The following is a 144,179-nucleotide window of genomic DNA, read 5'->3' as shown; positions in this document are numbered from 1 at the left end:
TCATGTCTGGCGTTTCATCGGCTCTTTGCACTTCTCTCCTCTATTAAGATTGATGGACTGCTTGGCTATAAATGAGCATGCTAAGACTTGGACGGGGCCACGGTCAGGCAAGGGCTACATCTACAAACCCGCACACACCCACACTCAGACTCTCACATGCACCCTCTTTATTAGCAGCAGAATGTCTGAGCTGGGGCCCAGGAAGGACGTGACAGTATGCAAACATAGACAACACACACACACACACACACACACACACACACACACACACACACACACACACACACACACACACATATATGTATGTATGTATGTATGTATATATATATGTATGTATATATATATATATATATATATATATATATATATATATATATATATATATATATATATATATATGTATGTGTGTATATATATATATGTATGTGTGTATATATATGTATGTGTGTATATATATATATGTGTGTATATATATATATGTGTGTATATATATATATATGTGTATATATATATATATGTATATATATATATATGTGTATATATGTGTATATATATATATGTGTATATATACATATATGTATATACACATATGTATATGTATATATGTATATGTGTATATATATATGTATATGTATATATGTATATGTGTATATATATGTGTATGTATATATGTATATGTATATATATATGTGTATGTATATATGTATATGTATATGTATATATATGTGTATGTATGTATGTATGTATGTATATATATACACACACAGACATAACTGCTTACACAAACCTGTCTATCACCTCCAAAGATATCTGCTGTAAACTGGTGGTCCTGAAGTCCAATACTTTATAATCAAATTAAAAACAGTACTTCAGTATAATGTCTAGAATGCCAAAAGGGGAAGATTAGGCATGAAAGGCTTTTTTTTTCTTATCATTATCATCATTTGTTATCTGTGGTGTGCAGAAATGCTTTGTTTCATTGCTCGTCCTGCTTTGTCACCGTTAAAGCCATATCTCGACAAGCTGTAGCCAACTGATTTTGTCAAACTGACGATGCTTATACTGCACAAGTCTCGAGTCAAATGTATTTTCAGACAGACATTCCTCTTTTGCCTTCAGAAATGATTTAATTCTTCATGGCACAGATTCAACAAGGTGATGGAAACATTCCTCCGAGATTTTGGTCCACATTTACATCATGGTGTCACACAGTTGGACCAGATTTGTTGGCTGCACATCCACGATACCAATCTGACATTCCACCACATCCCAGAGGTGCTCTGTTGGATTGAGATCTGGTGACTGTGGAGGCCATTTGAGTACAGTGAACTCATTGTCAGGTTCAAGAAACAAGTTTGAGATGGTGTGTTCTACTCCAGAAGATGGGTACACTGTTTTCATAAAGGGATGGAAATTACCAGCAACAACACTCTGGTAGGCTGTGGGTTTAAATTATGCTTACTTGGTATTAAGGGAACTAAAGCGTGCCAAGAAAATATCCCCCACATGATTTACAGCTCCACCAGCACCCTGAGCTGTTGATTTAAGGCAGGAAAGATCTATGCTTTGATGTTGCTTACACCGAATTCTGACCCTACCATCTGAATTGTACAGCAGAAACTGAAACTCATCTGACCAAGCAACATTTTCAATTTTTGTGTTGTCCATTTTTGGTGAGTTTGTAAATCGTAGCCTCCGTTTTATGTTATGAATTGACATGAGTGGCACTTGGTGTGATGTTCTGCGGCTGTAGCCCAAATTCTGCAAGGTTGGATGTGTTTTGCATTCAGAGATGCTCTTCTGCGTATGTTGGTTATGATTTTTATCAATACAATACCTTTGTTTCTTACACCGCAGATCACACATCCACAAGAAACTCCATAGCATGATTAAAGGGAAGGTTATGTTCTGGGATTTGCATCTTAGCTATTAGATTACAAATGTCATTGTGATCTATTTTAAGGTTCAGAAGTTACAGTTCCTGTTTAATTGTTGATTTTGGATTTTGTCACAGTGGATGGATGGATGGATAGATATGTTTCGGTGATACTCTGTTTAACAAGTGCTTACATCCAGTGCTAATTTAAGTTCCCAAGAAGTCCTTAGCCTTTAAAACTGTCCGCTAAGGCAGCTGTGAATAACTGTCCTGCGTTCGGTTATGTGTTGGCTAGAGGACTCAGGAGGGACCGAGCTACAGATCACATGCTTAAATAACTGATAGACATTTACAAGGCATTGCAGTGACTCTCCTTTCCTTTTGGCTGGACACTCAGTCTGTCAGACCTTCTCAATGTCTCACACAAGCACGAAGCGTTACGCACTATGAAGTCTACATGTGTATTCCCATGAAACTGTTTTGCATGTTTCTATCACTGTAGAACTAGAGGGGGGAGTGAGAGTTGTTTGTGCCTTCTTTATTAACATGGAAAGATTACAGGAAAATATTGTGTCATAATTATTTCTCAACACCTCTCTCATAGATCAGAGTTCATGTCTAATAGGGGTGCACTGAGAAACTTCCCGGTGGAGCTTGCTATAAATCAGCTTAGCTTGAGCAGATTTGATGACAAAGAATTAATAGCTGTAAAGGACACCCTGAGCCCAAACGTCTAAAAGTCAACTGTCATCAAATACCCACGGGGCCATTAACAGGTCACACAGGCGTAGCTAAGCTGAGCCTGCAACATCATCAGCACAGTTACCCCCCTCTCCCCTGAAGCGCCCGGAGCACAGGTGCACTTCCTGGAACAGCGGCAGCGGCGGAAGAACCTTTGTCCAAGTATTTGTCCTCTTCCTTCATCCTGGTGAATCTTTGGCGCTTTAATTTGAGACACCGTAGCACACGATGGATATAAGATGTGAGATCGTGAATTGTCAGCTGGCATCTTTAGCTAAAATCCAGCTCTCAAGTGTTGACAGATGTTTTAATCTCATTAGAACATTTCCTACTGGGAAACCTATAAAGTTCCTTTTGCATTCAAGACACTCAAGGCTTTTTCTTTTTTTCTACACAAACCGCCATTTGTAATTCTAATATGCTGTTCATCAGATACAAACAGACCTCTTTTTTGCCTCGGACCGTTGCAAGCATATTTGCCAAACCTTGTTCTGTGCTCAAGGGGAACTTTGCTGTCACTGCCTAAAATGACCTCACCTGTGGACTCCCCGGTTTATATGCTTGGTCACGTACAGCAGGCCGCAACTCCCCTCTGAGCACGCTCGACCACGTGGTCACGTTGTCGGCCCGTATGCTAATGCGCACTACAATCACACAGAATGCTAAAACCACATAACTGCCCTCTATGCAAATACTGACTTCTGTGTTGAATGCACCGGGCAGCCAATTCCCTGAGGGAAGAAATGAAACGAGTATAGAGGAGAAATATGGTAAACGGGTTTGCTCACTGATACCACAAACATTAAACCGTACATGGAAAACATTTTTAAGGCATTGCAGTTTTCCCTACTTAATAGAATTATTCTCGTTTTCTTAAATGCTATTGTTCATATTTAATAGAAGCCACTTACTTTATCCAACATGTTAAAAGATACATAAAATAAAAACACCTTTTACTCTTTCTCAGCTAATTCAAGATCCCAAGTGAACTTGTCCTTGCTCCAACGAACGTGTTTGATTTTAAAGGGTACTGTTGATCTGTGACATCTAAAATACATTTTAATTGCACTGCAGACAGAAGTGAACTGTCATCACTACTGTAGGACGTGTATCCATGGTAACTAAGGACACATAACTGGGTAACACAGGAGAAACTTGCTGCAGATGAAAGAAGTTTGCCTTTAAACTTGTGTTTAACATCGTGAAATAATCTGTTTGAACCCAAATCATGAGTTTTTCTTTCCCCCTTAAACCTAAGCAAATACTTTTGCATGTATCTAACACTAACAGAGGAGGTGAGGACAAAAATAATAGTAAAAGGAGAGTGCAAAAACGTGGTCCCATGCAGGACTTGACCCTTCAAATACAGACTTCTGTAGGTTTTGTTCTTCTACATGATAGAAACAACAACCTAAGGGCGTTTAGGGAGGAGAACAAAACCACTGGGAGCTAAATCTGTTAAAGCAGGTCGCAGATGACAATAATGTTAGTGTTATATTAGCTTCCAGAGTTTCTGGAAATCTTCCCTCAGATGCCCCAAATGTAGAATGTTACTGGAACTTTAACCCTTTCTCCTTGAAAGCCTACTTGGAGTAACCTGTGATGCTCATTTCTGAACTGTGTGGTTTCCAACATATTTCAGGTCTGCTTATAGAAAAAAATATCTGTGTTTGCATCAGAAGTTAGTGAGGGTTGTCTCTGCCTCTGCAGCTACCTTTACAAAAACCTGTTCTAATGGTCATCAAGCCATTGATATATACTGAGATGTCATAACTCATTATTAATCATACAGAGGACAAAGTCAAATATGTCGATGACCATAAACACTTTTTGTTTGGTCTCTGGACTGTGTGGGACGCAGCTCTTATAACCAGTAACGATGCTTCACATGAAAGTTGTGTCAAGCTTCAATCACAAGTCAGGATTTCCAGTGGGGTCAGAATGAGTCATGTAAGGAGTGATCCAATTGTAACTCAGTGCAGTGGGTTGCAAAGAGACTATTTGAAGGGAGTATTAAATGTGTGTTGGGTTCATCACAGCTAATAGTTGCTTTAGTGCAGTCACAGAAAGTGTATGTAAATATATTTTGATTTGCAGTAGTGCATCAAATGAAATGGTTGACAGCCAGTTTACCTGTTTGGTATCATCACAACAACACACAGCACTAATCTTTCCATCCAGCATCAGCTCTTTTTGTACTCTCTCATCCAAGTTGCATTTGCCTGAGCTGGCATGAACGCACAGCCTTTAGAAAGAAGCCTGATGTCTCTCAGTACTCGTTGTCATGGTGAGCTGCTTTGGCAGCACTGCTAGTGTATATTTATGTGTACTTAATGTTAACAGGAAGACAAAGTAGTGTACTCAAATAATAACAGATATTCAATTCAATTCAATTTTATTTATATAGCGCCAAATCACAACAAAAGTCGCCTCAAGGCGCTTCATAGATACAGAGAAAAACCCAACAATCATATGACCCCCTATGAGCAAGCACTTTGGCGAGTATTGCAAGTAAAGAAGATAAATAGTGATATTTATTAACCCTGCGATGCCAAGTGTGTCACACTTGATAGTTGAATACTTACTTGATACTTACTTGATACTTTTTGTGACACTTTGAGAACGCTACATTGTCAGCACAATAACATTTTAAGCAAAAACTGAATGAAAATGATCGATGTAGTAAAAAAAATGGTTACAAATTAAAGGTCATAATTGTTCATTGTAAATTGATGCATTTTAATTGTAAAATGCATCAAAATACCAGCCCAATAAGTCTCATGTACATAGAGTTAAATGTGACTCAGTCCTCATCTATCTCATATTGTAGATATAATCATGCATTTGAGACTCAGCTGGAAGTTATCTGATCTATTTGTAAATTACAAATGAGGAAAATTTGTGTCTTTCTCACGAACACCGTTTGTGTAACTCTTAATTTTTTTTAATTCAGTAATTGAAATTAAAATCCACTTATCAAGTTGTAATTCTTTACAAACTTTTTGTTACATTTACCCTTTTAAAAACATTGAAATAATAAAAATGTGGCAAATATTATATTTTTAGTTTTTTAGATTTTTCTGAATTTTGATTGGTGACACTGACTGTGAGAAGTTTTCGAGTGATTTCCAGCACATTTGGTTACGAAGTGTGCCGAATAAACATGTGAGGAAAGATAAGCTGTGGTTGTAGATTTCATTGCACTTTGGTTTAAACAAACTTTTGGTTTTAGCTGACAAGGTGTACAGGTATTCATGGTCGTCAAGGGACCAATCCTGCATTTTTCCTTTGGCCTATTTCGTTGTGTTTGTTTGTTTTTGTTTTTTTAAATTGGCACCTCTGTGTTCAGGACATTGTAAGTCATGGTCATAGCATGAAATATGCTAAGAATGCAGGATCTGGGACGATGAGATCGGAGTAAAATATTTCCTCCTGTGATGGTGTTGCAGATGTAATCTTCTTTAGATCCTGTCTTGGTTCTCTTGTCTCAGCATCAGTCTGTTTGATGTGTGGATACTCCTACACTGTGCTGACAGTGTTCTTCGTCACCAGATGTGACCTACTGGCCTTTCTACCATTGCCATGAGATCCACTGACATGTTACTCAGAGCACCTGACTAGCATTTGGGAAATGCTACTTTGTAATAACAGTGAATCTCATGGAGCATATTTGTTTTTTTGTGCATGTTTAATTTCTGATTAGACTTTGAATAGATTTATATCAGGATTCCCTGAAAATCTCATGCTAAAGAGACACATACAGGTCTTAAACACACAAACACACTGTTCCCTTCATCCTCCTCTGTCCTCCCCTCCTGTTCTCTTCCCTCAGGCAGATAGCATCAAAGATCTGTCACGTCGGCACCTGGTCTTACACAAGTGTTAATGTCCCCACCTCAGCTGAGAATCACCGGAGCACTGACGCCAGGCTGAAGTGTGCCTCTGTGATTCGGTGTATTTTAGCTTTAAATGTATTTTACCATTGCACCTGAGATCAGAAGTCTACTAAAGCTGTCAAAGTTTTCAGAAAGAAGAAGGTTTAAGCAGCATTGTGTTTAAATATCCGTGTGCGGTGCGTATATAACAGACAGAGTTCCATCTCCTGCCGCTCGGATACAACAAGCCAATCATTCCTGAGTTCTAAAATAAGCTCCCCCCTCCCCGCCATCCTCTTGCTCTCCCTTCACATGTGCTCCTCTCGTCAGCACCTCTCACCTTCAGAGTGACAGGAGACAACTGATGAGGAGCTGAGGAGGAAATGGGCGACATCAAGAGGGAATCAGCAAACTTTGAAAGGGGAGAAATGGGGCCGAGTAAATCCATTTTAAATGGGCAGATTACCTTCTATCTATCACAGCTAGCTACTAAAGAGGCTATTGTAGTTGTTGGCCACATGATTGTTACTGTGATTTGCTGCGAGCTCAGACAGTATGTAATAAATTATTGGACTTTGTAGTTACAAATACCACCAAATTTATATTGTACCTTGACTGCATTCTGAATGTTTCTCCATCCTCCATTGATCAGTGTTTCCTAACTGTGTGTTTTCTCTCTATTCTAGGAGCCAGTGCAAATAATTTCATTGTGTAGTTATGTCTTAAAGACACACGGCTCACAATGCAAGTTTCCCATTTTGGGGCAGCTGCTACAGTTTCTGATGTTTGTGTAGCTTTAGTATGGACAGAGCCTCTCAGTATTAAGATTAGCTTAAGATAGCTGTAGATGTAGTTGTCTTCTCACATGGAACCCTGCTTCGTCTGGCTTTCTTGGGAACTCTACTTTTTCGGGTGTTAGAGTACATAGAAGACTCAAAATTTTGGCTTGTGCTTTCATACACGCATAACTTTGTGTGTGCATATATATGTGTGTGTGCATATATGTGTGTGTGTGTGGGAGAGGATGGGGGTGTCAATTCTCTGGGATCCACATGAACTTTGAGACTGTGAGGTCACACACTCACTGACAACTCAACCACCTGTTGCCCCCCCCACACACACACACGCACGCACACACAAGTGTGCACAGGGACACACATATCCACATCCTTACACCCACATCCACATTCATAGCACACCCTCTGTCGTAAGACTCGTCACTTCTGCAGACTTGGAGTTGAAATGAGTGGTGATCGTAACGATGGTGTTTGAGAGTTGCGCTTTCTCTCTTTTGTTCTGGGATGATTTTCATTTTTCTGTGAAAACAACAGCTACTTTGTCACACACACACACACACACACACACACACACACACACACACACACACACACACACACACACCTGCAGTTATACGCAAATACAACTAGGCGTATTTTCTTGAGGAAATATTGTATTGTGATTGCTTTGATTTAAAAAAAAGTGTAAAGAAATTGTCGTGCCCACACGAACATGCATTGAATTTCATTACAAAACCACGTGAAATCAGTTAAATTAGTAAGTTATTGATTACATTCAAACATCGTGACATGTATACATATATTTTATTTGGCTCAAAAAGGTCACAGAACATGTTAATGTCCTCAGGCCAAAGGGCTTGTTGTTATAGCGTATTTGCAAAGAAAAGCTTTTCAGTCAAGTTCAGGGTAGGGTGTCCCATACCTGACCCAGTCTTAAGAGCAGAAGCAGGTGCATCGGGGTTTTTAAGTGCGAAGGGTTGCACAGCCCTTTATATACAGAAATCTCCTCCCGCCCACCTCCCCCCTTATATATACACAGAGTCATGTACTGTTGCTTCTCTGTCAGACATGAAAAAATACATTTAAGCCTTAAATCTTTTCATTATCCACTCCTCTCTACAGTTTTACCATTAGACCACGACTGCCACCAGGAGAACTCCTATGGTCTGTTGTGGCTATGACGTCATTAAGTAATTATACGTCCGACCCCGAGTGTTGTGTGTAAAAAGTGTTTTTGAGTGGTGAACAGGCCCTGCCATTAGTGCATAGTGATCGAAGGAACAATCGTGCATGTAATGAGAAAAGCTTTGATGGTGTTTAGTAGTCCCACCCACTGTAGGCAATGATAGAGACAAAGGCAGCACTGTATGAGTATCATAGTTACTGTTTCAGGGCAGAGGATGAAGTGCTTGCTTTGATTCTCTGGGCCACAACGGTCTGAGCCCAGTCCAAATTCAGTCAGTGTGTTCATTCGTCTGGACTCCTTAACCACCACTGCTGCTTCTTTAGTGACCACTGCAGGTCCACAGGCATGTCATAGAAATCGTGCGTGAAAACAAAAGTAAAAATTATTTCCTTCAGGTAAAGCTTTAACAAGCTCATATATTCACAGAGGCAAAAAAGCCTGCTCTGTCACTTCTTTCTGTCTTCAGCGTGATGCTTGTTCGTTAACTCAGAGAGTGTTCTGGAACAAAAGCAGCACACACCCAATCCAGGGTGTCACTGTGTGTTTGTGACAACCCAGAGTCAAAGTCAGCCCATGTGAGCAGTGACCTGCGAGGCCCCGCCTCCCGACTGGCTCCCTGCCAGTCCCAAAGTCCGAGAATCGAACAAGAAGCCTTGCTGTCCTCCGCCGAGCACACCCAGACTGTCCGTTAAAGTCCCACTGGGCGACGAGCCAAGGAAGGCACTCTGATGATTGGCTGTGGCAGTGGCGGCCATTTTATCAGGACTGGCAGCGAGGCGCGGCGAAGAGGGAAATGTGTAACCATACAGGCTGTAGGGCGGCGTGTGGAGGCGAAGGCCGGCATAGCCCTGTGAGGTGGGGTTGGAGAGATAGCCGAGCTGAGAGGCAGGGAGAGGCAGGGAGCAGAATCCTTCGGCTTCATACGCAGATGGACCTCTGGGTGGGGGGAATGGCTCTGGGGCGTTACTGTAACGGTGGAGGGGGTGTGCCGGCCGGCTACAGGCGTAGTCCGGTGGGCTGAGAGGGCAAACTTGGAAAGGAGATGAGCACGGGGATGTGGAGAGCAGGTGAGGCGATGCTCCAACCGCTGCATGAGTTCCCGGGACTCCTACAAAATAAGAGCAGGATAAATGTTTACAGCCATGGCAACCTGTAGTTATGACCAACCAGTACTCTGTGAGTGACTGATAAACACTTTCATGGTGTGAATAAGGACACCCATCACAAACAAAGATTTTGTGTTTAGGTTGGATGGCTTATGTTCACTATCCAGAAGCTTCCTGTTGTTGAACTTTACCTTGCTTGGTCATGCCAGGGATGTCCTCAAATGTGAGTGTTCGGAGGGATGGACGCCAGAATGCATAAGACTCAACCAAAGCCTCCAAACCCATCCTGCAAACACACACAAATGCACACATTAACACTTCACCGTGAGCTCTCCCAACCTTTTAATGTCTGATGCAGTGGGAACCTCTCTTTCTCGCTCTAACTCAGCATGCCTCACTAAATCGTGCATTTCGCCAACCACCTGGCGGCCATCTTAGTCGCCTGTGGGGCCCTCCTCGCCATCTCCATGGAGACCGCAGGTAATGAGGGGCATAAACGCCAGGCTTCGATTGGCTGCTGCTGTTTGGGTGCTTGTGTGTAATTGCTTTCACACGGCTTTTACGGGCGAATCAGGACGAAGGAGCAGGAAGCCGCAGCAACGATTTATGAGGTGGGACTCTCCTTCTTCCTCCTCCCCCCCACCCCAAATCTGAGCCTCCATGCTCCTCTAGGTGGGGCGGAGGGTTGCTGTGGCGGGTGGGTAATGCGAGTGCTCTGTTACCCCTCGTTAGCGTGAGGATAAAAGTCTTCCCCCCCGCGGGGTTGTAGCCACGGTGATAATTTAGACAAGCTGCCCGGAGCGGTTCTGTGTGCTCCAAAGCAGCCTATCAGAGCAGAAGTTTATTTAGCAAACTGCTTAACTCTTCCTGTAATATTTAAGAGGAGGGTTTTTTTCAGCCTTCCTGAGTTTAACTTTTATAGGGTCAGCTGTCAAGGTGCCTGGGTTATCCAGTTTGCCGTTCTCTACCTTCCTCCCTCTCGCACATTCCCTCTGCTTCCCTTCCTCCGGCTCTCCTCTCTAATGATTTCTACGAGGCCTCAGGGGAGTGGCTGTTTGGAGACTGCTAGAGTTTTCCTGCTGTGTTGTTTTAATGCTGTGTTTATATATGTTTAGAAATGTGTTTATACAGATTTTCTTCTGGACACTCTTGACTTTTATTATTTTGCTGTTGATGTTTATGTTCCCGAGGCTGGCTGGAATCTGACGCTCCATTTAGGCTCGCAGACAAAGTTACAGCATGTGCCTGTAACAGTGCAATTGCAGGAATTAATTTGCCTTTAAAGTTAGCACATTTGAACGAAAACGAATCACCACTCTAACCATAATGCTACGTGCCACGTCTTTTTTCAGCTTAGTCCATTTCTTTTTCCTTTTTTTTTTGCCCTTCAGGACAAAATTTAATGGGAGGCTGTAGCACATTTTCCATTAGGAAAAAAATAAATAAATAAATACATAGCTTTACTCCCCATAAAATCAGACTAAAATAGCAGTGACAAAAACCACATGCAAGCCAAAATATGAAGCAGTCATGCATCGCTCACTATCCCTAATGCACCAGATAATGTGCAAATCTCTGCGGTTAAAATGAACTCACCGGTTTCTGCCAGAGTCTCTGAAGCCTTTGGCAAATGGGTTTCTGTCAATTTTCAGCCTTGTAATCTGAAAAAGCAAAATAAGACTCTAATTATTTCCTGAAACTTTGTTATTATGAAATCAAAGATAACGCACTACGCTATATAATACCACTTCCAGCCAAAATGTTTTCTTTCTTGGAAATCTTTCAATCAGGTCTATAAATAAATTCATGGGTACTTGTATGTTTCTTTGCACATTTATGTGACTTTGTGTGGGTTCATGCATGCATACGTGCATGGAGTTAATGTCTGTGAGCCTGGTCAGACTGTGGGTGGTGTTTAAGGCCCAGCTCTGTGACCCTCATCCAAAAGGACTTTTATAGACATCACCACCATGTTCTGACTTCAGCCATCATGCACTGCAGGCCAGCAAACCTCAGCTAACGTCCTACTTCAAAGCTCACATGGAGCAAACATGTGCAAACATGTGCAAAAACACAGAAAAGCTGCAGCTTTCCTCACTGAAAACAGAAAATGTAACAATCTTAAGCTATGTGTGACAACGTAAGCAAATATCACTATTATTTCTTAACAGCCCGTCACATAAGCCTTTATTTGGTAAACTGCTTTAACAGCCTGCAGAGGAGTTTCCAGAGGACTTTATTCTGTTTATTTTGTAGAGCATGTACATGCATAGACATACACGCCTGCTGACAGTTAGAGAGGAATCTGCCTTTAAATGCAAAATATAGAACATGTGTGATGATTTTTTAATATCCCTGTAAAGCACTTTAAAATAGATTATCGGCTTAAAAAGTGCCATATAAATACATTTTACTTACTTACTTACTAGGAATTAAAATAGCTTATCTTTACACTGCATGATGAGCTGCACGAATGTATATTAAACTTCTAACATCAATCTCTACTTCACAACCACAACATCCAAAATTACATCATGTGTTTTCAAATTCACAGCACATTGTAGCAGCACACACTGGAAATGTGAGTTTCTTGGCGACTGTGAGTATTTTGTTATATTTAGTTTATGGGTCTCTACAGAGGAGTTCAGCTGAGCTACCTGTTGGTTCTGATACGCCGTGACAGTGGTAAACACGGTCTCCGGGAACGAGAAGGTGCGCGTGCCTTCCCCTGCAGGGATGGTCCTCACTGGGGATAACTCTTCTCCACACTCCTTACGGATTACATGGACCCGCGGCTGGTATTTGTGCATGGAGTGCAGAATGATCTGAACCGGGGGAGGAAAACACATTGATTGAGGCTTGGATTATGTAACTGCTATTTTATGTGTTTCATAAAGCATGGCTGGGGAAAATGGACATGTACGCTTGTGGGTGCACAAGATCTACAGACCTACACTGTAAAAATAAAGAAAGAAAATTAGATAAAACATGAAAATGCACAGAACATTAAGTCATGTTCAACTCAGATTATGAAACTATGAGACTTTTACTATTTCATATGAGATGAGACTTTTTAATATTAGATTAGAAATTTACATTTTATATAATAGCTCATTGTGAAATTGAATGTTTTGATTGTAAATAATATGCAGTCATATTATTTGCTACAATAGTAGTATATCATGTCATACAACAGAGCCACATTAAAAATGTGTCACACAAGTGTGATGTGCTGCTACATACATGTCCTTGGTCATCCAGCTCGTTGTTGGTCAGTTTGAGTTTGTCGAAGCTGATCACCTGACGCATCCACGTCTCTCCTGAGGCCGGGGAGTCCGGATGGATGTATACTCTGGGAGGCACGGGGGAGTCGGCATTCCCCGCTACCATCCACTTGGAGCTGTGATACACGTACCTACACAATTCACACACAAGACAGTGAGTGAGCACGGTTTCTGTCTGAATGAAGTATCATTTACAAATCAAAATATAGACTCGATACTTCAATAACTGATGAATAAATATACAGTAATAAAGAATAAAATGTTTTCTTACAAGGGAGTGAATTTACAAAAGCATAAAACTTTAACACTAAAATCTAAGTTCATATTTTACTCTTTATGACTTTGGGGCCGGACTGGACACCCCCCTCCAGGCCACAGGTTAGACTCCACTACAGGATTAATGCTCTTTTTAAACAAACAGTATTTTCCTTCTGTTTGATCCACGGCGCTTTGACACCGGACGTTCTGAAGTGCGCCAATGCGCACCAAAGTTTACATAATGCATTTGTTATATGTTCTATAGGCAGATGGACCAGTAACGTGCTATCCGGCATGTCATTCACTTTAAAACGTGGTGTCCTATAAACTGAATTTTGAACCTTTGAAATGACACCCACGCGGTTTATATCACGCAAAGACTTGGCTGCACGGATACCGCTGCAATAACACGCCGTTTTCTTCTGCTTTGTAACGACTTTTGCTGGTTTGACCTTCCAGGGTGGAGAGGTTAGGTATCCAAACGGTCCTCTCCAAAAGGGACGACAAAACCGCCGTGACAAAGCACCGGTGCCAAGCACCATTTGTGGAGGCAAAGCTGAGGTTGCACAATTGAAAAATCCTGGGTTGTACCAAGAACAGAGTGTATGGAGTCTAAATCAGGACTACATGCTAAAGAAAATTGCTGTGCTGTTCCCATTTATACAGTACACGCGTGTGAGAGTGTATCTTTAAGCTACAGCGCTGTGGGGTACAGCTTTCATTCTTTTGGGGACATTTTTCGCGATTCGTTTTATCGCCTCAAAATCGCTTTTCCGACATTGGGAATGCGTCGTGTGATTTGCCCAAATTTCTTATATTGTGCTTTTTTTTTCGGACAAAATGGAAATGAATTTGTTTTTTTCAGGGCTGGATGACACAAAACTATTGAACTATTTTACGAATGACGTGTTTTCAGCACATTTAAAATAATCATATTAACAATTGTTTTTGTTAACATCCAGCGTGTTTGCTTCACATTATGCATTAGCCTATTTTGATGTGTTATTATAGCTTAACAGATAATTACGTCAATAAATTGCCTTGGGCTCCATAGTCCTGGCTATTGATAAAGGTGTTACGTTGATCCAACATGTTTAAACAATATGCATTTTTTACAAATATTTTCTAGAGTTTTGTTTTTTATCAGTGCATAAATTCATCCTTTAACTTTTGGCACTGAATATATCTAACCAGTTCATTATCATGCTCAGTGATTCATCAAAACAGTTGAATATAAGGTTTTAAGGATTAAAACAATTCAATTCGACATCCAATCACAAATCAGTAAAAAAATCTTACTGTGGTTAAAAGTTACGTGGGACTAGAGAATTACATCACTGCCACACTTAATCTACCTTTTAGCGCATTCTTTATCTGAAAAGTTCAGTCAGCAAATGAACACCAAGATTATGCTCTCATTTTTTCAAAAAGTAAACATTATTTAAAAATTACTTTTTAAAATATTTTGTACAGAAATATAAAATTAATGAGATGGTGTACATGCAATAATTGACATTATTACATATTATTAACTCAAAAAGTCCATATTTTTGTTAAAATAAAGCTGAATGTGTTCTTTTAGTTCACATTTAATTTGTTTTTTTGGCGCCGACCACAGTCCCTCACGTGATGTCGCAGGACTTGTGTCATGTGACTTTGTTTTATATTTCGACAGGGATTGCTTTGACAAGTCAAAAATAAAATGGCGTTTCAAATATCCCAGTGTACTCAGATTCACTGGCACTCTATTCTGTTTTTACTTTTTCCTTCATTACGAGATTTGAAAAATAGCTTTTAAAAATTCTGACAGCAGGATCTCAAAGTTTAAGAAGCAGCATCTTTACGATTTACGAGCTTTGGAGTAAGTGTGCACGGGCCTGTGGGGGAGCTTTTTGTGGGTCTTACCTATATCGCTTATTGTCCACGGGGATTATATCCATGGCGATGTAATACTGCTGATGTGGATCCAAACCCGTAATCTTCACACGCATAGCGGGGAACATCCGGCTGCCAGGAAAACCAAAATCATTCTTTTGCAACACTCTGTCATTTTTTAACTGGTGAATAATATATTATTCACCATCACAAAAAATGCATTAATAATAGCTTAATTAAAGAATCAATGCAATAGAGTTTTGTTTGGCTTGGTTAGAGAGATTAACTCTCTAAATAATTATTTTAATAGCAATTTTGCTCACTTTTCAAATTATCATCTGGTTCACTGCCTTGCTCATCTAATTTCTACGAATCGTGCGTCTTATTTCTTCTTATATATTTGATATTGTTTTCATCTTTAAAAATGTTTTTTTTCTCCCAGGTTTCTCATTTCTTATTTTCTTCAGTCACCCATAAAGTTACGCATTCACGCGAATCCCTGTCTCACCGTCCGGCCTTGGTGATGATCATCTCCGTGCCAATCTCGTGGAACCTTTTCCACAGGTCTGATCCCTGCAGGTCCACGCGGGTCTCCTCTCCGGTCCCGGTTACCGGCGCCGTGCACAGAGCTGCGGGCTGCGGGCTCTCCAGCAGCGCGTCGTCGCTCTCTGCTGCACCGAGATGAATTGAGATTGGCACGTGTTAATTGTAACATTCCATCATAAACCAAGCGTTGTTCACGAGGTGTTGCATTTCACTCTTGTTGTGTGACTCATTAAAACAAAAGAAAAATAAATCTGAACGGGGTTAAAGCACGGTAACGTCACACGGTAACGTCTCAGCAGAACAAAGGAAATACGTTGAAAGCCTTATGCATACTTTAATTTACAACACACAATTATTTCAGAAGGGCAAGAGCGAAATAAATATTTTTAAACCTCTGGCAGTTATTTCTGTCTCTACGATTTAATGTCACGCTATTGATAAATAGCCTTTAAAAAATTAAAACTATGAGAAAGTAGAAATATCTGCATGCTTAAACACTGTCTCGCACTCAGTACTGACCTTAAAAATTTTCAACGATTTTCACGCCAGTGCTTGAGTTGAAACCTGTTTTAATACTGAGGATATGTTCAGAGGAAGCACTAACAGCGGTGTTTATGCGTCTCGCCGCTGTTGTTATTTGTGCTATTCAGCACAGGCCTCCCCAAGTGGTAGAAATTTATGGACATTAGACATGGGCCTAACGAGGCAAACTAACACAGAGACAACTCCTCAGCCAAATGCATTGTGAACTTACAGCGGGTTTAAATCCTAATTTGTCCGGGCCAGTCGGTTTATTTCGTCTGCAGACCTCTCAGTATCCTTTCCGTGGCAGTTTCCCGGCCTTTATACGCTGCTAATTGGCGTGTTTATGATTGCAACACAACTCATAAAGCCTCTCACATTAGTCACACTCACACCGCTCATATTTACTAGACCAGAGCAGTGATGTATCACAGTCTCACCGTGCGGCCCCGAAGGAAGCCTATTGTTGTTTTACTTTATAAACGTCATCTTTTTTATGCTTATGACCGAATTCTAGTCGGTGACGAGAAGAAAACATGAATTATTATGCAGACAAGGGGAAAATGCTCATGAATAAACACATAAGCGAGGATCAGGATTTTGGTCTTCTGATATAATAACAGAATAACAAATGTGCGCGGGCAGCAGCTGCACAGTAATTAACCAAGCTCCTTTGACTACGATGACCTGGATGACTGAGAACCTTCACAGACATAACCAGCTTAAACAAATGCATCCTATAATGATGGAGTATGAGCGTCAAGTAATAAGTTTATAATGCTGACATGTCAGACACTTATTATTATTATTATTATTATAACTTACGGGATCCGCCACTTCCACATTCAACTTCCCTGCCCCGGTCGCCGGTACACCCTCTGTCCGCCCGTAGTCCCGGACTCCCGGTTACATCAGACACATCTGTTTCGTCCTCGAAGCCGGGGGACACGACCTCCTCCCCGCTCGTCCTGCGGCGTTTTTCCGCGCCGATCAACGCTTCTACTGAGAATGCATGCGCCTTGACGCTCAGCGCGCACGGGGACCTGCGCTTCTCTGCCATTTCTCCGTGTCTCGGGACAGAGGAAGGAGACGAAGGAGATCGCTCACGAGCTTGCAGGCCGGGAGCAAGAAAAGTTCAAAACCGAGGAAGTCGCAAAAAAAAGGTGATCCACGCTGGCAATCCCGCGCCAAGGGCAGGGTAGTTTCTCCGTGCTTGCACGGAGCAGCTGACGAGACAGAAGGGCCTGGGGCGAGCTGTAATGGTGTCTCCGTTATCCGTAGGTGCCTTGCGGAGTTTTGGAGAGTGTCAACAACCGAGCTTAGAGGAGAGTCGGGGAGAGGGACCTGTCATTCACAGAGCAGAGCAACCAATCATGAGTAATCACAACCCCCCGGAACTTTTCCTTTGGTCCCGCCCGCTGTGGGGGCCGCTCGTGCCGCCTTATGTGGTAAAAGTAGAGCTGGTGAATGAATCATGTCTTCGGGCCAAGGAGAGCTAGGAGCGTCTCTCCGGGGCATTGCGCGCATTTTGACACACCGGCCCAACATGCTTTGCATATCTGGCCATTAGTAGCTCCTGCACGACTGGACCCCCCCTCCCCCAAATTAAAAAAAGTCCTGACAGAACTATCATACAGACTGAATCTTATACTGATTATTTACCTCAAAATATCCATGATCATAATACGAGTATGGAATTAAATTTTGTTGTGTAAAATACTATTTTTGTGTCTTTACAAGTCTTTAAAAAAATCCCAACTATGTCTATTGAACGAGCCTCATCGAGCAGCGAATGTTTAAAATACACAAGAGCTTTGTTGTGTACCATTTCACGTGTATTTTGGCATAAATGTCATGGCAACAGTGCCATTAACTTTAGTTAAATTTCGATTTTTTTCTTTTTCTACAACAACTCAAATATGCAGCTGTAAAAAGAGAAACTAGGCAATTGCTGCACTAAAAACAACCGTATGATAGCTGCACACTTAACCCTGAATCTATAGACTATTTAAAGGCTAATGCAATAAGTATTAGTCTCTTAGTCGATAACGTAATAACAGATATGATAATGTCATTATAACGATCATGATCTAATCGGCGCTTTTGCTATTTTCTTATGAAAAACGTAAATCACGGGGTAATATTTCCGTCTCAAACTGAACCCGAGTCTAACAGTAGCTAAATGAAATATTTGGGAATATGTTTGAAATACAGGGGCAATGAGTGAATACAACCAGCTGGATAAAATACATGGATGAGTTTGACTCGCTCTTACTGCACGTGTGGAAATAATCGTGCGCATTTTCAAGGCCGTGTTAACGAGCGCGGTCACGCCGGGAATGCGCGTTGGTGTGGCGGTGAGATATGGAGGGGAGAAGCTGGCTATAAATAAACAAAGCACTGAGCCTACGTGTGTGTGTGTGTGTGTGTGTGTGTGTGTACAGGTTTCTTTAGTTCTTGATGTTCTTTTTAAGACCTAAACACGCCGTTTATTCCAAGAGTAATATGCACCGCGCGTGCTGCAGTTTGCATAAAATGGGCCAAACTAAAGGCCTAATGAACCTGTTCATTTGTTGGTGTGTTTATTGAGCTGTTGTCGGAGTTAGAAAGTACAAAATGCCATTATTCACAACAGTATTTAAGCCTCCAGCTTACCTCCTCGGCTCCTTCGCCAAAATCAGCGTGAACATCGGGCCTCTGCTGGCTTGTTGGTCACGTATCCGCCGTTTGTTGGCGCAAATTTAATGTAAATATCTGGACATTAGGAGAAATTCCTTGTCTATATACTTTTGGTATATCAGATCAAAATCTGCCTCTTTCTCTTCCTCTTGGCGTTTTTTTTTTAAATGTGGTAGGTTATTTATAATTCCGTCACATTTACAGAGGCTAACATTTGTTTAAAACAAAATTTAGATTGTAGTCGATGCCAGGCCTGCCGACTTAACCTGACACTGTCAAAAAAACTTTAAAGCGAATATTTTTGCTCCCTTACCAGCCTCGGAACCAATAAAAACGCATGTAAACAGATGTACTTAAAACCAAAAAAAAAAAAGACAGGGAAAAAAGAAGAAAAAAGGGGCAGAATTTAGTAACAGCACAAAACGGATTTCCCTCTTTTTTCCAGTTTAACAGGAATGTGTTCACAATCGTAATCTCAACATTGTTTAAGTAGTAATTTAAACCGGTTTAAGTTTATTTTGAAAATCTTCACTCGTGAACAAAGGTTCTGCATGAATTGAATTTTTTTTTTCATAAAGACTGCCTTATTTATGTATTTTAGATTTTATTTGTAAGTTAAATGTTTTGGTTTTTTCAGAAGAAACTAACATTACTGTATTGGCTGGCTGATCGTTAACAGAGTGCACATTATTTTCCCATCGTTTTCATGAAATACATACTATTTAATAATAATAATAATAATAGTAATAATAATAATAAGAAGAATAATATTTCGATTGGTATTGTTGATTTTTGAAACAGCTGTTTCGTGAAACTGATGTTGTTGCTTCCAGAGCACCGTAACTATTATTATCACATTATCGTAACTTTGTTATCATACTGTGTTTCGTCGCAACAGTGTATTTACACTGTAATACAAAAACATTGGTAAGTCATGCGATATTTATTTATGAAATTATTTTTTTATATTATCTGATGCTGGTGTGATATTCTTCATAATAATATCTTCCCACAGAAATTTTTCTGCACATTTTTGTGACCTTTTTGTTTTTTATTCGACGGTTTTTTTAAAAACATTTTTTTAATGTATTTATTCATTTTTATTTTCCCCCTTCTATCCGGCAGCTCCACACGTCATTTAACATTACTGCGTTTTGCATATAAGTCAGCCTACAAGATTAAATAAATAAATAATGTATTATTTACGCTGCTTTAACTAAGTTTGGCAGGTTGCCCTGCTAGTTTTGTTAAGTGTTTCAGTTTTTCATCTCCCGAGGCTGATAGGATAAACTGTTCAAAATGAAATAAAATAAAAAAAAATAAAAAAAATAAAATAAACAGGATGTAAGCTTTAAGCATCAGCACATATTAACGTGTGGCCATTTTCTAATGTAGCTTTTAAAAAATAAATAAATAAATCTTTAATATAAATCACAGGTTATAGCGGCAGGCTTCGCCTCCATACATGAAACCCTGTCGGTGCCGCTATAATAGGCTCAAGCTGTTGCTTTGATTTATCATCCTTCCCTTTAGTCTCCAGTTTGTGAGATATTGGACGAAGGTAATTAATTTGGGAAATAAACAAAATACTTTTAACAGCATTTCGTTTTAATGGACTTAATATTCAGTCCACTTGTGATTGACTATATCCTTTAGTCAAGTTCAAAGCATTATCCTTAATTACCCGGTCACATGCAGGTGCGGGGTTACCTGATGGCTTTTAACGACTTTGAGAAGACTTCATCCAATCAGAGCCCAGCGCATTTGTAACTTTATCTAAAGGACAGATTTTGCCACTTTGAAGGTGGGCGTAACCCGCTGCACCAAGTAGCCTCAGCTGTTTATTAAAAACCTTTGACATAATTACCTGTGAGCTTTGAAGGGACCCGTGGAAGGGTAGAAGTGCCTGAACAGGGGAGTCTGGGTAATACATTGTTAACAGTTATTTAGCGCCTGCTAATGGGCACGTGGAACACTGCCAGGCTTTTTATGGCGGAAGTGGCATGAGAGCAGGGAAGGTGTGTGAGTTTCTTTCTGTGTGCGTGTGGGGAGAGACCTCCATACAAGGCAGCGGTAACGCAGTGCGTTTTATAGGCTTCGGGAGTGATAGCTTTCCACAGTTTTGTAATGTGTCACACTGATCTTTCCAGAGGACATGGCGTTTTAGTGCTACAGCTGATCTGAGCAAAAAGACAGACATCACACAGATGCAGTGGTGTACACAAAGATGGATGTAGTTATACGAGTGCAACATTCATTTTCAGCCATCTGTTTCCCTCCAGAATCGAGGGTCCCTGCTACACATCCGGCATGTCCTGGGGAGGCAGACCCTAGTCCGAGAACTGCTGGATCCTCTGCATGGCTCCACTAAGAACAGCCACGACTTGAACTCCGTGCCTATCTGCAGTTGAAGCAACACTGCAAAGTAAACGACCGGGGCCCCTCCGAGCGTATCCTGCTTATGCTGGCCCAGAATCACTCGTCATCCAAGTGAAGTGACCCCCGCGTTCTTTCATAAAGTTAACCTTCCATTCAAAATGTGGTATTTACTGACACACTTGATAGAAGTTGACGGATCTATGACATTTATTGATTTTCTTTTTACGAGCCGGTTCTGGTCTCGACGCCGTTTATTCAGGCCTCTGTGCGCCTCGGATGCTATTATAGTTGAACTCCTGCTCTGGCTGCAATAGCTTGTCTCATTTGCACAAGCGCAACAGACACACAAAGACAGAAAGAGAGAGAGACAGATGGCTCTGTGCACCTCTGAGTTACAGCCCGAAGCAGCGGGAGTCATCCTCTTATTCAGAGATTAAAAAAATGCTTTGCTCAGCTTACTAGGCTGCTGCTACACACATCACATTTTCATGGTATCAAACTGAAACTTATTTAGTATAATTATCTCACTGTCTACAGATAAAACGAAAGAAGAGGGTTCAACATAAGAATTTACTATTGTAATTAAGAAAAAAAAGGAGCGTTTAGAGTAGGGAGGTGAGAGGAAGCAAAACTGGAACAACGATAAAAATTGTAACTAAAATTGCAACTAGTCTGAAGTCTGTCCATGATGAACAAATTTAAAGTAATTTACATCAAATCCTGAAGGACATCTACCCGTTTAAACCTCTTAATGCATACTTTTTAGACACAAGCTGGCACTCACAGGTGGTTTGCTGACCTGGTTTGCCCTTCTTTAGATGAATTATGACTCATTGCTAGCTTTTGTCATCATTTCTAGCTGATGATGGTAAATTCTGTCTCGATGGATTGAGAACAGAAGACTGCAGCCTCATGATAGGCTGGAACGGGCAGAGGACAAAGCCTTAAAACTATTCTGTAGGTGCGATTATGATGCCGTTAGACAAACAATGTTTTTGATGGTGTTGTGGCGTTTAAACCACGTTGTGAACATGCATTTCAGAGAGACAGATAAGAGAGATATTTTGATCTTATTATCAGTTAAGTTTGTTTGAGGAATGTCATACCAGGGATCACCGCTTTATAAAAGAGCTTCAGCGAGTGATTTATCCAGTGAGAGCACATTTGATGTGTCATTACTTCTCAAGATTAGGGACAGGGTTTTGTTTTTGTTTTTTTAACTTTAGGGATGTTAGCCTTTTGCATCTTGGGTTTATACTTTAAACTGTGGAAGCTAAACGAAGGAGTTTAACAATGAAAACGGTCCTTCCTGATTGTCTGTTGAGCGCTTTATGTAGCGGTGCTGTAAGTAATTGTCTCTGAGCTCAAGGGAGGTCAACAGAGGTCAACAGCTCCACAGGATTGGCTCCAGTCATATTTATCCAAGTCAGCAGGAGACGCAGTTATACATGTTTCTCGGGCTGATCTAAGGTCTGTTAATTACAAAGCAGAGTCATAATTTGTGGAAGTAAACAGTTCATTTTCTGGCACTGAACACACTGTTAAACAAGCATCTCTCGTATCCAAAAGACAACCTGGTCCGATTCCACAGCGATGCACCAGTAATCTGCGTGTTTCATCACCTCATAGCCTTCACATGTGCAGTGATTAATGCCCTACCGCTTGAAGATATTTGAACTTGGCAGGTTTTGTTGACCCCATCTTGCGGCCTCGAGGAAGACGCCAAACCCTTACCTGTCCAATCAATTTTAAGATGCAAATGTAATGTTTTTAATGCCGTTAGAAAGCGGCCAAACAGCTCGTCTCATTACCTCACTGCCTTCTTTTTTTTTTTCCTCCCTTCAAAGACAGACAGACAGACGGAGGAGGGGGAGGGCAGGAGGCGCAGTTGGGATGGAGAGAGAACAAGCGAGCAGGTGCTGTTTTTATGGTTTTTCTTCATCCAGCGAAGAAGAGGTGAAAACTTTTTCTCCTCTTGTAACCCGCGAAACCACGTGAACATCTGAGCGGTGTGTGTGTGTGTGTGTGTGTGTGTGCATATATAGATAGTCTATCATCGTGTGTAATCACCACTACAGCTTCCTGCGATCAGATTGCATAATAAGCTGCTAAAAAGCACACAGATTAGAACTATGGTTAATTAAACTCAAAATACTCGGGTTTTCTTTTTTGAAACGCACGCACTCACACACATAAACACACACACTCTGCTAACGAATGCAAAGCTCATCATAGAAACACCGCAATTTGAAAATAACAACAATCATAAAAAACCATACAAACATCTGCAGCTCGTAACTAGCGTCTCAGGCCAAACCCAGCACACGTGCCTCTTAAAACTGGAGAACAACGGTTATTTTCATCTCTTAGATGTTGGAGTTTTATTTCTTTTCTCTTTCTCTGGCTCAACTGGAACCATTTAAGCATTTTTTTAATCAAAGAGTAAAGTCGTTAAAATTGAGGATTGGCGGCGAAGGCGTCCGTTAAGCCTGCCTCTCCTCCCTGCCCGCGCTCGGCGCTCAGGCCAGCACTAACTAGCATTTAGCGCAAATGTAAGGAACGCTGTTTTATTACTGTATTTAAGGAATGTCTCCATTATAGCGCACAGAAAGCATATATATGTATATACGGGATTTTATTACCTTGTTATGAATAAGCGTTTCAGTGTTTTCGGTGTTTTTCGCCTGGTGCCTGGTGCCTGGTGCTTACTATTTTTAAGCATTTCTGAGGCTTTGAATTACACAATTTTAGCTGGAGAGAGAACGAACAATTTCTAAAGGAAATTCAAGACATCAAAAGGAACTTTTATCCACATCAGTTTAATAACACCCCCCCCCCCCCCCCCCCCCCCCCCCAAACACACACCCATAAATGTCTCTAACATCCATTTTTGCTCAATATGAAACAACAGAAGCAATTTCTTGGTTGTCAGCTGCAGGTTAAGACATTTTGTAATCTCTGAGATGGTAAAGATTCCCTCTAAGAGAGCCCAAACTGATCAAACTTATTAGAGCTGTACTTAAGAACCGCCAAGCTACTGTTGATGGTATAGGAGGGACGATAAGGCTCTAGTGCTCCACTTTGTGGTTCTGTGATAGGCTTAATAAAGACATAACAGGCAGTGCCAGGCTCAGTTATGTCCTTTAAATCCAGTTATAACCCTCACAAGTCCTCCAGTTGTTTGATTCTGTTGTCGGCTTTTTTGGGGAAACAAAACCTCGAGTTTTGTCCGTTACCAGTTTTAAGTTTCATTCACTCGCTGCTTACTTTTGTTTGGTGTAAGAAAAATCTGTTTTCTGTTTTTTCCAGGCGCAGAGTGAGTCTCAGTCAGTTGAGGCTGTGTGTATACGCTGCCCATAATGCATAGAGTGAAAAGTGATGCAAACAAAAATAGTATCAGCTTTATCCTTGTTTGCATCCCAGTAAATGCACGATCAAAGAAAAACAGTAAAAACTGAATTGAATTCTAAAAAGAGGAGCAGATATTTTATTGTTAATATTTTCCTTTTAAACACTTCTCAGAAGAAGAGCATTTTTAAAATATGCAAACTTTATCAAATGTCACAAGTTAAAGCCCTTTGTTTGTTTATTTATTTGGCTTGTTGACAGAGGGCCTTAGTTTGTGACAATACCTGTCACTTCATGTACCGCGGGACCTTTTACTGATAGTGACCAATAATATCCGACAGTAGATTTTGGCCGTGCAAAGCATTCACCTTCACGCGTGAGTACATAGAAACGCATGCCTTTATATACAGTATGTGCTGGGTTCGTAGCCGTGTGTCTGCAGTGACACAGCCTCGGGGAGAAATGTGTTTTTGATATAGAGTCTCTTCCTCTCCCTGCATGCGTCTAATACGCTCCCTCTTCCCAGGATAACAGGGTCACAGCATGGAGACCTCAACGACTCCACACCTGGAATAACACCACCCAGAATATCCGCTCCGCTCTGCCCGTGAGCTTGTGTGTGTGTGTGTGCTTGTGTGTGCGCGCGTGTGTGTTTAAGGGAGATCGAAAAAAGGGAAGAGAGTGAAGGAGGCTTTATGAATGACAGAAGGGAGGTGGTCGTGCGGTGCTTTCAAGTCATCTGTCTCACTAATTTCTTTTTCCTTCTCTCTCCGTCTCTCTCTTTGACACATACTCAGACACAAAAAGAGCTCTGGTGTTTTTTTGAGATGGTCTGTTTTGCAGCAGAGGAAATATGAAACACCCCGAGGCATTTGTCAGTGGTCAGTTGGATGTTCTTGTGTGTATGTGTGTGTGTTTGAGTGTGTGTTCACGGAGCACGTTTTAAACTCACAAACCCATGTGCGTCACTCTTCCCCGTGACACACTGCTGAGGTCTGATTAATAAAAGATGAGTTTAGGGGAAGTATGACTGTTTTGTTTGCCCCCCCACCCACCCACCCCGCTGCAAAAAGAAAAGATGGGATGAAAGATGGAGAGAGAATGAAAGCAGAGTGAGAGAGGGCAGGGTCCACTCTGATCACCCCAGGACCGCACTGTGAATGGGCCGCTGACCCAGAGTGAGGGATGGATGGAGAAAATAGAGGGATGCAGCGAGTACGCGGAGAAAGAGTGGGAATTCATATCTTCACAACAGTTTGATGCCTGCGGTGTGCCTGTGTAACTATAGCTCTTTTTCTTTAAACCAGATCCCTCTTCTCCCCTCTCTACCTCTTTTTTTTTTAAATACCCCTCTCTTTGCCCTCTTCCTGCTGATCTGTGCCAACCACCATGAAACCACTGCCACATTAGAGCCTTTAAAGGGCACTGCCTGGCATCCTGCTCCCACCAAACATATTATAGCCTAGTCGTGCAAACACACACACATGTAAGAGTGTGTGTCACATAAAGTTTCTGAATTCACATCTATAGGGTTGCAACATATATTAAGTGCTGGGGGATATTTTTCATCCCTACAAAACTGCCACATGTCGTTGTGGCTCCAAATAAACTCCAAAGATGTTGACTGCTTCTAACAGACTGTGGATGGGGAAGGCGGCAAATAAATGGCTCACATATACCGACAGAAAAATGATATTAAAGCTGAAGAATTTACAAGGAATATGGTTTGGAGTGATGTTTATAGACTGGAATATTATTATTACATTCCTACTTGTATAGTTTTATGAAACAGAGCAGAGAACAGGACTGAGCTTTGTTTTGGTGTTTATCCATTCGGCCCTTCGTCATTACTCAATGTTCTGCTTTATCAGTCAGCTGTTTAGTAGCCCATCTGTGAATCTGTGACCCATTTATCATTTATACAGCACAGAAGGTTGTGAGTGGTGGATATAATTCTTCTCACACACCATCTGAGACTCCAACAGCCCAAAGCCCTTTAATTACCCGAGAAAGCTTGACATTTTGACTCAGTTTGAGCTTCGTCTTTCATCTTTCACATGAACTAACCCTCTGAACATTGTCTCGCACCCACACACTTACACAACAAACACAAACACATAAGCCACACATGCCCACGTGAGGATTTTATGATTTGTTAATGAGGCAGTGAGGATGTTGCTCATGAGCCGCCAAGTAGGATGCAGCTGGATGGCACTGACCACACCTGCTGACATCACGCTACCATGACGTTTGTTTGTGTGTTGTTTAATTTGACAGAGATGAGATAATGGATTATTGGACGGGTTATTTTTATGTGATTTGGCAAACCTGGGTAGTTAAGTGAGAGTGTTCAATTACCTGTACCCTGTCCTCGATATTGGCCTTTAACCTCCATGTGGGGTGAATAAAATCTGAACTTTTTTTTTTTTTGCAGTGATAAATAACAACAAAGTTGAGATTCGTCAGCTGCATGTCTGCAATGCACATTTCCCGTTTCCACTAAATGCCAAAGGTGGTCTGTTGGATTGAGATTCAGTGACTGTGGAGGCCATTTGAGGGCAGTTGGTTGTCAGGTTCAAGATGATTTGAGGTTTTTGACATGGCGCATTATCCTGGTTGAAGGAGCCGTAAAAGTTTGAGTACACTGTGATCATAAAGGAACAGGCATGGCCAGCAACGATACTCAGTCAAGCTGTGGTGTTTAAACTGTGCTCAACTGAAACTAACGGCTCCAAATTGCCAAGAAAATATTCCCGACACAGTCACACCACTGGCAGCCTGAATCATTGACAGAAGACAGGATGAATCCATGCTTTAATGTGGTCAGCACCAAATTCTGACTCCACTATCAGGGCTGGACTGGGACAAAAAATCGGCCTGGGCATTTTGACTAGAGACCGGCCCACCAAAAATGTGACGTCATTCAGGGGTAAAACCGCAAAGGATTCTGGGAACTTCTGGCACGAGGTACTAGCGCATGCAGGCTTTCAATTGAACTCAGTTACACAGCGATTAAAAAGAAACACAAAAAATGGCAAGAAGCTGTTGTATTATTAACTGCAATAGCCGGTGTTGTGCCAAAAGGTGATTGTCTGCCAAAAACTGATTGCTCGTATTTAAATTGCTATAAGTAACTTGTTGGGCTATAATATGTGAACTATATGTCAAATGCATCCCTCATGGATGACAAAGTCATCTCTCCATCTCCATCTCTCCTGCTCTTTTATTTCTCTTGCTCCATCTCTCTCTGCTGCTCTTCTGTCTCCTCTGTCACAGACTTCACCACTTTTGATGATAAATCAGCCTGGTGCAACATGTAAGGATTGGCACAATTTGTTAAGATTTTGAGGAGTTTGAGAAACTAACCTTAAGTTACTGATAGTAAATTTTATTTTATGCTTAAGTTACGGAGTTTATATACTGCTGGGCGGGTGCTATGAATTCATAGCACCCGCCCAGCAGTATATAAACTCCGTCATGCTAGCTAGTACGCAGTACCAGTTATTCTAAGCGACTGTAAAAAGTCAGCACAACGAAAACAAACTACAACTAAACTTGGTTTATATCTGACACAGATAGACAGCAGGTCATAACTTCTTACCTGAAGTTCAGTTCCTCTGCCACTATGACCGGCGGCCGCCTCGGGTCTCTCCTCCTCTTGCCTCCCCTTTCCCTTATCCACCTGCTGGCCTCCACCACTTGCTGATGTTGCTAAATCTGTGGAAGCTATGCCATAGCTACCGCCAAACAATTCAGTTATTTTTACACATTTGGCAGCGTCTGCCTGAAGGGCTTGTTTCTTTTTGGCCCTAATTTTTTCTGCACCTCCTTTCCTTTTTTTGTTCTCCATTTTCTTTAGTTCGTCTATAAGATTGCTAAACAAGGGGGAGGGTGCATCCGACCTCCTCGGCTGTAATTGGTCCAGCCCAGAGTCGATCATGACCAATTGGCCAATCCAACACCTTTCATTATTTATACCCTTCCAAAAAAAAAAAAAAAAAAAAAAAAAAAAAAAAAAAAAGATCGGCCCATAAAAACAAAAAATCGCCATCGGGCATACCGGGCCAGCTATGTCCACTATTGAGACTCATCAGACCATGCAACATCTTTTCAATCTTTTGTTGCCCGTTTTTGGTGAGCCCGTGTGAATTGTAGCCTCGGTTTCCTGTTCTTAGCCGACAGGAGCAGCACCGGTGTTCATCTTCTTGTACATTTTGAGATGCTCTTCTGTATATGTTGATTGTCATGATTGATTGAGTTACTGCTGCCTTCCTAACAGTTTGAAGTAGCCTGGTTATTCTACTCTGTACTCTGGCATTAGCAAGGCGACAACTGCTGCTCACTGAAAATAAACTCTAGAAATAAACTCAAGAAAATATCAGTAGGTCAGCAGTTGGTGTCCATCTGGCACCAACAACCATTCTTCTCCATTCTGATGCTTATTTTGAACTTCAGCGGGTCATTTTAACCATGTCTGCATGCCAAAGTATATTTTGTTTCTGCTGTTTGATAATAGCATGAGTGAGCAGTTAAAAAGGTCTGCCCAGTAAAGGTGAGTGTATACTTCATACTCTAAATACAAGGTGCCACATTTCTAATACTGGAAATCTCCACTCTCAGAATTTTCTGTTTCAAAACATAAAAACAACAAAAGAGTAAGCACTGACATTTAAATTTGTAAGTAAATTTCAAGTGTCTATGAAATATATAATGCTATGCAGTGGTCCCTCGCTATAACGCGGTTCACCTTTCGCAGCCTCGCTGTTTCACGGATTTTTTTGTGCAATTTTGCATGTTTTTTTTAGCGCATTGTGTTCTGCGTCCTGATTGGCTGTAGACCATTGTCAATCAATCTTGTGCCGTGTCTCCTGTACAGTACAGAATGCGTTCAGCTTGTCATATTTACATAAATCTTCAATCATTAGCAGTGTGACTCTGAAGTGCTGTACTGTATGTTTGTAAGTTTTTTCCCCAACAAACACAACACTTTCGACGAAACGTTTTGCACCGGCTCCTGCGGGTGTCTTTGGTTTCATTCTATAATACTGGACTTATTTTTCTACGAAGGTTTGACATTTGAGAGCTTTTAAACAAGAGAGAAAATAGTGAAAATGTTCTGCCTGTCTGAGAAAAGTGTATACAGTGTGTAGTGGGGGGTTTACAGCCTTAAAACATCTATAATAATTGTAAATAATAAAGTTGGTTACTTCGCGGATTTCACCTGTCGCTGGTTATTTTTAGAACGTAACTCCCTCGATAAATGAGGGAACACTGTATTCATGATGGAGAGATCTTAAGACCTATAAAGAGACCGAATCTATTTTGCTTGTATATTTGATGGAAAGGCCAGCAGCGCCTGTGTGACAAGTACAAACACACATGCATACGCACATCTTCTACCAAAGAATCCCAAAGCTGCAGCTCAAAAAGAATCTACATCACAGATTCGTAGCCTAAATGTGTCCTGACCGTGTGGTACTATGAAGGCTCAGATTCAGAAAGTTCCTTCCATCAGTGAGCCAAGAAAAAGTGTTTTGGTTAGACAGACGAACAGCAGGCATTACTGTCAGGGAGTATCACTGTCCATGTCTTCTAACTTGGCTATGTAAACAGCATTTATAGGTTTATTAACAACACCCTGTATTACTAGAGGTCATAGGAACAGTTACTGGTGTATGTGACAGTTTGTTTCCCTTTCATAATGGGCTCCGAGTGGGGCAAGTAATTATGACAGGCGGTCTCTTGGGCTGCACATTGATGAATGAGTGTTTACAGTCCTGGGACAAAGTACAACACAAATGTTGGAGCCTCGGAGTATCTGGGCATCTTATTACTGGCAAGCACAGCCTTTAACAACACAATGATATTTTATCCCTGCTCTTTATACTGTCTTCCCCCTGCCTTTTCATTTATATCCCCTTCTACCCCCATGTCTGTAATACACTATATTTTCCCATCTTTTTCGCCAGTGTTCAGTTTCACCCATTTATCTTTGTGCTCTTCTCTGCAATTTTATTGTTTTTCAATATAAACATTTTTTTTTATCCTTTCTTCCTCCTCTCACCCCCAACTGGTCGTGGCAGCCTGGTTCTGCTGGAGGTTTCTTCCTGTTAAAAGGGAGTTTTTCTTTCCCACCGTCACCAACTGCTTGCTCAGAGCGGGGTCCTTACAATGTAAGGCGCCTTGAGGCGACTGTTATTGTGATTTGGCACCATATAAATAAAAATGAATTTAACTGAACTGAAAATGAATATTCTGTAGGACACTAGTGTCCATGCTGTCAGCGGCTACCCACAATCCTTTGCACCCAAAGCTAATTTGAAGAGACCAACGCACAAATAGACAGACTGAGGGCTGGTCTGGGCTTTTTTTCTGTCAACGTCGCGCATCACATTGACTTCTCTTTTGAAGCTGGGGCCATGGTCCGACCTGTCTCTTACAGCTTGGACTCTTAACTGTAGTTTACAGCCTTAAATGGCTTTTTAATGCTGAGTTTTAATGTGATTTCATCAGCCTTGGCCAAGCAGGCAAGAAACACATTTTTAAAATGTGGGCCTGATTTGAAAATGTTTGGAAACCTTAACTTTATGAAGCAGTCGACTTAAAACTTAGCAACGGAGACCAGTCGGGATGTTTTCCCCTGTGAGTTGCTCGGCAACTCAACTGTTGTATGAGATGGTGATGAGTGAGAATAACAGTGTTTTCAGCTTTGTCTGAATAGCTGCACTTTGTGCTAAATATATTGGAAGAGTGGAGATGTTGTTTGGTAACAGTTAACAATGAGAGAAAAATAATATGCACCACTGCAACGATAAAACAAATAAGTGTAACGCATTCAAGTCATTTTTTTCTTACTTTGAAATGTTAAGAGCAACTGGCTCTGACCTTGGTGCAGGAGCGTGCATGCCCTATGCTCTCCTCACACACTGCTTCAGAGAAAAACCCTCAATGCGTTTGTCACATGTCAGCGATGATAATGTAGCAGTCTGCCTTGGTGTGCAAAGTTTCTTTTACCTGTAAGCGATGTTAGCTTAGCTTTACATGACACTTAGGAGTGAACACTCATTAGTACAAGATTACTTTAACCTTTGAAGTGAGGGCCAGGGCTGCTGTTTTCTACTCCAGTAGTTTCATATTGATAGAGGCATGATATTCTCATGTGATTCAGCAAGAAAACAAAGAAACAGATTTCTCCAGATGTGAAACGGTTACTTAAAAATAGCCGGATATGACATAAAAAATGCTGCAATCCAAAGTAAACCAAAAAGATCCAATAACAATATTAAATCTGCAGATTTGCTTGTGACCAATTCCTTCAGATTGTTACACAGTGCTGTTATGTCAGCTGTGTCGCCTTGTTACCCACAAGTTCTCATTTGGCATTGTTGCCTTGATGCTTGGCTATGTTGAGTGCCAAGACATAATGGTCCCATAATCTACGGCCAGCATTATGATGTTGCAGGGGGTGGCGGTGGTGGCATAAGTCGCAGGTTTGTCAGCCAGGAAACTGTGGTTTGTGTCCTGTTGAGACCTTTGTGTTTTGCACTTTTTCATCCACTCTTTAATTTGCTTTTTTCACTGGCTGTTTAGGTTTAGACACTAAAAACTACTTGGTTAAGTTCAGGAAGAGATTGTGGTTTGGGTTCAAATGTGGCACTTCAAACAGTAACACTATCAGGAGTCAGGAGCGACACATCACTAATATCATCCCCCAGACACCAAAAGACATCTTGTGGGTAAATGTCCTATGCCAGTAAATATAGCATGGTGAAGTTTTCTTTGTGAATCCCTGCTGAAGCTGTGGATTTGCTATTATGGCCTGTCGCCATCTTGTTTTGGACAAGATAGCCAAATGCTAAGTTATCAGCTAACTTTAGCAAGCAGAGAAACAGCAGAGCTTCAATGACTAAAACAGGAGCACGCTGCTAGTGCAACAGATCCTAGATTATTGCATTAAAAAGTCCGCAACCAGAGAGAGGCGAGAGATGAAGCCTTAACAGAAATCTAGCAGGTAAACCGCCTGTTTTGGGATCCAGCTGTCAGAATCAGAGCAGCCCACACCCCTGAAAATGCCTTAATTGATTACACTTAATCAGATGAGTTTAAAAAAGATTCCCCCAAACAGCCCATAATGAAAGTGGGAATTCTCTGCAGAGATCAAATTCATTATTTCTGCCAGGCTTAAGTAAATTTGGGCATTTTCAACATAGCAGTCTAGTAGTAGACAGAGAAAATGTTATGCTGGCTTTATTTTTCAGCCTTGGAGGTTGGAGCTTGACTTTATACCCATCACTAAAACTGGAAAATATTGAAAACTAAATTGGTGAAATAACATTTAGTACACATGCAACTGTTATCTGAAGGATCCAAAGAAAACTCAGAACACTGTACAAGTGATTAAGTATAGCTTTATTTCTCTTTTTCTTTTCTTTTTTCTTTTGAAAGCTTACTCGGGACTCTGCTCTGTAGCTGGTGTTATTGTGACTGGACCTTTTTGCTCAATTTTAGCTTCTTGTGTAGGTTTCGAGCCTTAAAGAGAGCAGCAGAAAGCCAAGGAAAGAGAAGACGACACATTGGAATGAAAACCAATAAATGCACCTCTCTACGTATCAAGACAAACAGAAGGAAGATGGATCGGGGTGCGCTCACTTGCTCATTTGGAAACCATCGGCTGATGTTATCTGTCGATCAGACCGCCGTGTGGCTGATGGTGGCAGCTAAATCCTTCTAAATACGACGAGGTGGTGAGAGGACCAAATCCAGCGAGCAATCAAAACACAGAGAAAGGGGCTGAAATGGGAAAGAGAGAAACAACTCTGTGGACACAGCAAATTTACTCCTAATGGACTATGACAAGGACCCATTTTTAGTCCTGTGGTTTTGGTTTTGAGTGTGTGAGTGTGTAGACAGTCCAGGAAAAGAGATCATTGTCTTGCGATGAAAGATGAAGCCCCTGTGTGTGTGTGTGTGTGTGTGTGTGTCTGACTCTGGTCACATGTTCAACATTTGATATGAAGGTTTTCAGCGACTTCACATCTCTCACTGTCCCTTTCTCTCATAATATGCAGGAATTCTCAGCAAGCGTCGCGGACTTCCCTTTTTCCGTTGTTAAACTGTCTCGTCGGTATCAGCTCTGACTCACAGAGTTGGGCTGCTCTCGTCTTATGCCTCTTCTCTTTTTTTACTTGACTTTTGTCAACAGATCACTTAAAAGGAGAACAATAAAGCACAAGAATTTTAATCGGGTTTTAAACAGACTTCATTTATTTGTCGCCACCAGGAAGATTTTAACCCCTCCTCCACCTTTCCCTCCATCATCTCTCATCATGCCCGTGCCCCTACACCCCCCCGTTCTTGTTGAATGCAATCATGCATGATGGTCTGAACTTGATAGACATTCAGAGGGCATAGGAAATAGAGCTGTTAGCATGTGCATGCATGCATGTGGTAAATAGAGCATGTGTGGTCTCTCTGATTGGCCTCCATGCGTGTTTTCCATTTCTTTCTTTTACATACTATGTTTCTAAACGTAAATCAATCGAACGCTCAGATCTTGCTAACTTTCATCTCCAGCTCTTATTTTATTTTCATCAACAGCGAGGAATGTGTTAGTTTTATGTGAAGTCAGTGCATATGCCAACAGGCCTGTGATGTGGATGCCAAAGTATGACGACTCTATTCGAGCTAGCTGTCAGACATTAGCTCTAGATGGATGTGAACGAATAATTGTGAGGAAGTTGAGCTGTGAAGGAAAAGAATGTGGAGGGCAGATAGAGATGCAGAGTTTGGTTGCCTACAGCTGTCATTGCCTAGTAACTGTTTTCTTTTCTTGGTGATCCTGGGAAAAGGACTGGAAGACAGGGAGACAGGCAAGGTAGGGGCTCAAATGTGGGGTGTGTAATTTAGGCGGAGGGATTTTTAATGAGTGGAGATCTCTGCAGGTAACTTCCTCTGCACCCTCCTTCCTCCCCTCTGTCTCCACCATCTCCCCCCAACGTAGGGGGGAGAAATCCATCTGGTTGGACTAAACAGCAGATTAGCACATTAGCACTGGAAGAAGGGAAGGCATGCACCACGGGAAAGACCCAAGCTTACATATGACATTGGCACACATGGCGTATGACTCATTAAAGGCAGACATAAAAGTTGCACTAATTTAAAGGCGAGCTCCATCCGCCTTCATTAACAGATGGTAAAAGTTTCCCTCGTGATTGTAGATTTTATACTTCGTACACAAGGTGCTGCACACATCTGAAAAGAGTGCTTTTGTTTCAGCACAGTAGGAGGAGCTAACCTACAGTGTTTTTAAAAATCCCTCCTGCAAATCATAGTTTTCAATCATCTAGAAGCTACAGTGGAAGATGGGCGAGGATTAGATACACAACAACCTTTATATACGTTTTCATGTGCAAGCTGCATTAGAAATGAAGCACATATTCTAATTTGACCTGGGAACATGTTGAGGTATCCTCCTCTGAGACTTTCACCACCTTAAATCCAAGTGTCTGAGATTTTTTTTAGTAGTTTAGTGTCAGAGTTCTCAGAATGGCACAGCCAAAGTCTGAGACATCAAGAGACATACCACATGGGCTAAAATGGCCTTAGCAGGTGAGCGCTTGGCATCTGGTAAGCACTGAATGTCATTTCTTTTCTCTCCTTATTTAAGTTTTCTATCTTTTCCCAAACCTATATCTAATATTACAAAAAAAGTATTAAGATAAAAGAGACGTGACAATAGGAGAGGGTAAGCTGCAAAAACAAAAAACAACAACTTAACTCTGAGGAATGCCTCCAAAACACTCATTTGTCTCCTTTAGAAAAACTACTACCAGTCAAGAATGTGGATGTTGGACAATTCAGCAAAACGCTGGAACTTTTTTAAATTCTTTTTTTTGTGTGAAATTTGTGCAAAGGAGCTGCAGTGTTACTGTGTACAGAGGTTAGGCAAAGATTGCAGTCACAGTTAAAACAAAGCAAAGCAAAAAGCAAACATTGGAGGTTATTGTGATGGGATGCAAACTCTGGTCTGGCCCGGCTCAGGCCGCATTTGTTTGCATTGGAGCTGAGATGTAGCTTTGTCCAATGTGAGCGTTATTCTTAGGGTAACTTGGCTGGAGAAAAACACTGGTAGGTAGAATGCAATGTATCCTCTTATAATGTTAAGTCACTGAAGATGCTTGTGTTGGTCTGTGTAGTTGATTGAACTGAAGTTACTTGTTAAAGAAGAGTTGATGCAACATATACTTTTAACCTTCCTGTCACTTTAAAGGGTGGAGAGTGGTCAAAACATTCAACAGGTAACTGTTTGATTTATTTTTCTTCAAGTCTCAGTTTTAATTATTACAGAACTGAGCTATGAGAAACTACAGGTATGACTGGAAGGGATGCAGTTTTGCACATGCAAACCAGTGAAAAGAAATTTCACCTGCACTACTGGAGATAGCTCGGACTGAAGAAAGTCCTGTCCTGTTCACCAAAGAATTCTTCAAGCAGGCTCCAAGGTATAAGACAGACAAAACTAATAAAGAGCAGAGATGATTTCAGACAAGAGGGAGCTGTGAACTAGACGATTCCCTCCCATATTTCTCCCCTCAGGCTTGTAGTATTTCATATCCATCCAGATATAATTAGTTTGGGTTTTGGAGAGATTTACTGGAGAAACATCTTCATGAGTATAATAGAACCACATCACATTTGCTTGACATTTGCACTGTAAGAAAAAACAAACAAAGTGTAAGATACTACATGCCAGGTTTACCAAACAGTGCAATAATAGGACCCAATAAACAATCTCCAAAGTCCACACAGGAATATTTACAAGTTTGAGAGATTTTTTTCAGTCCTGTCCACGAGCACACAGAAGAGACAGTAATTAGTTCTTTCTTGAGACAAAACACAAGAGGTTACCTTTAGTGAGAGCCAGGCTTGTAGCGCAGCCACTCTGTTAAGTAGCGTCCCAAAGATGAGATTGACAGCTCAGGTGAGTGTGATTAGCTGCCGGTGTGCATGGCAGAAGTGGGAACTCCGCCAAGGTCCCGACGTTGTCCGGTCTTGCCAGCGAGGACATAAAACCACACGGCAGCAATTGGCATGTATCTTTCAAGCAGACTTCAAATGGACTTGGAAAAAATATAACAAGAATAACTACTCATCCACAATGACTCCTCATCCACCTTCACCATTGGCCTTAAACATTTAGCTACTGAGCTGTTTGTAGTTAGCACAACTAGACAAGTCACAGACTCTGTGCAGTCACATAGGTATATTTCACTGCCTTTAGTCTTCCCAGGAGTGGACAGTCCAGTAAATTCAACCCAAGTTCAGATGCTGCAATGCTGAGAGAGACTACAAAAAACCCAAGACCTACATCTCCACAGGTCTCAGTTAGCATGTTAAATGTTTGAGTACATGACAGCACAGTTAGAAAAAGACTGAACAAGTTTGGCTTGTATAAAAGAACATGGCAGCACAGTTTAAGTGTAAAGAGGACATCTTTTGCTATAACACACAGCCACACATTTGATAACAACCAAACACAGGACATCAGCCAGTGCCAACTGGAGAGGTGATCATTTGGGCCTTTTTTGCAGCCACAGGACCTGCCAATGACCTTCTCTGTATACCAAAGTACTCCAGAGTCAATCATGAGGCCATCTGTCTGACAGCTAAAGCTTCGTGGACGTTTGGTCCTGCAACAAGACAGTTATCACAAGTACATAAACAAATCTACAACAAAATGGCTTTAAAAGAAAAGAATTAAGATGTTGCAATGGCCCGGGCAAAGTCCGATACGACCTGTGACCCATGAAAACCTTAGTTTTGACTGTTTCCTCTGACATAGCAAATAGTTTTTTGTCAGCTATGAGTGTTTTATTTGTGCATTAGTTGCAGTTTTCATTCGCATTGCACCTTATATCTTTGAATAAATAAATAAAAATATAGAATTTTCTCTTTTTGTCAGCTTGCGTTGTGGTATAAAATTACAATTAAATATTTATATTTTAAAAAGAGGATTGAGCCAAATGCCAACAGCAGGACAAAAGAACTATAACTGGTACTGCCCCTTCAAGATTTCGAATTGGACCACAGCAGTGTGTTTGTGTTTTCCATGCTAACTTTGCAATCACGGTTACTTTTGCTGACTTACCAGGACAACATCTTACATGCTAACACAGCTGCATGAACGTAAAACAGTATTTATTTACACACACACACAAACATATGCATATACAATCCTTACATTGACAAATATAAGCCCGCCTTTGTTAAATGTAAGTACACAAGCAGCGCAGTTGTACACCAGTTTAATGACCTCATTTTGTTTGGCCAATGAGGTGTGCTGTTAACAACATAACACGTGTTTAATGAACGCACGCTCACAGGCATACACTCCAGCGCATGTTGTCTCAGCACCTGAAATATTACCTAGTTAACAAAAACACTATTAAACTGACCTACACCTAAACACGCATGCACAAACTAATTTCGCCAGGCCATTTTACCACATGCTAATGAAAGGGAACAGACTTTATTAGCTCTTTTTAACAGCCAGCACCCCACCTAATCATGTTCGCCCAGACTCAAACACGTGTGCATTTTCCTACATGAGTCAAAACAAAGATATCAGAGACATGCAAACTGAGATTTTAGCTGGAATATGGATGTGCGATTAGCATATCCTGCTGGTTGAGGTCAAAGAACCACGGGGCAATCCAAAGAATCCACTCTATGTCGACTCCATGTTTAAACTGGTCCCAGCACCGCCACTATTACTAATATTGCACCCCTTGATATTCCAACATGATGTATTTTTGGTCTTTTTAGACAATGGAAATCAAATTAAAAGATATGCAAAAGTAACGAAACATCATGCATTCCTAATCCCGAACTGGGAAACATTTATGTGCAATTTTATTGCAGGACAATAAACTTGCTGCAGTTTTAGTAAATTTAATCATAAATGGATTTAACTAATCTCTATTTCCTCTAATTGCATTCTGCTATTTGCTTTACTATTTTGCGGCCCTTTTCCTGATGCAACCGCATGGTTTTTCTCCGGAAACTGTTTTAGTTCCATCCAATCATGTTGTAGCTTATCTCATCCTCTAAACCAGAGTCAGAGGTGCTTGTAGCCAGCTGTCAGCTGGGACAGCAGAGGGCCCGGAGGGACTGAGAGGGAGTGAGAAATTTGCTTATTGAATACAGAATGGAGCCCGTTCCAACATAAGACTCAAATTAACAAAATACCAGGGTGCAGCTGACACAGAAAAAACAACAGAGAATGCACTAATCGAAAAGTGTGACTGCTTTGATTAATTCAATGCTTATAAATAATCAGATGTAATATAATAAGAAGAATTTTGACGATTTTTCTAAAACTAAAACAGAGACAGAACAAAATCTTTTGTCCAAGCTTCCAGCTGATTTTAAAATATAGTAAAGTTATAAATGTTATATTTATCATCCTTAAAGCTCTCCAGGGTCTGGCTTTAGCTTTTCCCAGCTTTTGCTCCACACATACAAACACAGATCCTGTGGCAAATCTTTACTAGCAGTTCCTCAGTCTAAACTTAGAGCTGAGGTTGTACAGTTGCTTTCGAGGCCCACAGTCTCTGTAACAGGCTTATTGCTTAAATTTGTCTTCAAATTTACATCTTTAGCTTTTTCCTTTGTATTGTCAGTAAAAGATTAAAAGTTGTGGTAGTGTTTTGGAGTTTTTTTTAATCTGAATTTTGGTAATATTTTTTTTGACCCTATTGTGTTTTTTTCTTTCCTTTTAATTTCTTTGTTACAGTGTACTTGCACTTTTAAAAGCCATAGCACAGACACAGAGAATGACTAAGGTACCGAGCTTTAGTTTACGATGCTTCGAAAAACACAGAGTAATTTTCGGCACATTATTCACACCCTTTAAACAAAGACTCGTCACTCGTGACACACCGTGATTTTGGAAAAGAAATTGTGAGCTGGGCTTTTTTTATGGACACGGGGCATAAAAGAAAGTTTGCACATGTAGCAGTTCGGGGAGCCTGGGAACGGAGTTAATATTTAGTGGTCACGGAATCATGGCGGGTAGACCTGGCAGCGCCTTTACTGTCCAAATTAAAACAGCAGAAATCACCACAACAATTGAGAACAGATTTTCACCAAAGGTGCCTTAATGACACTGTCAGCCACTCACCCTGCAAACACACATAAACACAAAAATGCAGCACATGCTAACGCTAATGATCTACCTGCTTAAAGCTTAAAGGATCAAAATCTTATCAGTGACCAGGTCTTTTACATAATCAGTTGGGAAGGGGTTAAATGTGTATATCTTAAAGTATATATATATATATATACTGTGTACATATACATATGTATGTGTGTGTGTGTGTGTGTGTGTGTGTGTGCATCTAGTAGGCATCAGAAAGCACGCACCCGCTGTTCCAGTCTGTTTCCTCCCCATAAAAAGCAACACTTAGCACTTCATTCTCGAGCAGTCCTGACAACATTATACAGGTTAGTTTAAGAGAAGAGAGGAAAAAAACAAAGCCAGAGAAAACAGAGGGTGAAAAAAAAAGTTTGAGGGATGGAAAAAAAAAAGAACAAAAACGGAAGCCTGATCACTCAGCTGGGAATATTCAGAGAATTGTTTTTAACGAGTTAAATAAATTTTCCCACAAATGAGGTGAGGGAAAGCAAGAGGGGCAGAGCAAGGCGGAGAGAGAGAGCTAGGGTGTGTGTGTGTGTGTGTGTGTGTGTGTGTGTGTGTGTGTGTGTGTGTGTGTGTGTGTGTGTGTGTGAGCGAGAGGGAGGTGAAACTGAAGTGAGTGTTTGGCCTGGTGTTGGGAATATTTTACAAGCTGCATTAATGGTTGTTCTTAAAACGCAGCTATTAAGAACCGTCCATAATGTTGTATATCATGGGTGATTATGTTCACATACGCAGGCTTACGCAGCTAAACACTCCCTCATTAGACACACACACACAAGCCAAAGCCCTTAAACGTGTGCTGGTCCAACACCTTTTGTGTAAATAGCTGCTTCCTCCTGCCCAAACAAACTGCACCTCTTCTCCAGAGCGCACAATGTAGCAATTCACGCTGGAGTGTGGGTTAGAAAATTTAAAGACAACAGTTGCTGACACGGGGTAGCCCCGGTTTCGTTCGTCCTGTTAAAAATACCGATGCACATTGCCACGTGTGGCCAAATGTGAGGCCTGTGCATGGCTGCCAGATTTGGCTCTGTTTGGGGTTAGTTGGCTGTCAGCTGGTGTCAAAATTAGTCGTTAGCAACAATACGGCCTGCATGGTTCGTTGTTAGCTCACAGATGTGAACCAGTTTCACCAGTATCACTTTCTGCAGTGTTAACTTGGACTCATTACTGAGACACTCAGTAATGTAGCAGTAACCATTTTTGACATAACAGAAGATTTCTACATTTTGCAAAGTACAGTGTGGTTTGGCTCTCTGTCCAGGAGTTAGTTGCATATATGGAGATTTTTTTCTTTTTTAACATTTAGCCTATAAACCCTGTTTGGCTTAAGCAGACTGCAGCAAACAGCTAGGTTGGCATTAAACATAGAAAAACAAGAATCAGTCTGTCTATGATTCTTTCGTTCATATGGTGGATCTAGTACAGACTCGGTTCTCCGTCCAGTGCAGGGATGTCAAACTCATTTTACCATGTGGGCCTTGTACAGCCCACTTGATCTTAAGGAGGCTGGACCAGTGAAACAACTCTTTCTGTCAGTGTAAAGAAGTTTAACTACACATTTAATCCTTGAGATATTTTAATATAAGAAAAAGAATTTCAACAGTGCATCTCAGGTTTTTCCACAAAATAAAGAAATTCTGCTTTGGGCTTAAATTGTGTAAGGAATAAAGCTCATCAGCTCATTGCGCAGGCCGTCCACCAACTATAAATGTAATTATATTGTTTATTGACAAAATGTAATTTTATTATTACATTTTTTTTAACTGTGAATCCACTGTAAAAATCATACAATTCTTTAGCAGATAGTGAAAAGCAGGAACTTTCTGTTATTGGAATGTGTATCTATTACTTATTTACTTTAGTGTAGCATGCATGGCTATGAAGGAGGTCTTTATCAGTAGGAGAAGCTGTAAAACTTAAAAAAATATAGTTTAAAGGCTAAAAATTGTGTCCTCCTCTCCATTTTCTAAAGTCTTTGACGAACAAATTCTGGCCCTGGGCCTTATGTTTGACACCACTAGTGTTTAACTGTGTTGTGTGACATCCCAAAGGTGAGGAGACCCAACACCCTCCCAGCTGTCCACAGAGTCCATAACATGTTCTGAAAGTGTATTTTTATTTTCTTCATACATTTCTGTTTGTTTATATTAAACAACCTCTCCAGCTGTATAATGCTTAGCATAATGCTATGCTACACTAATTGCTTCCTGGCCCTAATGCTGTATAATTTATGCACAGCCATGCGGGTCAGTACAGCTTGATCCCATAATAAATATGTCCCACTGTGTATTTACTGTCTCCCCAGTTAAAACACATAGTATACTGGCCTTAGGAAATCTGCAACACGCCTGCTTTATTTCCTCCTGCAGTTACTTCTGAAAAAGCTTTATTGAACTGGCAGAAGGATCACTGGAAAAGGATCTGATTGTATTTCTAAGTTATAATCCATGAATCATGCGTATATGAGAACAGAAGGGTTGGAAATATTAAGACATCAGACAGTATGGAGCTGAATATTTTCTTTGTTATTCTAGGCGCCAGGGCTTGCTCCCAGAGGAAGTGGCGGGCATTGTGGTCAGTAGCTGACTACAGTATGGAATAGACCCAGTGTTTGTGTGTATGTGTGTGTCTGTGTGTCCTGAGTGGCGATTGGAGGTGTGTCCATCAGTCCGTCTAGCTCCTCCTCTCTCTCTTTCCTTCACTTTCTGCAGTGCTGCAGCCTCAAAAACTCCAATAAAAGCAATAAACCACACTTTGTGTGTATGTGTGTGTGTGATGCACCCCTAAGAAGCACACACACCCACACAAACTCATTTCCTAAGCAAAAACAAACAACGCACACACATATATTTATGCATGCAGGTAAGCACACATGCGCAAAAAACCCCCGCGGTCCCTGCCACCCTCCGTCTTCCCGCCTCCCCTGGTTAAATATCCTGGTTATTAAGCAGAAATGTGCTGCAGAATTCTGAGGCTCTGTGTGCAGCACATCTGGCCCGAGCCTTCAGGAAACGACTGGTTCACTTCACTCTTGTCATCACCTTCCAACACATTTCTTTCACGTTTCAATTTGGGAGCGGCACAGCAGGCAGCTACAGCGCACACAAGCACGAATCTGCACATAAACACACACACACATCCACGCGCAGCCACACATGGACACACATCTGGGCATAAGCGCTCAGGCACTGACACACACGGTCCATATTAGCAAGGGTGGGAGTGTACTTTTAGCTGTTACAACGCACCATTTTCAGCCTTTCAGCTCAAAGGGGTGGGCTCCTTTTTCATCCTTTTCTTTATGTATTTTTATTAGAGCTGTCCCCCTCTCTCCCACTTTCTCTCTCTGTCTCCCGTCGGTGTTTTGTTGACAGTAGAAAACCTTTAAACCACCCGTGACACAAACTCCCATTTCAGGCTTGGTCAGGATTGTGTGGGATTAACAGAGTGCGATATACTGAGGCTCTGGGAAAGGATTTTTTTATGGAAATGTATTGTGTGTGTCTGTGTGTGTGTACAAAACGACTTTACTGTCAGTAAAATCTAAAAACAAAAGCCTACTTTTCATCAAGAATTTAACACAGCGTAGCATCTTCATTTTCAGAGAGATTTTACACATTTTCGAGTCTGACTTATATTATTTAAAGTCTTTAATTTTAACAGTTTGGGGATAAAAAGTGAAATTTGATAAAATGATTTAGGTTGGGCGGTACTCGTGACGTCTTTTTTTTTTTTTTTTTTTAGACTGCAACTCATTTGTGATACCGCAGACAAGACTGCCTGACACTGAAATACTTCAGCATCTCTGTCTTTGTGTAGACTTTAGTTAAGAGTCCAAGACAGCCTTAAATCCAGAGTTATTTGTTTTATCCGTCCTTTCTTTGTTTCAGTTTTTCTTGGGGCAGTATGTGCTCACCAAACACGTTTCCCCCCACTGTTCGGAGATGTAATTTACTACAATTTCTGGTTGAATTCACTGCTGAAGCAACCTGATCTCATTGAAATGTTTCTGTGGGCAGCAATGGTTTGGTCTCTGGTCTGCTGTCACAATACGTATGATGTGGGAGACACACGGCTTAAAGTCTTAGAGTCCGGCTCGTCGTTGTCTGTTTAGAAACCGTGCAAAACCATTTCTAATCGTCGTCACAGAGGCAAAGACCACAAAACATGTGAGGTTTAACCCACAGCAGCATGCAGGCGCTGGCTGATGACACGCTAAGCCTGCTTCGCTGCACTGACTGATGATGACACGTCAAGGAGGCTGCTTCCACTGATGAAATCATCTGGGATTAACAGATGGCTGTTTCCTCGCTCCTACGTAGTGACAAACTGAAGTGATAATTCAGGATTAGACAGTGACATCGTCACATGCTGTTTCTTTAACAGCAGTGGATTGAAAGTGTATGAATAAGACCTTCTTAGTCTCCTGGTTTTGACATTTCATCACTCCCTTGCAATCTGATCATTGCGTGCCATTAAACAGTATGAGTAAGTGATGTTTACTCCTCCTCACAAGCAGGACTACCCTCCTCTTCTTCCTCACATGATGAGTGTCATCATGTGAAACTCTGTTCAGTCAGCTGTGGGTATGCAGGTGGTGAGTGTGAAAGCTTGTATAGATTGAAACAGACACTAGCAGTTCATTTTCTCAGAGTAATCTTAAACACATTTAGACTCCATCACTACAAATGTAGCTAATGACTCAGGATTTTTTGGCTCAGGAGGAGGAAAAGTCTGTTATCGAAAGACAGAGACAAAGAAAGAAAGCAGACAGATTGGAGAAAAAGAGGAGCACTAGTCTTGCTTCTATTATCTGCAATGAAATTGCATGGATGGATTTGCAGGTGGGGCTGTTGCACGAGTTTCCTACATCCACTTGGGGGCAGACATCGACAGCAGCTCTGGCAACACTCACAGAGGTGAGACAGAGGACCTGTTGGAATGTTTTAACTGTGCAATGTCATGTTATTTTATTATATATGCAATCTGAGAGTCACATGACAAGCAAAAACTCAGTTTGCAATCTCTGGAGCAATCTGTAGCTTCCTGCATAGGACAGCGGATAACTATGTGAGACCAAATTCTATATTTCAGTCCTTACAGCTTCATAAGACCAGTCAACAAATCTCAGGGGGGTTAACTTGTGACTCATAACATTAAATCATTAAATATCACAAACAGTCTAGAAGCCGCAAAGTCTATAGTTACACGCGAGAGCTGTCGTGTTTTATATTTTACTGCATGTTTGGACGTATGCAGTAAAACACCTTGAAGTGGATTAATTTATGTAGTGTTAAAATAATAAATCATGAGTTTGTTTTTTCACGGGCAATCTGTGGCATATTCTGAACTGCACTTGTTTTGTTTTTTTGCACAAATCTACAGTTCTAGTTCAATCATTTGCAGAATCCATGTGATTTGTTTTTACTTTAATCATATACACACTTTGCAGTCGTCCTTTCAACATACACTGTAATTACATAAATGCATTAGCATCACGTTTCTTGTATTCTTCTCTCACAATTTAGATGTGTTGCTTTCCGCCATTTTTTTTTGTTTTTTTGTTACGTCCACTGTTTTTTGCATGCAAATTTTTGTATTGTGCAATACAGACTTGAACTTTCAGAGATAATATGTGGATTTCATCTTCTTGTTTAGGCTCGAATTAAAACATTTAAACAAGAGGCAGTCAGTGCAAGAACGGCCACCGTCGCGACTTTCATGAAAACTCAAACTGTGTGACTGTGAAGTTCATCACGCAGGAGCTTATTTTTACAACAAGCGCCTTTTTTTTGTACAGAAGTGGCAGCGGTAGTAGAAGTGAAAGAATAGGAAACAGAGTGAGGAGTGAGGAGATGGTGAGAGGGTGGGGGTCGTGTCTGTTCTAGTGTGGTTTGGGGGAGTTATTTGGTGTTAAAATATGCCTTAATGGTTGCTGGGGATCCATTTATTACAGGCAGGAAGCAGAAGGGGGTTTCTCTTCTCATTTAATGTGACCGCCGAGAAGCTCGCCAAGTCCTACAGGCAAGCCAGCATTCCTGTGCACCAATGCTGCACACACACACACTGGACTATGTTATACACCTAATTATACTGCAGTGCATGTAAACGAAGTTTACATGCACTGCATGCATGTGTGTCGATGCATCATTTTAAAAACATACACGCATCGCGGTACTTCTAGAAAACTGGCAAATATGTGCGATCTCATAAAATGCACACACACAAATAGACTGTACTCGCTGGCAGTGAGAATGACCTTTTCTGAACCATGGAAACACACACATTAACACACACACACATTTATACGCACAGAAAAGCCTCTGCAAAACATTTAGGCATGGCAGGGGCTGAGGTTATATAAAAAGTCTCTCAAGGGCTTATTAATTCACATTTGTTTTGCAGTTGTGAAGCTTGGTTTCTCTCCTTCTCACTCATCCCGTCTCTGTGTCTAGTTGTCGGTTTTCACTTATTTCTGGTCCGTCGTCCTTCACTTTCTCAGGGATGTATGCAGCTTCCTCCTGTTGCCACACTTTCTTCCCTTCTCTTTCTTTCCCTGTGTTCATCCAGCACAGAGCCATATCCAGCTTGACACCCTTTCCCAGCGTTAGGGAGGGTGTGTTAACACCTCGTCCCGCACACATGCCAGGGCCTAAAGACCCGTTTATGAAGTGTAGTGCTCCTGGCGTGTAAGTATGCACAGACATATTTATGCATTGATGGGCTTTGATTTCATATTTTTGTCTTGTTTTCAAAATATTCTAGAAAAAAACAAAACCTTCATTCAAGTGTAATAACTATGCGCCCCCAGTTGGCTCTTTTAAAAAAAAATGTTGGCATGGTAACCTAATGGGAGACGAGGTGTGCTGATTGTGATCACAGCGAGTTTAACGACAGGCTGTCATGTCGTTTGGTCAAAATGCCAAATCAAATTATACAGTGTAACCACTTTTAAGGCAAGGTAACCATAGAGGCTTCACTTGGTTACTGCAGGCGCTCAATTAAAGGTTGCGTAAGGTTGTGTGTGTGTGTGCGCGCAAGTGTATTGGGTTACATGGCCGATCTAAGGCTATATCCCTGTTTTCATCAGCTGAGTGAGGAAGAATCCAGTGCCAATACAGTGCAATCTGACCCCTACGTGCAAACAGACGTGCGCCTTAATGCACACAGTAGCAGAAAAGCAGACACACACTTTAATGATGACCTTTTTCTTTAGCAAGTATTGTATCACTGAGTCAGTACAAGACTTGAAGCCCTTCTAACTGCTGTTTTCACTGGAAATCATTGTTCTCGTTTATGATTTGGTTTCTTACACAGGCTTTGATTCAATTCGTGGGATTTGGCCTGTAAATATCTTCTTTGATTTAGAGATTTCAAGAAAGCCATTTGGCGAAAGACTGGAGGAGAGGGGGCGGGGGGGGGAATTGTTGTTGACCTCTCACCTCTCTGTGCCAAACAAAAGACCTCGAACATCTAAATAACACTTTTGTAGGGAATCCTTTCTCGAGGTAACCTACCTAAGTGGCTGATGACGTTACCAGCATTCATACTTTTGCGTGGTGTGTTATGTGTTAATTACCCTGTGGTTGTGTCCCAGTGTTTTATGTGCACAATAGAAACAAATAAAACTCTGGTATTCCCCCCCGACTCTTTGTTGTGCTCACTTTGTTTCTCTCGTTTCTCACATTTTGTCACGTTTTACATTCCCTCACATGCATTCTGATTCGACTTCAGCAGACCCCTCCAACTGTATCTGTGAGTCCTTACATTGAGGCAATGATTGTTATTTCTCACTGATAAATTCAAAAACAGGCCAATCACAGCAGTTGCTGGCTATGCTTTTAGTGATGAGTGGTTACATTTCCAGGTGGATGCACGTCGGGTTATGCCGCAGGGTGTCAGAGAGGTTTGCAGATACAGCATGTCTGCAGTGTAGCTTTAGCACAGATTTCCTGTAAGAAGTCAGTACTGATATTAACAGTTATGATTGACAGGGGATGTTTTCGCATTGTTAACTTGCTCTCTCTAATTAGCCAAAATGAATTGGGGGATTCCCATGATGCATTGAGTATTTCTTTTTCAGTCACCTTTCTCACTCACTATGTGTTAACAGACCTCTCTGCACTGAATCATACTTGTTATTAATCTCTGTCTCTCTTCCACAGCATGTCTTTATCCTGTCTTCCTTCTCTCACCCCAACCTGTCGCAGCAGATGGCCCCGCCCCTCCCTGAGCCTGGTTCTGCCGGAGGTTTCTTCCTGTTAAAAAGGGAGTTTTTCCTTCCCACTGTTGCCAAAGTGCTTGCTCATAGGGGGTCATATGATTGTTGGGTTTTTCTCTGTATGTAATATTGTAGGTTCTACCTTACAATATAAAGCTCCTTCAGGTGACTGTTGTTGTGACTTGGTGCTGTTTAAATAAAATTGGACTGAATTGAATTCACTAATGTATCAACTACTGTATGTGACAAGTATGTTGACACATGTTGCTGGATATTTTGGGGAACTAGGTTAGATTGATTCTTGGCTTTAATTCAATTCAATTCAATTCATTTTTATTTATATTGCACCAAATCACAACAGCAGTCGCCTCAAGGTGCTTTATATTGTAAGCTAAAAGCCCTACAACAATACAGAGAAAACAGAGAAAACCCCAACAATCATATGACCCCCTATGAGCAAACACTTTGGTGACAGTGGGAAGGAAAAACTTCCTTTTAATCAGAAGAAAACTCCAGCAGAACCAATCTCAGGCAGGGGCAGTCGCCTTAATAAGATGACTGATTTTTCATGTCTTATATTATTTGATATTAACATAGCAGAGCCTAGAGCCTAAAGACTGAGACCAAGAGAGAAAGCTAGCATAGCTCTAGCTAATCTACCTTGTAGCACTTCTAAGGCTTTCTAAATTCGGGCTCTAGCTTTGTATTTAGCATGTTAACACACAAAGAGTGTCTTCTCGTTTAACTTTTAGCATCAGAACAGTTTCTCCAGATCTTTACAATCCATGAAAGAACTTGTGGAAACAAATTAAAACAAATTCTGGATCATCAGCTGAATTTTCAGCTAATAATGAATCTTTAGGCTTCCAACACTTATTACTAATTTAAACACTTACAATCAATCCCCTGACCTTTTTGTACAGTTAACACAAATTTTTCTGTGTCTGAAGTGAAACTGAAATGGACTGAAGTAGAAAAAGAGCAGATCAAGAACGCTAACTAAGATCATTTTAAACGGTTACTGTGTAACTGCGAGTATCCGTGTGTACCTTGGTGCAGGCGGGGGGGTAATTTAGGTGTAGAATGTCTTCCTCATCACTGGAGCTGACCTAAGAACACAACGGTTAATCATCCACTATCGGGCAGGGACAGGCAGAGTGAGAGAACAAGAGAGGAGCCGGGTGAACAGCTGAATGACACTTTGAGGCATTTGCACTTGTTAAAAGGCAAAAGAAAGAAAGAAGAAAAGAGGAGTCGTACATCAGACAGTTGGAACAAAAGGATAAACTCACCCGAGAGTGGATAACAGAAATCTGCATTTGAAGACGCCTCTTGCTGATTAAGGATTTGAGTTTTACTTCAGTTTTGCCTGCTGTGATTAAACTCCAGCATTGTGTGTCTGTTTGTGTGCATTTGTGTGTTAGCATGTCCGTTCTGTAAGGACTGTCCTGTTTTTGGATTCGATTGTGAGCACAAGTGGAGGCCACATGGGGCCTGGGCCTTGTCCGGGATGCCAGCTGCTGCAGTGAAGCCTGCTCTGGACATGGTTGCCGAGGGAGGGGGCGTAGGGGAGCGCGGGGTGTCCCAGTGGGAAGCCTCTGGGCTGGGCCGGCAGAGGCTGCCTCTGCCCTCCCTGAAGGTCCCCAGAGAGCTGCTGCGAAGCTTCCCCCACTCCAAACGGGTTGGATCCTACCTGGTGGGAAAAATGATCAACAAGGGCTCATTTGCCAAAGTGATGGAGGGGCTGCATATCAGCACAGGGGAAAAGGTCAGTGCTTTCTCTCCAATTTGACAATTAGAGAGCAGACATGAAGTGACATGTCACTGACTGGTGGGGTGGCACACTGGCAAAGAAAAAGATCACACACATACAAGATTATGATTACATGCTTACAACTAGTGCCTTGTAACTGATAATTATACACTCTTGGGTTTAAAGAACGTAGTAGTCTGTTATTATTCTTGTTATGTGCACAGAACTCAGTCAGATTCATCCATAACTGCTTATTTCATGACTATGAGGGGTTTTACAAGACAACATTTGCTCAGCAGATTTAAGAGGTCTGAAATGCATCTGTTTCTGTGCAATATGTCTGTCGTTAGTTCCTTTAAAAAGTGCAGACTGATGTTAGAATCGGCGCTCTTTCAGATTAACAAAAAACATGAATTTGCATGTTTGTAAGTACTCTGTGTCTTCCACATCTATTTTTGGTGATATGGCAATCCATCTGCACTCACTGTGCAGGCGAGACTGTGCATGTGTTTCATTAATGTGTTTGTGTGTATCCATAAGTGTAACTTTCACCGGTCACCGAGTCGCTGACCCTGGCAATGTACCTGACCTGGTTGCCTTAGCGATGGCCAAACTCATCTGGGGGGTTGTTGTTCCTCTTAACCCAGTTTACCCTCTGCAGGTAGATACTGTGTTAAGGTGAAAGCTGTAAACCTGCAAGCATCCACTGCAGGGGGCCTTTGGATTTCTCTGGAAATGTTTTGTTGACCTAAGCCAAAAATGTTACATGTTTATGACACAGAAAGTCGTGCATGCAGTAAGAAACAGATTTGGTAATAAAATGAGCCCTTTTGATCTTAACTGCTATTTAAACCAACGGTGCTATGTGTCAAAGATGCCAAAATGCGTCATTTTTTAATAAATAAAACATTTACTTTGTTTGTCTTTGCAGACTATTTTGGTTGTTTCATTTTCAAATTTTCTTTTTAGTTCACTTTCAAAAGTTTTTCTTTTTTATAAAAAGAAAGAGTGCAGGATATTGTTTCACTTAGTTGTGTTTTTTTATTTTTGGGGGAGGAGGGTATTATTTTATTTCATTTTAATTGAGGCTTTTATATTCAGTTTTAGTCCATTTTAAATGAAAAATGTCCTTGTTTGCCACGATCATTATTCTGAGGAAAAATTGTTGTACCGAGCACAAATGCTGTTGTTACCAAATATTTTAATATTTTTTCTCATTTCCAACTCAGTGTTGTTGCTTCACCCTATTAAAGTAGTTTTATATGAGTCACAGTTTACAATAATCCTTATTAATCTTACACTGAGTCTACGTGTAGCTTTCCCTTCATTCTCCCTTTAGGCCAATTCTTTTCTGTTTGGCTGCTTCTTATACTGAACAGCAGGTGGGTGGAGCTGCAGTGCTCACAGCCAGTTCCTGAGATCACCATATTAAGGATATTCTCTCTCTGGCATCATACTAAGTGGCAAAAATCTAAACTCGAGCGTCCAGAGCAGTTCGTATCCTGAGCTTTTGAAGGGTTCATGACTATAGGCCGTTGGCTCAAACCTCTGGATGAGTGGAGAAAATGCAGACACAAAAAGTGACAGACGTACGCACCCTACTTCCTTAAAATAAGCCTCTGTCATTTCAACTTAAGAGTGTTACATGTTGGTCATAATAAATATCAGTCACCTGTGAACATTTTAATCTATTTTCTATATAAAGCAAAGTGTCTTTGTGTAAATTTCTGTTGATTTCTGGCAAAAACAACAAAACAAAAGAATGTGCATGTGTGCATGTCTGTTCTCAGGTAGCCATTAAGGTGATAGACAAAAAAAAAGCACGACAGGACTCCTATGTACAGAAGAACATGAAGAGGGAGCCTCGCATTCATCAGATGGTGCGACACCCTCATATTGTAGTTCTGCTGGAGGTAAAGACATGAAAATAAAAAATCACAACAACAACAACAAAGTACATATTCACCCATCAACCATTAACATGCACAGCATCAGAAATACACATACATGAATCCAGAGACATATTTCTATCTCAGTGGTAGATGTTGATTGCAGACAGTAATTGAAAGGTTGTTTTATATCTGCTGTGAACCACATATGAATAATCCTGTGCGTCAGACTCTGGAGACTGAGAACAGTTACTACATGGTTATGGAGCTCTGTGCTGGAGGAGACCTGATGGACAGGATCTGTGAGAGGAAGAGGCTGGAGGAGCGGGAGGTGCGGCGCTACACCCGACAGATCCTCTCTGCTGTGGAACACCTGCACAAACACGGCATTGTGCACAGGTCACTACACACACACACACACACACACACACACACACACAGGAAGAGCATGTATGCCTTCGAGGCAGATCTCATCTACAGTTTTAGAAGGCTTCTAACTCTGCTCCATGTCTTTATCTAGTCTTCATAGTAAATAGGTGGATTTACTCCATTGCATTGTTCACAGTTCACTCATATATTACTACAATCGGCTTTAAGTCTCTCACCAAGTAAAACTGATGTCAAAGCAATACAACAGATGTTATGTAGAGCTTCTAAACATGCTGCAAATGGTATCTCTTTATACTAAAATGCAACCGATGATGTAATGATGATGATACTAATGAAAATGATGATGATGAACAATCAATAGCTTAGCTGGTGATAAAATAATGAAAAATCTCCTTCTCTCACTCTGACTGTGAACACAGTGGGTCCAGGTCACCTGCTATATAAATATATATGCAAAACATGGAACAGGAACCTCCCTGTGATTAGGAAAATGATTGCACAAAATGTTTTCACATTCTACAACCAGTTACAAGCAGTTGCAACAACAAACTGGTTGCAACCAGTGTTGATCGCACAGCGACTGCACAGGTCACCTGCTGGGAGGCAACCTGTCTCTAAAGAATTGTCTAACTTGGAGTGACTGTAGTCACTCTCAGATAGGTTGGCACAGGTTTGCAAATAACTGTTGCCTAATTTATAAATGCAGACAATTCCCAATATGTTCCCAATAACTTGCCTGTCTGCTCTTTACATTAGGGAACTCAGATCATCTGGTTGCCAGCTGTATTCTACTCTGTGCTCTGCTCCCAATAAAAGCAAGGTTGCTGTACATGTACCTCATTTAGCATTTAAATCACAGTCCTGCAGCAACTGTGTATCTACTTGTGGAGGAAATTGTGAACTTCCCTTTCGGATTACTGAGTTTCTGGCTGGAATTTGAATTTCTGTGTAGATGGCAACAGGTTTGCAATGTTCACAGATTTATCACAGATTGGATGTAATCACTCAGTCACCTGATAGCAGACTGATGCTATCTTATGACCGTTTAATCAGTGTCTTGTCACACCGAAGCCACTTTAAGGATGACAGTTGCCTGCAAGTGGTGTTAAACAGTTGTTGACGAGGGAGAGCCAGTCAGAGGAAAGTTGGTTTTAAACTAGATAAAATGGCCTGTGTCAGGTGGACAGTGAACTGATGGGGCTGTATAAAGACACATTATAAAATAAATATAGATTATTTTAAACTGTGAATCATGCAAAGCTACTCTAGTAGAGCCCGCCAATAAAATAAAGGGGGCGGAAATTACTGTAGTAAGTCCACTTTAACATTTTAACTCATACCTGGTTTTGTGCTTGACTCCAACTAAAGCTCAGAATCATAGAAAGAAAAGAAAAGAAAGCTTTTGGGCAACCAGCTGTGAGGCCACAGTGACCCCCAAACCTGATCCGATCACTTTTGAGTACATTTAGAATTTAGTGCCAAATTTGAATCTCAGATGGCCTTTGACACGTGATCTACTAAAGCATGTTTGATAGGCGAGTAGAAAATCCTACCAATCGAAAATTACTAAGAAAATATTGTTGTTGAGCCGTTTGGTCAAAGATATTTATTTTTAAAAAGGTGGAAAAAAAGAGAGAGAATTAAAAAACGGATCAAAACAAAAAGTTGTTCATATGGTTCAAAGCTTTATGATTCATACACACATCTTGAAAAAGCATGCATATACACACAGAAAGAAGTTTGCAGGACATTAACAGCCTACAGAGGAGGAAGTGCTGGGCACAGCGCAGTGTGGGAGATGAGAGTTTTATTTTAGTGGTATTTAAGTACGTGTAGGTGTTAGAGACTCAATAGTCTCTCACACACACACTTGCAAAACAGCCGCACACATTATGCACAGCTCTGCGCTTTGGTTTAAGACCTTGGCTCCTCTGAAGGTGGGAATGTGATTACCAGGCAATGACCTCATCATCCTGCGCCGGCGCCATGATTCACACATCATCACAACATCATGGACTTCCTCTCTAATGAAGTCCCTCAACGACGTCGCTCTCAACCCTTCAATGGCACCTCTTTCTGTCACACACACCCACGCGCTCACCTACACGCACGCGCTCGCTCACGCGCACACACACACACTGCACCACAATGCCACACAGAGATGATTAAACTGGAAATAAATGGAAATTTTGCACTTAAACGCACCTCCTGCCACCCACGTTCAATAGGTTCACCGCATACATTTTCTCCTTTATGACAATGTCTGCTCTCGCTCTCTCTTGCTCTTTTTTCTCTCTTTCTTCCTCTGCCTCTCTTTGAACTTGTCTCGGGTTGTGTGAGCAGGGTTTTCTGGATTTTTGGTTAGATGAAGGCAGATGAAAGGAGCATGGCGGATTCCCAGGCTGTAGTTTATAGGGGCTCTCTCGCTCCTGACCGCAGATTTTCATTTAGCTTGGTAGTTTTAGTGCATTCAGTGTGGTTGGTGGTGAGGCTGGGGTACTTTCAGGGGAATGAAGCAACTTTTTCAGGTGAACAGAGATATGGTATTTTGGTAAAGAATAAGAGATAAGTCAGAAAAAGGTGACGTGAATTGATTTGAAAATCGAGTGCAGGTTTTTAAGTTTGGGCGATTAGCTTCTTTTCTAAAACATAATCACCAGAGGAGATTATTCTGACAAAAACTCTCTTTTTGAGGATTTTTTCCAAAAGCTTGAGCTCTACCCAAACCCAAATTTAGCGTTTGGTTTATTCCTTTTGCTGCTGTGGGTCCAGTCTGATCCCATCTCATCTGGTCATCTATAAATACACAGAAAAAGCTTAGTGTTGGAGTTCTGAGCAACCACCATGATGTCTGTCAAGTAAATTGCCCCAGAACACTCATCAGCAGTGTGTGGAGAAAAATAACTAGAAATTCCTGTAGGATTAACGACAGAGCCTTATAAAAATGCTACTATGAACCACATTCTTCCTTTGAGACCTAACCGATTTGTCTCTTATTTTCCTTCTCCCCTATTTTCAGAGATTTAAAGATTGAAAACTTCCTTCTGGATGAACACAACAATATAAAGATTGTGGGTATGTTGTAGTTTCGTCACTAACATACTGATTTCAATTATTTACGCTAAACTGTTTTAGCTGTCTAAAATTTCTGAAAAGAACTTTGCTGTAAGATGATGATTTCTCCCACAGACTTTGGCCTGAGTAACACCCTCAAGACTGACTCTTTATCTCTGGAGCTCCTCAGCACCCAGTGCGGAAGTCCAGCCTACGCCGCCCCGGAGCTCCTCGCTCACAGGAAGTATGGACCCAAAGTGGATGTGTGGTCTGTGTAAGTGAGAAAGTCTCAGTGTGTCTATCAGAGAAACTCTCTGCTTGGACATTGAACACATTTTTCTATAGTGTTGTAACAGATTATGTAATGATTTTCTCAGTATTTTTCATGTAAATGTGTCGACCGCCTCCTCACATTTTCCCGTTGTGTGTATCTACAGAGGCGTGAGCATGTTTGCAATGCTGACAGGAACTCTGCCCTTCACTGTTGAGCCATTCAACATCAAACAGCTGCACCAGAAGATGGTCAACGGGGAGATCAGCAGCATCCCCAGTGACATCAGCAAAGGTACCTATCAGAGTGACCGAAACAAAGCTTCTATCATTACCGTATTTAACTCCAATTCCAAACAGAATGCAATCATTTGAAAATCTCATAAACCAAAACTTTATTCACAATAGGACAGAAAAAAATGGGACGGGGTTATGTTTACCGCTGGTTAGCACCCCCTCGTCTTTTAACTACATAAATATCTGGGAACTGAGGAGAGCTGCTGTTGGACTTTAAGGAGAAGAAAGTTGCCTCATTCATGACTGAAATAGGATTGCAGGCTCTGAGCAGTCCTGGGTCTTCTTTGCCATATTTTAGATTTCATAATGTGCTAAATATTTTCACCTGGATTGCAGACAGGTCAGTTCAGCACCCGGGCTCTTGCTACGAAGCCATGTTGTTGGCATAGATGCAGTATGTAGTTTAGTGTTGTCTGGCTGAAATATGCAAGTTTTGTTTTTTCGTGAAAACAATGTCATCTGGATGCTCTTAAACCTGCGTATATATCTGTCAGCACTGATCACGCCCAATCCCACAGGCATTGATTGACGTCCATATTATCAGAGATCCAGGATTTCAACTGAGTGCTGATAACAAGCTAGATGACTCCTTTACTCATTGCGCTAAGGTGTGCGCTGTCCGTGATTTCCAAAAAAGAATTTCAAGTTTCAACAGGTTTCCACTTTGTCTTTGTCCATTCTAAATCTTTGCATGATAGAGATTTTACCTGCATTTGTGGATGACATGGTGAACTGTGTTAACAAACTTGATTTCTGGAAGCGTCGATGAGCCCATGCATTGATGTCCAAGATAGAATTGTGCCCATCTTTAATGCAGCGCCACCTGAGAAGCCCAAAGATCACAGCCATCCAGGACTAATTTTCAGACTTGTCCCTTGCGCACAGAGATTCCTCCAGATTTGCTGAATCTTTTGATGATGACATTTACTGCGAATGATGATGAATTCAAAATCTTCACAGTTTCTAGTGAAATTGTTTTGAAACTGTTTCCCAATTTGCAGACACAGTTTTTTGCAGATTGGTGAACCTCTGCCATGATTATTGGGCTTATACTAGTAAAAAGCCACTGGGTTAAGTGTATCTCTGAAGTTGAGTCTTGAGCGAATGAGAATAAGTGAGTAGACTTAGACATACCAAAAAAATGCCAGATTATATTATGAGCTGATGTAGCTGAAAGTGTTTATTCATTCTGAAACCAATATAAAAACAAGTCTACATGATGATACTTATTAAACCTTTATGGAAGTCGTGTTTTTGCCTTTAGACATGTCGTAGCATAATAAATCGGAGGAAAGAAACGTTTTACAAACTGCTTACCTCTACCACTTGTCCTCTGCCAAGTCCACAGCAGCCTCAGTGTCCTGTTTCTCTCTACTTTATTTTGGTCTCTCTCTTACACATAGTCCCATCATTACGCTCAGTCATGGCGCCATGTCACCGCAAACAAACATAGCTCCTGTTACTGTGGGGAAAACCAGCACAGCTCCGAAGCTCTGAAACTGTGACAAGATCAGATTAGTGGCTGTACCGCTGCCATGGGCGGGCATCTGAGACATTCACATTAACTTTTAGACTTTATTCTGCCTCCTAATGGGGCTGTGTGCTTCTAGAGTTTTTAAATTATGCATGATACCGATTCTTTTTCTCTTCAGCCATGGTAATTCATGAACTTCATGATTTTGTGAAGACTGGCCCGTTTCTTAGCTTACGTGCTTGTCTCGCTTGTTTCTGTGATATCTTTTAAATTATATATCTTTGCTTTCTAGGATTTTCTTTCTAGGCTTCTCTACTTTCATCTTAAGTATATTTTTTTCTTTCATCTGTACCAGTTTGCCAGTTTATGTGTTTGTTGTCTGGAGGAATGACGATTCCACAGGTTCACTGATTAAAATTCATCAATCGTGTGTCTTCCTTTGATCTGTTACAAACAAATTGAGTTGTCCCTGGCTGAGACAGGCGCTCTGGCTCTGAACCAAAAGCGAACTGATAGCAGTAAAGTGAACAGAGCAGTCTTGGCTGATGTGTCTTCGAATGTGGCAGCCATCCCGCTTGAACCCATCTGCTCTTTTACACTGTGAAACGTATCTGGAATCCCCATCTGGACTCAAACTATCATCCATGCTTGGCTGCCACAGAACAGCTCTCTGTCACAGGCTGACAGGCTGAATTGGTTCTCCTGAAGGGAAACCCTGCCTCTCTCTTCGCTGTCTGATACAGTTTCACAAGTCACAAAGAGCGAGCAAATTAAGTCGTCAGTACTCTAAGTATGTATCACTTATAAGGTTGCAACAGCAGTGGAAAAGATGGTTCTCGGCCCTGGGCTCATCTGTGATGAGATGTTTATCAAACAGTAACCACAATCCTGCCTGTGATTAATGACCAGCTGATGCACACTGGCTACACAGGTCCTCTCATTTCTATGTCTAATGCTGCTCTTTTCTCTTGACCAAAGCAGAAAAAAGGACATTTTAACAGTTATCACCTCATTCATGAGAATCTACCCATGACCTTCCTTTAACAGCTCATTTAGTTCAGTTCATTGATCCACTAAATGTAACCTTGAGTTGAATGGAATCACGTGGCAGACCTGCTGTCATATCTTGAACGATTGATCTACTGGACATTTTCAGAGTAAGGAGAGTGGATATACTGGACAAATCTATCTATCCATCCATCCATCCATCCATCTGTCTGATGCATTAATGGGAAGTTAGAAAATGCTTGTAAATTTCTTCGGCTTTCTGAAAATGAGCAATAAGAATTTAAACTCAACCAAATATAGAAATCGCCTGTTTTAAAAAGATTCATCGTTGCAGGTGCTGTGTCATTTGTGTTGTCTCTCCTGGAGCCCGACCCAGCAAAGAGACCCAGTGTTAGAGCTGCCATGGAGGAGAGATGGATAAATGAGGGCTATTCCAAAAAAGCTCTGCACACTCTCTCTCATAAAAACAGGTACAAACACACCTTAACGCATATGGTGCACATCCAATTCATCAATATACACAAAAGACAATGGTAATGTGTTTGCAAAAAGTGGCACCCTTCTTGTAACAATTGAAATGATTTATACCATTATTATATTGTAACATAAGAATGTGCATCTGTTCCATGAGAGAAAAGGAGGACACAAAGCCTCTCCTCAGGGAAAGTTCTGCAGCAAACATTACAGTGTGGGTAAAAGAACCAAGAGGGAAATCACTGCGTGTCTGAGAACAAAATGAACATTTTTGTGGTCTGCAGTGTAACAGCTTTGTGTATTATAGCACAACTAAAAAGCTTTTATCACTTTACGCAGAATGGAAATGCAATCATGTATGGCTCCTGCTGGAAATAATGCGTTTTCCGAAATCCGCAGGAATGATGCCACAGTCTGTGAGCAAGAGCCGTTGCAGCCCTGCTCCAAAAATCCTTCAGCTCCAAGTCTTTCTTTGCCACACAGGCCTGTTAGAGCCACTTCTTCTCCCTCCTTCTACTTCTCATTTGTGAGCCTTTTCCAAAGCTTTCTCTTGTTTTCCAGGTTGTCTCCAGAGGATCTCAACTCGACCGTGCTAGAATACATGACAGAGACACTGGGATATTCCCTCTCTGAAATCATACACGTGGTCACAACCAACCGACCCTCGGCCCTCACGGCCTCCTATCACCTGCTGCTCAGCCGGCTCAACAGGAGTCAGAGAGGAGCCAAAGCCAGCAAGGTATTCCCCTTTATAACACACAGATATACACACAAAGGCCTGAAAATATGAAACACCATCAGTACAAGTGATATATTCATGGTTTGGCATCAACAATGATTAATTTGTCAGAAGCTAGAGAATAACGACTGGAGTCTTCCCAGCAAGAATACATGGAAAGAGAGGAATAACAGTGAATCCCAGACTCCACAACAGGTAATGCTGAGGTCGCCCATCTTACTACTATTATTACTCTCACTGACATATTGGTTGCAATCAACATTCAGATAAAGTTTTGATCCATTTTAAGTGATAAACTGAATTCGGGCCACTCATGTGTGCTTACAGTACATAATAAAGGAACATATAGGTCAAAAACAGCCCACACAGAAAAACTGACCATGCATCTCATTCATTTGATTCACATAGACTGTATATAACACGGACATTACCAGCTGGTTTGTGGACCCGTACTAAAGTCTAGAATTAGCATTAGAGGATCACATGCTAACATATCTGCTAACACCAACAAGCTTGTTTAACAAGCTGCTTCTGTAAACCACACAGACACAAACAGCTGCTAATTATTGCTACTTAAAACACAAAATGCAGCCTTTCTCTCACCATCTCTTTTGTACAGACTTCTTCAACGATTGGCTCTACACGGACACAGCAAGTCGAATTATATATCCGTTGCATAATTGCACTAAAAACTCCAGAAAGGCACAAACAACACATGCGTACAATCAAAAAAATCAAAAATCAAAAACTGCAGAGTTGAAACCGGGCAGAAAGATAGAGGCAGCAACCACCTGTCAATCAAAGTAGCCATGTCCTAAATAATGCAATGCTTTTTGCATTGGCTTTAATTTCTTTTAGTTTTTAAGGCAACATTGTGGTACAAACTAGTGTCAGGCAATGTGTTTTAGTATCATACATGTATTGTTGGTTTTATATTCCTCTTTCATCATCCTGACAACCAATCACTGATCAACCTTCAGAATGAACCAACCAATGAAAAAAGCTTGAAGCAGCTGAGCAAGCCTCTGAGGAACCAACAGGCAAGTGAATTTAAGAGCAGCAGAAAGAGGACTGAGAACCTGCACAGAGAGGGTGACGAGAATCGGTCACCTTCTCCTTCTCTACCCCAGCTTCCTCACTCTGCCTCTCCGTCCTTACCCCCTCATCTTCCCTCTCCTTCCCCTGCACCTCTGTCTGCAGAGGAGAGGGCTACTGATGAGGAGACCTTAGATGCCAGAGAGACACTGTTTGCAGAAGGTGAGGAGGGCATTAAATACAAATGCTGCATGCAGTGACAGTATAATACAATGTCAACTATACTATACTTTTATCTCGTTGTATTCTAGTAACTGTTTTTGGAGACAGGGAACTCGTCCACCTTTCTCCTCCTAAAAACTCCACATCTCAACTCTGTGACTCCGCCCCTTGCCAAGTTCCCTTACCTGCGGAGCCAATCAGAGATAGTAGCACGTCAAGACCAGTCCGAAATACGCACCTGCTCAGGACTACTCAGTCAGATGGTGCTGCAGACCCCGGGTCAGACTGCTTCAAAGGCACCCGACGCCAGGAAGATTCTCATCACCTGAGCATCAATGAGCGACTGGAGAAGCTGCAGACGTTTTATTCATCCGAGAAGAACGGCACGTCTCCCAGGACGCTCCTGGACACTGACACGCGCACCACACACTCCTCAGACAGAGGCCACTTGGGTTCTGTTGAGGCGTCACAGACATCGCCCTCTTCCCCCCTCCCACTCCTCAACAACGTGGCGCTTAAAGATGGGCGGGGAAGGAAGATGACATGGGCAGGGCTGACCCGACCCGGGCCCCCAAGACTCCTCGTGAATGGGTCTAAACCTCCTGCTTTCCCCTCACAAAGACAACATACTCTGGTCTTCAAGAACCTCAGGCAGGAGAGGGGAAGGAGGAAAGAGCTGTCTGCAGCACGAGGAGAGAGAGTAGCAGGAGGGATAAATGGAGCCAAGAGGAACTCAATTCAGTTGCGTTCGTCTCTCCAGCGTCGCGTGGCAGACCTGAACCTTCCACTGCTTTCTGCAGGCCTGCAGGGGAAACCTGACAGGAAGAGTCAGCTACACAGCATGGACTACTGACACAAAGATGACAGGATCTGATAGTATTTCAGGGACAGTAACTAAAGAAGTATTCAGTAAATACTGGTGTCAACAGAAATAATAGCGAGCAACAGTTATTTGGAACAGATTTAAATGGCAGCTACAGAAAAGTACAATCCTAAAGATATTACTTTCTCACTCTGCTGTTCTCTTCATGCCTTTTCTCACCAGCAGGGTCAGTGCTGCAGTGCCAAAGCTTTCAACTCTTAACAATAAGCTAGTCGTACAACTCCAGTGTCCATCAACAAGACTTTTATGGGCTCAAAATGTGGTCATAAACATTTTGTACTTGTAAAAAAGATTTGTATGTTTAAAAAAGATTTGTGTGTGCGTAAAAAAGATTTGTATGTGTAAAAAAGATTTGTGTGTGCGTAAAAAAGATTTGTATGTGTAAAAAAGATTTGTATGTGTAAAAAAGATTTGTGTGTGCGTAAAAAAGATTTGTGTGTGGACTTAGCCCAAAAAAAACCCTGCAAGTTACAAGTACGAATTTTGACCCTATTTTTCTTCCTTTCATCTGATTGGTCAATGTCATGTCAATCACAAATGTAACAATCCAATCAGAGAACAGATGGGTTTGGCTGTTGGAGGGGCGCTTTTTTGAACTGCAGGTCCTTGAAGGGTGATACAGTTTGAAGCTGGAGGATCTCTATATAAATATCCGATAGCAGCTAGGTCCCCTAACTTTCAGCAGCTGTTGAAAGGATAAAGTTGTGCTATATCAGTGGTTAGAAACACCATTATTACTTTAGGATTAGTTTAACACAAAGTCAGGGCTGACCCGGGACCATTGCTGTGAGTCACAGTGCGCAGCATAAAAGTCCTTTCACATCGGACGCAGGATGTGCTGCTAATGCTAACTGCTAACTAAAAGCAAAGGATCCAGAATTTGTTGCGCTGGCTGCTGGGCTCTGTGGGGTTTTGCAGCAGCTCTACCTGTACTAGATGCACCTGCTCCTTGTCTTTTCTATCTCTGACTTTATGTCCTCTACAAGAGTTTCTGTTTTTTTTGCTGGTCCTTCAAATGTTCAATAAAAACATGTATGCTAATTCATAACGAAGAAAGCTTTGTAATGAAGACTGTCATTTCCAAAACACTGCCCGCCCCCACCCCGCGGTCCGCAGCGCTGTTGAAAAGGCTGTGGAAGTCCCTGTATTAAACACGTAGACCTGTGACACAAAAATCACCAAACTCGGACGACCACAGACTGTTTTCCTTCGCGGTGATGAAGGAAAACGCTGGGTTGGCATGTAAAAGGGCATTTATTCCCTTCAAAGACCTGCAGTTCAAAAAAAGCGCCCCTCCGACAGCCAAACCCATATGTTCTCTGATTGGATTGTTACATTTGTGATTGACATGACATCAGATGAAAGGAAGAAAAATAGGGTCAAAATTCGTACTTGTAACTTGCAGGGTTTTTTTGGGCTAAGTCCACACATAAATCTTTTTTACGCACACACAAATCTTTTTTACAAGTACAAAATGTTTATGACCACATTTTGAGCCCATAGACTTTGGCTGAGCACCTATCAAGCATGTTGTTCTTGAATTTCGACGTGCTGACCTCCACTGACACAATGTCAAAGGCAGAATTCAAAATGATGATTTTTTTGCTTTGTTTGTATTCACTCTTCTGAAATAGATTTTTGTACTGACAGTGAAAGTAAAAGCAATCCTTGATACTGGTTAATGTTTTTATGTGCTTTCTTTTTCAAAGTTATTGTTGCCATAAGAAAAGAAAAAAAAACTGTTACAAAAAGAATACAAATATTTTTATTTATTTATTTTGTGGTATGTGTCAGATAATAATAATAAACTTTATTTATAAAGCACACTAAAGATGTACACTAAACAACTATCATGGTTAAAAGAAGTGATAATATGAAGACATGATGATCATAACAAGAAATATATTATAAATCTAATTTAGGAAATAATCTATCCCTCAAATTCATCTTTAACTCTTCTTACTCCATCTTCTTCCAAGGTCGTGCTTTTTTTTTTTCACCAATGTCTCACTTGGTGAGAGGAATAAAAAAATGTTTGTGAGCACAAACACATATCAGTTTGTGACTATTTGATTGACGAATATCTTGCCAATCAAATAGTCAAGGTTGACAAGGGTAGAAAAAAGCACAGGGGTAATACATTGTATATGCAAGTATATGTCTATTATTTTAATAAATTGCTAGTTGGTTCTTAGGCAACATTATAACATCATAACACATCATGCAAGTTTTGCGGTCATAAATTAGACGTTATTGCCATGAAATTAAATGCTATTATAAGGTGCTGTAAGTGCATAATGACTACACATTTTAGTGTATTGTGATATTATCATGTTGCAACATAATGACATCATAATATCTGATCTAGATAAGAACCTTCAGGGGCCTACTGACGCAAAGATGAGAAGACTTGGAAGTGCACCTGTGCGCCATTTTCGGTTGTTCAACTCCTGTATAGTAGGAGTTCACAGACAAACAGAAAGTTTCTGTATTATAGTAAAATTATAGGCACTAAGCACCCATATGATTTACGCCCTGACTAGTATCGGCTGACAGATGCTAAAGGTTACTGTGCTTTAAAATCATAAAATTTAAGCTCTTACATGACACAAAGTGTGATGACATTAGCTGTTGTTCTGAATGCACCTTCTTATACAGAGGTATCATTAGGGCTGGGTATCGTCACTGATTTCTAGAATCAATTAGACTCTGATTCACAAGGTTCTGATTTGATCCACGAGTCGATTCGATTTGAATCGGAGAAATTTTGCCTCAGACAGTCAGAAACATAATTCTGATCATTTATCAGTACATATCCATATTTTTATATCTATAAAAAGAAAGCTGACACTTGTGAGACTTTATCAGAGGTGTAAGCATCACAGCAGATGCCTGTGAAGGAGATGAAGGAGATTTTCCTGGCCTGGCTGTTTATAGCAGATAACCTTAAAAATATTCTGCAGTAGAACAAAAACGGAAGAAAACCATGAACCAACATATAAACATTACCTGATGCTGCTGAAGTGAAGCAGAGCAACGTTACAAAGGTTTGATTAGAAACACAGCTAAGCATTTTTCAACTTTGAATAGAATAGAATAGAATAATCCTTTAATTGTCCCACAGGGGGAAATTTGGTTGTAACAGCAGACAAAAAGACACATATACAAACAAAGAGTACACAGGACACAGAACAGAAACATACACAATTTTTCTTACATATTTACATTAAGGACAATGGTTACTATATACAGAGTATTGTACAGTTATTAAATTAAATAAAAATAACTACAGATGAGAGGCAAACCAGGTTGCAGTGCGAATCGGTTAATTAACTTATTGCAGTTGCATCATTTTAAAAGGTTTAAATTTCTTTAGTATTGAACAGCAGACATGAGACTTTCTTCACGGAAGTCAGTTAAATTTAACCGAGCAATAATGCAGAAAACAGAGATTTTTAGATGGGAAACTGTTCTTGAATTACACTGAGGGGAGGGGAGGGGGTGCAGGAAGTATGATTTTATCGTGGTGGAAGCAAAACACCAAAAGTCAGAGGGAATTCATGACGATGTTTATGTGAAGTGAAATCTGAAGCGCAGTTTGGATCGTCTTTGGCTGCTGGTTCAATCAGTTTTGGTTGGAGAGTGATGAAACCTGCAGCTTCAGACTCTAGCACAAAAAAAGTCGTAAACACAAAGCGCGGACCCGCCGACGCATCAGAATCAGTGAGCTGTCGGCCCCGACGGCGTGTCCGTGTACCTGCCGCCGGGTGAGAAAGAGTCGGGTCCGCGCTTTGTGTTTACGTCTGACAACTGATTTAGCTGTTTAGTGGTTGTCGAAATTTAGTGAGGTTTAACCTGAGATTCTCATGTTTAGGGCAAAATAAATGTATATTTAAAAAGTCAGCAATGTTTTCTCCCCAAATCTCTGGCTTGTGCCCCCCCCGCCCAAGTCTAGGATCTGCGGATCATTAATATTCAGGACAAAGATGTAGAAGAATCTGGTTGCTGCTTGGTGGCTCTCAATAATTCAGGGACCGTCATCTGATACTTTTGTTTGCGAGTGTGTGTATTGATGAGGTGGATGTTCTGTGTGTGCCCACTATGGACAGATTGAACCCACTGAGCTGGATACATTTCGAACTCCAGTTACCTCTCTACTTAACAGTGATATGAACCAGTAAGCTCTGATACTGTTATCAGACATGAGCACACATTCAAGCTGTACAATAGTAGAGTAACAGTAAAGCTGCCAAGTAAAGTAAGCCTATGTAAATAAAGGTGCATAACATTGAAAACAAAATATGTTATTTCAGTATAACTCTATACTGAAACTATATTAGCTCTTTGGATTAAATTAACATAAAAAGATCCATAATGCTTGTTTTGGATGCTGGAAATGTTGGTGTGAGTAAACAAGCATCGGTAACCCTCACCCATTTACAAATGACTTCAGTCACACTGATTCTGAATAAACCATGCGCACAACAATTTGGATGAACGTGGTATGGAAATTCAATTAAAAATGCATGCTGCACCTACAGATGTATCCATAGCTACTGGAACGTTGCATTTGCATGCATGCCACAGGAAATGTCATGTGATGAGCATCATGCCATCAACAAAGGCTTTCAAAGGTGTTAGAGAACATAGAGTTCAAGCTCTACTGGCTTCATGCAGGAAAAGTTAGACTTTCCACAACCAGTGGTATAAAGGGTCCATTTAGGTCAGAATGACATCCGAGGGTCAACGTGAAGCTCTGTGAGGTCTTTTTCCATTTGTTTGCGGCACTTCTGCACTAACTACACACACTTTCTGAAAGTGGAATGGAAAATAGTAAAAGATCAGGATTATACATGCTTTGTGGACAGCTGTAGTATAAGGTCTGTGTGACATTTACATCTGTTGGATACGGTGGCCCTGAGAGGCCAAACAGACTGCAACTTAAAACACCAGCAATAAGAAAAACGCTGCAAAAGCACACAAAACACAACGGAAATAGGAAAAACGAAAACAGAAATTGGAAAAAACAGATTTCCAAAAGCACAAGGGAAGTGTTTCTGGGGAAACAATAACCCGACGGACCAGTTGCAGGAACCAAAATATGCTAAGAATTGCGCTGGGAGACACTTAAAAGAAGTGGAGGATCTATCACTCTTGTGAGGAAAGAAAAAGATGAGAGGTAAGTGTGTTAGCCTAACTATTAGCCTAAAAATCCATCATCAGTATTTTATGAATCATGATAAAACACACCTACCATGTTTTGGGTTCCTGCAACTGGTCCGTCGGGTTATTGTCTCCCCAGAAACACTTCCCTAGTGCTTTTGGAAATCTGTTCTTTCCTATTTCTGTTTTCGTTTTTTCAATTTCCGTTGTGTTTTGTGTGCTTTTGCAGCGTTTATCTTATTGCTGGTGTTTTATTAAGTTGCAGTCCGTTTGGCCTCTCAGGGCCACCGGACCCAAGCAGATGCTTACATACTGCTGATGAAGAAAGTGAGTACCCACATAAAGACGCTATTCAGCTGCTGTTCAGTGACATTTAAAGCTGTCTGTAAACACATCTGCAAGCACAGTCGTGAGAACAAGAAAGTTTTCTCAGGACTCTGTGGAGTCCCAAGAAAAGTAAAATCCATGATTCAATAACTTGTAGAACCACCTTTAGCAGCGATTGCTCAAAGTAAGCATTTTCTGTATGACTTAAGGAGGAAATTTGATCTACTCTGCTTTACAGTGTTGCTTCACTGAAGTTTTTGGGCCCTTAAGAGAGCTATGCATAAGGTCTGGACTTTGACTGGGACATTGATTGAGATCATTGTCCTGTTGTATTTCAGCCAAGCTTTTGCTGTTGGACTTCATGGCTGACTCAAAAACTGCAAGCTGCCCAGATCCTGTGGCTGAAAAACACTCTACCACCGTGTCTGACAGCTGGTAGGAGGTATTTGTGCTGATATGTTGAGTTAAAACGTGATGTTGTGTGTGATGGACAAACATCACTTTGGCCTCATCTCTCAAAGGAAAATTGTTCCAGAGTCTTGTTGTTTGTTCAGTTGCAACTTTGCAATCCTGAGCCGTGCTGCCATGTTCTTTCTCCTGCCAACCCTTCCAACCAAGCTATACTTGTTCAGTCTTTTTCTTTTAACATTTAAAATGCTAACTGTAGAGTCTGAGATGCAGCTCCCGAGTTTTTAAAAAGAATTGCATAGTCTGACCTTGAAGTGAGTTTTCTGGGACGTCCACTCCGGGGAAGATCTGAGATAACACACACCTGAAGGCTATGGCCCATTTGGTAAGATGCTATAGGGATGGTTGCTTGTGGTCAAGGGCAGTTAGTCATGTGTGCTCATTTAGTTAAAATTGTTCAGACATCAAACATGCCTGGACTTGTCTCCCTGCAACTTCTTTTGATGTTTGCTGTTTTTTGTTAAGTTAGTTAAATATTAGAGAAGCATTAGAAATAGCAGTCGTGAACTTTCTGAACCCAGCAGATGTGTCCTAAATCTTTTTTTCACTCATCATTTCCCTCCAGTCTCCCTTCTTTCCTCATTTGTCTTTGTACCCATTTATAAAGTCATTGTAAATTTCTTGTCTTAAATAGCATTTGTTCACACTACCCTCTGTGGATCAGTGTCTTTGTCTTTACTAAATTGGTATGCAACAATGTGGTCTCGTTAGATTGCTTTTGATTGTCTGTGCACAAAACGTTGTCTCCGTGCAGACTAATCCTGAGGGAGAATCGTGTATTTAAAAGCTGCAGAAAAGAGCCCACAAAAAAATCTAACGTACCCTGATTGTACTTGTAAGCTGAAGCCTTCATGTCTGTGTATGTGTGTGCCTGCGTGCGCGTACACTGTGAACGCATAATGCTACAGTCTACAGCTCAGTTCATCTGTTAACGACTGATGAGAGATGTCCCCAGATGATCCCAGAACAAATGCAGGATTAAGAGCTGATACAAAACCACAAATATGCTGCGTCTATGTACAATAGACAAGAATATTGTATCGTTATCATGCATGAAAGAGAAGAACTCAACCACTCAGCTACCCCCCCCTCGAATATCATGATATGACACAGATTTTTAAATTGCTAGTAACGATGACACTGATATGGAAAATACTAACTGGTGGTGACCTGGAGGCCACAGGGGTTACAGGTGCAGTGCTTATGGAATGAAATGGATGGTGTTACTCCATTAGCACTTCAATAGTCTTAGGTGTCTCTGAGCATAATCGCTGTGTCCATCACAGTGTTTGCGTGCGCGCCTGTGTGTGCCAGTCTGGGTAACCCTGTGTTCCGGCGTGTCTAGTTTCTAATGATGGTCATCCATAATTGAGAGTCACCTCGCAGTGGAGGGCCGGGAACAGTCCAGGGTGGCGTGGTGGTTAACTGGGCTCCAGCTGCTCACCGTGAGCATCCGTATATGAGTCACGGGGGGTCAGCGGTGCACAAAACGCCCAGCACCGCAGGGCAGCAACCTGAGCCCAGGGCAGTTTAATTGATGCCACCTCTGATTAACTGTCAGTTGGGCATCAGCACCAGCTAATTCACTAAAGGACGTCCTGACCAGAGACGTTTTAACCTCAGCGCGTGGGAGCCGCCCTCAGCTTAAACACACGTCGACTTTCAAAGCACGGTAGATCATCGGAGAATGGGGAGAAAATCCTGTTTGTCCATGAAGCACATCAAAATCCTACAGTACAGCATCGTAAAAGTTTAAGGTCAGGGATGGATGGACAGACACCTTTAATATCTGCATGAATTGGGTTCAGTGAGAATCACTTCTCTCTGCCATGTAAAGCTTCTCTTATCTTTCCTGCAATGAAAATAAAGGCTAATGAAATCTTTTTACTAAAGTGTCTCATCATCTACATAACAAAACATGACATGAAAAAAGCTTCCTCTCTAGAGGTCGTCATTTACATTTATATTCACTATACATTCAAACTTACTAACATTTTATCACATCTAAGCCAATAAAAACAATATTTTAAGTGAACTGTTCATTATAAAATATTATTGGCACTCATAAACAGTAAGAGATGCCGCTACAGGTGCACAGTTTATGTCAACCTAGTAAAAGTCCATACATTTGTTTCTAATAAGCAGACAGTTAAAATTAGTCAGTTATCTGTTTTACATGTTCCTGGGTGGATTTGAGAACAATCAAGTGTGCAGTTGTAATTGTTACTCATTCATTAGCAAATATAATTAAAGACAAAGTTTTTTCCACCTGGTCCCACAGAAGCTGTGCTGTTTAATGGATTAGAGCTGATCTACGAAGCAGCCCCTGCTTCGGAGATCAGCTCAGTCTAAAAGAATTCTTTACTGAAAATGATTTTAAAATTCATGGCTTCAGAAAGTGGCACCAAGGACTCACGTTTTGACAATAGTAATAATGTGACTGGAAGACTGAGCACACGGATCAACCCAGCAGAAGTCCCCTGTGCTTTAGGATTAGGTTCAGGAAACTAAAGCTTCTTTCTTTGTAACTTCTTGGTCTTTTTTCAGTTTGCTAATGCTGTGAATCCACCACAGCTATCAAAGAGGCCAGCTTTAAACTTTTTTAGTTTTCAAGCAAAAAGACTGAGATTTTAAGGGATTAATATATTTCTCCATAAAGTGTGGAACTCGTTTGGTGCACAGATGTTAATAGGTATAAATGATCGACTGAAAATGAGTGACCATCTGTAATTTAACCCCCCACTCTTCTGTAACACTTCTGCAACCAGGCCGTTGTTCCCAGACAATCAAGTCGATCTCGTGTTTAATGTGCCAACAGTCCCCCGGCTTGCTCTTTGTTTGAATGAATCATTGCTTCGTGAAAAAGATCTTGGGGAGCTGCCAGCTGTTTTGACAGGCAGGACTCAGCACCTACACATGCACAATGGAGAGGCCGACCTGACGCGCCTCCACAGTCAAACATACAACTCTGTGAGCTACAAGCATTTATTAAAGGCAAACTTGCCACGGACTCTGCCTCTTTGATGTTCTCTGGCAGCTGCCCTAATGACTTTAAGCATTTCAGATTTCTCTTTGTTTGAAAGTTTTCATTCATTTTCAATCAGTACTCTGTCTCTTAAACTCCTCGTGAGATTTATTTTTACAGTCCTTCTGTGAGCGCAAAGCTGATAAAAACCAAAAACACACAAGCTTTTTGCTATCAGACAAACTTGCATGCAAGGACACATCAATTACTAATGAAGTCTGTTAGCCACATAAGTCAGGGGTGTTGAGTTCGGCACATTTTGTTCATACTACGAAGAAGACTTTAAAATGCCAACAGTTGTGTTACGTGTGAAGCTCGTTTTGTGGAGAACTGTGTGCTGAAACAATGCTTTTATAGTTCTCAACTGTCAGGTCCACTCTACGCAAGTAAAACTGCAACATCTGCTGAGCTACAGCGCCATCTGCTGGATGAGCTGCATAATGCACAAGGATGGGCCAGTTCCTACCTTTGATATTTCATCTCTGAGGCACGCACAGCACTAGAAATGTGCAATGAATTGAACTCACTTGAACAGCATAGCTCCCAGGTATTAACCAGAGGAAACTAGTGTATGTTTAATTGTTTTCCTTATTCCACTCAAAAATGTAATTGTGTTGCAGATTGTCTGAGTTCATTCGACCACAGTTTGACTGGAGAACAGCTGCAGACATGTTGAATTCATTGCATGGGCAAAACTCTGGATGATTTAATCCACATATTAGTTCATTCCACTTCTTAACTTTTATTTTCACTATTTTTCTTTCCACATGTGACTCAGCAGTGTAGCGATTTACACATCTGCCTGTCAAGGGACCGATCGCTGGTTTAATCCAAGGAGGAGATGCAGATTTCTTGGGCGTTGTGTCAAAAAGAGCATGTGGTATAAAAATCTGCCACGCATGTGCTGTGGCGACCCCTTGCGACAAAGGGAGCGACTAAAAGTAGCTTCTTCCGTTCGTGTAAATATGTTCAACAGTATATTCCATTTTAAAGCAATTTCATTATTTAAATGAGTGAAACTGAAATAAATGTGGTAAAATGCTCATTTTAATGTGGCGCAATAATGGAAGCATTTTTCTACAGCTGAGGTCTTGTTAGATTTTTATTTATATTTTCTTATTTTAGCATAAGACACTTGAATATCAGTAATTATCAATTTTAGTAGTGTATTTTTTTTTGTCAGATTAGATCTGTTGCAAAGGTCGAGTGCTTCCCATTTCTGATAATATATACTATGAGATGCAGCTATATTTCTCTAAAGTTACAATATATACTACTCTAAGTTGTGAAAATTGGAGTGTGTAGTTTGCCCTTAAAAAGTTCAGGGAACTGGACAACTGAAGCACTAAATGACTGCTACGCCTAAAAGGATATCTACAGCATCTGAAAGTCATGTCTTTAGGAAAACATGTCACTTTGTTCCACCATACAATACGTTCTGCAAAGACTGCGATTGCCGGTTCCTTCATTTGTCAGCATGACAATGATCCCAAACACGCTGCCAATGCACTAAAAGCATCTTGATAGAAAAACACACAGTGGAACATTGTGAGACATGGATTGGCCTCCACCAGAGCCCGGACCTCAGCATTACTGAAGCAGTGTGGGAGCATTTTGACAGAGAACAGACCAAAAGGCAGAAACGTCCAAAGAAGAGCTTTAAATGTCCTTCAAGAAGCCTGGAGAACTATTCCTGAATACTTAAACAAAAGACAAGAAGGCTCCACGAGAGAGCTCGACTGGTGAAGAAAAAAAAGCGCTCACACCAAATATTGAGTTCCAAGCTCATTAAAATTGTACAAAGTCTTTTTTTGCTTCAATAAATCATAGCAACTATTTCCATTTTCCTAACAAAATATAAAGAAATGACCGGTGGTCTGAGACTCTTGCACACTACTGTGTGCAAAGAGGATTGGCACATATATTAAAACAACAGTGTATGAGGTGCTGCTCAAATGTTAGATGGGTCAGCTGTAATATTCACTGCTTTTAACCAATCAAGAAATTTGCGCTGACACCCAAAAGCTTCAAAGACAACAGTCGGGATACTGTGGAAAGTTTCTCTGAATATTCTGCATGCAGCTAATAACATAGTGCTGTATGTAATCACAGCGCAGCACTCTTACTACATGAGGTGAGTGAATGCTGCTCTCTGCTACCCTCAGGAGGACACTTAAGAAATGACAGGCTTCCAAGCCCTGAAGTTCAAACCTCAGCCAACAGCAAAATGTTAAAGAAAATCTATTTTTATTTGTTTCCGTACAGTCCTTCTTCTACTGGTTAAGTACAACATCACAAGAAGCCACACTGAGGCTCTGGAGTGTTTGCCAGAGCAGCATTATACAACAGCTTGGTTCATCTGAGGGTGGGTGGTTAAGACTTACGTGGTGGTGAGTGAAGCTGAAGAACACAAATTGGATTCTAAAGAAACTAAGGAAGCAGCATGACAATTTTTTGTTTCCTTCTTTAAATAATAATAATTAAAAAAAATCCCAGATAACATTTTCTCTGATATGAATTCCCTGTTTGGATTGAGTTTGTAGTGTCTGCAACCTGGAGAGGAAATCCTACTGCTCCTTTCCACAGGATCCCAAAGAAAAGACCTGGAGGTGATCTCATCATCTGGTAAAGCAGCACAAATTTTAAAAAATTCCTACAATTGTTAAAAACAAACAAACAAAACCAACAAACCCCTTAACATCGACACATTTAAACACTGTTCCATAGACCATTTTGTGTTTTGTGCTGCTGACTGGCATCACACCCCATCACGAACTGTGAGACAGTCAACAATCCCACTTACAGTTAAAAAAAAAAAAAAAAAGGAAGAAGAAATAATATGTATTTACAGAGATATTCACACATACAGCGTATACACCCATACTTAAACAGACATGTACTCATGGAGCTGTACATACCCAGACAGTGCACAAACCCACCAGAGACACAGTTAGCTCACTGTGCCAGGCTTAAATCAGTCACAGTTGTTGCCATATTACTACAATCTACTTCATGAAGCGGGGCTCCATAAACATCATTTATTTTAAAAAAAAACCCAAAACTGTCCTATCAGTGTCAACTGTTATAATGCGATAATGACTGAAAACAGGTACTGCGAATCACAATCACCTACTTAGCTGTCCACGTTCCTCCCAGCCATACAGGGACACTAACTAGGTTGTGTTGTGGTCTCAGTGTTCAGTGATGCTCAGTAACAGTTTACGTACAGAACTTCTGCACAAGTGATAAAACTGCAGAGATGATACCAGCGTTGTTTATATATCCCCAGTGCATGTTACCTATGTATCCCTAAAATAAAGAAGACTGTATAAAGAGATGATGCTTACTATGACTGTAAATCGTATTCAGTCAGATAACTAACAAACTGTTCCTGAGCCCAGTCCAAGGTTTTCCTATAATTCTTATTCAGTGTTGAGTTTTGTCCTTTTATTTTCAGCTTACTGGTTCTTCCTGTCCCACCTTTCAATAAAGACTGAGGTACCCCAAGTAAACAAGAACTTTACATACATACATACTGGTTTTCTTCTGGTTTGGCTGGTTTTCAAAAACAGTGAAGCTCAAACTGGTGAAACTAACAACCTGAGCTGAACTACAACAAGCCTGCCCCTCTTCTCTCGGCATGCTTTGAAAACCAGTCTGATGAAAATCCAAGTACCGAGGCCATGACTGAATGGTTATCACACTGGATACATAGTTACAATCACAAGAGAGGAACAGTGTTTCACAGGACCGGAAAAAGCAACGAGAAGTTATCAGACACACTGCTGAGAAAAAACAAAAATAGAGGAGCTGACAGTATCTGTGCGAGGAGGGACCACGGAGCCAGGCGGTGCTGTGGAGTTCGCGGTGTCCCGTGCGACGACTTGTTCCCTCAGAGTGAGCCCGCTCCGTTAGCGGTTTTTGGACCCACTCTTCATTCAAGTGCTGCGCAACTTTACCACACACCATTGCCATAGCAACAGTTGAATCAACCCCCCCCCCCAAAAGACGTGATGTATGTTAAAAAATTTTAAAAACTACAACCAAAACACAGTTTTAAAAATGTTTAAAAAAAAGAAGACGAAAAGAACGAATCAGCATGAAGACACGACACCTCAGACAGTAGGTAGAGTTGGGAAGCCAGTGCTCAGACAGAGGTCAAAGTGGAAAGTTAGTAAAAGTCACCTGGGTTTGTTCTATAGTCAACTCTGTTCTAAGACAACAGCGCAGACAGTGAACTTCAGAGGGAAATTTGTACAATGTTTTACGGTTTCATTTAAGTTAGAAAAAAAGGATGCCAGAACCTTAAACACTGGACCCAGCTGTGGAGCCACATGTGGCCAGAGTTTGATGGTTTGGTCATGTTCAAGAACAACACTACTTGAGGCATTCCTGTTAATATAATAAAACTGAAATGGCATTTCCCCAAGGCATATGATACATTCATAATACTTTTAAGAGTACACGTGTGTGTGCGTGTTTGTGGCTGTGTCTATAATCAAATATCTGCCACAAAGTATTTATTCATCTGCATTAAAACAGAATAATGCATCTTCCTGTGTCAATTAGCTTGTACATCTATCTTTGTGAAGACCTCGGGAGTGAGGGGAATTTCTGCCTTTCTTCACTTTGAGTCGGAACTTAGAAGACAGGCTGTGTGAGGGTGGAGGCCTGGAGTAGAAACGTGTGCGGTTAAGGGTTAGGCATTGACTTGTTATGGACAATATAAGAAGGGGGCGGTCTGGGCACTGCGCTGGGACAATGAGGGCCCTCACGAAAGATAGCAGAACAAACGATGCGAGTGTTTATCTTTGCATGGCTCGTCTGGGCTCCTGTCCTCGCGACTGAAGCACATTTCCGTAGGAAACAATTGCACCTCATTGGCTCAACCAAGTTGGCCAATCATCAGTGACGGAAGCCAGAGCCCCTGGGCCCACCACACCGCTGACACCAGAGTTTGGTTGGTGGATAGGTTAGGGGAAGTGTGAGCGTGTGTGCTCAGAGTGACTGTGTTTTTGAAGACACTGGAAAAAGAAAACCCTAGTCCTTTCCACTTGCAGTGTTGTCATGGATGGAGGGGATGCAGTTTCCGCGGTGATGAAAGTGAAGTGTCGGTAAGCAGAGGAGGAGAGAAGCTTAAACCTCTGCTCCTTTCAAGCCGATTCGTTCCTCCTCCTGTCAGTCGCTGTTGGGCTTCTTGAGGGAGAAGGCAAAGATGCTGAAGTGGTTACTGAGCTGTTTTACCTAGCAACGAAAAAGGTAAAAACAGCAGTTAATTCAAATTCAAAGGCCTTCATATATTCTGTTTCAGTTCAGTTCTGTATTGAATGCAAAGTTTAGGAACACGAAAATCACTGGTCTCCTCAGGGTTCAGGTTTTGGGCCATTGCTCTTTAACATGCACATTTTCTCTCCAAGTTAAATCATATAGGACAGAAGCATGATTCATTACAGCTATACAGACCATGCAGTAAGATGTATTATGTATAAAATGGCTACATAAATGAAGACCTTTTCGAATTTGGTGTTTTAACGTCTATAAGTTTTGATCTAAATGAACACAATCACTGTTTTTGGGGGCTTTTTAAGTGTCTTCTTAGCCTCAGTTGGCTGCGTGTTACTGGCACTGCTGCAGTGCTGGTAATCAGGATAAAGGCAGAGCTACAGCAACAAACACATCTTTGTCTTTGGAACAGCTGCAGCCTCTTTGCACAGCAGGGAATCAAACATGTTCTTTGCATGTGTGCTCTTACCACAGACACGCCGTAGTGTATGTGCGCTAATACGACAGCAGCTGTCCACAAATAAAGCAGAAGCGTCTCGTTGGTGAAGACCCTGGTGATGGCTAACACCACCACCGCTGTCATGGGCAGTAACAGTATGCTCAGTGGCTGGCAGCGTGTGTTACTCATTTGACACACAATCAGCTTACACTGAAAGACAAAGACATTCACAAAAAACACGTGAAAAAGCATTAACTATGTACTTCATCAAAAGTAATATGTATGGCATGTTTTGATTTCCGAAAACATGATAGTACCGTTTGTTTTTTGATTTTCTAAAATAGATACTCGGTGAAGCATCTTACAGACCGACACCCTTCTATTTCTGAGGAATTCCATGAGGTCAGTAAAGCTACTGTTTCACCAACACTCAAGTATTAAACATAAATGTTAACCAGGCTGACATACACATTACTGTTAGCCTATATACTGTTTTAACAGTCACATTAGCCATCTGTTAAGTTATGGTTTAAGGCAACAGCTAGTAACTGTGGCTACTTGATAAAAGGATAACATTATTGTGGGAGTTAGGCAGCAAATGCTATTAGTCTTGCCCCTCTGTGAGGTTAACAGACAGCATTACTTAACAGAAAAACACAATCAGTGTCTAAAAAGTGTTGTGTTGCTCCTAAAGTCTCACACTGAAGTTGAAAAGTCTGAGTTGAAGTCCCCCAGCAACTAAACAGAAACAGTGGCAGTCCACCTTAACAACTCATTATAGAAAGAAAAATACGGTGCCAAGTATTGGCGGGCGATACATCGAATAAACTCGATGTATCTCAAGTTTTTCCACGTACGATGGTTAAAATGGCTTTATTGTAACCATCCAGTATAAGTTGCCATGGAAATATTAAGCTGTCTGAATGTAACTCACTCTAAATTTTCTTTTCTCCCACATGCTGCGAATGCATCATTAACCCCGCCCCCCCTCCAACCATTTTCTGGTTGGAGGGGGGCGCACTGCGCTGAGCATGCGTGTCTATATACCAGCAGATAAGGAAAAATATGGTGATAGCGGGAGGATGTTGAACATAATGCTGTAATTTGCAAAACATGCCGTAAAACTACTGCCGCAAAAGGTAGCAGTACCAAGAAAACTTTCCACCAGCTCAAAAGTCATCCACTGCAAAATTAAGACTGTTTTAAACTCTGCAATCTGAACCATACACCAAAGAAAACTTTAAATAAGCCAGCTGTGATACGAGCTACAACAACTATCGGCGAGAGAAACAGAAAAGCGGCACAGTAAGTCCGATTCCACCGGCTGGTTCGGGGGCACTGGGTTTCAAGACATATTGCGATGTATATTGTGTATCGCGATATAGCCGAAAAATATCATGAAATTACATTTTCCTCACATCACCCAGCCAAGTCACCAGAAGCACATGAAATAAACAGGACTGTAGCTGAATACATGTGCATGGACCAGGACTATTGTAATCTATCTTTGACAAGTTGAAAAAACACAAATGAAATCGAAATCTTTGGTATAGAAAATGGCATCAAGTATTTTCCTGGGTATCAGTACAGAGTTTGAAATTCTAGTGAGAAATTCTGACTGAGGAAACTACATTGCAGAGGTGAAGGAAAAAAACAACACAAAACATGTAACAAAAAAAAAAAAAAAAAAAAAAAAAAAATCACACACTTACCGTGACGTTGGCAAAAGCTGTCCCCACCATGAGGTAGAAGATCCTGGGCTGCAGCTCCAGGATGTTGGATGGAGAGTAGATCACCCAAATGGTGGACAGGACAAACAGAAGAAACGGAGAGAGGAAAGGCAGTAAACCTTCATACAGGCTGCTGTGCTTCAGTGTGTTATTCCTGTAACCCCTGCAAAAGCACCGTGGGAAAACAGTTAAGAACAGAATTAGCAAAGGCAAGAGAAAAAAGAAAATATGATCTAAAGCTGATATAAGTTGTGCTTACTTGAGGACATTGTAGAGGCTCATAGGTAAGGTCACAGTGAAGGAACAAGCTGGAAATCAGCAGAAATTAGTTTCAGTTTCACTGCTTTGGCTAATGAATGAACATATTCAGTAACTGAGCAATTAAACACAGCTCACCAATGATCATAAAGGTGAAGAGGTCTCTGTAGAGAAGGTGAAAAATAACTGGTTGGTACCAGGTTTCCACACCCACTGCAGCAGTAACCAAGTAAACAAGGGAGATTGTCTGCAAGGAGACAGGACACAAGACAGATGTTTAGAAGTCTAGTGTAGTGTCTCACACTGTCAATCATCCAAATGCCCAAAAACTTACCACTTGGCTGATATCATATCCCCAAGGCAGAAACAAGATGCCAGTGTTATATTTCTCCCAGTGGGACAGTATGAAGGAGAACAGCACCACCCACAGTATGTAATAAAGTGTGACCACACCGACACCACTCTCCGCACGCCCAAATATAGAGTATACAGTGGCCACAAAGAAGACACAGGCCCAGCTGTCCAGACCGTGGTCAAAAAGCTCCCCTAGCGGTGTGGAAGAGTTGGTGCGACGTGCCTGTTTGCCATCAACACCATCTATAAAAAGCACAGACAGACACAAATCAGCACATACAGTACAAGTTTATGGGGATATGTATATATGATGACATCTCTGCTCAGCTAAGGCTGAGCATAACTGGTCAAAGGGAGCAACATTCCTACTTCCCACTTCACTGTTACACCAACACAACTGGGCTTCATTCAGTTCACTCAGGAGCACAGCCTCATATGAAACATCACGGTTGCTTCACTTTAATGGTTCACAGAGTATGACGGAAGGATAGATGAGAAGGGATCAGTATAACTAACACCGATCATGTCAGTGGGAGAGCAACAGACAATTATAAAAAGATGATATTCACTTGTGTGAGCTGATATTTATCATAAACTGCAATGAGAAAGTCAAAACTGAAAGTATGCCCAGAGATAAGAGGCTTCGTTCATGTCTAAACGTTCACATTTAATGTTACACGCAGTGATTACTGAGGTCATCAGTCATTAGGGCTGTGCGATATGACCAAAATCTCATATCCCGATATTAAGACTAGAGATGGACCGATCCGATATTACGTATCGGTATCGGTCCGATACTGATGTAAATTACTGGATCGGATATCGGAGAAAAATAAAAAAAATGTAATCCGATCCATTAAATATCAAAAAAGCACCTCGCAAAACTTGCGACATGGCGTAACTCGGCTCATAACCATAGCACATCGCTGCAGTGCGGGTCACGTGATAGAGCGGCCGTGTGTATTTGTAGCCTCGCTAGCAATCCGGCATTTCATCTCCTTGGTATTATCAAAGATTTTGGGAGGGTGTCGGGCTATAAAATTAATTTAGACAAAAGTGTTCTTTTCCCCATTAATAAACAGGCGAGGAAACTTTCTTTCCGGGCCTATCCCTTTGCAATACATAAGGATAGATTCACATATTTAGGTGTTAATGTAACTAGTAAGTATAAAGATTTACTGGACTATAACTTTAAAGTTGCACTGGACAAAGCAAAATTAGATATGGAAAGGTGGGCATCGCTCCCCTTATCATTAGCAGGGAAGGTAAATTCTGTTAAAATGAATATAATGCCACGGCTCCTCTATTTATTTCAGACGATACCGATTTTCATTCCTAAATCATTTTTTAAGGAATTGAACAAATGTACGTCTGCCTTTATTTGGAAAAAAATAGTCCCCAGGATAAGAAGGGAGTTTCTTGAGAGACAGAAAGAAGAGGGAGGCCTGGCTCTGCCGAACTATATGCACTATTATTTTGCTGCTAATATACATAAGTTGTTATTTTGGGTTAAAGAGTTAGATGAGGATGAAACCCCAATATGGGTTCATATGGAAAGGTATGTCTCTAGCCCAGTGTCCCTGCGCTCCCTGGTCTGCGCTCCTCTACCCTTGAGCAAACATTTTTACACAAACAACCCGGTGGTATCTAATTCTTTGAAAATTTGGACTCAATTCAGATCACATTTTAAAAACAGAAACGCCCTCCTATCTGCTCCCATCTATGGAAATCACTTGTTTCCCCCAGCCCTCGGGGGAACAGCCTTTAGGGAATGGCATAGAGCTGGGGTGGAATGTGTCAAACATCTTTTTAAAAATGGTACTTTTATGTCTGCTGCTCAACTGGAAAAGGACTATGGAATCTCCTCCAAGACTAATTACTTTAGATATTTCCAGGTTCGGGACTTTGTGAAAAAGTCATTCAGCCCCTCCCTCGAGCTTCCACAAAGCGGATGGATAGACGAGCTGATGGACACAGATCCGACTGCTAAGGGGACAATCTCCATGCTATATGCAAATATTCAGAATGTGGCTTCCCCCTCCCTGGACAATGTAAGAAGGAAATGGGAGGAAGAATTGGGGCTGGACATTTCAGAGGTTGACTGGGGAGGGGCTGTAGATCTAGTACACTCTGCTTCTGTATGTGTAAGACACGGATTGATACAGGGAGTGCAGAATTATTAGGCAAATGAGTATTTTGTCCACATCATCCTCTTCATGCATGTTGTCTTACTCCGAGCTGTATAGGCTCGAAAGCCTACTACCAATTAAGCATATTAGGTGATGTGCATCTCTGTAATGAGAAGGGGTGTGGTCTAATGACATCAACACCCTATATCAGGTGTGCATAATTATTAGGCAACTTCCTTTCCTTTGGCAAAATGGGTCAAAAGAAGGACTTGACAGGCTCAGAAAAGTCAAAAATAGTGAGATATCTTGCAGAGGGATGCAGCAGTCTCAAAATTGCAAAGCTTCTGAAGCGTGATCATCGAACAATCAAGCGTTTCATTCAAAATAGTCAACAGGGTCGCAAGAAGCGTGTGGAAAAACCAAGGCGCAAAATAACTGCCCATGAACTGAGAAAAGTCAAGCGTGCAGCTGCCAAGATGCCACTTGCCACCAGTTTGGCCATATTTCAGAGCTGCAACATCACTGGAGTGCCCAAAAGCACAAGGTGTGCAATACTCAGAGACATGGCCAAGGTAAGAAAGGCTGAAAGACGACCACCACTGAACAAGACACACAAGCTGAAACGTCAAGACTGGGCCAAGAAATATCTCAAGACTGATTTTTCTAAGGTTTTATGGACTGATGAAATGAGAGTGAGTCTTGATGGGCCAGATGGATGGGCCCGTGGCTGGATTGGTAAAGGGCAGAGAGCTCCAGTCCGACTCAGACGCCAGCAAGGTGGAGGTGGAGTACTGGTTTGGGCTGGTATCATCAAAGATGAGCTTGTGGGGCCTTTTCGGGTTGAGGATGGAGTCAAGCTCAACTCCCAGTCCTACTGCCAGTTTCTGGAAGACACCTTCTTCAAGCAGTGGTACAGGAAGAAGTCTGCATCCTTCAAGAAAAACATGATTTTCATGCAGGACAATGCTCCATCACACGCGTCCAAGTACTCCACAGCGTGGCTGGCAAGAAAGGGTATAAAAGAAGAAAAACTAATGACATGGCCTCCTTGTTCACCTGATCTGAACCCCATTGAGAACCTGTGGTCCATCATCAAATGTGAGATTTACAAGGAGGGAAAACAGTACACCTCTCTGAACAGTGTCTGGGAGGCTGTGGTTGCTGCTGCACGCAATGTTGATGGTGAACAGATCAAAACACTGACAGAATCCATGGATGGCAGGCTTTTGAGTGTCCTTGCAAAGAAAGGTGGCTATATTGGTCGCTGATTTGTTTTTGTTTTGTTTTTGAATGTCAGAAATGTATATTTGTGAATGTGGAGATGTTATATTGGTTTCACTGGTAAAAATAAATGATTGAAATGGGTATATATTTGTTTTTTGTTAAGTTGCCTAATAATTATGCACAGTAATAGTCACCTGCACACACAGATATCCCCCTAAAATAGCTAAAACTAAAAACAAACTAAAAACTACTTCCAAAAACATTCAGCTTTGATATTAATGAGTTTTTTGGGTTCATTGAGAACATTGTTGTTGTTGTTCAATAATAAAATTATTCCTCAAAAATACAACTTGCCTAATAATTCTGCACTCCCTGTACAGTTCAAGGTGTTACACAGACTCCACTTGTCAAGGGAGAAACTGGCAAGAATGTACCAGGGGGCCGATCCGACCTGCCCCAGATGTAAACAGGTGCCAGCCAACTTATGCCACATGTTCTGGTCTTGTTCCAGGCTGAAAGACTTTTGGGCTAACATCTTTCGAACATTCTCATTCATTTATAATAAAGATATGGAACCAATGCCTCTGACAGCCATCTTTGGTGTGGCACCGAGGGAAACTCAACTAACAGCCTCTCAGAGGAAGGCAATAGCATTCACCTCATTGTTGGCTAGGAGATTGATTCTATTCAACTGGATAAAGGCAACACCGCCATCCCATAAACGCTGGGTGGAAGAGGTGATGGCACACCTCAAATTAGAACATCTCAGATTTACTATACAGGGCAACACCAAGAAATTCTTTAAGGTCTGGCAGCCTTTCATTTCCTATTTTGAAGATGAGTTTCCGTCTACTCCATAACTGGCAACTCCCCCCCCCCCCCCCCCCTTTTTTTCCCTTTTTTTTTTTCTTTTCTTCTCTGTCTGGGTATAGTTTTTCTGTATGAATGATATGCTTTCTGAAAACTCAATAAAAACACTTTGATTATTCATCTCCGAGGAAGTTACCCCAGAGAGAAGTAAAGCAAGTGTGTAAGTTCATCTCTGAATGTTTGTAAAGCATTCCCGCGTTAAGCTTAACAACAGATATATGGAGTGACCGCCTCTCTCTCTCCCTCTTCTGCTGCTACTTCAATCATGAAACTGCTTAATGATCAGCTGATCGGCTTTTCTGTCGCGAGTCCGTCTCTCTTGTTTTTCTTTTATTGCTCCCTTCGCGCCAGAAAGAGGAAACCAGCGGCTGAACAACAGCAGCACGTTTAAGCTTGATAAGCTGTTGTTAGAATTTATTTAATATTACTTTCTACACCAGGATCCTTTTCTACGTAGCTGACGGCTGGTAACTGTGCAGGGCGGATCTAGCAAAGTTTAGCCAGGGGGGCCGATAGGGCATGAACAGGAAGAAGGGGGCACAAAGACAGACTTTTCTTTCTTATTCTCATTTAAAATGTCTAGCTTTTAATAAATAATTATCCGAATCTTACACCCAAAGTTTTTAATCTGATGTAAAATGTATAGAAGTCCATTACTGTATATAGTAACTATTAAGTCTAATATACCCTAGTAAGCTATAGTACTTTTTCCTTTGGGAAGGTACCATCTGTGCAGTCTGCAATTTTGTTGAAGAAAGGTGTTGAATCTATTTGATTATTCTTGAAAAATAACTGATTTCTGTGTATTTTTTTTTTTTTTTTTTTTTTTCTTTTCACACTGCATCAAATTATAGTTGATTACGTCAATTAAGCATCATGAGGTGGAGGGTGGGAGGTGGTTCCCTATTTTATTTTATTTTATTTTTTTTGCTGGGAGTTTGCAACCCTATTAGTTTGGTTGCTTAATATTTCTGCTAAGTACTCTTTAAAATACCAGAATAGGGAGGATGGAGTAGGTTTAAGTTTATTAGATTGATCAGTTTTGCTGAACTATGAAATATTTTGGGTGCAGTGTATTTTTTGCATACAGGTATAACAGAATAGCTTTAGTGGGGTTTTTTTTGTTTTATTGATTAAAAAATACACTATATCGGATTCATATCGGTATCGGCAGATATCCAAATTTATGATATCGGTATCGGACATAAAAAAGTGGTATCGTGCCATCTCTAATTAAGACATCTATCGTCCAATAACGATATAAATCACAAAAATGTAACATTTTCTGGAAATTCTGTGAATCTCGGGCAGCCCGACTTGCGGGAAGTGTTTCCAGCTGGGTGTCGTGTAGCTGGAGTCGAGTGTTTTAACCGATGCATGAAACGATACATTTTTAGACATAAGTTGTAACGGCCGCCGTTTTCTTTGTGAGTATTTATTACATGGCGTGCTGCGGGGAAAAGCCTGTTCTAACATTTGAGTCTAAGGTTTATTTTTTAGCACCTGACGGCTCTTTTTTTGCTTCTCATCCATAAATACTCTGCATCTTTCACGTGATTCAGTTTATTTTGAAAAGTCTCAACAGGATCTTGAGCTTTATTGTGAAAGGTTTATGTGGAAAATAAACAAGCGGACACGCGATGGTTTTACCGTCGTTGTTGCGAACGACGACCCACAAAAACAGGCGCTTGTCCGTCCGTAGTGTGGTTATATTAAATATAAGAGAAAGAGAGAACTTTAAGAAATTAATATAACCACTACAGTGACCATCAAAACGATGAAAAATATTGCCGTAAACAGTTTATTTTGTGACACCACGAAACAAACGATAGCGTAAAATGAAACGATAGATGTTTTTATATCGTCATCCGATATATATCGTTATATCGAACAGCCCTATCAGTCATTCACTAATGGTGTTCAGGACAAACAGAAGAAAAGGAGAGAGGATTCAACTCTAACCTAACTCTGCAGTCCAGCAGGAATGGCTTGTGTTTCAGGATGCTGCAGTGTGACCCTTCTCTACAGTCAGGGAATGAAGCTGCTTCAAAGTGTGAGATTATTATATTATCTTATATAGACCCCTAATTAAAGATTGTGAAATCATTATGTAGTTTTAGTTTGCATTATTCTCCTGAAGAGGTGATAACTATTACAGTTATTAAACTGATTTGTATTACATTAGACTGCTCATTTATTGTGAATGAATGATATTGTTTTATGATGCATTAGGGATGCACGATTAATCGTTAGAAAATCGCGATCTCAATTCATACTTATGTTCGATCTCATTTCCAAATGACAACGATTAAAAAAAAAAAAAAAAGACGACAACGATTGTACCGCATTTTGATCCGGGACGTAATCTGCATGAAAACAAGCGCTCACTCTTCCTGCTCAACAAATGACAAGGGCGGAGCCTTATACCACGTGATACAGAAGCTGGCTGCTAAAATTGGCAGGGAAAAAACAACGGAGAGCACGTCAGGGATGACGAGAAAGTGACTGGAGAAAATCCGTCCCGGTCAACCACCCAAACATCAATAACGGGAACCTTATACAGCGCTTCCCTATACCCGTCGAACTCCCGCAGGCACAAAGAAATTACGGAGGCTATCACTTATCACCTGACCAAAGATATGGCTCCCATCAACACTGTGCAAAACGAGGGATTTAGGAAAATGATCAACACCCTAGACAAACGCTACACAATGCCGTCCCGCAACTATTTTTCTATTGTTGCACTACCTGCTCTATACACGCAGTGTCGAGCAACGGTGGAGACGGAATTTCAAGCAGTACAACATTTTGCGGCAATGACAAAATGTGAGACATTGGTTGTTTTTATGTTTATTTATTGTTTTTATGTTCAGTCTCAACTGTTACGAAGTTGATGTGCAGTTAATAAGTGCAATAAATATTTATACTGGAAAAGAAAATCGTGAGAGAATCGTGATCTCAATTCTAAGCAAAAAAAAATCGTGACTCTCATTTTATGCAAAATCGTGCAGCCCTATGATGCATTATACTGCTGAGTTATAAGAAATACTGTTTTCAGAGAGCCATCACCTTATTTGTCTGATTAGAAAAGAACAGAACATACTGCACAGGAAGCCAAGGTCATAACTTAGGCTCACTGAGAGAGAGAAAGAATGTGAATGTTTAGGTTTTATGACTAGGTGGGGGGGCTGAAGCTATAAGAATCTGAGGAACGCTCAGACACTTCCAGATCAGGTGGACACCTTCCCGCGCTCATCTCCCCTCTGGATGGTTTAGGCAGATAAAGTGTTGAAAATGTATGGAATAAAAGATTGTTGATTGAGCATTTATACACTGAGTATTGTCCTTCCTTCAGCCCAAAGATCAAACAGAATTTGGAGAATTTAACAAAAGCCAATTACAGCGGTCCCTCATTTATCGCGGTACTTACGTTCTAAAAATAACCCACGAAACCAGTCTTACTTGTTATCATCTATCGTCCACCTGGGCCTTACACAGAGTTTCTGTCTGATTTCTCAGACTTTATATCTAATTTAGTTCTGAGCTCAAATAAAATAATTATTGTGGGTGATTTTAACATCCATGTAGATGCTAAAAATGACAGCCTCAACATGGCATTTAGTCTGTTATTAGACTCAATTGGCTTCTCTCAAAATGTAAAAGAACCCACCCACCACTTTAATCACACTCTAGATCTTGTTTTAACATATGGCATAGAAACTGAACATTTAACAGTGTTTCCTGAAAACCCTCTCCTGTCTGATCATTTCCTGATAACATTTACATTTACAATAACAATTTACATTTACATAACAATAATTACAATAGTAATGACTTCATGAACTTCTTCACAAATAAAATTTTTATCATTAGAGAAAAAATTACCAGTAATCATCCCACAGATGTAATATTATCTACAGCTACTCTTAGTACCATTGATGTTAAGTTAGACTCTTTTTCTCCAATTGATCTTTCTGAGTTAACTTCAATAATTACTTCCTCCAAACCATCAACGTGTCTTTTAGACCCCATTCCTACAAAACTGCTCAAAGAAGTCCTGCCATTGATTAATTCTTCGATCTTAAATATGATCAACCTATCTCTAATGGTCGGCTATGTACCACAGGCCTTCAAGCTGGCTGTGGTTAAACCTTTACTCAAAAAGCCATCTCTAGACCCAGCAGTCTTAGCTAATTATAGGCCAATCTCCAACCTTCCTTTCATATCAAAAATCCTTGAAAGAGTAGTTGTCAAACAGCTAACAGATCATCTGCAGAGGAATGGTTTATTTGAAGAGTTTCAGTCAGGTTTCAGAGCTCATCACAGCACAGAAACAGCTTTAGTGAAGGTTACAAATGATCTTCTTATGGCCTCTGACAGTGGACTCATCTCTGTGCTTGTCCTGCTAGACCTCAGTGCAGCGTTCGATACTGTCGACCATAATATCCTATTAGAGCGATTAGAACATGCTGTAGGTATTACAGGTACTGCACTGCAGTGGTTTGTATCATATCTATCTAATAGACTCCAATTTGTGCATGTAAATGGAGAGTCCTCTTCACACACTGAGGTTAATTATGGAGTTCCACAGGGTTCAGTGCTAGGACCAATTCTGTTTACATTATACATGCTTCCCTTAGGCAGCATCATTAGAAGACATAGCATACATTTTCACTGCTATGCAGATGACACCCAGCTCTATCTGTCCATGAAGCCAGATAACACACACCAATTAGTTAAACTGCAGGAATGTCTTAAAGACATAAAGACCTGGATGGCCGCTAACTTTCTGCTTCTTAATTCAGATAAAACTGAGGTTATTGTACTCGGCCCTGAAAATCTTAGAAATATGGTATCTAACCAGATTCATACTCTGGATGGCATTACCTTGGCCTCCAGTAACGCTGTGAGGAACCTTGGAGTCATTTTTGACCAGGACATGTCCTTCAACGCACATATTAAACAAATATGTAAGACTGCTTTCTTCCATTTGCGCAACATCTCTAAAATTAGAAATATCCTGTCTCAGAGTGACGCTGAAAAACTAGTTCATGCATTTATTACTTCCAGGCTGGACTACTGTAATTCATTATTATCAGGATGTCCAAAAAACTCACTGAAAAGCCTTCAGCTAATCCAAAATGCTGCAGCAAGAGTACTGACAGGGACTAGAAGGAGAGAGCATATTTCTCCTGTTTTGGCTTCCCTTCATTGGCTTCCTGTTAAATCCAGAATTGAATTCAAAATCCTGCTCCTCACATACGAGGTCTTAAATAATCAGGCCCCATCTTATCTTAATGACCTTGTAGTACCATATCACCCTATTAGAGCACTTCGCTCTCGCTCTGCAGGCCTACTTGTTGTTCCTAGAGTATTTAAAAGTAGAATGGGAGGCAGAGCCTTCAGTTTTCAGGCCCCTCTTCTGTGGAACCAGCTTCCAGTTTGGATTCGGGAGACAGACACTATCTCTACTTTTAAGATTAGGCTTAAAACTTTCCTTTTTGCTAAAGCATATAGTTAGGGCTGGACCAGGTGACCCTGAATCCTCCCTTAGTTATGCTGCAATAGACGTAGGCTGCCGGGGGATTCCCATGATGCATTGAGTTTTTCCTTTCCAGTCACCTTTCTCACTCACTATGTATTAATAGACCTCTCTGCATTGAATCATATCTGTTATTAACCTCTGTCTCTCTTCCGCAGCATGTCTTTTATCCTGTCTTCCTTCTCTCACCCCAACCGGTCGCAGCAGATGGCCGCCCCTCCCTGAGCCTGGTTCTGCCGGAGGTTTCTTCCTGTTAAAAGGGAGTTTTTCCTTCCCACTGTCGCCAAAGTGCTTGCTCATAGGGGGTCATATGATTGTTGGGTTTTTCTCTGTATCTATGAAGCGCCTTGAGGCGACTTTTGTTGTGATTTGGCGCTATATAAATAAAATTGAATTGAATTGAAAATTGAATTGAAACGAAGTAGCTAACTTTATTTTTTTACAATTATTATAGATGTTTTATGCCTGTAAAACCCCTCACTACACACTTTCTACACTTTTCTCCGACAGGCATGAACATTTTCCCACTTTTCTTTATGGTTTAAACACTCTAAAAGTTCAAACCTTCGTAGAAAAATAAGTCCAGTATTACAGAATAACACCAAAGGCACCCGTGATTGCCTTTGACGGTGCGAAACGTTTCATCGACATTTTTTTGTTTGTTGGAGAAAACTTACAAACATACAGTACAGCACTTCAGAGTCACACCGCTAGCGATCAAAGATTTAGATAAATTTGACAAGCTGAACGCATTCTGTACTGTACAAGAGACACGGCACGAGATTGATTGACAATGGTCTACAGCCAATCAGAACACATTACACAATGCGCTGTTTAAAAAAAATTTTTTTTAAAGCATGCAAAATTGCACACACAAAAAATCAGCAAAACAGCAAGACTGTGAAAGGTGAACCGCATTATAGCGAGGGACCACTGTACTTATGTTATAGCTATTAAGTGGGCAGCCATATGTACTGAAATCCATTTCCCCAATGACATTTTCCAGCCTGGATTTCCCCCACCTTGCTACTTGTCAGAAGATACGTCTCTTTTTTGAAGCCTTGACAACCACACGTCATACTGAATATCAGACAACAATTTTATTTCAAATATGCTTTCCTTCAAGTTTTTTTTTTTTTTAAATAAAATGTATAGATATCAGAATTGGGAGTGCAATATATTTACTCTTATAATGTTGTTGCAATGGTGGTTGGTCCCTTATATTTCATACACATACCTCCAGGATGTCATGCATAGCTTTAGACAGACAAGTGCAACTTTATCTGATTCAAGTTACAAATAGTCTGATAACTTTTATGATTTCAGTTAGAGATACTTCTAAAAAATGAAAATGTAATGCTATGAGATGTAACATGAGTGCATATAAACAATCCAATTATAGCAAAAACAGAAAAACAGGTGTCTGCGTGCCTCATTCTATAAACTAAACATCCGAAACAAAAACAGAATAGGGGCCTTTAAGCTTTCGAGAGGCACTGCACTTCCCTGTGAGTTTCTCTACTTCCCATGAGTAAGAAGGGAAAAAAAATGTACAATAAAAATAAAAACAAGCCACATGGAGTTGCAGAGGTCAGAACTCACCAAGTGTATAGGCTAAGAAGTTGAAGATCCCTGCTGCAACCCAGACCCAACTAGGCACGTGTTGGTATCCTGCAGCTGAGAAACAAACATTGTGAGTATATGGCACGACACATGGAGATCATGAAAAACTTAGACTAGAGTAATTTTCCACATTACTGATTCCACTCATTAGACCAATGTTATCCAATCTAAAAAAGTCAATATTTTAGGACAACTGTTAATATGTGTGCACTGTTTGGATTAGCTATTCCTGTAAGAGCTCAGTACTGACAGAAAAAAATCCTGACTGGCCCTCATATTGACTGTAGGTCAGCCTTTTGTCCATGAGTGTTTCATTTATGTGTGTATAAGGTAACCACTTAGACTGGACAGCAGACATGCCAGAGCAAAGTATCTTATTTGCAATACAGAGATGTAGGCTGGGCATGTTAACATGAACAGCTCCCTGGGTGTTGTTGCCTGTGTGAATGACGTAACGAGTTAGTGATTACCATGAGCCACTATAGGCAGTCGATCGCTGGACTTTGCCTTCCATAAACAAACTTGCACATGTCTGAATCTCTCTTCCTACTCTAGACAACAGCGATGGATTCAACCCACGTCTAGTCTGTTTGAGGGAAAACAAACTGAGCAACCCTCCCCAGTTTAAGAAAAAAGAAAAAGTGAATGACCTACAAGATGCATTGAAGTCAAAGTCGTAGAAGGCCAACATGAGGAAGTTCAACACAAGGAACATAAAGCCTGTAAATGTAATGAGGTTTGGTGCCAACCATGTGGGTAGAAACTGTTGAGAAAAGAGTGAGAAAAAAAAAAAAAAAACGGCTGTGAGAACAACAATTCATGATCATGGCACTCAGCTCTCACACACAGTTTTCTCATCATAGTAATGGCATATTGAATAACTGGAATTTAATTAGTACTGCTGAATAGAAGATTTATGTATATTAATATGAACCTTTTCAAATGACTGTCTGGTTAAATGACAGCATTAAAAACAACAACAACAAAAAATCCTCCCAAATCTAAAACAAACCATTACAATCAGTGATTGATGTGTTCTGACACTGGCAGAAAAATGCGCGCTGGTAATGCATCAGGTCGTCTCGCTACTGTATCACAGCACACGGCTGGAAATCTCATTAATGATGTAGCCTGCAACTGACACATTAAGCTGGACGGGTCTTCCTCACCTTCACAACAAGGTTCCAGAAAGGATGCATGACGTAGATGGACAGGGGATTCGAGTCCACTGCGCTGTACTGCAAAGAGGCACAGAGGTGTGATCACAAACAGGTCTTTAATTCTGTATTTCATTGCAGATAAAGCAAAGCAACTGCCTTGTTAACTGGACCGTCTTGGTACTAAATAAGAATAAAACTGATTGCAGTGTGCACCTTTATCCATTGTAGGACCCAATGTAAAAGCTATATTGCATTGGACTGTGTGTTTTATTTTGGTAGGCTTTCCTATTATGAGTAAATATTGACTCTTTGATATCAATCCTTTGGCACACCCATCTCCTGCGATAGACTTTGATCGCACTGTCACTCCTGGGTGGGATCTTCATTTTTAGGGGACTACACAAAACTATTGTTTTTTTGTTTTGCTTTGTTTTTGTTAAATACACTGTTCTTACAAAAGCTGGGCTCCCCAGTCTTCACTTTCCAAGTTCACTGTGAATACAGTGCAGCACTTAATACTGCAACAGGCTAATTTTACTACACAGTGCTCTCACTCAAGCCTACACAATGATTTATCTAACCTAATATGAAAATGTTTATCTACTGCTGCAATACTGACAGCGTGTTCACTGTAGATAATGATGATTATAATATGTAATGAAATAGGTTGTTTGTGTAATCACCTGTGTGATTATTTATAACCACACATGGAAAAACAGGCACTATAATCATAGTCTGTGTGCATTAACAGATACGCAAGTATGTCACTTTCACACCAACTAAGGTGGCCCTGCAGTCTGTGACCTGTTACAAAGGAATGTGAGAAGTGGAGTGACAGAAAAAAAAGTGAACTGATCAGCTGAGCAATCTCCACGCTCTTGTGTTCTTCCCACTTAAAGCTCATCTATATGCATCTTTATTCCCCTTTTGAGAAAGCAACCTCTGTTTTCAAGGAGAGTCACAATCCCCTCATTTGCTCTCATTTGTCCTTCTCTGCTGTCTGCTAGAAACCAGTGCTTGGGTTACGGCTGCTATTAGACAGAGGAAGCCACTTACAAGGAAAAAAACTGGGAAAAAATGGTTTCTTGTGACAATCAGAGATATATGACGACTCTTGCTTTTGCTGCTGTGTGAAGCAGTAAAAGCACGAGGTATTAGGAAGGAGCCCGAGTACCCACACTAGGGTTTTAAAGGAAGAAGAAACTTGACTGAAATAATGCAAAATATATAGAAAAAGTTGTAATGTTATAGCACATGTTAAAGAAATGAAGATATTCAAAGATCAACTTACTTCTTAAAATACTCCATGACTTCCATGCCCTTACAGATGAGCGCACTGGTAATAGCCCAGTGAAGCGCATCCTTATGGGAATTAACTAACAACAAAAATGCTATTAGTTGGAAAACACAAAGTGTGATTCCGTTCAAAACCCATCAAAAGACAATGTTGCACACCCCAGAATTTTTTACAATTGTATTTAGACGTTTTTAATGTGCTTCTTTGTTTCTCATATCCTACTGGATCCAATTCAATGGTTTCCTCTCCACGCTACCATTACAGGTGTTCGTTAGCAGTTTTATTCCTTACAGTAGCTGAAATAAAAAATAATAATAATAACAGCTGGAGTCCAATAAAAAGGAAATAGATAAAGTCTCTGTGGTGTCAAAGCAAAGAAGCCTCCATTCAAATACAACATAAGCAGAGAGGAGTCGCTAGCTGTTAGCGCATATGCACCAAATGTAAAGTAAAACACAGAAAATACAGACACTTCCGAGCAAACTTTTCAAACCAAAAACGCACCATTGGTGAATATGAGATGAGCTACTTTGCGGCTTTTATTTTCAACAGGAAAAATGGCAAACATCCGGTATCGTTCCGTAAACTCTGAGTACCTTTACACATTTTTCAGGGGAAGCACCCTGCAGATCGTGACAACTAGCTGCTAAACGCACAGAACCTGTCCGCTCAGCGGCTAGCTGCTAGCATGCCATTGTAACCTATAAATCGTACCTTATATTTGTCGAAGCCCGCAAGCTGCTCCTGAGTGACATATTCGTAAAGAGCCATGGCGGTAGGGTCTGGCTCAAAGACGAGATAACTAAATATCTCTTCCTTTGGAAATGCAAATCTCCAATGTTAGCTGCCGTGTTCAAGTACCATCTAGCTTGGCCGCCTTCGTTTACGCCGGGTGAGGCGATGTCGAACCATAGGAGCCACTCCTACGGAGCGCAACCCCCTTCCCGGTTAAAGGTAACCGTAGCTCACTACCGCCACGCAGGCCTGGAGGACCCTGAAAAAATAAACCACACAAAATTCCATGAATTTCTGTTGACTAGGTCACTCTTCCACTATGGTATGGTGATTGTGGTCTCACCTGATAAAAAGAATGCTAAAATAACTTTTAAAGTGCCGGAAACAGTTTTTACTCCTGTTAATTGCTCACCAACTCCAGCAATCAAACAGCTTCTATGGCGCTCCTAGATGTGACGTGGCTTTCCTCTTTGACCGGAAGAAACGTCACTGCGCTTACCTGCTGTTGGAGAGCTGAAGTATTGCTCGAACCGGGAGTTAAAAAGCAATTTAACAGAAAATGTGAGTGATAACATTTGGTAAACGTGATTGCAGTTGGATAAAATTTGTAATTTTGCTGAAATATAATATGAAACGTTACTTATTTTACTTAGTTCAGTTCGTGGTGGTGTTAGTAGTTAGCATGCTTAGCATTGCTAAAGCTACGTTGATTGTCCACTTAGAAATTTTACTAAAATATATGATAATTTGGCGGATTATTTTGAAACTATCCGATCACTCCTATCTGTTATGATCACTCTGTTGATTCGCATAAAAATCCTAATATGCAAACTGCGGCAACGTGCAAAATGTCGGCACTTAATTGTAACATTACAAGAAGTTGTGCATGATCTCGCTACTATTTCATTTTTTTCCCAACTTTCTCTGTTAATTTGTGACATAATTGTCATGCCTTACCTTCAAGTCGCTAGTGAGAGAGAATGACATTTATTTGAAACTGGTGAAAGGTCCTGAAATGCATTCAGATATCTGCCAAAGCTGTAAAAATAAGCACAGAATATACAAAATAAACATGACTTTATTTTAACCTTTTGAAAATGCCACTTCTCCTAAGATGTAACACACTTTTTCTTCACCCCAGCACCCTGCCTAATCTTGCCTCTGTGTCCTTTTGCAGAATGGTGACAGACGTGCAGCTGGCCATATTTGCCAACATGCTTGGCGTCTCCTTGTTCCTGCTAGTGGTGTTATACCACTACGTTGCTGTGAATAACCCCAAGAAGCAGGAGTAGAGTTGTACAGTATGACTGCAGAGGTCAGTGAGGTCAGACACTGTTTGCGTTTTTTTTCTTTTAACATTGGCATTTCTGATGTTGATCATCATAAAATAACAAATTGGACAAAAGCAGATTCTTTCAGTTTTTCTTTTTATTGTGTTTCTATTATGTATACCCCCATGTATTAAAAAAACATGACTCAAATCCATCTATAACTGTTTTATAGTATGGCAGCTTTTACATTTAGTTAGTATAATTTTGATGCTGCCAGTGCTACATTATTCTATTATTGAAGAAAAGTCCCTTCTACAGTTTTCAGTAAGTATCATTAATAAAGGAAAATGCACAGAAATAAAGGTTATTGGGCTACATATATAGTTAATTTGTTCCATCCTAGTTCATGGCTGATCACTGAGCACTACTAAAAATCTGGAGGAATAATTACAAACAAACAGGATTTTAAGGTTTAACAACTGAGGCTTTTTTCCCCTCCCCACAGATGAGATGGACATCAAAACCACCACCTTGATTACATCATTCCCCTCATCATCTCCTCTTTCTAAGATGTCTAATTTCTGTTTGCACAAGGATCTTTTTTTTTCTTTTTCTAATAAACATGTTTGAATTTGAATTTCTACAGTCTTTGAATTTTTTCACCTGCTCTGTACACATGTAAACATTTGTTATGCAACTTTAAAATACATGGAGTTTATTGCAGGTTATTTATACTTCCAAATTTAAACACAGTTTTGTTCATCACAATCTTTTTTGCAAAAAAAACCCAAAACACGAACGCTATATGAATAAATATACACATGTACATATAAAAGGATGTATAATTGTAAATGATTTGTTCTCACTCGTGCGAAAAAAAGGACTGTGACAAGAAAAGTTAATTCAGTACAAACGGGTTACTATTTAGGTGTCCACTCCAGTTGGATGCATCACGTTTCCTTCATTAACCTCACTGGGTGCATTTTGCAGCATTAATTTAACCTTCGACTTCCATAAGCCTCACACAAAGCTTGTTTTAGCTTCAGCATACAGCTATGATAATTTTGGTTTCTTATACACATAATACATTATTTTAAACCTGCACGCAGGAGGATTTTATAATGTGACATTTACTTTTATGGTGAGTAGAATCACAAAAACTAAAAAAAAAGGCCAAGTAGGTGAAAACCATTTTATAAACAGTATGTGCAAAGCACAAAAGTGGAATAAATACACTCATCTCACATTTGTTAAACATCCACAATAGAGATAATGAGATTATAAAGTTGCTATTGTGCTTATGAGTCTAAATAAAAATCAGCCCTTCCCTGTAATTGTACAAGTGGCTGCCTAATAAAATATTTAGCAGTGCATAACAGTATTGGTCGGTATCTGAGGGGAGCAGCAAGGACCAGAAAAATGCAACTTAAATCACAAAAACAGGAAATGTGAGGTACAATTATGGTAGCTGAAATGTTCAAGGATGTTTCAAGTCTGCATTCTTGAGCAGCTAGAAACATTTGGAAAGGTTGAACCACTCCCCCAATACAGCTGCTAATGTAATGTCATAGAGCAAGGCACTTAACCTTCAGCTATTCCAGTAAAAACAAAAGCTGCTCAGTAGTTGTAACAGGTAATTCTAGGTTCTAAATGTTGCCCAAAAAGGCTAAAAACAATACGATTAAACATAAAAAATTTATTTATATTGCACATCATCATGCCCCAACCAATCCTCCACTGGTGACAAGCCCCTCTCACATTTTGAAGTATTCAGTTGCTCAATATGATATTTTTAGGCTTTCGGTTTCCTAGGCTTCTCCACACAGGGTTACTGTCTCACACATGTTCACAGTGTCAGGCACAGTCACTGGAGTTTCCTCCACCTTTAAAGACAACATCACACAGCCTAGTCATCTTTTAGTTATTCATATTAAATTATAGCTTCAATCTAAATGTACATTAACAACAAGAAGTGTGCACATCGGTTTTCACCTGTTGTTGTGTTCCCATGTCCTCTGCTGCACTTTCTATGATAGCACTTTCTTTGCACGTGATACTTCTGTCTGTGCTTTTCTTCATTAAAGCTTTAGAGGCCAGCTGTATGGCAGCTTCTTTCTCAGATACACCTGCAGATGGAATAACAGAGGGGATTCAGCAAATAATATGTGAGGTGTCCACTGTAATATGGGAAATGGGAGTGTTAAGTAAAACTTGATGGTGACATTGTGGGTTTAAGGACCAGTACTTCAGAAATTGTTACATTTTAGTGGACACAAAATTATGTAGTGCAGTAATAAAATGCTCCAGCAGGAGGCAGTTTATTAAAGTCCATTTCTGAGTCTAAAGACTGCTGGGTTCCATCTGTTTGTTTTTACTCTTTTCAATTCAATTCAATTTTATTTATACAGCGCCAAATCACAACAACAGTCGCCTCAAGGCGCTTTATATTGTACAGTAGATTGTACAATAATAGATACAGAGAAAAACCCAACAATCATATGACCCCCTATGAGCAAGCACTTAGGCGACAGTGGGAAGGAAAAACTCCCCTTTAACAGGAAGACTCTTGTGTCTGGTTGATGTGAATGAGAGGGGATTGCAGTGTATGGTCACAGATAGCGTGTTCCCTGGATTAAAGAAGACCAGTTACACTCAGTTCAGCTCCATATTCCAAAGTTTTGAAGCTGAAATTAATCTTTATTTATGTTATGCTGGGCCTTGGCGCAGCTCTTCAGTTCACTACATCACAGAAATCAGCTCACGCCCCTTCCTTAAGCTGACTTTCTTCTGACTGGCTGCTGATTGCAAACAAAAGATCTGAGCAGCAAGTGGGTAGGGCTTTCTTGCTCAGAGCCAGAGCAATGTGTCTCGGTTGACCATCATAAATTATATATTTTTCCATTCTCATATATATATCACTCTTACATACATGGGCCTCAGAGAAAGTTTTACTTATATTTATTACAAGCATTCGGCGCTGTAGTGGTAAAACATGTTGTTTAAGATGGTGGATAACCTGACGGACTGTGTCAAGGTGTCACTAAAATAAGCATGTGTATCATTCAAAACCTCTAGCAGAGCTCAAGAATAAAAACATTAAGCTAATGTGCCTTATAGGTCCACTCTGAAGCATCACTATGCTAACATATGCTAATTACCACTAAAGTAACTACTACATCTGCAGATCAAAGCCAGGTGGCAAACACCATAGTAATTAGAAGGGGGAAATGTATGACTGCACCAAAAACAGCTGTTGAAATATTTCACTTAAAATCAGAAATGTCCACCTCATATTAGCCAGTGTCAAAATCAGGGGGTGACTGAAGTCATTCTACCACTTGGGGATCCTGAATGTGTGTCCTTTATATGGATGTACAGATCTGAGCTTCAAAAGTGGTATCTGAAAAGTCAGGGGGACTCTATAAGACTCATTCTCTGGATGTCATTCAAAGTTATCTCATTACATTTCATGCACACTGTGGTCAGATGCACAAATAAGCACAATCATGAGTTCTATGTTGTTGTTTTAGAAACAATTCTCCTTTAATATCAAGTAAAACATACTTTTATGAGATGCCTTCATGTCACTTATCCCCATTTTAACTGATCATTGGTCAGCTCATCTCTGTAATCTATGTCATAAACAGCCCAGAGCAACAAAGCAGGTGTACATGCCTGACAATGACAGGTGTCTGTGGAGGCCAGGTCTGAGCAGCTTCCACACCTTCATGGTAGCAGACACCTCTTTACCTCCTGGTGGGTTATTGCTAGATGGAGATGCTTTATTGTTGTGTTTGGGAGGCGCGTCAGTCGACCCCATCCTTCGGATGGGAATGCGGCTGACGTGGGGCTGCAGCTCACACCTGGGCAGGCGACAGAGAGGTTAACATTTTCGCTATTCATGAAAGAAAATATCAGCATGAAGAAGGGGTTTCCAGTGTGGTTTTTATTTCATTTTTCAGATCCCAGCCTTTGTTGACTGTTTTGGAGTCAAATTATTACAATGCAAAAAAAAAAAAAAAGATAGGGCTTACTTGCTAAATTTGATGGAGGAAAGGATGTGCTCAGGCCCCTGGTCTTTAGCAGTCTGTGACACATGGAGACATTACAACAACACATCATAGTCTAAGTGTATATTAATACAGGAGATCTTTTGCAACAAAGTGTTAATAATGGAAATGTGAATTTGCTCAGTGAGTGAGCCAGCAAGGTAACCTAACCTCTCTACCAGCTTCTGTGGGGGGATGAGTGATTGTAAGAGTTCGGCACCCTCTCCCTATGTGCCCAGGACGTATAGGTAGAGGCATTCTGGACCAGACCGCAGAACTGGGTCCACCAGTCTCAAGGTCCGGGCAGCTAATGCCTGTCAACCAGATGAAGACACATAAATAAACAGAACAAAGAGAAGAAAGGAGAAACAAAGAGTGGAAGATGAAACACTAAGAATCTGATTTATAAAACTTAAGATTTAAGCCATTTAGTGTGTGTATGTTTAAAGTATCACATTTATGCTGGCAAAAACCAAATATGTTGAAATAACTGAATGTCCTGTAATAGCTCATAATCTACATATACTCCTCCTAACCAAGTTTAAGTGGTGAGAGTTTTGGTGTTGATCTTTTCCTCGACGTGAAAGTTGAAAAATAAAGATCACAATCAGAGTCAAAAGAGAGCAAAAGGACCCACACTCTGTAGCTGCTTGACAAACGGATAGTTTTTATTCCAGAGGTTAAACAGAGAGGCGCTAAAAGACAGCAGCACATTCAAGAAAGGTGACAATTGTAGAGACGTTACACGGACAAACACATAACTGTAGTCTGGTATAGAAGGTTAGCACCACATTGAAGGAAACGGCACAATTCTCATAAGGAGTATAAAGCCGAAAGACCTACTGAGAATGTGACTATGCATACAGTGTTTTCACCTAAAGCTGAGTTCGTCATTTTCAATGAAGATGTAGACGCTTTAGGGCTGAAACAACTGGGACACAGAACATCATAGTTCACAGTGAGAAAGCAGGAAAAAAACAACAACTACAGAACACTCCTTCACCATTTAGCAGGGCACTGATCTAAACTCATAGATCGTAACTCCACTGAGCTGAGGCTACACTAAAACCTTTAGTACAGTAATATTAGATGAGACTACTGTCCAGTAAGCACAAGACAACCATCAGATTTGCAGGGTTTTCTGAGCTTCCTCTAACTTAGAGAGCTGACATTTGAAGCTAATGCCGTGTTCAGACTATACGATACCAGGCTGGTCAGATCTGAGTCACATAAAGCATCGATTGGAGGTTGGGAACAAAAATGAGAGTAACGCATGCCAATAGGGTGTCATGATAGACAAAAAAAGCTATGTGCCAACAAAAGGGCTAGCATATAAGGTAGGTGTACTATTGCATACATTACAAAAGAGAGAATGATGTTCCAGTATAGTTAGGAAGAAGTGTGAGAAGCAGTAACACAAGATAGCCAGTGTCATAGACACTCCTTTGTTTGCTGTTCTGTTGACACTCTTTTATTGAAAATCAAAATCATATCACACTGATTGTGAAAGAAGAGATTAACAAGATTTTATAACTCTTAATCACCTGACACATCGACCACTGCGACAGACTGAAGTATCATGTAGTCTGAGCCCAGCGTGAGTATTAAGGACTGTTTCTACAAGAGCTTTTTATTTGGCTTAACAACGCTTGAATTCACAAGAAATTTATGTTGTGAGATCACTGCAACTTAGGCAAGTCACACTGAATATGAAAGACAGATGAAGAAGAAGGATATATACCCTATAAGATCACAATAGGAGCAGGACCTTCAAAACCTACTGCTTACAACAAAGGAAGGCACAGCTTAACTACAATGTGTAACAGCACTGGATCAGACAGTAGCTACAGTGAGCAAAGGCCAGATATTCTGAAAGCTATTTTGATCCCTTAATGATCTGGTTTGTTTGCTCCTTCTAAAAAAGAAGAAAAAAATAAATAAATAATAATAATTCACTTCTGCATGTTCAGTGCAACATAAACGGCCGGTCCTAAAACACAGACCATCATCAAGTACTTGGATAACAGCACGCAAAAAACGAATTACAGACAAGTTACTATAATTCCACAATAGATGAGTAAAATCTTAGACAACATGGTAGCTTCTCATGACTGCTTACCACAAGATATATTAACTCTAGCCGTCGACAGCCTACTACACACCTGCCACGATCGATTTACACGAGGAACATGTCTATCTGCTTGAACAAATTAGGATAAATATTATCTTCATCAGTTTAAGGAAACATATAATACATAAACAAACAAAAACTCTTCACCATATTTACACTTAAACCAGTGTTAGTGTCATATTAAAAAAACAATAAACACCTGCCAGTCAAACTGGCTCTATATGAAACTCATTCTTTTCATATAATACTACTTGCTAGCAAACAGCCCCACAAATCAACCGTAGTTATCCCAAAGCAGCTACAAGATTGCAAAATCCATAATGAGGTCTCCACACAGGAAGTGAGTGACATGGTGACCAAAGTCAACGATAATCAGAGAAATTGTAGCTATCACCAATGAGAGGGAAGGATGCTGTTTACTGATGTATGAGGATGGTAAATGCCAACGAATGAGCCGCACAACATTTCCTGTGTGGGTGCCCCTTAAGGACTTAAGCTAATGAGGGTACACAGTTTCTGGCAGTAGGCTATGCTGTGATTATAACGTCATGACCAATGTTGGTCCGACATTGGAATGATGCAGGTTTTTGTTTTTATTTATTTTTAATGGTATTTAGATAATGAAAAACTGACTTGTGTACAAAAATCTAAAAGCAAACCTTTAAATGTCACTTTGAATCATAAGAAATAAAAAAAAAAAAAAAAGCTATTTAAATGTTTAGCCTCAAATGACAGTATAATGTGATCGACTTGTGACATCGTTTTACAAATCAACATTAAAGCGAAACCCAAAGACAACAGAACAGATCAGAGGGTGCTTTGGAAGGCTTTTAAAGAAAATAAAGTCTGACTATGTTCAGTCTATAAAAATATGTCTCAAAAGTCAAATTAAACCAATAAATAATTCAAAAAGTAAACGCATCACAACAGCAACTGTGCGAATAAAGAAGAAAATCTCCCGGCTACTTTCAAATGGTGATCAGAGTAACGTGGTAATTAGCTTTAGCTTATTATTGTATACACAAAAAGCTTCGTCTGGATCCATATTATAATATTATGATGTCTACGGATAACATCTACTGTGTGCTCTGAACGTCTTATAGGACAGCAGATATTAGGTACCCAAGCAAATATCCCCATTTACTAACCAGTCTGCTATGTTTATCAAAGAGCCAGAGGACAGTGCGGCAAACAGCACTTGATTCAAGGTCGGTGAGAAAAAGCATTTCAGTCATAGCTGAGATCTGAGGAACACATTCGCTCTCAAGTGAAAGTGTTATTTACCTTAAGGTGCTAAAACTGTAGACATGTAATTACTGTGCAGAAAGAAAAAAATTATTTACTAGCACCAGTGATGTTTTGCACGCACGCACGCACGCTTTGACCTACATGGACTACCAGGCTGGTTTCTGAAAAGACAATCTCACTCAATCATCTCGCACAAGGACATGTGCCCAGTGTTTCATGGTTTAAGTCAGATTCAGTCCGGGGTGGGCCCAGTTGGACTGCTGGCGGCCGGCGGTAAGCTCTGAAGGAGCAGGGGACTCAGTTTGGAGAGCAGCCCAGGGCGGGGCAGGGCCTGCAGGGATGGGAGCAAGGTGGAGAGGCTGGGGGGCTGGAGGGAGTACAGACCTGTCATACTGACGGAGGCCGGGAGGGGACAGGAGCCTGCTGCACACACTGAGGAAGATGAGGAGGACGAGGAGGAAGGGGGTGAGAGTGGGGGGCGAGCGGGTGTGTGGCTGTTGCTGGGAGACCGGAGGATGAAGCGGTGGTGATGGGGGGGGCGTCTCTTCTCCTGGGGCTTAGTGTCTACAGAGAGGGAGACACATACACCTGCTCAGAGACGTGCAGGGACCGTAGGGATACACAAAGCGGCTGAAACTACCCTGCATGCACTGAGAACAAAGTCATTACAGGTAACGCAAAGTAAATGCAAAAAAACTCATAAAAGCAAACTGAAATTCTTTTGGTACACAGGGTTTCTGCCAGGAAAGAGAAAAGGAAGACAATCGCTATATCTTTTTTCACACTTCCAGCATGAAGAGAAAGTAAAAAGCACGTAGGGCTGTGCGATATAACCAAAATCTCATATCCCGATATAAGACCTTTATCGTCCCGACAACGATATATATCACAAAAATTTTACATTTTCTGTAAACTCTGTAGTACAGTTTTCTGGTCCGTGTCAGACTTTTCATAACCAAACCATGTCCATGCTACAGAGGTAGCCCCTCGTCTAGGAATAAGGTCCTCGATTTGTTTTGACTGGTCCTTCTGTTTGTCATCATTTCAGTTTATTTTGAAAAATCTCAACAGGATCTTCAGCTTTATTGTGAAAGGTTAATGTGGAAAAATAAACAAGCAGACGGCGGAGCCACAAGCTGGGTTTACCGTCATTGTTGCTAACGACAACGCATAAAAAAAGTTGCTTATCCATCCGTAGTGTGGTTGTTTTAAATGTAAGAGAAAGAGGGAACGTAAAGAAATTAATACAGCCACTACAGCGACCATCAAAACGATGAAAAAATATTGCCGTAAACAGTTTATTTTGTGACACCACGAAACAAACGATAGCGTAAAATGAAACGATAGACGTTTTCATTTAGTCACCCGCTACATATCGTTATATTGAACAGACCTAAAAGCATGCATGCATATACAAGCTGGAGAACACCAAAACATATTCAACTCTATTGAAATAAAGTGATGAAGGATATATCTTACAGTGATTAGTGGACCGAAGTGGATGAATATGAGCAGAGTAAGTAAAACAGAATAAAGTCATAACATTTGCCAGGTTCTTTAATGCCCTTTAATAATTGTGGATCTCCTTTTTCTCAGAGACAAAAAAATGTAATTCTTTGTTTTTACATTCATCAGGTCCCAATCAGCCCAAATAGCAAGGAGAAATTAAAAATACATGCCATGAAAGAGTGGGGTCTTAGGAGGCTAAAAATGTAATTAACTTATAATTGTTAAATTGTTATACTGTTTATCTGATGCCTTTATCTGCCAACTTTATTTTCATATTCTTCCATCTGAAACAACAGGAAAGCGGTTAAAAAGATTTTTTTTCTGTCTCTGATGATTGCTGCACCCAACCATGTAGCAGAATACTGGCATTGTGAGGAGCCAAAAAAGTAGTGACGCTTATCACGTCCAATATAGCGGACAGCTCGACATGCCCATGATGTCACGTGCAAACCCTTTATACACTGGTGGAAACCCTGGTACATGTGTTATTGAGACTGGGACGCGTGTCTATTCTGCACTCATCATATTTCTTTAAAAAGAAGAAAAGAAACTTGATAACTCTAACTAACTCTAAACATCATGTTAGAATACTGTGTTATCCATACTGTGAGAAAAATTTAGGAGTTTTGTACCAAAATGTAAACCAATGTTGAGATTTTTCTTTAGGTTAAGGACACAGCAGCAGGAAAAGGGGTCATGCAAAGGTCATGCGGGGGTAATGTGGGGGATGTTACAGGTCGTTAACATCCAGGACACCAAGCTCATCCCAAACCTGTGGCCAGTTTCACGTCACGCGCAGCAAACCAGAAGCTAACATTCACGCAGACAATAACACATCAGCCAGCCTTTCTGAACAGCTCCAACAGCAACGAACAAGAGGTTGAAGAAAAGGAAAGAGAAGAAAATGAGAAAGAGAGAGACCACAAGAGAGGATTTGTGATACACAGAGAGAGAGAGTGGAGCAGAGGACCACTAAAGGAGATGTGACTTAAGAAAAAAAAAGAAAAAAGGCAGCCACAGCACAGGCAGATAGTTGGGAATTCAACTTACCTCTGACTGGCCCGAGTGTTTTGTTGCCTCCACGTCCGCTGCTGTTGTGCTGTGTATGAGTTCGGGGTGGGGGGCACCCGAAAGTAAAACTTGGGGAATTGTGCATCTTCGGCGAGGGTGTTTGGCTGCTGCTACTTTGGCTGTTGCAGCGGACGCGGCTGAGGGTGTTCTCCGATGCAGATCCAGACAGACAGCTAGTAGGAAAATGAAGAAATCACAGAAATCCATGACCCAGCTGTTATCTTTGGACAAACTAAAGGCATCTAAGTTAAGAAATGTGTGGGAACTCACTTGTTAAAGCTCTTTGGTGGTGACACCTTGCTGCCATTGTGGTGTATTCGTGGAGGAGGGTTGGCATGGATGTGAGTGTTCAGTCCTTTGGTGTTGCGGACGTGCTTGAGGATCCAGGCTCGGAGATTTGTCAGACAGGTGTGCTCAGAAAGCACCAGTCGCGGCCAAGGGTTACACTCTGCCATGTCCAGGGCAGAGATCGCCACAGCACGCCCCACCTGATGGCATCACCCAAATGTATTTCAGAGCTGACATAGATAGGCGCACTTTGTTTACAGAAATTGCCAAATTTCTTTAACGTGTCAGGGTAGGTGTACAGTACTGTCTTGAGCCACATCTCATTTCTTTATATTTTGTAGAAAAATGGGAAACAGGTGCAATGATTTATTAAAATGTGCAAATATACATCCAGGTTCTGGGGAGGCCAGTCAATGACTGACAGTGTTCCACTGTGTTTTTCTGTCCAGGTATATTTTTCCTACACTTTCCAGATGGTACTGATTTAGGTCATAGATTTAGGTTCTATTTGTTGGAGGAGGAGGGTCAATGCATACAAGTGCTTTATCGGTCATTAGCAACATAGTTTCTCTTTCTAAATATTTGATTTGCCAAATACTTTGTGACAACAACTAAGTAATATAATCTGCTCTCAGGTGAGTCTTTCATCCTGCCGAATAACTCTAACTCCATTGTCTTGATGTCAAGGTAACGCTCGTTTTGCTCTATAGCTTCAGTGAGCTCATCACATGTGTCTTAACCGGTTCCACATACAGTATGCTGCAGGCTGTGGTTAGTGTGCTTTCAAAATAAGAGCAAGTAGGCCTTGTCTTTGAGATGTTGCTCTCACTAATTAATAAAAAAATGAAAATAGAAAATTCTAATGCGAGGTGACAAGTATGCTTGAAGGGGATGGTAATACACTTGGACATACCTCCCAAGTAAAGTCTATGGGTGGGAAATAATTCAAAGAAAAGTGGAGCAAATGACTTTCTATGGAGAGTAACTTTATTAGTAATGGCCACAACACTTGTTATGATATAATATGATATGATATGCATGTGTGTGTTATATATGCGCTTCCTACCTGCTCAAATATTTCTGGAGTGTATTTTGGAGGGAAGGATGGAGGTGGAGGGGGGGTAGCTCTTCCGTTGTCATGGCAGGCAGGTGGGATTGTATTCATGGTTTTTCCTGTGTTATAGTTGCACTCCAGAGTGTAACTGGTCGGTACCCAGTTGCAGAAGCAAGATAAAATATAAAATTACAACACAAAAGCATTACTGTGTTTCCAAGGCTTTTTGCAACTTAATTTGTACTGGGCCCACAAAATCTGCACTTGGTCATTATGGCTAATTCGAAACTGAGTAAAAATTCTGGAAATCACACTTTAAACACCTGAAAAATGACTACATAAACTTCCTACACCGAACACAGATTGCAGCAATGTCATAAATGTAATGTCTGACCTGTGAAGCAGCCCTATTGCCTTGTGAATGGCAACCCGACCGCTGCCTTCTTTAGATTGGCCATCTCTCTTGTCTCGTGCGTACATGTTTTTCTCAGAGAAGTTACAGCCCAGAAAATCAAAGTGGGCAGAATTCACAGCGATCAGCCTTGGATACAGCATGTTCTCGACCTGCGGCAAGAAAATCACAGCAATTCAGACACACGTGACAGAAAGTATTACAAATCTAATGTAGAAAATGTTTTTCTAAAAAAAAATTTTTTAAATGAAAGAAAAGTAAAAAACAAATTTGAATGTTATTTGACAATTCTGCAAAAGTACTGCAAAGTAATGGATAAATGCATTCATTATTACCTGCTGGCTCTCATCAGGAAGGCTATTTCCATACATGAAACACCCACGTTTAGACGCGTGCCCATGCAAGTCGACATAATATGCCACACCCCCCTCCTGCGGTGGCACCGACTCCTGTTCCTCCACCTGTGGTACTGCTAAATCTCCAGCACCTGGAACTACAGTCTCTGTGGAGCTCGATGAGCTGTTCTGATCTCCCTTCTCCGCCTCTGAGGTAGCCCAGGCGTTTTCCTCCATCATCATGGGGACCTCTGGCTGCGCAGGATTTGCATCTTTCTCTGCGTTCCGTTGGTTTAAGGTGACTTCGAGGGCAGTGAGGGGAGGTGCTTCATGCTGATTTGCAGGTTTTGTTTTAGCAGCTGGGGGCTCTGTATGGGTGGGGCCGTTAGAACGAGTGCTTGGCTGTGTTTTGTGCAAGCGGTTGTGTGTGTGGTGGTAGAGCAACAGTGTTTTGGCTGCATAGATGGACGGGTGTAACTCGGGGCTGGGGTTCAAGTATTGTCTATTCAGGTTCACACCCCTGGAATCCGTCCTTTAAAAAAAGAGAAAGTAAAGAATCTTTTATTGTCGACAAGCCTAAACGCAGCAGAGTCTTTTGTACACTTCTCCTCTGCCAAATTTAACATGTGAGCTATTTTATACATTATTACATGGTGATGTTTAGATTAAGTAAAATTGTACAGAGGAACACACGTCTGGGAATCAAAAGAAGAGGCAGCATACCACTAACATGCCAAGAAAGCAGCGTCACCATTTACTGACACCTCAGTGCATCATTCTCTGAGACACAGGGACATCTGGTAAAAAGGTCACCACATCTCACCTCTGCTGGCTCTTCTAACCTCCTTATGACTAGTAGTAGTGATGAGCCTAAACTAAACTCAGCTGTGGTCGACTTTCCCTTCCAGTTTGATTTCCAGAATCTTATCATTTGTACCAAATGCAGTTTCCATAACCAGAATAGAGCCAGGGTTTCCATCACTGTATTTTAAATTGTCACATCTTGAAAGATATTGCTTTTTTATTTATTTAACACAAGCAATTTATCGTCTGTACACAATAATTAAACATAAAACCTCAAAACTGAAAAAAGTTAAAATATTAAAGAAGAACCAGGCTAAAACCAGATTATGACTTAATGATATTTCACTCTGTCTTCCTGTGTCCACTAGGTCTACCATGATTTGGTGCTCTCTCATTGGTGTAGTCTAAATTATTGCTGGGAATGTGAAAAAAAAACTCTCCAGTGTCTCTTATTCTCTCACCACTGTGTCAGCATATACATATCTTCACAGTGTTACAGCAGATAGCAGGTGGGCAGCTTTCCATTAACTGAGTGCAAATGCGCCTGCATTAAATTGCACGTAATTTCTGAGTAGGTCGTAGTCACTGGGCTTTTTTTTCCCCTGAGTGATAACTGCATAGGGCTTGAAGAAACCTAATTTTTCCAGCTGGATTTCTTGATTTCTTGTAAAACGAGCAGGTTCATTGGCCACACACATGCATAAATTAATTCTTATATAAGTTTTAAATGTATGCACATGTTAGCAGAGACATTCAGTTGATATTGACAATGAATGTTGTGAAGGCAAAGTAAGAGGAAGATATGCACATAGTAATACAAAAACTAATGGTCGCTGTAAAAATTCAGACACATTTGCACTGTAGCATCCGGTGCCATATCCCCATTGGTTGCCTGGTCTTCCTAATTTCATTAGGAAGCCAAAAAACAAAGATTTTGAACACACAGAATGCTTATTTTTAATAGGATATATCCATTGTATTTGTAGTACATATGGGTCTACAGTTGTAAGACTTCCTATGCAGAAACACAGAGCTAATCATCTTATACTAGCAACTGTTAACTGCTGTGTAGCCTTTTAACAGGCTCAACATCAAACCAACTTGCTTTGTGACAATAATGACAGAACAATGTAGCACGACAATACATTGTAGCACAGCGGTCCCCAACCCCCGGGCCTCGGACCGGTACCGGTCCGTGAGTCGTTTGGTACCAGGCCGCGAGAGTTGAGGCTCAGGTGTGAAATGTATAGTTTTCAGGGTTTTTATCGGTTTTCAGCGTTATTTTGTTATCGTTTTTATCGTTTACTCGGTTTTCACGTGTGTTATGAATAAATTTTCTTTTTTTCGGTATCGGTACTTGTTTTTTTCTTTTGTTGTATTTATCCGCGACACCTTAAAGGCGGTCCATGAAAATATTGTCGGGCATAAACCGGTCCGTGGCGCAAAAAAGGTTGGGGACCGCTGTTGTAGCACATTTCCAGACTATAATTGTGGTGCACACTACTCACATTATTATTGAGAGGAAACGCTCTCGTGTCTCATTTAAGGATGTATATGAATGTGAAACTCTTACCTGTAGTGTCCACGGACAACCCCGTCTGGGTTCAGCATGGGAATGAGCTTGAACACAAACATGTTGCGCAGCGCGTGTGCACGTGGGTCATCTCTTCTCAGGATGAAGTTGAGGAAACCGTTAAACACAAATGATGAGGGAGTCTCCCCAGGGTGCACCCGACTGCTGAGAAAAAACACCTGGGAACACACACAGACACACAAATACCAAGAGTGAACGTTCCTGTTTAAGGTCAGAGTCTTTTAAATTATCATTAAAGGTCCCAATCTACAAAACACTGGAAGTGATTCACAGCCATGTGGCAACTGGAGATCACAGAAAGTCAAGGATATTCAGCGACTTTAAGAATACCAATAATTGACATTTGTACTGGTAGTAAATACATTGGGGGTTTATCTAGGCAGCCAAAACCTGGAATTTCTTAAAAGTAATGCACAATGAGCAACTCACTTCCAGTGTGGATGCAGCTTAACAAAAAACCAGTTAAGTTTAAATTAAATGATCATTTCTTTACTTGTGGTAAAACAGTCCTTTCTAAGGTGGGAAAATTGCTGCTGACAATCCACATTATTACATTTAGCATCTATATTAGCAGCATGCTATAACTCGCTACATCAGACTCACCGAGGAAGAAACAAGCAGCTATGGGTTGATTATGTGCGAATGTACTAGTTTACTCTTTTCTTCATGGGGGGAGGCTAACTGCTTGGAGGCGGTCTAGGTGCCAGGTTTCGGAAGAATGTGCATTATGACTTTGCTTCACAGACATACTTTACACACGGGAATGTGTTTAAAAAAAAAATCTCATAATGGTCTAAAACTAATTTTCATTATAAACTTGACCTTTACAGAATAGTGATTGTTTTGTTTTTGTGTATGATTAAATGATACCCTTTTGCCAGGGAAGCGGTGTGGTCTTGGAGTGTTGGTGTCAGGAAACAGCTTAGGCAGACGGGCTTCCCGTTCATCCTGCATCCCGCTGCAGTTGGTCACAGTGAGAAGGTCCACCCTATTGCCATCTAGAGAGTGGCATAGCAACTCCCTATGATAATACACAGTGCCTGGAGTACTAGCAGTGGGAGCAGTGCAGGAAAGAGTTTAAGGAAAAAAAATGTTAGAGAACTGTACACATTTAAGGTACTTTGACAAAGAAAAGATTCCAAATTTGTGTGTACATAGTTGTGTCATTTTTGCGCTTTACCTGCTCGGACTGAGCTGAGCAGCCCTGGGGTAGCTCTGATCCAACTGCTGCAGCATCTCCTGGCACTCTGTGTAAGAGAATGGGTAGCAGAAGGAGAAATAGGTGGTAGCCCCTCTCACCTCCAATAGCCGGTGAGTGAATGAAAGGATGAACTGGTTATCTACAATCTGAAAAGCAGCAGAAGAAAAGAAGAAGAATGATATTTATAGATGGATAATAATAGCCTGACAGGCAGTACTCTGCCTCACAGAGTCCTGTTGCCCACATCCTCTCTCTGACAGGCTCAGAGAGTGAATATCTACCTCAGATGTTGGTCTGTCTCGTATCCTTTCCCAGCGGGTTTTGCCCGGTAAAGTGCGTACGAGAGGAGCCATGCCTTGGCTGTAGAGTTTCCTCTGATTGTTCATGTTCATCACATTGATCTTCAGTAACTTCCCAGGTGCTGCCCCCTTCACACTGAAGTAAAACCATGATCTGAAAAACCACAACATGATACGGGATACTTTAAGTCATCTAATGTGGTAAAGTTGGTGTGGCACGAAAAATTAAATTTTGGTTACCTGTTTCCGTTCTCGTGCTCTGTGCCGGCACAGTCTGGCTGCGTCCACACATTGAACTCATAATCAGGGGTGAGGCTTGACCCAGAGGAGGAGCTTCCACTAGAAGGTGTGTCAGAAGAAAGGCTGGAGTTGCCCTTCTCCACCTTCTCCACCTTCTCCACGCGTGCCAGGTTCCCTGAGTCAAACTTGGAGCTAAACACAATATTCCCAAAGCGAGCCTCCATGGCTCTGAACTCTGGCTTCTTTCACTTTTCTTTTCTGTGAAGTGCCCGTCAGAGTTCTGACACAGATCACCTGTCATGAAATTAGGAATACAAAAATATGTTAACACTGGGCAAAAACATAAAAGGGAAAGGAGGTATAACCGGCTACAACAGGGGTTTTATGTATATGTAACGTATTTCTCAAAAACATAATAAACAAAGAATTTTATACAGATGTAATATACCATAATACTAGTTTTTGATTGTAAGACTAAACAGCGACATCTCGAGGCCATTACAGAAACTACAACGATGGCCACAACCAACAACATAAAACATTTTCTACAATTACAAGCTTTATTCGTGCAGCCATTGCTGTACATTGGTTGCTTACAGTTTCCTTATCATTAACAAAAACGCGAGTGAAAGTCTGTCCAACAAGATGCAATAACGTTTCAGTGTATCAACAACAAGCAATAACAACAACAGCTGACCGAGAAATCGAGGGCAGCGTAAAAAGGGGGAGTGAACTAACGGCTGCAAGCATTACAGTCGGTTCATAAAAAGATTTCACATGATTTAAGGCAAATTAGCAATCGCTAGCTTAAATCGATTACACAGCTAATAGCCAGTGTCCTTCCTTTAATGTTCCACACAGCTAGCATACCTCTCTAAGCTACGGAGGCTAACTTAGCAACGGAACTAGCAGTCATTGCTCTGAAGGAACAATCTGTTTTTTGAAAATTATTCTACGTTTTTGGTCCACACACTACCTCGACACCTAATCTGCATCAGCGTCTTTATGTGAAAATATAAAATGTCAATTTTACCAGGCTATTTTCGATCGATGTCCATTTTTGTTTCACCGTCCTTCTCAACCCTCAATTCATAGCTCCGTATGCTGCGTTCAGGGTTCTCTGGAGAACTGACACTGCCTGGAAATTTCCTTGTGTCTTAGCCTAACAAATTGCAGGATGGATTTTGTTATGTCCACTGTGGCGAAACGATTGTTTCTTTAAAGTTTTAAAGTCATTCTGTGCATTTGGTCTGCTTATTACAGTGGGCATGCAAAAATATAATCAAAATATAAGTAGATTTATCGTAAAAAAAAAACAGTAATTAAAGTTACCAACTTTGTTGTTCTTTTCCTTATGAAACAGCGCAATAAAGAAACGTAACCTTAGTGTAGGCTTACTTTATTTAAAGGTCTCTCGCATTATTTGGCTGTAGCATTGCAGTGACATTATGCACCCAGAATATCTCAAACCTGAAAGGCCTGTTCTACAAAGCAGACCTGGGGTTAATGGTCACACCTCCTCACCTCATCCTTTACCAAATTTGACACGTTAAATGTGTGTGTGTGTGTGGGGGGGGGTTCTATTAGAGGGAGAGCTACAAAAAGTCTGAATAGTGCTTATTAAATCTTTATAAGATAGAGACTGATTGCAAAACTTCAACATTTTGCTGCACATGTTGAAAAATCTCAGCTTCCTTAGGAAACAAAACCTGTTAAGCACCTTTTTTGTATATAGCCTCTATGTCGGTCTGCCAGTTCAGACTGCTGTTGTTGTGGACAACCAGCTACTAGTACTTCTCTATCACATCAACATCCTGTCCCAGGATAGACATGGGTCATGTACAGTAGCTGTCCTCTGATGCTGTCTTCCCATCCCCATCTTTCTGGTATTATTTGCATTCAGAAGCCAGACAAATGTTTAGCACAGGTCCTCAGAACTTGAGATGATGCTATCAGAGCATCCTAACTCCTAACCCAGGCCAGTAACCCATTATCTGTAAATAACATCAAAGTGAAATGCTCAATTTCACAAGGATCATATATATACACATTACATATGGTCTGTGAAAAACTGATGTTCATTCCTAATCTGCAGTAATCTCATTTTACTGTTTACATCCTCCAGAACTACATATGTTTGTATATAATATATGCATAATGTAGGTATATGCATGTATAAGCCCATATATTTTCACAGACACACAAATACACATGTTAGTATATTAATTGGTTATTTAAATATTTTTGCACCATGTGAGGGAGTATAGGTGCAATTTTGTTACGCTTGAATAATGAAAATAAAGACTTGAATCTTGAACGGTAGGAAGGAAAAAGCTCCAGCAGAACTCGGCCCAGGGAGGGAGAGCCCTCTGTCATGACCGGTTGGGGGTCAGTGGAAAGAGAAAAGAAAAAAATAGAGAGAGAGTACGGGGTAAAGTTTTGAGTCTAATCCTAAAACCAGAGAGAGTGTTTGTCTCCTGAATCCAAACTGGAAGCTGGTTTCATATGAATCTGATAGCAGAAATCCCTTTCAGATATTCTCTTTAATACATGATGGGGTCTAATTAGGATTTTGTAGGTAAGGAGAAGAAATTTTAAATTTAATTTTGGATTTAACAGGGAGCAAATGGAGAGAAGTCAGTATAGGAGAAATATGTCTTTCTTGTCCCTGTCAGAGCTCTCGCTGTAGTGTTTTGTACTACCAGGAGGCTTTTGGGGCTTTTTAGAGCAACCTTATAATAATGAAGCACAATAACTAACAATTAATTCATTAATTCAGACTTATTGCATAAGTTATATGCATAGTTAAACACTTAATGATATTCAAAACAACGAGCTTCGTTTGAAATAAAGTAATATTTTAGTGTAATACCACAGGTAATAGACAAATATTTTGCTTATATTTAAATATCAAATTCAAATATTTTATATTGAGACAAAACTAAGACCTAGCTACTCTGACTGCGCCAATATAAATTTAAAGTGGACATGATCCACACATATTAATTGTAATTGCACAGCTCGGCACAGCTGACATGGACACCCAACCATCATTCCTAACAAGCGGATCTTCCCCTTTCAGTGCAGCTAGCCAAATAATGAATACTGCCTAAGCGATAAAGTGACAACCTATCATTTATTTATTTATTTATTTTAACAAAAAAAAAAAAAAATTGTTGCAGCCAGGGGTAATAAAATGGATTCTCTTAGGCTGTTTTTATTTATAACAGCCTTCTCTCACTCAGTAACCGGTTCTGTTATTAGTTAGCTTAGCTAATAACTAATGTTACTCCATAAGCAGCAACCAACCCAGTGAGGTCACTTTCTGTACTGACACAAGAGGGCGCTAAACCTGTTCAAAAAACGTTAGGTTTGTACGCTTATTTCTTAAATCCAGCTTCACGGACAGAGTTAAATTATTACTGTTTATCTGTTACAGTGTTTTTTGTGTAAATTACCCTTGATACTTGTCGTGTTTCATGTGCACTTTAATGCAGCTTTAAAAGCATACATACCTGGAGCTCACGTCACGTGTCACTGTTCTTCTGCGGCTCACCTTCATTGCTGAACACCGACTGTTCAAGGAGCGTTATTATTAGCGCTGTTTTGATTTGAGAAAGCAAGCAAGCAAGATATACCTGACTCAGCTAAAGAAACAAGTGCAACAATGTTTCAGTAAGTACTTGCGTCCCCCTTTTTTTGCTGCTTTTTCAGCAATTTAGCTAGCTAAAACACATATATCATTGCTATCCGGTCTTTGTTATGGTTACGGATTTGTTATGAGATTAATAGGAATCATATTTAAAATTTCGTAACAAAATAGTTGGCGCAAGTACATTTTATGCATATTGTTAGTTTTTTCATAATGTTATTTATTTTTAAGGTTTCCCATTAGTACACTAGCATTTCCTTTTACTCCAAACAGGAGCCAAGCTCCCACATGGTCAGACATGCCAAGGACCTATGGGCTCACTGGTCCAATCAGCGAGGATCTACCTGAAGAGGAAAACTTGATCCAGACCAGAAAACTGTTAGACACTATGAAATCCTACAATGTATATGAAAACAACTTAGAATTGGAGCACAGGTATTATACATATTTTTCCAGCCCTGTTTAATGTTGCATCACCTTGAGAAAGAGTCAGTGCAAGCAGTTGACTGCATAGCACCCCTCACTTCGGAGAAATTTAAAAATGCTGTTTCATCTGCAGAGAAAGGGTTGTTAAAAGACTGGAGTCCCTCTTTAGGGATTGGCTCAAAGAAATGTGCATAGAAATGGTAAGAATTTATCTAGCATTTTTTTTTTTAAAGAATCTCCAAATCTGAAAAACAAAGAGAGTTGCACAGGGTTTATTTTGATAGGTAATGTCATTTGATTTTTAGAATGTACCTAAAGTGGTTACAGAAAAAGTTGGAGGCAAGATCTTCCCATTTGGCTCGTATCATCTGGGAGTTCACTCAAAGGGTAATTACCCATACATTATTTAATGTTGTTGTGCAATTAAACGTTGCATGTCTTTGTGATTATACGGCATCTTTCAGTGCTGACTTTCTGTAAGAACATGGTGAAAGGACAGTAGTTAGCTCCTTCCCTGGCTTTGCTTTTATCTGAAATAGTGCCATTTTGACAGGTGCTGATATTGATGCTCTGTGTGTTGGACCTGGATTCCTTGAGAGAAAAGCCTTCTTCACCTCCTTCTTTGCAAAGCTGAAAGCTCAGAAGGAGGTCAAAGACATACAGGTCAGTCACATCACTGAGTCATTGTACAAAAGTTGAATGACATTTTGCTATTTTGTGCAAGCTGACGGTATCATTGTCCTCAGGCCATCGAAGAGGCTTACGTCCCGGTCATCACACTGTCCTGGGAAGGGATACAGGTAATTTGTTTAGAGAGCAATTTTTTTTAATAATGCAGGATGATTCAGTGTTTTTGTATCTGTCTTAATCATGTTTTTGTGTTTGTCTTACTTAAAAGATTGACTTAGTCTTCGCTCTGCTGTCTCAGAGGAGCGTTCCTGATAACCTTGACCTCCTCAATAACAGCATAGTGATGAACGTCGTAGATGCACGCTGTGTCAGAAGTTTCAACGGTAAGTGTCAGATTAAAATTTGGTAATTAAATTGCTAATTAGCCCCTGACAGATCTTCTTGGCCTCCCCCCTTAAAAATAAATAAATAAAACAAAATTCTACTTTTATTTCTTGTCTTTAGGCTACAGAGTTACAGAAGAGATTCTCAGGCTGGTACCCAATGTTCTCAACTTTAGGGTTGCTTTGAGAGCCATCAAACTATGGGCCAAACGTGAGTCGAACTTTCAACTTTCAAGATAATTACACATTTATATTCATATTGTTAAGCCATGTTGGCATTTCATTCAAGCACGCGCCTTACATTCTGAAATAAAAAATGTAGACCTTAAGTAGTTTACCTCCTGACACATCTGTTAGTATTTTGACATAGTCTTCTGTCCACAGGCCAAAAAATAAGTGATGATTTATTGTTTAGTGACACAGTGACTAGTACCTGTCCAAGTACCAATTTGAGTATTAGGAATTAGCAGGAGAATTAGGAAGCAGCAGCAATGCAAACTATAAAAGTCTTATCAAATACCTAAAGGGTGCTTTGAGATAATAATATAGATGCTGAAGTCTAATGTTCTCTGTTGTTTCCCTTCAGAGCGTAACATTTACTCCAACAAGCTGGGCTTCTTGGGCGGTGTATCGTGGGCCATAATGGTAGCCAGGATTTGTCAGGTGTACCCAAATGCTACCGCTTCTACCCTGGTGATAAAATTCTTCAAGATCTTCTCCATGTGGTGACTTGTCTCACTTTTTCCCCATTTCATTGATGAAAAACGCCCAATTATTTTTAAAATGAAGTGTCAACACCCAATGCAAACAAGGATCAGCTGCTGTGAAACTCTCATATGTTTTGTCTCAGGGTGTGGCCGATCCCAATCCGCTTGATAGAAGTAGAAAAATGCAACTACAACCTTCCTTTTTGGGATACCAAGGTATGCCCAGCTAAAAAAAAATCTGGTGGAGTCACCACCACCAGACGTTTAATAAATGAACATTTTCAAAAAGAACAAGTAAAATGTGCTTCTGCATTTCCAGGTCAATCGATGTGACCGCTATCACCTAATGCCCATCATCACCCCAGCGTACCCGCAGCAGAACACCTCAGTCAATGTTTCTCGGTCCACGTTTGCCATCTTGAATGAGGAGATTCATCGAGGTTAGAGATTAAAAGCACCATAAATACAAGCGTAATTTAACAGTCTTTGAACCTTTCTGTTTGCTCCAATGTGAAGAAACTGTTCACTAAGTTGAGTTGGACTGTTCAGACTGTTTCACTCACAACATCGGGGATGTTCTTCTGTAAGCAAAGCGAGGGGGTTTAATTATACCTGGACTCTAACCAGTTTTATTTCCTTCCTCATCCACAGGTCACGCCATCTGCCTGGAAATAGAGCAGAAAAAAGCAAAGTGGTCTGAACTCTTTGAACCAACTGACTTTTTCAAAAAGTACCAGTATGTATTAAGACATGTAAAGATGAAAATCGACATTGCCACACACAGAACACAACTGTCTTCCCCAATTTCCTTATATTTTACCACACATCGATGTTTTGCACTCGTGTCTTCTGATTGTTCATTTGTACTTTGACAAAGAAAAGAGTGTTGTATTTGATGATGTTTGACTTTTTAAATTGTAATATTAATAAATTAAATGAAATTAACAGCTAAGGGCAGCACGGTGGCACGGTGGTTAGCACTGTTGCCGCACAGCAAGAAGGTCCTGAGTTCAATTCCACCATCAGGCCGGGGTCTTTCTGTGTGGAGTTTGCATGTTCTCCCCGTGTTTGCGTGGGTTCCCTCCGGGTACTCCGGCTTCCTCCCACCGTCCAAAGACATGCAGCTTGTGGGGATAGGTTAACTGGATAATCTAAATTGCCACTAGGTGTGAATGTGCGAGTGAATGTGAGTGCGAATGGTTGTCTGTCCCTATGTGTTAGCCCTGCGACAGACTAGCGACCTGTCCAGGGTGTACTCCGCCTTTTGCCCTATGACAGCTGGGATAGGCTCCAGCGCCCCCCGCGACCCTGAAAAGGATAAGCGAATGGATGGATGGATGGAAATTAACAGCTATTTACATTTTAGTATCTTTACTGTATATAAAGGGCAAAATAAGAATGTTTTGTGCACACATTGTAATCTTACTCTATGTGCTGTGTAAATTTAAAGTGGGTGGTTAAGCCGGGCTGTCTTATGTTATTCTTTTTGGAAAATGTCTGGGATGCCGACTGTACGATGATTGTACAGAAAATGCACTGCTGTTATTCAATTTATATACAGGAAACCTGATTGGTTAAATGTAAAAAGTGGATCAGCTTTTGCCTGATACTGTGACGAATTTACGTTTGTACCTGACTTTACTGAACTGTGGTTGGACAAGTTTGGCTGTTTGCTGTCATGAATTGAAAAGCGTTCAGTGAAGTCTGTTTGAGTAATTTATAGGAAGCGGATCGTCTGTCAGTTTTTGTGGGGATTTTAAATTATTTGTTTGCTTTCTAAACTCTTGGTATGCTGCTTCAGACATTTGCATAATGGTGGAGTGGTGGGTTTGTTGAACAGATTTTGCTGTTTTCTGTCCATGATTCAAATATAAACTGAAACCTGTTGGGGTATTTGTAGTAGTTTCTCATTTATTCATCGCTATATGAGCTGTTGGACGGTTTGAGTCAATTTTGAGCTCCTGATATTCTCTGATTCTTTAATGCTTTCTCTAAACTCTTGTGGAATCTGTAGCTTCTATCATTTCTGCTGCACTTACATCGTCCTGTCTGAATAAATTCACCGTGTGTTCTGATCTTCTGGGTTACTTAATAAAATGGCAAATAAAAGGTTAATGGTGTAATCATCAGCTGTTGCTTTAAAGTGTGGTTTTGCTTGTTTGTTGCAAGGCCTACACCGAGTGCAGTAAAGGGGAAATCATCAGTACGTCAGTATTCTCTCTGTTATGTGTACAGCGTTGTTACCCACTGTCCTGTTACACTGCCTGACTTGCTTTAAATATTGATTAGACAGTCAATCAGCTTCAAAAACAGGAAGCATGATTAATGTAAGATTCCAGCATGTGTGGAGCCTATCGCCATTGTTCTGTCATGTTTCAAGGCACTACGCTGTGTTGGAAGCATCTTATACTACAGAAGAGAAGTGTCTCGAATGGTGAGTACATAGCGCAAAGCAAAACTGGAACATCTCATGACTTTGGGTATGAATCCTTCTTATGTGTTCCAGCACTTCTCTTAAAGGCTGAAAACAGCTTTAATATTTCATTCCCGACTGCTGTAGCGCTGTCCTCTTTCTGAAAACTCTGTGTTGTTCGCTCTGGCAGGGTTGGCCTCGTGGAGTCGAAAATCAGATTACTGGTGTCAACTTTGGAGAGAAATGAGCTGGTCTCCTTGGCCCATGTTCACCCACACGCCTTTCCTGGGCACAGAACAGCGAATAAAAAGTAAACACAAGCGATGTTCTGGTTACGTTTAAACCGTGTTTACGAGTAGCGTTGTCTTTGCTAACTCGTGCCTGTTTTTCTGTCTGGTTTAGAGATGGACAGAGCACAATGTGGCTCATTGGACTTGTCTTAAATGTGAAAGACTCTGAAAGATGTCAAATAAATCTAGAGCGCAGCTTCAAAACTTTCACTAATATCAGTAAGTTTTTCTTTTTTTTTTAATTAGAAAAAAGTAATTCCTGAAATTATAAAATGTGTTTTTATTTTGTTGCAGTCAACAGCCTGGCCAGGAGCTCTAACATATATGATGAAGGGATGTCCTTATCAGTCGCATGCCTAAGGAGGGAAGACCTCTTTTATGAGCCACAGCAGAAAGCTCTCCAAACCTCTGAAACTGAGCCGCCTCGTCTCGTCTCACCTGTCAGCGCTGACAAACAGGACACGACAAAGAGAAAACTACTCCATAGATCTGAGACACCCTCCAAAAAATTCAAAGATGACAAGGTTTGCTCAATCATCCATCCAAATTGCTTGTCTTGGATGTTAGATTGGTTTTCTTTTTTTGTTTTGCTTTCTTAAGTGGTAAAAAAGTCAAATTTCTTTTTGGTTTTAAGGTGGATTAGCTACTCAGCCATGTCACTTACTAGAATCTGTAGTAGTATTGTACAGTACCTTAACCCAGGAGTGTCAAACTGACTTAAGCAAGTTGGCCTGACCGGTGAAACTACATGAAAAACATTTAAAGGTTTTGGTATATCACTGCTGAGTAAGTTAGTATCCTGTAATTGAGACTATGAAGTTTTAATTAATTCAGAGAAAATATTCTTGTACTTTGGTGTGGCGTGGATGGCAGGGGGTGAGGATCTTTATCAATAGGAAAAGCTTTAAAGGTTATGAAAATACTGTTACAAAATACTGGGCCTCATTGGAGTCTTTGAAGGGCTGATACTGGCCCCCGGGCCCTATGTTTGACACCCCTACCTTAACATAAAGACATCAGACTGTTATCAGTTTTCTTAGACTGTCAGGAGATATTAATATGCTGTGAATAAGTCTGTTCCTTGTCTCTCAGAGTCTGCCCGTCGACCAGCCTCACAACGTCCCTTCAGGTGGCCACGTCGCTGGACCTTCTGCATTTGCAAAACCCGCCGTCAGCCTTACAGCCCCCAGGTACAGAAGAACACGAATGAACAGAAACCTCTCCCTAGTTTCCCCCAGTTCATGTCTTCCATGTGCCAAAAATCACATAACATAGCAGCTTTTGTGAGGTTCGTGGAAGTCCTGTTGAAAGCTACACTTACAACATGAATTTCATCTCTTTACCACAAGAGGGCAATGAAGCCTTTCTACTCAACTGCAGTGAAGCAATGTGTGCACAGATCAACTTTTCAGACGCCAGTCAGTGGCTGATAAAGAAAAAAAATGCTGCAGATTAGAGTTATGGGAGCAGCTTTGGATTCAGTTATCTCTGCGAATATTCTGCACTTTGAGGAAGGAAATTAAAGAATCCGAATGCTTGCATTTTTCACTTTAGTGTGTCGATTTGGAGACCAGATAATAGTAGTGAGGTGCTAATTAATACATTGGGGGTGGTGATCTATTATGTTGTGCATTTAAAAATAATTTATCGTTTCTTTTTTCTTTTTTCCTGGAAGCCCTGCTCCCAGAGGAAAGTGTTTTGTCTGTTGACCTCTTCCAGCTCTTTGCTAAGTGGTGCTTTTAAGTCATCTGCTGTCCCTGCAATTAATGACAGGGACAAACAAACATCACTTATTATTGAGCTGTAATCTATTTGGATAAAGAGGCTAATAGGAACTATGCTTAAGAATTTAGTATTGCCAGAAAAAGAAAAAAAGTGGGAAAAAAACAAAACAAAAAGAAGCTTTCAATTCCTCATAGGCTTAGGAGTTTCATACTTTCACTTGCTTTGAATCGATTTCTTCTCTCATTTCTACACCAAATGCGACATTTGCGGCGTTCAGCTGATGATATGAAACTGATTCCGTGTGATTGAGGGAGAACAGGGCTTAAAAAGTGAGGCTGACCACTTTGTGACCATTTGAGAGCAAAAAGTAAAATTATCATGTGTGATTTTTTTTTTTCTTTTAAAGCTAGCTCAAAAAGGTACTTTTGTTCTTTTTGACATTTAGTCATAATGGATGCTGGAATGTTAATGGTATGATTTGTAATCACTCAAGTAAAAATTGAATGGGACTAAAAACGGGCCGAGATTTTGATTTTGCAAAAATACCACGAGCTGGCTCTTTTTCTCTTTACTGTCTTTTGTTGATATGCAATATGTATCATTTTGGGGGAAGATTTGTGCCAGGCGAGACACTGAGATACTCATCCATAGGGAGCTGTCTCATAACATGGCCTAGTTAAAGGTTTTCTGTTGTTTGCATCCCAATCCGGTCAAAATTTCCCAAGATATGGCTTGTAAGAGTGTGTATGTTGTTGCTAAGGAACAGTTTTTTCTGCACTCTCAGTAGGTGGTCTCTTTATGAATATCATTACATATCCTTATTCAGGGGAGGCAAGGCATGTTTATTCTTTGCACACCGCGTTTATCACTGTTTTTGTGTTAAAATTTGTGAGGGCTCTGTGTGGCCACTGTTTAGACCTTGATGTATTTCCTAATATCTACAATTGTGATCCAGACTAATCGCTGATGATCTGATATATTTTTAAATAGGTGTCTGATTTGACTGAAGTTAAAAGCGAGCCTGTTTTTCCCTCACTTGCATTTGTCTGTAATTAATCAAGGACAACATTAGGACTCAATCCAGAGGTGTATCCACGGGAGGTCCAGTTTAAGGTCTGGGGCTCCCCTGTAGTTGTGGCCCTGCTTACTCCTGCCGTGTGCACTCTGTGTGGGGCTGAGGCTCGGGGCACGGCCCCCTGTCTTCCTGCTGGGCCTCCATCTGCTGTGGTGGTGGTTAGGTCCCCGGATTGATGGCAATACAATGATTTTATGACAAGTGTCGCAGTGAGTGACAGAGGGTCTCGTCCTAGCCGGGCCTCCCGACGACCACGGCTCCCACATTTGTGGTCGGCTCTTTGCCAAGGCTAATGGGAGGAGTGATCCTCCTGCTGTGGAATGGGACTTGTAGTTTACAGCTGGCTGGTAATTCAGGACAAGGAGTAAATCTCTCCGGCTTCTGTCTCTTCTGGCACCAGCATGTTTCTTTTCTCAAATAGTAATCTTTGGTAAAATAAATAAATAAATAAATCAGCTATTCTTAGAAACTAGCCTTCAGTGCTAACTTCTGATTGGTACATGAGTGTAGTTGCTCTTCTGCCAGAAAGACTAGCCCACTCTTTTGAGAGACTTTTGTTAAGCCTTCTAAACTGGTCTCTGAAGTTCCCCAGTTGACCCAGCAGCACTCCTTTCACACACCTGTCAACACGCTGTTTCTTTCCACTTTGGTGGGTCCAAGTTAAAAAGAAATTGTTTCCTTCATCTCCCACTACTCTCCTCCTTGCCCAAAAAACAGGATGATAAAAGCTAAGAAAGAGTTTCACATCTGAGCAACAGCAACAACGCTACTGTACCTTCAAAGGGGAAGATGCCACATTGTGAGATGACAGGGTATTGATATGAAAGTGTTGTCTCCTTCCTGGGAGAGATCAGAGGAGGCCTGGTAGATGTGTACTGTTATGTTGCTCTGAGTGATCTGACCAGTGTGGTGGAAGAGAAGTGCCATTCACTGGGAAATGTGCCTGTGTCAGTTTTTCCCTGACAGGATCCAGTGTAATACTTCGGAATAGGCATCGGATTCTGTTTCTTTTTTGCTCTCTTTAAAAAAAAAGAAATCTTGGCTTGAGTTTGTTGTTAATCACTTTTGGGGGCTATAAATTACTTTTAATTTCTGGAAACTGACATTTCTGGGGAAGATAACACAGTTGATACCAATAATGAAGATTTTTAATCTGTTACACACATTTTAGTCTTTACTTTGTGTACAAGACAAATCAAACTCTACGATTATTTGTTAAATCTTTATGATATCTGTTGTACTTGTGCAGGATTGTTCTGCAGGTGTTACAAGCTTGACCGCTAACTTAGTTCTGCCTGTTTCTCTTACAGGCAGACCACTTAATTGCCACCGGTTGGATCGCTTTCTGCTTGCAAAATAAATACATAAAAATAAAATACTCCATCTCCTTTATTTGCCTGATTTTTGTGTGTGTTAAGCCTATATTGTACTGAAACTATAGTGCTATACACACATGCATCGCTGCATGTAGAAGAAAAAAGCATGTAAGCACATAAATCAGCCCCACAAGCATGCAAGAGCTTCTGCTTTAGAAACTGAAGTGCTGCTTGTGCTAATTGACTGACTGACTTTTGACAGTTACAGGGTGGAAACCAAGGGAGGAACTGGCCTTTTGATGGTCACTTTAACAGCAACGGCACACACGCAACCTTCCTGACTGACAGCTTCGGTTAACTGAGTTATGCTGAGTTACAAAGTGGCAGAAAAATGACTTTATATTTGTGTTTGCTCAGTTAACTGAAGCTGTCAGTCAAGAGGTGGGGTTGTGTGCATATTATTTCTTTGAAAGTGATCACTGATAAGAGGGTCAATCCCTCCTTGTCACAGCCCACCCCCACCACCAGGAACTGTCAGATCCACTTTAGCAGCAGTTACCTGTAAAAGCATACAAATCCACAAACTCTCGAACACCTGGTTGCTGCTTAATTCCACACCTGCACCTATTGAATTTGTGCACATATACTGGAATGCCTGACACCTCAGCAAACAAACCTAAATAAGCAAAAAATCTTTACACATGGAAAGCTTTCTAGTTTTAAACAATGTAGTTTTTTGGTTTTGTTCTGTGTTGCAGCATTTAAACGGTTACCTTCAGAAGACTTCATGATAGCAAGGATTCAGGAACTACACAATGTAAATGTAATGCCTTTTGGAAGCCCATTAAAGTTTGGACCAAAGCCACATTTTCAGCACCAAAGAAAGCAAATTAATGAAGTAATTAATACTTTATTTAAATGTGAACTCCCCAAAGTCTCAATATGCTTTACAAGAAGAAAATGAGCCCATAAAACACACCGATATCAATAACATATATTCTAAATTGATGCTAATGTTTGCTTTCCAGGTGCTGGTCACAGCGTGCCTCTAATTTATATGAGTCTGAGTCTTTTTTATAAGAAACATTCATGTCTGTCCTCTAAATGTCCCCAAGTAAGGAAATTATAGGACAAAATAGGAAACTTGGCTAGATTAAAGCTTAAAAACAGTAAAAGAGAAATAAAAGCATTTGGCTGTTTGTGTTTATGGATTGTAATTTCTGCATTAACGAGAGTAGATATCAGCTTAGTGATTCTGACAGTCAAAATATTGTCTGTTTGTAAAGTGTGACCTGCTTGTGCTCCACAAATGAAAACAAGAGTGTTAATAATAGACTAATATCAGGATGTATCTAAATTATTCTGACAGTCATCTGGAAATTATGGAATTGGAAAACTGTCCTAAAAAGCAAAGAAAACGCTCAGTGTCTGCTTTGCAGCAAAGGTTGACGTATACGTCGGGACGAATAACGATCTTTTAAATTAGTCACAGCCTGTGAACTTGTGTCAAGCAAAATTCTTGACAACAGGTGAAGTCAAAATGTCTGTGCAGCGTAAGACTTAATGTAGATATCCTGGTTTAAAAGGTGGCTTAGTTTTGATCGACACGTGCCAATAACTTTAATTAATATTATTTAATATCATGTAAATGATTTCAGTAATTACTGTACCAGTATCAAAGAGGAACCCTGGCACTAAACACAATGGAATAGAATATAATTAGAATTAAATTCCACTTCATTGTCATTGTACACGTCACAGGTACAAGGCAATGAAATGCAATTTGCATTCATCCAGAAAGTGCTTTAGCCGTGATATAGATATATTACAGAATATAGATCTATTATAGATACAATGTACACAGTATGAAGGTATGTTATGAATATACTATAAGTATGTACAAGCTATGAACAGGTTATATGTATGGTTATAAATACAAAAAGCTACTGCAGATTATAGATATAGAATTGCGAGTATTAATAAACAGTTCTAAAACTATAATTATTGTATTGTACAGTATGAATACAGCATTTACAGTAGTGCAGTCGAGATCAGTGAGATCCTATAGCGCCTCCCAGAGGGCAGGAGGGTGCATTGTTTGATTCAAGCTTAACTGTGTGCCACAGAAAGCCCACAATGTAAATCTGTGCACTTCACCACATTTTTTAAAGCTGTCCAGTGGGCCAGACTGGAGTCTTTGCAGGGCTGATTCTGGACCCCAGGCCTTATGTTTGACACCCCTGATGTAAACCTTTTGTAAATGAACTTTTCTTATTGACAGAACATCAAACACATTTCAGTAGAAACAGTAGTCTCAAATATAGATATGCAGTTATAGGAGTGCTACTGTATGACTGCTCTTTCTAATGAAGGTTGAAAACGTAAAAAGAATAAAATAAAAGAGAAAAATGAGTAATGAGGTGGGTCTGTCACTCCCAACTCAGTCCTTCATTTAAAGGCACTTGTTAAGCACCATTTTCTGATGTGTGTGTTTAATCTTGGGAAGCAGCGTGTTTTAACACAAACTACCATCTTTCCCTCAACCTAAACTAGTAGTTTTTGGTAACCTTTCCAAATAGTTCTCAATGGCTAAACCTAACCAGCAAGTGAAAGGGAAAATACCTACCACACTCAAAAAAGGCTCAGGAGTCACAGGTGCAAACGTGACACGAACCACAGCCTGGTGTTGGTTACACACCAAAGCCAAGAGACACCTTGTACTTTTGTCTCATTGGACGTTCTGGGATGAGAATGTGTTGCCACCTGTTTAAAATTCTGTGTTTACACCTTTTCACAGCACAAGTCTAGAAACACTGGTTGGTGTTTATACCTGTAACTGTAATTGGTTCAAATGACCATGTTTAAGCAAAGCTGAAACAAAATAATTGTACCTTTTCAAAGCAACCATGCTTATAAAGATTTCCAGTAGAATGAAGCTCAAATGTGATGGCGGTCATAAAAAAACAACATAAATAAATGTAAAGCTGTCAGGTACCTCCACCGGAGTTCAGTTGAGTTAATGGCACCTCTTTTGTCTCTGCAATGGGATAACTTTTCCGCCAAATTAAAACAAACCCTATAGCCAAGTTTCCAGCAGGGCAACAAAGTGGTAACTGAAGTCAATGTCAAGCTCTGAAATGTGTAAGGAGAAAAAGTTAAGCTCAGAGCAAGGCGCTGAACCCACTGGGATTCTCTCAATTCAAAAGCAACCTGAAGGATGTAATTGAGGCCTACGGACACCATAAGCACAACATGGAAGAGCACCTGTTCCTGGATGGCACCCTGCCATTGCTCGCTGTCTGCCTGCTGTGGAGGCTAGCTACCCACTGATAAGGAATTAGAAAGTCATTAAGGAACACAAATAGCAGGATGGCACAGTCGCAACCAACTCCAGACTAAATTTGTGTCTTCATTTGCAGACTTATGAGCGTGGGGGAAAAAAGACTTTTTTTCTCAATTCATTATTGATCATATTTACATTTGAAATTCAGACTGTCTCATCAGCTTTGGGCTTTTTATTAAATCTCACTTTCATATCATTACCAAATTGCTAAAAAAAAAGATTTAAAAAAAAGGAAAAAAGTTCCAATTAAATTCAATATTTGTTTTCCTTGTTTTTTGAAAGGTCACCGTGAAACATGAAACACAGAACTGAAAAATGCTACGCTGTTTCTTTTTGGTCATCCATCTGCAAGATTTTTAGTGCAAAAAAAATCTTCTTTGAAATCTATTCAAGCATCCTACTCCAGGGTCTTTTATGAAACCCACCAGGGCGTGAGCACTCTGCAGATAGTTTGGTTTTGTAGAAATGTAATGACAAACCAAAATATTGGATAAACTGAAAATTTGAACAGGTGTTACCATGTCTGGACATTTTCACCTGGAGGTTGGGCCTCTTTTATGATTTACCTGGAGATAGATGGGCTGTGCGTGACAGAAAAGTGGTAAAAGTTAGCTCTTGTCAGTTATAGCCTCTGGACCAGCTGTTGAAATGCGACACAGTTACACAAAACTATTTAAATATCCAACGGTTAAGATAAGGTTTTCCTCTGGCCCTGCATTTCTTGAGTCTTTGAACTTTAGCTGATTTCCATCTGTTAACACAAACGCAGTCTCATGTCACTTTGTCAAAATACATTCAATATTGAGTCTATTGTTCTTTCTATGTTTATGGACACAAAGATTCCCCATTTTTGGATTGTGCGTATGTGTGTGAGCACATACACACAAATATTCCCTGAGAGCATTAATAAGTGAGAAAATCATGATATTGAAAATTCTTATCCAGTTCTACAAAACAGTAGTATTGTAAGCTCCTTGCTGTTTCACAGTGCTACAAAAACAGCATGAGCTGGCTCATCGCTCATGTTAACATACACTTAAGAGACTTTATGTTCAAATCCCACAGATAGCTGATGGTATTTATTTATTTATATGACTTTTAGCTTTAAATTTCAGTGTTTTCATTCACTGTTTACCAACTTTATTACCCTGGACTGATAAATGTCATGGGGGCAAACAAGTTAATTGCTGCCCATTTACATGATCAAACAGACTGCCTTCAGGTTTTTCCCACGCCGTGTCCTCTGGGGCCGAGAATGAAGTCAATTCAGAAGGGACAGAAACTGCCCTTTCTGGATTAACCACATGAGTGTTTAGCACAAAAAGCTGGTCTGTCCAGAAAAACATCGACCAAACCAACAAAAACAGTTAACTAACTCATTTCTAATAACTAACACGTTTGGATTTTGTTAAAGCCTCGAGCTAAGGGTGTGGTCTAATTTGGTGCTTTATTAGCATTAGCTGATGACTCATCATTTTATGTGCTTACCTATGTACGGTCACTTCTGTCTCAAAAAAGCCCTACATGGCAGTGGGAAAGTAATAATAATAATAATAATAATAATAATAAAATAAAGAAACCAAGTTGCCAAGTTGAGAGCGTCTTTTTATACAGGCTATGGTTTTCTTATGCTTCTTTAACTTTCGATTTAATGACACTTCAAAGACTTTGACTGTAGTCTTTTTTAAACTGTTGTCTCTATATATTCAAGCAGAATTACCATTCGATATAATATTAATAAAATATTGTATGTCTACTGTTTCATTTAAAAATTTAAACTCAATTTAAAGGTGAATACTTTAATGCCAGAAATTAAATGCAGTTATAAATGTTTCATTGCATGAGGCATGAGAGAGCCTCAAAGACCTCATTTAACAGATTTGGTGCTCCAGCACGCAGCTGTTTAGTTCTCATGAACCTTTTAAAAAAAAAAAAAATACTGCAGTTTGCGTGGTTAAAGTTTTTATAAAAAACTCTCTATCCTGACTGGCTATTAGCAAAAAGGTGCTGGAAACATGAAGACAAAAGAATGCTAATACTGCTCTAGGTGTGCTGGATGTGGAAACCCTGGAGGCAAAACTTCTGAGGGGCCAATTTTTTGCCTTTACAACTTGACATTTTATTTGTGAGTAACCAAAATAACATTTAAAAAATGAAAGACTTTTGAAATATTCAATGAATGAAGCATAGTTACTTGAAAAAAAAAGAACTTTGAGAGTCTCTGTGTGTAAAATTGAGTTGTACATCGGACAAGTCAGAGAGAATTTATGTCTGACCTTTGCATGGAGACAGCTGCATGTGCAGACTTGACTGCAACCATCAGTTAAGCCTGCATGTGTAGCTTTAAAGCTGGGGCTTTAAGCTTCACTGTTTTGGCTACACGGTAGCTCGAATTGACCACATGTCCAGTAACTTCAGCAGACTGTGTCTGATGACTACGAGATGAATGTCTGTTTCACCGAGGTCCTCAAATGCGTCAAGTGCACTAAAGCCCATTTCAGGCTGCACTGCTTGAGAGGTCAAGGCATATGGGAATCTGACAGATATCATGAACATGGCAATAACTCCTATCTTTTGCACTTAAATTCTGGAGCCATAATGCATTGTACTTTGAGAGTTACCCCAAGGCTCACTAGCCGTGTGAGTCATTGACACACCAGTGACTCTGACTGCACAGTCAATTACCCATCTACCTTTCATGGGACAGGAGTGGAAGACAGGGAATGAGTTCATCCATGCATTCAACCTACAGCAGCCATGCCTATACCAGAGGTGAAACCCATATGCAGACTGAAGAGACAAGAGGATATTGGGTTAGTTTTTTTTTTTTTCTAAGTGGAGAATAAAGGTTAATAACAGTCCTTTCCTGTGTCATATTTGACATGACCAGTCATCGCAGTAATTACAATCATTACACTCCAAAGGATGTCTAGTTATCCCTCTTAAACACAGGCCGCACAAAGGAAATCAATTATTCAATCAGAGCAGTCCCATTCATCCCTGCCTGAGTTCACTTAATTTTGGGCCTGGGTGAATCTGCCGCAAATAAACCCCACGACCAGAGAAGAAAAGACGAACAGGCCCCTAATTTGTACCCTTTCAGACGGTCAATCACTTTTCAAAGGAATGCAAGCTTATTCTGACAATCAGGCCGACGTGAATGGGAATGGGTTTCATCTGCTACTTTACATAAGTTATCTGGTGATAAAGAGGGCAGAAGAAGAGAGGGAGGGGTGAGCTTTCTGTCTACAAGTGCAGCCTGTGGCCCCCTCCGCTCTCAGCCCCCTCTCTCTTTTCTCTCATCCCCCTTTCACCTCATCTCTCACCCATCCTCCGCTCCTCATCTTGCCTGTGCCCACTAGGATTGGCAGCATGTAATTTAAGAGCATGGGCACAAAGACCAAATGCCAAGCCCATAATGGAAGCTGGATGTGTTCTGATTTAAATGGGCTTCTCTGCACAGGGCCCAGGGCCTGTAATTAAGATCACTGGGACAAAGGCGAGGAGACAGTTTCACAATGCAGTCGGGACCTGGTTGAAGACGAGGGAGTGAAAATATCAGCTCCTTGCACCAAAAATGGAAAAGAAGTTTTTTTTTGTTTTTTTATAATGGACACTTGAGTAGTTAGAAGAGGAGAAGGAAGTTAAAGTTAAAGTTATAGGCGCTGTCTATTTGTTAGTACGTTGCGATGATCTGATAAAGGTACTCGTGCCGGTGCTGTCCATTCATTAAAATGACAACTTGGACACGCACTCGGCTAACTTTCAAGGATCCGCCGCAGTACATGCATCTCTTTGATTGCTTATGGAGCATGTCACGTTGCAAAGAGCAGCTTAACTTCATAGAGAATTCCTATTACCAAGCACTGGCTCCATCAGCATTCCTGTAGGGGTATTTGATCAATCTGAATGATGAAAAGACTACGAGAGGCCTTCATATCCGGATGGAGGGTTGGAAGTCTCGTCCTCCATAGCCATACACCCTCCATCACTCTCTCCTGAGCGTTTTTTGTTCCCGAGGACACACTCTAGCTCCTGGTGCTCTGGGTGGTTGTGTGTTCAGACCTTTTTCCGTTTAATTAGATTTGTTAAAACAATTTTTGGAGTGCTTTATTCGGTAAAAGCTCTCAGGGGTTAATATCCGCAGAACACTTCTGTTCAGCTTCTTTTCACCAATGGAGCATAAATTATTTAAATTATTCAGAATTGTGCGACCTTTTATCTCACCCCCTTTGAAGGCAGCAAATTAAAAATGCAAATGGGCTAACTAATTAATATGCAAATGCATTCATTCCCAGTTAACAATTAGCAATTAAACCTGCAGTGTCTAGAAAGAGCACTGACAAAATTAGCAACTTATTTTTTCATTTGAAAAATAGTCAGTTCGAAAAAAAAATTGATTGACGAAATGACTTTTACTGACAACCACCTGCCTCGATATAAACAAAATTAATAGGATGTCATGTTGGAGACACAGAAATCTGAGTAGAGTCATGTCACAAACAACCAAAATGTGTGTCATTTTTTTTTCATAGTTTGGTTCCAAGTCTTGTATATTTCATAGCTCGTTCAGCATTAATTGAAACATTAGAGTCTGAAAGGGATTCTGTGCATGTGTGAGGAGTTTCTATAAGGGCACTGAGACCTGCCACATTGCATAACACAAATTACTGCAGGTCCTACTTTTTAATAGCTTTAGTCCAGAGCAAAGAGAGACCAACAGGAAACCATAAAACAGCAAAAGCTGTCAAACAGTTTCCCATTTCCTTCAGCATGCTCTTACGCTATCTTACACTTCACACTATCTTCTGTGTTACACTTTATGATAGCTAATGTTACAAACTCGACATCAATCATGCATGCCAAGCCCCGACCGTCTCTCCAGTGTCTGAATTTAACCACATCCAGATCCTTTGATGTGATAGCAGGAAGGTGCGGGGGCCGGGAGGCGTGAACTGCACCTCCTGTAAAGGTTATCTGTGATACACAGACCCGGGGGCACCTGCCTCATGCAGGGTATGCGCACATTTCGGCGGCGAACATACAAAGTGATGTATGTGTGCAGATCACTGTCAGCTGTGGAGCTCTGACAATAGAGGTCAGTCAGCCAGTCAATCAGGAACAGAGAAAAATGATTTGTCCTTTTCTCTCTCTCTCTCTCTCTCTCTCCACGAGACCTTCTTAAGCTTATATCCTAATAATTACTGTCAGTGTTCAACTTGATCTCTTGTCAGCCAGCAACTTCTGCCAGAGGGCTCAGCAGCACGATCATCACCTTTCGACAAACGCTCAGCAATTGCCGAGCCTTTAAACGCGATTCTTGTGTTTCATTAACTTGCATTAAGTGCCCACGTCCCCTGATATTTGAGCGCTATATTGCCAAAGAAGGTTCATATTTTATTTATTGCGGTTTAATATTGTTTTTGAATATTTGCGCTGCCTTTTGGCCTGCCTTGCAGTCACATTATGTTCCTTAATTTCTCTTTGGAATTGACTTTCTGTTGCTCGGAGTGACGTGTGATTAAAAACATTTTCTCGCATAAAAATGTAAAACGAACATGAAGTTAGTCTCCACGCTGCAGCTGTTTGCTACAATATCTTTAGATTACTCCCACGTCTTTATTTAAAGCACTTTTTAATTGGGCTGTTTTTTTTTGTTTATGTTGCACAAACTAGACTCAGCCACTTAAGAGCAACTCACCTTGCTGACCATTTATGCCGATGACAACCTCTAATTCGCTTGCTGGTTTTCATATACATGCTGGTAATATACTAGCAACTGCGTAATTACTGCACTCGACACAAGACACTCCACATGCATCTCTTTATCCACTCATTCGTGGAATAAATAGAACTAAAACACAAGAAATGCAGCAAAGAGCCTCTTTCAAGCAAATAGGCTGGGGGTGGGGTAGATAATTAATTCTGAGATTAATGTACTGTAGCAGTGGTGTGTTATTAAAACGCTATTTTTAAATTACAGCTCAGAAAGCACCCCCTTGGGATTAAGAGTGTTAGCCACTGATCTCTGCTTAAGTTATGGATGGAAAAGGAGGGGTGGTCTATTTTACATGCTCAGGTCTCATCTTATGGCTCATGCTGTGGGCTGACACGGAAAATCTTTTTGGTGTTTGTTCGCCTCAGTGACTCACTGAAAAGCCTCTAGTCCCTTTATCAATGGAGTCAGAACTTGTGCTTTTCAATAAGTCTAAGTGTTTGATAGGCGAGGGCCACTGCTGGCTTACAAGTGACATTTGATTAATGGATCTCGCTGTGCCTATTGTAAAACACTTGTTTGCCGAGCAGGGGAATGTTGGGAGGTTGTTGTAAGATAGAGGACAGATCTTGTGGTAATATGGCGCTTAATAGAAACCAAACTCAGTACAGGACCTATACAGATCAAAGGACAACAGCAGCCAAATGTAGACTTTTAAGGCATTTTTTTCCTTACAGTTCATTATAAAAGCGCCTTATGCTGATATTATTGAGATCTATGGCAATGTCACTCTAAAGAGGTTTAATTAGCCAAAGAGGAAGCTAATTTAAAAATGATATGTTGTAACTGTGGCTTAGATAAGCTTAACTAGTTTATTTTGGAACTGTGCTCTCATGAAATATATATCAAATTGAAATGGAAATCATGTGTCAATATTATCAGGAAGGTTTGCAAAGAGTTTGTTTACTGCAGTTTATTTTTGCCTTTATCTTGCTTGGGAGTAAGGGGCTTAGCTAAAACTGCTAAATTACACATTTATATCACTGATGTGTTGTGGCTAAAATACATTTAAATACGAGTAATATTTGCAGTATTCATCTAGTTCTGTTTAGATCATCACAACTGAGGAAAGTAAATGATTATCATTACTATGCTCACCATTTAGGTGCTAACATTGCTGCTGTCTGGTGCTGAGCCGGTAGCATTCAGTTTCTTTATCTGTTTTTAAAAAAAGTCTTTGTATTTACTTTATAGTTCAAACCATCAGGGCAATTTTAAAAAGAATGATGGTGAGGCTCCACAAAGTGTACAGCATTTTCACAAAGCGCATACTCATGTAATCCACTGATAATGTGAAAATGTTAACGCTGCTTTAAAACCTCTGCATTTTTCTGTGTCCTTGTACCTGTTTGTTACAGTAATACTGTTTGTAATTTGCCTCTAATGTGCCAGTCACAGCTCTTGTTTTGTGCACCGGTGCTGTGTTCCTCATTTTTGTTGTTGTCTTCTTTAATAGACACAAGTCCTGAAGATTATACAGCTGTCCTTTTGTTAAATGATGTTAATGCATTAAATAACAATTTGTAACACATTGCTGTGATAAAAAATTGTTACAATGTTACAATTACAATGTGATGTAGTTAAGGTGTGATACGGATGTCCTCCAATTATCTGAATGGCAGGCTGATAAAAAGGGAAATAAAAAGATTTAACATATATATATATATATATATATATATATATATATATATATATATATATATATATACGTATATATGTATATATATACATATATATGTATATGTATGTGTATATATATATATATATATATATATATATATATATATATATATATATGTATACATATATATGCTGTCTGTGTTGAGCGCTCAGTGGATCTGCGCTCGACAGTGCAGCCTAGGCGGAGTAGTCACGCAGATTCACTGAGCGCAGGGCAAGCTAGTGAGACAGAAGTTAAGCTCTCCTTGCAACATGGCAAATTGAACCTCCCCCACCCTCATTCAGATGTGGCGTTTGGAACTATTTTGGTTTTCATGTGACGTATGACCCTGAAGGTAAGCGCGTCATGGACAAAAGTAAAACTGTATGTTGGATGTGCCACACAATGCTCAATTACATTGGTGGGAAGTAGTGCGTTAGCGCAGTTTGCTCGTTAACGTGTTGGCCGTCCAGCCCCACACACGGGGCGATCCGCGGTAGGTCGTTAACGGAGATTTGCCGTGTTGTGGCATTAACGTCATTTCAGATTAACGCTGACAGCACTAGTGGGAACACAACGAATATGACTGCACATTTACTCCGACACCATCCTAGTGCAAAGATAAGTGGAAGCAGACAAAAACAACAAGCACGCATGCTGCAAACTTTACCCGAGTCATTTACCGTTAGCACATGATTCTCCTTATGGGGACCTGATATGTTTAACATGCTGCTGAGAATATAGCCCAGAAGAAGCGTATAGTATAGCTTTTATTTTGGAAAGAGACATTTCTCTGTAATAAACTCTCTTTTCCAAAGCTGAGTGATTACTCGATCAGATAGATTTATTTTTTTTATTACTTTGTTGTTTCAGCAACATTACATTTAAAAACTGTACTTTTGAGTTAAAATATATATTTATAATTTTAATAAATGACAAATTAAAAAAGTATGAACATTTTTTTTGTATCGAAAAAATATCGAACCGTGGCACCAAAGTATCGAACCGAACCGTGAATTTTGTGTATCGTTGCACCCCTAATATGTATATATATATATATATATATATATATATATATATATATATATATAAAAACATTCCTGGCCACTTATCCTACTTGTGTGCAGGGAAGACGACAATGGTGCCGCAGTGTACTACTTAGGAAGAGTGGTGATATGGATATAACTGTTTTCAACAGCACAGTGGTGAATTAGAAACTGTATCCAGGTCAGAAAAAACTGCTTGGATCCAAAAACGTAACATGTAGCGTTAAAAACTACTTATTAAGTAGAGTAATTCATTACCTTAAAAAAGTAATCAGTAATGTGTAATATCCTGGCTTGTGTGATGAAAATCAGACTCAAGCTTGTGATTTTTGGTGCCTAATAATTCCAACCACACAGTAACATATTCATTAGTAACACAGCATTGTTCATTTTTGGTGTATTCTTCCTGCTTTGCAGTGACATTTGTTTCTGCTGATTGTGCACTCACTGAGTGACCCTCAGCATGTACATTAATTAAAGAAGACGTTAACCCTTACTCAGCTGCGTTTACGAGCCTAACAGTACATCTATACCTAGTGCTGAAATGCAACTAAAAATCCATCATCCTCTTTCCCAAAGGCACAACTTGGTTGTTTTAAAATTGATATATGCTGTGTTTCCAAAATGCAAGTGTTGAAATTAGTTAACCTTTACAAGAAGTTCCCATTCGTCATAATACAGGAAAACACCTTACGGGAGAAACCCAGTTCAACAAAATAAATGGCAGCTCACCACTGAAAACTGCTTCAGACTGATTCAGATTAAAATAACAACAACAGGTAGAAAGATGCATGGCAGGTTGACCTGAGTCCTTTACTATGAATTGGGCTTTGAGAAGTCTTACTGGCATACTTTGCCATGTTAACTTGTGCTTATGCAGATCTAAGCTGCTCTGGAGCAGGTTATGTTAGCGATTAGAGATCGGCAGATATGAAATCACTTCCTACTGACCAGTCGGTTCTTTGGAAAATTGCATCTACATTCCTGAAAGATCCCTTGGACCTCTAAAGGATGGTAAGATAGTAAAAGGGGAGAGAGTGAGAGTCTTTAAAATGATGATAATCTGTAGTAATTATAGAATTTTTGATGCAAGTTTATTCTTTGATTATTCCTTGAAGCTTTTACAGTTTTATTATTGTATACATTATCCTAAACCGTTTATATTTTTCTCTCAGATCTTTAAACACCACCAGGGCTGCAGCTGAAAGAGTGAAAGCTAAAACTGTCCAGTGCACATCTAAACATTAATTTAATGGAATAACGTAACACAGATTCTCTTGTTTCCCTGTTACAACAGAGCTGTAATATTCTGTATGTATGTAAACTCACAGTCAGCATTTTTGTTGGCTTTGCTTCCTGACTTCAAATAGGCTAAACTTTATTAATATACAAGCTCTTGTCCAGTGTGCATACCCATTCTAATTCTATGCTACTGTACATTTCCTAAAACAAACTCTCACACTGCAGATTTGTTTGGTTATTTGTATCCTTTAATATGTGCTTAATTGGTCGCATTTTAGTAAAACTATACTTTTATCTTCCCTTTTAAACCAGTCACTGCGCTGGCAGTAAACTCCTTGTTCGTGATTGGCCACTTGCTGCTGACACCATCCTTTTCATATGAACGTGATTTTAGCTAGACGGTGAAACTCTGGATTAATGTATTGAGGCGATATCTACCTTTGTGTCACTGTTTAGCCTGATTGCCAGTGTTAGGGTAAGTGAATGCAGATAACGGAAATATATCCTGGGTATGTTGACCTTACTTCATACAGAATCTGGAGCTATTGTTGTCTTGGCTCTTAGTGTAGACTGTTTTCCTCAGCCTGGAGCCAATCATCTGAAAGCCACGAAATGCCCCACTAGGGACACAAATAGCCTGGTCAGGCACCTCTACATCTCAGTTAGCAAACACACTCATTTATACCTACGACACGTCATGCAGATATTTTTAATAACTGGAAAGAAACTGACCAGAAAAACACACTTACAAAATCAAAGCAGTCTTAGCAACCAAGGTGGCAAACTAAAAACAGTTAGCCTAACTAGAGTAAGCCTCCAAAAGCTACCTGGTAGTTTATTTTATTTTATTTTATTTTATTTGACCGTTATTTGTGTTGAAAGTGAATGCAGTCCACTTTCAACACATGTGAAGTCTGATTTTGCTTTTTGTAGAATACCTATTTCCTCAAACTAGCTAGCTTGCTAACTATTGACAAAATACAACCTCACTCAGCTTAATATAGTAAATGTTTGTGTTCATGGGTGGATGACTGAATTGTTAGAAAATGGAGAAAAGATTATTGGAATGTTTCCAAAACTGACGTAACTGAAGTAACACGTGACTGTAATTACGTTACATTTTTCAATAACGCTGTAATCTAATGAGTTACTGCACTAAATTCAGCAATCACATTACAGTCAAGATTAGGTTGTTACATGTGTTGCAAAAGTTCTTCTGTTTTCTGCACGCCGGATGGATGAAAGAAGAAAGACAAATCAGCTGATTCTTCTGTGGGTAGGCGGACAATGGAAGGAGCGGTCTACAACTTTCGAGGAGAGGAGACATGGACATTACCGTTATTCTTACTGCACTAAAGGACAAGAGCGAAAAATGCATTAAGGGCAGAAACAGCTGCATGGTTTTGCTAACACGACAGCATCTCTTTGTAAGTGTCTGCACAGAGAGCATGCTAAGCTAGCAATGAATGTAGCATGACGCTAACAAAGAATGCAGAGTGATGTTAAAGCTGAGTGTATGCTGACCCCAGCCCAGCTGCCAGAGCTTGGCTGTAATGAATAATCAGGCTAGTCTCCATTTCTACTTGTACCTATTTCTGCAGTAGAGACACTGTGGCTCTGAAGTCTCTTTTTGCTGATTTTCAGTTTTGCTTTGTTTAAGTGTGTAAGTAATAGGTGACTCCTCTCAGTAGGAATACCGCTCTCCTGAGTTATGAAGTGCTTAAATTCACACAAATATGTAAAAAAAAAACCACACCAAACAAACCCACAAGCAAACAGAAAAGACAGCGGTGTGGCCATCTGCATGAGATGACCGCTACATGATAGAGCTGATATTGGTGTCTGCATGTGTATGTCCCTGTGTTTGCGTGTGTGTGTGTGCATGTGTAATGTTCTGTTTTTAACATTGGCAGTGAGTGCTTTGCACCTGTGGCTGCTGGCAGACCATCCGGTGTGTTGCAGCTCCGGAGGGACCTTGAAGCCCATCGCAGTGGGAGAGAGGAGTCTGTCCTGCTAACCGTAATTAGCACAGGCCTGTTGATTCACTGATAATGAGAGGGAGTTCATTAGCGCCACGCTAATTGCTGCCTACTTCACCACTGCCGCCACCACCGCAGCCATGCCAGCCCCCCCAAACCCCTTGCACTCAAAAAAGTTTGCCCGTCTATCACATTAGTAATGAGGGAAAAAAAGGAAAAAACGTAAAAATCTGTAACTTTTTCAGGACATTGAAGTGGAAGCAGATGGAATACGGCCTTTGAATTAGTTTTGACTTATTTTTGTACATATGTGATGAAGTAGAGCAAAACCTAGTTAGAGGTTTTTTGCTTGTGAAATTTCACTGCGATAAGCATTCGTAGTGTTCTCCGGAGGCACAGATGCACGTAGATAGGACGGTTCTGTCCAAGGACACGATGGCCGTTCAGAAGCTAATTGCCAGAGCAAGCAAACAAGAAAAAGCACAGGTTGCTGACTCAGCTTAAAGACGACTTCAGCTGTACCTGCATTATATAACAACTGCGTCAGAGGCATACTTTAGTCCAGTCAGGCAACGAGTTTTACTTACAAACTGCAATTACCAGGGACAACTGCACATTTTCAAAGAATTATGTTCACTCTGAATAAATACATCAGAAAATCCAAAGCAATGACGATGAATGTATCCTTACAACCAACACTGATGTAATTCAGGTAAATAAATCAAGCGGAGCGTCTTTGATAATGTTAGCTAAGATTTAAAATGAATCCCTTTGATAGTGGATATATTATATCTCGTGATCATAAAGAAGATTTAAGACAAACATACATGTGGTACTTTTAAAGCCTGCAAATGAAAAATTAACACAAAGCAAACAAACACACATAATCAGAACTTGCCACCTATAGCTAATGTCCTTTGGTCCATTTTTGCAGGTGTGTGCTAATAGCTCCTCGTTCCCTAAATGATGTCACTAAAGTACGTTAGCCTAGTACAGTATAACAGAAAGCTTATTTGCAATGTATAAATCTCTATATTTGCCTTTAACCACATTAATTTGAATATCTGTAAGTGCCAAAATATATGTAGTACTGTCGTATGATTCCTGTCAACCGTAACACTTGAGCTGTTCACAGTAACTGTTGCTGTTAAGACAATTGTTTTGTTCTGTGATCTTTCATTTGCCTGCCATTTGCATCTGATATTGCCGTAAGCCGTCTATGCATGGCCCCAGCTGAGCTTCAAAACATCTGTTTCGTCCCGTAAAGCAGCCTAGTGTATGTAATCAAGCAGTTTTCTGACAAAAGCTGTTGGCACACATTGTAAAACACCAGTCTTAAGGCTGATAAGGCTGTCTGTTTTCCAGATCTGGAGTCACGCTCTGTGATTTTTCAGTCTTATCAGTGGAACCAAACCGAGTCGTGGAAAAACACAGGTTAAATTCATTTCATGATCTCATGAACGTACCAGTACTGAACTTATCATTTAATTGTTTTTGGTCTTTTTAGACTCACAGCTTTTGGGTATACAAAGTGAAGTGAGGGGCATTAACCTCATTCTGTGATCTTAGTCAGCGCTTTCCTGAAAACTTTCTGGATTTCTGCTAGTTTAAGTTTATACTCACAAAGCCTTCATTTGTTAAATTACGGTCATTAAAATCATGAAGGCAATTTTCTAGAGTTGTTAGTGAACCAATGCAGTGTCCTTGGTTTCGCAGTCAGAGCCACGCTTTGTTTGGCATGTTCAAAACACGAGGACGCCGATGGCAAAATTAAGGCTTTTCAGCAGGACTTCACCTACCCTACCACATAATGATGGATAGGTTCGTCTTTTATATGTTGGAAGTTAACATGCTAATGTAGCATTAAAGGGAGCAGCAGGCCTTATCTATCCCAATTGCAAGGGCTTCATGTGACTGCGCTCTGAATATCCAATCATATTCAAAATGGGTTTTTGTAATTGTAAACTTGGGTGTTTTTGCAAAGATGGATACTCTTCCCTCAAAACTTCTCTCCTAATTGTGACGCTTTAATCTCTGAAGCCGTCTGCAGCGTACGGTCCCCTGAGAATACTTTGCATTCGACCGCAGGTAATGTCAGAATAGATGGATGCAGCTATGGATGGAGGATGGAGGGATGACTAACCAGTCCGAAAGTGCCATGGCAATATCCGTCAGTGTTGTGTATTTCTACATAACAAGTGTCCATCCACGAGGCAATCTCACCTCGAGAGAGTGATCTGTCTCTCCTCTCCTCTCACTAAGAGGCTGAGGCTTTATCAGTGAGGCCATGATGAATTCTCAGCAGACACCCACTCCGTATGGGCCCTGAGTGAGCATGCATTTAAATGAACCCTCTCTTCCTCTGCCTCGTACTACACAAGAATTTCTAAACTCTATCTTGTCAAGCACTACATCAAGCACAATAACAACAACCGTCCTAGCCCACCTTCATCCCCTCCCCTCCATTTTCTACTTCCTTCTTTAAGTCATTTTCTTCTCTGACATTTTTCTTTCTTGGTCCACATCACCAAAGACTCCTTTCATCTGCTTTTCATGATGGACTCATTTACATTTTTTTAAAGCGCTTTTACGTCATATCCGAGTTTGTTGCTTCTCTCAATCAAACCACAAAGAGTCGGAAGCCATCACTCTTAACCACCTCGTTTCTTGTCTTCTTTTTTCCCCCCTCCCCAGGTTTCGAACCGTAAGGTGAGAGAGGTAGCGTACTGGTGATCAGAGCATCAAAGCTGCCAGTCAGCCCCAAGGCTGGCGCATCATTCTCGAGGTGAATTACAGCACTACGAGAGCCCTTTTGTCCACGGCCACTGCTGTTACAGGCACAGCACGTCAATCGGCAGCCTAATTACTATGAAGACGCCCCGCTCTCACCTGGTCCTGCGTTTCAAACACTCAGATTAAAGCAGCGTCGGTTAAGTTTTGGCAGGACTTTTCTTGAAACAGGAATTTCAGTGGATTACAGTGGAATAGAGACATTAGCAAGATTTTAGTTTGGATTATCAGTGTTTGGTAAGTTACGTGAGATATATCATTATTAAAGGTAATTACAGAATTTTAATAATTCCCTAGTTGCACAAATAACTTGTAGTTATTGTGCTTCTTAGCTCAGCGCGGTCAAAGGTGCCTTTAAAAAACCAACATAGCAGGTCAAATAAAACCAGATTATTCCTGAATGTCAGCCCGTTAGTTGTTAACGTAAGAAAGCTCGCTAAGAATAATGGGTTTGGCGTTTGTGTTGGTAGGTTCAAGGTCAAGTGTTACGATAACTAACGGTAACAAGCTTGGTTAGCAAGCTGCATCCACAAACTACGCAGGTCAAATGCAATAAGATATTTTTAAGCATACTATATTTTTTATCTGATGATTCTATTGAAATGTTAATAATAATTACATAATAATAATTAATATTATTTTGATATATTCTTCATTTTACATATTTATTTTGTTCAGAGTGCAGCATCTAAGAAATTCTGGTACATTTATCAGTATATGGCTTTTGACCCATTGCCAAAGCCAAATGTTTGCTGGTAATACTAAACAAGACTTGACTGACATTGAAACTAATAAAAACTAAACTAAAGATAAAAAAGTTCAAACACTAAAAACAAAATTGAAATGAGCAAGCTGACTCTGATAACTAACTGAAACCAAACTGAAATAAACTAACATAAGTGTGGAGCGGACGTCAGGAGGGCTGCCTGTTCTCTGTGACCGCGCAGAATTTATTGCATCTACAATACGACTACAAAGACTTAAAACATAAATGACCTTTCGGCCAAGTTATCTCCATTTCCACAACAGACCAAAACCGTTGTTATACCAGGATGTAAAAAAGCTTTTTAATGGTGTTTAGCTGTCATTTTGATATGGAAGTCTACGGGGATTTGCTCTCTTTAGGGACTAGCCTGTGGTCAAGTGGTCATTCCAGGAAGTGCACCTTTCTCACTTCCTTTTTGTCAGCCCCAGAGGCTGGCGCTTGGTTCAAGTCCCCTACTACCCAGCTAATCCACCACACCAGTCTTTCCACCAAACCACAATGATCATCCCACTTCACACTTCGCACTTTGCTCTCGCCCTGCAGGCTTACTTGTTGTTCCTAGAGTATTTAAAAGTAGAATGGGAGGCGGAGCCTTCAGTTTTCAGGCCCCTCTTCTGTGGAAGCAGCTTCCAGTTTGGATTCAGGAGACAGACACTATCTCTACTTTCAAGATTAGGCATCAAACTTTCCTTTTTGCTAAAGCATATAGTTAGGGCTGGACCAGGTGACCCTGAATCCCCCCTTAGTTAGTTACGCTGCAGTAGGTGTAGACTGCTGGGGGGTTCCCATGATGCACTGGGTGTTTCTTCTTCACTCAGTATGTGTTAACAGACCTCTCTGCATTGAATCATACTTGTTCTTAATCTCTGTCTCTCTTCCACAGCATGTCTTTATCCTGTCTTCCTTCTCTCACCGCAACCGGTCGCAGCAGATGGCCCCGCCCCTCCCTGAGCCTGGTTCTGCTGGAGGTTTCTTCCTGTTAAAAGGGAGTTTTTCCTTCCCACTGTCGCCAAAGTGCTTGCTCATAGGGGGTCACATGATTGTTGGGTTTTTCTCTGTGTGTATTATTGTAGGATCTACCTTACAATATAAAGCGCCTTGAGGCGACTGCTGTTGTGATTTGGCGCTATATAAATAAATTGAATTGAATCCCCAGGTAATGAGTATTCCTTACAAGGAAGCGTTACTTGGGATTTATCTATTTGGTTACTTGTCAGTAAAAAAAAAAGGTAATCTCATTTTTTTTAGCCGTTTTGCAGCTGTGTGACTTTGCAGTTTTGTAAAACATTATAAGTAAATTATATTGTTACTTTAGCTAAACAAGATTTAAGATGTCAAGGTTTTTCCAAAAAGATGGGAGGGATTAGTTCAATTTGATTTTATTTATATAGCACCAAATCAAATTAAACTTTACCTTATATTGTAAGGTAAAGTCTCTACAATAATACAGAGAAAACCACAACAAATCAATTGAACCTCTGTTGAGCGAGCGCTTGGTGACAGTGGGAGGGAAAAACTCCCTTTTAGCAGGAAGAACCAGGCTCAGGGAAAGTGCAGTCATCTGCCACAACAAGTTATGGGTAAGGGGAGGGAGACAGGACAAAAGACTCACTGCTGAAGAGAGCCAGAGATTAATAATAACTAAGAGTGGTGTATAAACACGTACAGTGTGAAAAGAAGTGAGAGAAGAAAGATAACAGAATACCCATTAAATATAGGGAATAATTGAGCATGGCTGTTACTACTTACTCCTTCCTGCCCACTGATTCAGCATATAAAACTGCTTGTTGGTAGCTCCTACACCGAGCCACGAAAACACAGTAACTTCACACCGCGTTTGGATTTTCCTCAATTAAACCACTGAAGTCATTGTTTCTGTCAAAAAGAAGAAAAAAAAATAGGAAAGTTCCAGAAAACGTGCAGTAATTATTCATAATCCCAACAATTTGAGTGCAGCTACCTCATTTGGCTCAGTAATTTTGGCTTTTCTGAAAATTTCTTGCATACATTTGCACATTAATGTGGCCTGTTGTATGTGGAGAGGGCTGCGTTTTCCTGTGTGATGTCTCCCACAGTGGTGCGGCCCAGTCGGGAGGCAGGGCCAGCTGAGACACAAAGATTGGTTTTGTTCTCCTTTCGCTGTGGAGCACTTTAACACATTCAGCGTTATTGCCTCTTGTCAGTGGTGTTGTGATGGTAAACAAACACCTTTGCGGGGCGTGTGTATGCAGGTGTGTGTGTGTGTTCTCTTCCACGAGACTCTCTGCGTTGTGCCAAAATCCCCCCCAAAAAACGAATGCACAAAAACCCCCTAGCTTTTTGTCATTGCTTCTCTCACTCATTAATTGTTACTTTGCACACACCATTTAATCAAGGCGCCTCGCGCATCTTTGAAATGCAGAGAAAACAGCACGCCAAATCCCTAAACGCCGCACACCTATCTG

The 144,179-nt window shown here is 40.6% G+C and overlaps 6 protein-coding genes across 10 annotated transcripts; 3 read left to right on the top strand and 3 right to left on the bottom strand.

Moving 5' to 3' along the window:
- Nucleotides 1–7,940: 7,940 nt before the first annotated feature.
- Nucleotides 7,941–17,543, bottom strand: tbx18 (T-box transcription factor 18). 2 transcript variants are annotated; one of them, XM_084954103.1, is made up of 8 exons: nucleotides 16,892–17,543; nucleotides 15,507–15,669; nucleotides 15,029–15,130; nucleotides 12,825–12,996; nucleotides 12,239–12,406; nucleotides 11,178–11,242; nucleotides 9,773–9,867; nucleotides 7,941–9,583 (listed from the first exon to the last, which is right to left on the bottom strand). In XM_084954103.1, the coding sequence occupies exons 1-8, from the start codon at nucleotides 17,124–17,126 to the stop codon at nucleotides 9,042–9,044; spliced, it is 1,542 nt and encodes a 513-aa protein (XP_084810229.1). In that variant the 5' UTR covers nucleotides 17,127–17,543; the 3' UTR covers nucleotides 7,941–9,041. The 2 variants fall into 2 exon arrangements, with proteins under 2 accessions (XP_084810229.1, XP_084810230.1); XM_084954104.1 differs by having other exon boundaries at nucleotides 15,507–15,666.
- A 31,522-nt stretch (nucleotides 17,544–49,065) lies between these two features.
- Nucleotides 49,066–61,639, top strand: LOC146371423 (hormonally up-regulated neu tumor-associated kinase). The gene is made up of 11 exons (XM_084954344.1): nucleotides 49,066–49,663; nucleotides 51,439–51,561; nucleotides 51,767–51,936; nucleotides 54,947–55,002; nucleotides 55,117–55,255; nucleotides 55,419–55,546; nucleotides 58,365–58,500; nucleotides 59,066–59,243; nucleotides 59,355–59,438; nucleotides 60,224–60,500; nucleotides 60,590–61,639. The coding sequence occupies exons 1-11, from the start codon at nucleotides 49,406–49,408 to the stop codon at nucleotides 61,351–61,353; spliced, it is 2,313 nt and encodes a 770-aa protein (XP_084810470.1). The 5' UTR covers nucleotides 49,066–49,405; the 3' UTR covers nucleotides 61,354–61,639.
- A 10,957-nt stretch (nucleotides 61,640–72,596) lies between these two features.
- selenoi (selenoprotein I) lies at nucleotides 72,597–93,207 on the bottom strand. Its single transcript, XM_084952301.1, has 10 exons — nucleotides 92,990–93,207; nucleotides 90,988–91,056; nucleotides 90,473–90,581; nucleotides 89,798–89,872; nucleotides 78,411–78,673; nucleotides 78,215–78,323; nucleotides 78,078–78,126; nucleotides 77,801–77,981; nucleotides 76,119–76,298; nucleotides 72,597–75,610 (listed from the first exon to the last, which is right to left on the bottom strand). The coding sequence occupies exons 1-10, from the start codon at nucleotides 93,044–93,046 to the stop codon at nucleotides 75,503–75,505; spliced, it is 1,200 nt and encodes a 399-aa protein (XP_084808427.1). The 5' UTR covers nucleotides 93,047–93,207; the 3' UTR covers nucleotides 72,597–75,502.
- Nucleotides 93,208–93,466: 259 nt separating this feature from the next.
- On the top strand, nucleotides 93,467–94,918 carry ost4 (oligosaccharyltransferase complex subunit 4 (non-catalytic)). 2 transcript variants are annotated; one of them, XM_084952302.1, is made up of 3 exons: nucleotides 93,467–93,571; nucleotides 94,188–94,325; nucleotides 94,787–94,918. In XM_084952302.1, exon 2 carries the CDS (start codon nucleotides 94,189–94,191, stop codon nucleotides 94,300–94,302), a length of 114 nt encoding a protein of 37 aa, XP_084808428.1. In that variant the 5' UTR covers nucleotides 93,467–93,571; nucleotide 94,188; the 3' UTR covers nucleotides 94,303–94,325; nucleotides 94,787–94,918. The 2 variants fall into 2 exon arrangements, with proteins under 2 accessions (XP_084808428.1, XP_084808429.1); XM_084952303.1 differs by having other exon boundaries at nucleotides 94,188–94,334.
- agbl5 (AGBL carboxypeptidase 5) lies at nucleotides 93,896–111,657 on the bottom strand. 3 transcript variants are annotated; one of them, XM_084952299.1, is made up of 17 exons: nucleotides 111,550–111,657; nucleotides 110,517–110,810; nucleotides 110,259–110,430; nucleotides 109,957–110,123; nucleotides 109,647–109,824; nucleotides 108,756–108,934; nucleotides 106,379–106,910; nucleotides 106,026–106,195; nucleotides 105,644–105,779; nucleotides 104,560–104,777; nucleotides 104,269–104,462; nucleotides 102,094–102,273; nucleotides 98,502–98,644; nucleotides 98,316–98,368; nucleotides 97,957–98,144; nucleotides 96,274–96,407; nucleotides 93,896–94,048 (listed from the first exon to the last, which is right to left on the bottom strand). In XM_084952299.1, the coding sequence occupies exons 2-17, from the start codon at nucleotides 110,738–110,740 to the stop codon at nucleotides 93,998–94,000; spliced, it is 2,919 nt and encodes a 972-aa protein (XP_084808425.1). In that variant the 5' UTR covers nucleotides 110,741–110,810; nucleotides 111,550–111,657; the 3' UTR covers nucleotides 93,896–93,997. The 3 variants fall into 3 exon arrangements, with proteins under 3 accessions (XP_084808425.1, XP_084808424.1, XP_084808426.1); XM_084952298.1 differs by lacking the exon at nucleotides 93,896–94,048 and adding an exon at nucleotides 94,980–96,164; XM_084952300.1 differs by lacking the exons at nucleotides 93,896–94,048; nucleotides 102,094–102,273 and adding an exon at nucleotides 94,980–96,164.
- Nucleotides 111,658–113,988: 2,331 nt separating this feature from the next.
- LOC146371419 (poly(A) polymerase type 3-like) lies at nucleotides 113,989–120,292 on the top strand. Its single transcript, XM_084953323.1, has 17 exons — nucleotides 113,989–114,191; nucleotides 114,442–114,603; nucleotides 114,728–114,794; nucleotides 114,900–114,981; nucleotides 115,148–115,257; nucleotides 115,341–115,394; nucleotides 115,493–115,607; nucleotides 115,729–115,818; nucleotides 116,194–116,332; nucleotides 116,458–116,530; nucleotides 116,634–116,754; nucleotides 116,966–117,050; nucleotides 118,695–118,748; nucleotides 118,918–119,037; nucleotides 119,130–119,236; nucleotides 119,312–119,541; nucleotides 120,110–120,292. Exons 1-17 carry the CDS (start codon nucleotides 114,184–114,186, stop codon nucleotides 120,290–120,292), a joined length of 1,800 nt encoding a protein of 599 aa, XP_084809449.1. The 5' UTR covers nucleotides 113,989–114,183.
- Nucleotides 120,293–144,179: the final 23,887 nt, after the last annotated feature.

Source organism: Perissodus microlepis, chromosome 15 (genome assembly GCF_051167445.1).
Source record: "Perissodus microlepis isolate ML-2025 ecotype Zambia chromosome 15, ASM5116744v1, whole genome shotgun sequence".
Taxonomy (NCBI): domain Eukaryota; kingdom Metazoa; phylum Chordata; class Actinopteri; order Cichliformes; family Cichlidae; genus Perissodus; species Perissodus microlepis.
The sequence above is the reverse complement of the archived record's forward strand: the minus strand, read 5'-3'. Positions and strand labels throughout refer to the sequence as shown.

Coding starts and splice junctions, on each gene's coding strand:
- tbx18 (XM_084954103.1), bottom strand. CDS start 17,126: ATGGCAGAGAAGCGCAGGTCCCCGTGCGCGCTGAGCGTCAAGGCGCAT. Junction 15,670..16,891: donor ATGTGGAAGTGGCGGATCCC/GTAAGTTATAAT, acceptor ATCTCGGTGCAG/CAGAGAGCGACGACGCGCTG. Junction 15,131..15,506: donor ATCATCACCAAGGCCGGACG/GTGAGACAGGGA, acceptor TTTTCCTGGCAG/CCGGATGTTCCCCGCTATGC.
- LOC146371423 (XM_084954344.1), top strand. CDS start 49,406: ATGCCAGCTGCTGCAGTGAAGCCTGCTCTGGACATGGTTGCCGAGGGA. Junction 55,256..55,418: donor AAAGTGGATGTGTGGTCTGT/GTAAGTGAGAAA, acceptor GTGTATCTACAG/AGGCGTGAGCATGTTTGCAA. Junction 59,439..60,223: donor AATCCCAGACTCCACAACAG/GTAATGCTGAGG, acceptor ATCAACCTTCAG/AATGAACCAACCAATGAAAA.
- LOC146371419 (XM_084953323.1), top strand. Junction 114,795..114,899: donor AAGAAATGTGCATAGAAATG/GTAAGAATTTAT, acceptor TTTGATTTTTAG/AATGTACCTAAAGTGGTTAC. Junction 119,542..120,109: donor AAAAATTCAAAGATGACAAG/GTTTGCTCAATC, acceptor CTTGTCTCTCAG/AGTCTGCCCGTCGACCAGCC.
- ost4 (XM_084952302.1), top strand. CDS start 94,189: ATGGTGACAGACGTGCAGCTGGCCATATTTGCCAACATGCTTGGCGTC.
- agbl5 (XM_084952298.1), bottom strand. CDS start 110,740: ATGGAGGCTCGCTTTGGGAATATTGTGTTTAGCTCCAAGTTTGACTCA. Junction 110,431..110,516: donor GAGCACGAGAACGGAAACAG/GTAACCAAAATT, acceptor GTGGTTTTTCAG/ATCATGGTTTTACTTCAGTG. Junction 104,463..104,559: donor CCACCAAAGAGCTTTAACAA/GTGAGTTCCCAC, acceptor TTTTCCTACTAG/CTGTCTGTCTGGATCTGCAT.